Genomic DNA, 144,179 nt, shown 5'->3' on the forward strand with positions numbered 1-144,179 from the left:
TATTTTTTCTTAACTTCTTTGGCCGCCGCTCAAACAATTAACAATTTTGAAAAATTTAAATCCAGGGTACCTTGTGCTCAAATTCTCCTGGTTTCTATGGTATCCTCTTCTTCACTGCTTCTGCACTATCTTGTCCCAGTCGGCTTACCTCTTCGGGGTGGCCATTTTATTGCAGTCATCTTAGGAGGGGAGTAATTGCCATGCCAAGGAGGGGAGATACAGCTCCTCTCAAGCCAGCTGGTGGTCTCCCCCTTCTTCGCCACCCATACAAGATGGCTCTGGCCCCAAATCAGGATGATCGGGGCACTCCAACGAACAAGCATGAACCAAAACCGCGCATGATCACGGATGTTGATCCCTCTTCGAGGCAGACCAAACCGAAAGTTCAGAATCTGAGCTTTCAACAGGGAAATTGGGGAGCTTATGAATGGGAGACAGGAGTATGGATCTCTGAATTGCACTCTATATGAAAAGTAAAAGGGAATAATAGTTGCAGAGTCACCATTCCTCATCCCACTATAAAGAATACAAACTTCACAAGCAATAGTAAAAGTATGTTTGGCCAAAATATCCATAATCCATTTTGTAAATACCTGAAGACTTACCCACAATAGAAGGAAGTGGGAATATACCCATAAATTAAACTACTCAGTAAAAATATTGGCTGATAAAGTTCATGGGCTTTCTGGCCAAATGCTCAGAATATAGAAAATAAACAGGATGAGCTTGAACTCTCAGAACAGAGAAACAGGTACAATTTAATAGGTATAGGTCAGTTCTGTGGAATGACTCTCATGATAGGAATGCAGTAATTGAAGTATATTATGTGTTCAAAAGGAACAGAAGCAACAGAAAGGGAAGAGGAAGCAAACCATGTGTTAAAAGTATCCAGACCTGCTCAAAAACTAATGAATTTGGTAATGATGTGGAAGGTTTATGATAATTGGAGGGGTAAATAAAAGCAATAATCTTACTAGTGTACACTATCACCTGCCTAAGTGAAAGGAAGACATGGCTTATACTTTCCAGAAGCAAACTGTAGGTCCCTTCAAGAGGCATAAAATAGTAGTGGTAGGGAAGTCTAATTTACCTCAACATCCGTTGCAAGACAGATTCTGCCAAGTATGGTTTTACAGGAAATTCCTGGCTTATTTTGCTGACAGCTTTTCTTTTCCAGAGAGTGAAGGAAGGCACAAATGCCTCAACTATCCTTTCGTCAATAATCAATAGGGAAGACATCCATGAAATGGAGGTAGCAGGAAAATAAAGGGAAGTGACCATGTAATGTTGGGATTCCCAATGTGAAGAGAAACTAAAGTTCAGTGTAATTTAATTTACATCTTAAATTTCAAGAAAGCTGGTAATTGATCATTCATGGGAGAAATAGGATTGGGAAATGAGCTCAAAATAGAGGAAATTTCCTTCGAAAGAGAAAATCAAAATTGGAATTTCACAATAGCAAACAATTATGAGAAGACAAGACAAATCAGAAACTAATGTGGTTCCACAAAAGTTCAGGGTTCCTTTTTTTTACAGGTAAAGCATATAGGAGGAGATCAGGAATGGGCTGCTGGGGGTTTGCAGGGGTTTGGGAGGGCCCCTAGCTAAGATTCTGTGCAGTTCTGAGAACCCCCAAATCCCACTCCTGGCTGGCTCCACCCATCCTGCCCCTCCCGGGAGTCCCCACTCAGCCTGTTTTGGATGCAGGTAAGTACAGGGCATGCATGGAGGTTTGGGGAGGGTGAAAAATGGGCCTCCCAGATGTTCGGGAAAGCCGGAAATGAGAGCCTCCAGAGCCCGGGCAGGCTGTTTTCTCCCTCCCAGAGGCTCAAGGAAAGCCTCCAGAGCCCAGGGAGGGCAAAAACACCCCCCCCTCCATGGTGCAGGAGGCCGAACAGGCCACGCCCACCACGCTCATGCCCACCCACCCAGCAATCAGGCAGAAAAATTGCTAAAATTTTTGAAGCCCGTCCCTGGAGGAGATAGAAAGGGGAAACTAGTTAATTAGAACCAACAGTAGTAGCCTGTGATTATAAGGATGAGGTCAGAATGAAATAAAGTTGGCAAAAGCTGCTTAAGGTGTTCCACCAATATGTTCAATTTAAAAGTTGAGAAAGAATTAGTATACCAATTTCTCAGTCAAAAAGACAACACGATGATATATAATGAGGAAATGATGGGACTTCTTAACTTCTATTTTAGCTCAGTCTTTGGAAAAGAGGGCATGTGTTCCACCAAACTATTGTGAATGAAGGAGTACAATTAAAACTTGAGATTGAAAAAAAACATGTTCAGGATTTTTTCTGATTGACTTTAAATTTCTAGAACAAGATAAAACCTGGTGATATAGTTACATTTGAGAAATCCTAGAGAGCAAGACTGTAGGTTAGCAAATGTCTCTGTCTTCATCTTTGAGGGGGGGGGGGGAAGGATAATTGGGGAACTACAGACTAACCACTCTGACACCAATACTTAGGAAGATTTTAGAGTAGATCAGAAAGAGATTGAACTGTAGACAGCAAGTAGGAGAGGAACAATCTAGCTGTAGTGATAAAACTAAAATAGATAATTCCCATCTGCAACTCATCAGCCAATGAAGCAGTCAATGAGGCATGAATGCACGTGGGTCCATGAAATGGCTCCTAGTCTTTTGAGTTGATGGGAACAAGGCAGCATAACACATGTACAAAAGCTATTGACATGGAAAATCTCTCGCCATGAAAAGCTGCTGTGAGATAGATTTACAGGACAGGTTTACAGGTAATTGTTAATATGTTCCTCATATCCAGGAGAACCAAACATCTATGAGGTCCCTTTAATGGATGTTCTTTTTGCTTAGATGACAGTTCATAAAGTCGGTGCTATATTTCATAGGGCTGCTCTGGACACAGTAGATGAAAAGCTGAAAGACTGTAACCCAGAGCTGGGGACTAAAGCCAGAATGTTTTTCTTCTGTACTGAAGTGACTCCAACTAACATCCAGGTGGACACAATCTGTTCATGCCCAACCAGAAAACAAAATGTTCCCTGTTCAAATCTCATCTTGTCTGAAACAAACGAGATTTCAAGCAAGGAATTTATCTTTCGTCTGAAGCAAATGAATTAGTGTAACATCCCTGATATGTTTTCATTATAGCTTCTGAAGACAATGTTATTTTTATTTATTAAAAAAAACAAATAAAGAAGAGATAGAGGAGCAGCTGGAATTGCTCAGGGTAAGGTGGCTAATGTTAATGATGTTTTTCCTGAGGCCTCCAAACAGGACTGAGGTCTTTTCATCCTCATCCATCAGAGAAACTAGATGAGATAGACAACATAACAGTGAATATATTAAAAGTCATAGGTTTCACCAGAGGCTAGGTCTTGACTCCCTAGAGAGAGAAAGACAGCAGAAGATGAGTTTGGATCTGGAATTTTTATTTTTTATTTAACTATTTCTGTGAAGGATCAGAATTGGTAAACTATTGTCTTATTTCCCTGCACAAGAAAAATAATATTTTCCAACATGATTGATGTTTTTGCTCATCCTGTGTCAGCAATACTCTCCCACAAATTGGCACAAACCATACAAGCCAATTTACAAGCCTGAATTGAACAGACATTTGTTAATGCACTCTCTCCCTTACCACATTGTCATACTATAAAGACATTCTAATGAATATTACCATTCTTCTAATCTTTATATAATCAGTTTCCAGAATCACATGCCACTTTCCAGTTTTTGTTTAAAAAATGATACAAAGGGAACTTTGAATAACAAATATTTTTTAAAAAAGAAATCACATTTGTCCTAGCTTTCTCTGTTACTTTTATTAGTGTAGCCATTAATGCTACACTGTAAACATGGACTGAAAAAAAGTTTTCCCCTTTGGGTCTAGTAGGAAGAAATTATCCATATGACTAGGAGCTAGGAAGAAGCTCAACACACACTGATTCAGCTGAATCCTATTGCTTTACTGTACCTGAGTTAATAAGTTTCTCACTTCAATTGCTGCATACTATTGTGTATAGCATAATATATTGTTGCAGACATAAGCTATGACTTCTACAATAAATCCCAGGAACATCTAAACAGTGGCATGTGTATCATGAGATCATTGCACAGATACCAAAATTATTAATGACCTTATAATGTTTGATACAGATACATAAGTTATGTCATTTGTGTAATGATGTTATGATACCGATGTTGTCCCCTCCCTGCCATTCTATGCAGATGTTGGTGTCCATAAGAATAAAAACAAATAATTAACTAAACATATAGCACAGATAATTGTGTTTTAAATTAATACATTGCGGGACTTTTTTGAAACTCTGGAAGTAATTTTATTAATTTAGGACATAAATAATATTAATTATTAATGTTAATATTCAAAATCCATAGAAGTCGCAAATGTAGGAGGAGAACTGGCTTAGTTTACTATAGAAAAAAACAACACTAGACATAATCTGATATTTTTTCTTCAATTATTCTTAAAGGAATTCCTATTAGAATCTTGCATAAGAGAAAAGGATATTTTCTGACTGAAAGATTAAAGCAAAGAAAGATTCCAATTTCATAGGATAAATTGGAAAGTATATTTTTATTCTTACAGCACACATTTTGACTGAATTCTGTCCAGAAGGCAAGGAAATTTCTAGAGGAAAAAAAATTAAAGAGGAATTGCAGGGGTTTCAAACAAAGATATCTGATGAGACTACATAAAAACTTAATAGGTGCAATCGGAAACTGAAAGGAGTGAATTAGGTGGGGCAAGTATTGACTTTTCTAAAATTGGGCTTGATTATTACAAATGCTTAACATGGAATATAAATGGAGCAAATGTTCCTCAACAATGAACAACGTATTTATTGGGAAAAATTAAAAAGGTATAATAAAGAGGTGCATATTAAAGAAAAGGACATAAATTATCTGATTTACAAAATATTTGAATGAAGAATTTACTTCAGGAGGAACTAAAAAAAGAAAAGAATTGAATTCGAAATGGAATTGTTTGTGTATAAACCACCAATTAAATCCATAACTTGACTGATGATCATGGAAGATTAATTGGGGCAGAAATTAATGTGCATAGGAATAAGACTTTGATATTGGGAATTTATGTCCCAAATGAGGAAAATGTACTGTTCTATAAAGGACTTAATAAAGACATTAACAAGTTTCTCTTATGAAAATTGTTGTTTTATGGGAGTTTGGAATGGAATGATTTCTCCACAATTCAAAAGAATGTCCAAGTAAAATATTAACATCACTCAAGGCAAATGACTAAACACTTTCTTTCATTTGATGGATAATTAAAGGCTTGTGGGCATATGGTATCAAAAAAATGACAGTTCAAGCACACTTACTTTTGTGAAAGACATACATCCCCTTCAAGAATAGATATGATATGAATTTTAAAGAATTTGGTTACTAAGTTTTGTAAAGTAGAGATATTACCAAATACTTTTTCAGATCATAATCTTGTGAGTTTGGTTTATAAAAAATAAAAAAGCCAATGCAGTCCTAGGCTGCATTAACAAAGGAATAGAATCAAGATCGCATGAAGTGTTAATAACATTTTATAATGCCTTGGTAAGATCCCACTTGGAATATTGCATCCAGTTTTGGTCACCACAATTATACATATATTGAGACTCTAGAAAGAGTGCAGAGAAGAACAGCACAGATGATTAGGAGACTGCTGGCTAAAACATATAAAGAACAGTTGCAAATTATAGAGCAATACCCAAAAAAGATAAAATATATTCTTTTACGTATTCTGACAGCAGTCAGAATAGCTTTTGCACAAATGTGGAAAGGAGCCAACACCCCACTAGAAGATCTAATTATACATAAAGTATTGGAATGTGCGGAAATTGACATGCTCACATTAGAAAAAGAGAACTCTGAATATTATATAATATGGGACAAATGGTATGAATGGTTAGAGAATAGATATGGAAAGTAGGAAGAATGGATTAATGTAATTAAAATATGAGACCTTAAGAAAATATTATTCTAGACATACAGACAATAAGGTGTATAAGATACAAGTAATTATAGATACTTATAATAAACCACACAAGATATTTGTTAATGTATAAATAATAATGTATATAATAAGAAGAGATTTGTATTTGTGAAAATGTAATAAAAATGCATTTTAAAAAAAGAACAGTTGCAAGAATTGGGTATGTCAAGTTTAATGAAAAGAAGGACTAGGGTGAAATGATAGCAATGCCCCAATATTTAAGGGGTTGTCACAAAGAAGAGGGGGTCAATCTATTCTCCAAAGTACCTTAAGGTAGGACAAGAAGAATGGATGGAAATTAACTCAAAGAGAGAACCAACCTAGAACTAAGGAAGGAGGAATTTGCTGACAGTGAGAATAATTAATCAATGTAATGACATACCTCCAGAAGTTGTGACATTTCAAAACTGGAGATTTTAAAGAAGAGATTGGACAACCATTTGTCTAAAATGGTATAGGATTTCCTGCTTGAGCATGAGGTTGGACTAGAAGACCTCCAAAGTCCCTTTCAACCTTGTTATTCTGTTATTCTTTTCTGTCCAAATGAAATTCAGATGTTTTAAATGTTGATATAGGAAAAACCAATAGTGGAGCATTGTAAAAGAATTTTAAAAATTAAATTAAATTAATAGTACAAGAAATTTTGTTTTAAGATAAAAGATGAAGATTTAGCAAAAGAGATGAAAACAGAAGATCAAACAGAATTGACCAATAACATGGGTTTTAAGATTGAGAAGAAAATAAAATATCTGGATATCATTATGAGAAATACAATGTGTATGTTATTTCAAAATACTACATTAAGACATGGAATCAAGGTAAAAAGAGAGAAACTACAACTGTATTGCTGAGGAGAATTTCTGTGTTAAAATGAATGGATCCTAGAATGTTGGGGGATTTTTCCCCCAGATACATGTTTTGATAATGTATGTGTCATTTATACAATGGCAGAAGGATGTATATAAGTTTGTGTGCAAGGGGGGAAAAAGCCATGAGGTAAATATAAAGGTGCTTCTGGCTGCAATGAAAAGAGGAAGGTTGGGTTTGCTTGATTTGAAATTGTATTTTTCAGCTTGCTCTTTGGTTTGGATGAAAGAGTGGGTGTTGCTGAAAAACAGAAGGCTTTTGGAGTTAGAATGACCTGAGATTTAGTGGCATTGGTATCTGTGGTAGGGATAATGTCAAGGTTAATGGGGATTTTAAAAATTATTAGGTTACATGTGGCATATTGAGAATATGGAATAAATCCAGGCTGTGCCTAAAAATACCTTTGTGGGTCTTAGCACAAGAAACATTTTAGAGAGGAGAATTAATAGATAAACACAAGTGGCTAATGTATCATGATATACTAGAATTTTGACAAGGAGTTTACTAAATAAAATAATGAGTTGAACTGGTCACAGAGGGACATAGTTGTCCATGGTTTTCATATTTACAGCTATTGAAAGATTTAAACCAAGCAAATATTTTATGGTTTTGAACATTTTAAGGATGAATTTGATATGAAATAATGCACAAATGAAGAACATGTCATTGCTAAAATGTAAACTCCTATTGAAATTTGAAACAGAAGAACCACAAGTGAAAGAGTGTATGATAAAGTGAGCTAAATATTTTGGTAATATTTGGAACAATATGAAAATATGTGCTTGAAAGGATTGAAATCTACACCATACTTTAATCTTAAAGAGGATTGTATAAATCTCTTTAAGATTAAATATTATAAAAATGGCACATAATTTTATAAAATTATAATTTTATAATGTTTCTAAAATTATGTACCATTAATTTATGTTGCCAAAGAAATGGACCAGAATGTATAAAGCCCCTTTATTTATGTAAACAACAAAGATATTTTATCATGTTTGGTTCATATGTAAAAAGCTAGAAAATTTTGGATTCAAATATGTATACTGATTCAGAAGATTTTAAGGATTAATATACAATTAAGACAAGAGGACTTTCTTTTGGGATGATGGACAAAGAATTGAACAAATTCTCTTCCAGTTGAAAAAAAGTCATGGGGGTTTATTTTTGTACATGACAACTGCAGTGAGATTATTGTATGTGCAAAAATGGAAAGATTTGGCAATACCTGCAGTGGAATGACCAAATTGACTTCTTTGATTAAAGACAATATCTTCATTTATTCTTAACTGGAAAGCCCTTAAGGACTTTTTACAGAAAACAGGAAAAAAAGATTTATAGTTCTGGTGATTAGACAAGATAGATTATAGAAAAAAGAGAGATGTATTATAATATAATGGGTTTTGCCATTATAACAATCAGCAGTTAAATAACATAAAGCCAAAATCTTAAGTAGCATGCTTGGATAGTCTCTTTAACACTTTCTTTTAATTGTGAAATATTTCTTTCAAAGAACAATTAAAGCAGAGCTGCTGGAAATATAAAACATACTTTAAAAACTAAAAATAAAAGAAGAAAGTTTGTATTTTTTCTTGTAAGGTTTCCAAGGTTTACATTTTTTAAACATGTATTCTAAAATACATGTTTTAAAATTGAAGTATATCCCATCCTGAGTCTTTCTTTGGTGGGGGACTTGAGAATCAGAATTTATTTTACTAATCAGAAGTAAGCCCACTGGGTACAATGAGAGTTACTCCCATAATATGCTGGACTGAACAGAAGGACTGTTAACCATTTCGTGAAACCATTTATCTTCAAATGATTTAATGAATATTTAGTTGAGTCACAGATTCTCCTCAGCCATACTTCACAGCAGCATCATGGTTCTCCCTTGCTACAGTATTTGGTTCATGCATGTCAACTGTTCAAGGCAGCAAAAACTGAGGCCATCTTAACCCATCTATTCTATGCTTGATTTGTTCATAAAAGAGGCAAAAATCACATTGCTAAAAATGCTGTTTGCTTTACTGCTGGATTTCAAAGCCAAGATCCTGAGAAATTAGGAATAGCAATAGCACTTATATGTGTATACCGCTTCATAGTGCTTTACAGCGCTTTCTAAGTGGTTTACAGAGTCAGCATATTCCTCCCCCAACAATCTGGGTCTTTATTTTACAATCTGGATCCTGACTTCGGAAGGATGGAAGGCTGAGTCAACTGTGAGCCAATCAGGATCATAAAGGAATCAAACTCCTGGAAATGTGAGCAGAGTTAGCTTGCAGTACTGCATACTAACCACTGTGTCACCAAAGCTCTTGTTACAGCATGGGCCTGGAGTCCACATGAACCCACTTACTTGGAATTGCCCATTCTTCATATAAGAATGTTTACCTTAAGGATGAGTAAATAGCAGAAACTACTATCGATCTATTTCCTGTGTGTGCTTTCAAGTCCATGTTCATTCCTGCAGTTTTCTTAGATTTCAGAACACCTCCTTCTGAAGGCTGAGAAACAGTGAATGGCCCAAAGTCACTCAGCTGGCTTTGTGCCTTAAGGCGGAACTCACAGTCTCCTGGTTTCTAGCTTGATGTTGTCGACACTTTGCTCTCCCTATCAAACACACTATCATTATTATAAAGGCAGCAGGCAGACTACATCGGGAGTGAGACTTACAGGGTTGACTTAGGCTGAATATTTGAATTATCAAAGTGAACTGAGATATGATAATACTAATCTTGCCTATTTATTTTTGAGACATTAGTATTGTTTATGTGCAACTTTTTAATAGTCCACCTTTTTCTCAAAGTCTTTTGTTCTGCTTTGCTTATGGAAAAGAGAATCCTTTTAGTTTTATTCTGATCTCTATGTCACTATGAAGCTTGATGGGTGGAAAAATACCCAAATTATCTTCCTATGGAAATAGGGATGGAATCATTTTATATCCCTAATCCCATTATCCCAACGGGTCAGCCAAGAGAGAGTTACTGTTGTCCAAAATGCCTGCTTTATTTCAATATTATCTTAGACATTTTTTTAAATGGACAGTTTATAAAAACAAAGTAATCTTTGTACCAGATCACAACTTTACAGTTAAATAAAGTATTTAGGCATCCATGGTTTATTATGCTATGATCCAGTGACTTGTTTGCATTTCTTCTTATCAGCTGTACAAATGGAGGTTAGTTGTAATCACCAGTGGAGGTACAATATTCATCACAAGTCTTGGAGACAGTACAGAGGGGGCTCATCCTTGATGAGCTGTGAAAGAAAAGATGAACTGTTTTAAAGCAAATAATCATCCCTTGAGATGTTCAGACAGTCCTCAGTTGATCTCAGAGTCTAGGGATCTGTTAATACAGTTCACACAAAGTAGTCAGGATGCAAATGCCTTTCATGTTGCATTTGTGAAAATCTGGGATTGTATTAACAAACCCTTGTATAGAAGGCTTACATAGCAGGGGGCAATAGATTTACTGCCTTCTCCATGTGGATGTGGGGAGATTTGTGACAGGTAATTATTACATGGAAGCAGATTTGCATCTCACGCTTTTGACAAACGTTTATTTAGTCTCTCGTTGTTGTATCTAAAACAGCTGCATTTTCAGGAGAAGCTAGATAGGTGAAGTTTTTCCTGTCCTTGTTGTTGTTAAAAGTGAAAACCCAGCTAGAAAAAAAATCTGATAAAACTTTCTCTTGGAAAGGCAGTTGTTTTTGCTTTTTAGTATAGATGTAGTTTAGATGTTGCAAGAGCCATTAGAACTCTAAAAATGGAGACTTTCAGTGACGAGGTATGGATGAGTAGAGGTGCTGAACTCATTCGTGGCTTTTTGCTACCTTTTCTTGCTGTTGGAGCGACCCTCAGGGGTGCACGTATCCTGTAGAGGAACGTACCAGTGTGGGGAGACTTGAGTTGCGGTGTGGAGAAGGTGACTCTCATCGCAACATAGAGAGGCCCTGTAGAGACCAACAAACAAGAGACCACCAACCAGTAATGGAGATCCTGAAGTCTGAACTGTCACCTACAAGAGGAAGCGAGTGAGTGACAGACTGTGGTGAATGGAGAAGAGTGTGTGTGAAGAAATTCGCGATCCTGATAGAGTGTGAAGCATTGGAGAAGTCCCATAGATGACAGTAACAACAGTCAGATTGGAGTCCGAAAGAAGCGGCTAAGAAGCGGATGTGAGTGGCAGTGAAAGTGAAAGGGCTCAAGAGACGGAAGAGGGTAAGGACGCATCGGAGAGGTTTGTTTCATTGATACCAATGGGGGGGAAATTTTAACATTTGGAAAGTGTGAGCGATTTGGATTGTTTTAATTCGGGAAGACTGGATTAATAAATTGGAGATGGGAGGAACATCGGAAGCAGTGATGTAAGCAAAGCTACTGTATTACTATAGATGATACTTAACAATTCACTTGAGTTTTTTGGACTATCAATTTGGAGGTGTAATATGTTGATGAAATGTGTTAATTGAAGAGACTGTATTAGGTGATGAAATTTGGAAGATTTGACTGTAAAAGATTTGAGTGAAAGGAGGAATGGTTATAGCGGAGTGTGCTGTGAGACTGTGAAATCAGAGACATTACTCAGCAACTCTTCACTTCTTGTGTGCTTGGAGATAGAACTTTCTAACTTCAGAGACGGGAAGTTGAAGAGTTACATTAAGATACTTCATGCCCTTTAATCTCTGCTGTTTGGATTAACAATCCCTTCTATATCAACTTCTTTTTCTTTTCTTTTTCTTTTCTTCTCTTAGGTACAGATAAGAAAGGAAGATAATTGATTGTGGTAACTGTGATGCCTATCTGATTTAGTTGATGTATTAGCAATACTGAGGTTTATATCTCATTTAAATATATAGGGGAAACAAGGGAAATGATAATAGCAATAAGTATCAATTAAGTAATAATTATAGTTAATTAATTAATTATCAATATTTGAATATATCTGTTGATTATATTATAATTAAATAATTGCGAAATTTACATTTTAAATAATTAATTATTGTATAGTGAGGTAAACTTATTTCTACTTAGACTTATAAACATTCAAAATATTACTTTATAATATATATGTTTAGATTAAGTGTTCCATAGTATTCATAGATATTTGGATTCTTAATATTTAGAAGTTAAGTATAGAGATTTTGATACAAGTACCAGATTCTATATATTTATATATCTGATTTAGAATTTAAATTTGAAATTACCTTGGATAATATTTACATTTATAAGAGTGACTAGCCTACCAATATACTAAGGAAATCAGGAATTGATAGATAGAGAAACCAATCAATTAGATTAGTGGTTACTCTCACCTGATATTATTGAATATTGAATGCTAATTTGGGATAACGTATATAGTATAATACAAAAACAGAAACAAATTCGCAAAGAAATGACTTCTACAACTACTACAATGATTAAAACTGGGAAGAAGACTATTCCAACATTAACAACCGTGGCGGCATCACCCTCAACGATGGCACAAAATACAATTGAGGAAATATTACCAGGGGAGAAGCAATCCTCTATCATGAAAGCCAATATCCAGTCAACACTCCTCATCTTACAAGAATCTATGTTGAAGCTTCAAGAAATAATGATGAAAAACCATACTGAGACAACAGCTGATACTAAAAGAAGAGATGGGGAAGCTAAAGGCAGAAATGAAAGTAGATATCTCAGAGTTGGATGAAAAAATTGGAACAATGCAGGAAGCATTAGAGAGAAATGAATCAACAATAAAAGAGATAGAGAAAAGGACAGAACAAACTGAAAAGAAACTGGAAATGGTTGATGAACATCTAAGGAATGTGAGCAAAGAAATGGAAGACTCCTGTCATGCCCCTAGTGGAGACTGACTCTGAGGAAGAGGAAGAACAGCCAACAGGGAGTGGAAGTGTGGCTCCAGAGGTGGTGGAAGAGGCTGGGGAAGGGCAGAGGCTGGCTCAGCAAGTCAGAGGAGGACCCAGGCCCATCCCTATCCATCCTAGGGCACGCAGGGAGGGCCTGGGTCCTCCTCTATCAGGGTAAAATGTGGTCTATTTGGGAGGAGAGGGCCATGATCCTCTTCATGGGCTGCAGGTGTGAGATCTGCATAAAAGGTTGGACCTGCATGCTAACAGATGCTGGAGACAAATTAGTGTTTTATTTCTAAAGAAGGTTTATCTTGGTTGGTGCTCTTCCAATGGACTGTTCCTGGTTATCTTCCTGAAGTTGGCAATGATCTATCCTGGTCTGTTGAGGAACTTTACTCAATGCAGTTTGTTTTTGGTTTTTGCTTCGTTATCGGCTCTTTGAATGTGAACTGTGTTTCTTGCCTTTGAAATGTTATTTTGAAAATAGTTTACTCCTCCACTGTGAACAATTAAACAGTGAAGCCAAGTTGAAGGCATTAAAGGACTTTTAGTTACGTTTTGGATTTTGTTATATTTCTGATATACTCTGGGTCATCACAACTCCCTGGTCTACTTGGAGATGGATAAGGCTGCAGCATATTTGAGATTCCAGAATATAGTGGAATCAAAAGAAGAGGATCTGGAACAGGTGATAGCAGAAATACTAGCGGAAATGTTGGAAAAAGACAAAGATGATATCTTGAAAGAGTTGGATGAAGTTCATAGAGTGAGTACAAATTATGCAAGATGCCACAAATGTTCAAAAGAAGCCCATGTAAAATTTGCTAGAAGAAAGGTCCACGATATTATATATAAAATATCCAGAGAAGAAACAATTACATATAAAGATAAAAAAGTCTTGATGCTTAAACAAATCCCAAGAAGAGTGAGAGAACAAAGGCGAGACAATTAAACCAATTAAACCAAAAAGGTATTGTATTTAGATGGATAATCCTAGAAGGGATGTTAATTTCATGGGAAGAAAGGAAAATTAGAGTAGATTCTATGGAAAAATCCAAGAATTTTATGAACGACTGGTAGAACTATAAAAGTGCAACAACACTCCACTTTTTTAGTCAGAGGTTCAGACTGGGCTAGACTAATTATTTTCAGAATCTCCCAGCTTGGTAACTTTGGGATGAGATTGGCATATTTCATTCATAGAAGAGGTTGATGGTATGGGATAGGATCTGTCTAGGTCCTACTTTGGCCACTCTAGATGATGTGGGCACACCCTTCCTTTCCTGGGCACTATCTTCCCTGGCCTGTTTGGCTTTCTCCAAAGGAGACACCAGATGCCTAGACACAGAGTTCTCTGACTGGCACATTTTCAGAGTGCATGATGTCTGCATGATGAATACCTAAGTTCTCAGATGCTTGGGGAGGGGTCAATTTTAGCTCAGAAAGAGATGTTTGTTCTACCAGCTATGGGTTGTTGGTTCTTTCATCATTACAGATTTTCTGTTGCTTCTGCAAAAAAGAGTTTTTAATTTTTTTAAAAATTGTTACTATTTTGTGAGAGAGATAGACTTTTTGGTCTGCCTATCTATAATTTTGTAGATTCAAATTTGCTATTTCTTAAAATGGCTCTAGTGTGCTAGAGTCGGGTTAAGAAATAATCTAAATGTCAGGCTATAGGCAAAGGACACTTCTGTATCTGTGACTTGGCCCTCAGACAAATGGTGAAATATTCCATCCCAAGAAATTACCTATACTCGCCCAAGCCCATCCCACCCCAGATAAATCATCACCATGATTGGTGGCTGCTTTTCCTCTTAGCAGGAGATGCTTGTCAGTTGGGAAATGACAGGTCAGACAATGAATCATTTTCCTTAATTTTTGTTGTAGGACAGCAGCACCACAAGCCAGTCTCATTATTGCAATACAATAGGGATAAATATTTGGGGCAGTACTATTTTTCTTCTAATTCAAAGACTAGCACCTTGTGCATGAATGTGCAATACAATAGGGATAAATATTTGGGGCAGTACTATTTTTCTTCTAATTCAAAGACTAGCACCTTGTGCATGAATGTGGCTATCTACCTTTTTTTGAAAAGGAACATTGACCAGCGCTGAATGACTGAATCATACAGCTTCACTTGTTTTTCCTTGATTTAAGGGAAGATAACAGTAGCAATTTTCCTGGGCAATGCACATGGGGAGTTATTTAGAGTGAGAGTCAGTATTTAAAATAATGGTTTCAATCCATTTTTTTTATTCAAGAAAGTAAAATTGAACAGTTGAAATATAATCTCAAGAGTCACTTCAATAGTTCGGCTTTTCCACACATAGGAATTTAATGGGCTCCAGACTTTAAGGGAGAGAAAACCAGTGGGAAAATATATAAATATATAGCATGAATATAATGGACACACACACACACACACACACACACACACACACACAAGTGCTTAAATGTTTGTGAGCCCATTTGAATTTTCAATATTTCTACATAAATATGATCTAAAAAGTGATCTGTCCTTCACATAAATCCTACAACCGAATTAAACAAATGTGTCTGAAGCATATACTTCGTTCACTGATTCATTGCAGAATATGATCCAAAGTCAATTATCTGTGTGTGGCAAAAGTATTTGAACCTCTAGGATTGTCAGTTCACAAACATTTAATTAAGCACCACCTAGTATAAATTGAGAAAAAAAATAGGGGCTGGAGTTAAATGAATAACTTATCTATTTAAGCTTCTTCATTTGGAAGGAATTCTCTTATATACTATAACTTTTCACAGGGATGGTTTTACATGCTGTAAGTATAGAACTCATGCCATATAAAGCAAATAGCATTGGAAATAGAAAACCCAAGAATCAAACCTCAGTCAACCATGGAGCTCCTTAAGTAGCTCCGAGCAAAAGGTATTATTCTGAGACTGACATCTTTTATCATGGTTGTCATGATAAAAGGGACTTTTTATTTAATATATGCTCTGCTCAGAAGTGTGGGGTTCAATATGCTTAATACAAATGCAATGAATGTTAGGGGAGAAATGCTGTCCCATTGTTCAATTAACATAAAAAGGTGGTGAGTTCTTAAAAGGGATGTGAGGGGCAGCAACTGAACCCCAGTTGCCTTTATGTGGTATCAGGCACAGCAAGGCTATTTGCTTCAGTAACCAGGAATGGATATTTGGAACCAAAGTAAATGCTCAAGTTGGGGTTTTGTAAAGAAAGGGCTTAAGGCCTTTTATTCATAAGGCACCTTTCATCATGGAACTCTCCGGAGCTGTATATAATGCCTGAAGGGATGAGATAGGATTCTGCAAAATATTGGTCACATAGCACACTTCACATAGCAGTTAGAGATGAACTGCTGACTTGGAACCAGAGGTAGAGGTGAGAGAAAAAGTCAAGGGTAGTGGTTAAAATACTGGTCTAGAAACCAGGAGACCTGAGTTAGGCATGAAAGCTGACTGGGTGACTTTGGACCAGTTCCTCTCTCTCAGCCCAAACTCAGCCTCACAGGGTTATTGTGGGGAAATAGGAGGAGGAAAGTATATTGTTATGTTTGTTGCCTTGTATGTTTGCTGTATGTGAATGAGTGATGCGGTGGCCTAGAGGCACAGTTGTCACCTCACAATCAGGAGGCTGTGAGTTCAAACCTAGGTAGAAGCAGATATTTATCTCTCTGGGAATAATGAGACTATATCTGTCGAACAAAACTCCACAATGGCGACAGGAAGGCATCCGGCCATTAAACACTCTGCTAGCTCCATTCAGTTGCTCAGACCCACCCTGCAAAGGATTATGGGGTCGTTAAAAGATGATGATGTTTGCTGTATATGATTCTGCTTCAGAGGTGAGTCAGGATGGATAGAGACAAAGCCTACTCTCTTTAGGTACCCCAGTAAGGGAATCCTTTTCATTTGGCTCCTACGACAATGCATTTCAGCATTCTATACATTTTAATTCTGCTCTTTTAACTGTGGTTTTTATAAAACACAAACCATTCTGGAATTAGAGTAATAATAGGAAATAATTTAATTATTCCATTAACTTCATTGGTTTATTTAAAATTTGTATATTAAAGAATAAACATTGAACTCATTCGGGTCTACCTCATTTCTGCTGGAAACTTCTCTCTGCTCTTTCGGGGTGGAATGGCACTTGTGTGTTTTGTTTGTCCATAGGGACATAGAGTAAGAGCATAATATGAATATTTCAATGAAACGTAATCCTTCCCCTCCTTAAAAAAATATTTTAAAAGGGCTACTTTAATAAGTAAAACAGGAAAATAATACTTGAAATTTGCTCTTTCATCTCCCACACTTATTTCTCCCTATTACCACTATGATTCGTTACACAGTGCCAAAGATGAAAAGCAATTGAAAAACAACAATGACTCCAAACTGTCTGTTTAGCCAGGCCATCTCCAACTTTCATTTGAGTCGACCTCACAGTATTCCTTCAGGGGAAAAGGTAGAATTTGCTTGAATGAAACCTGGAATGTTTGGCAAATGGAGTAAAATGGCAAATGAATGTTTGGCAAATGGAGTAAAAAAATTCCACAGGTAAAGCTTTGTGCTGATATTTCACAGATCAACATTTTATTTCTGAGTCCATGTCTCAGAAGTTGTCACAATGCTGTAAAGAAATTCCTCACCTTCTTCTCATTGATGACAAAATTGCTGGCAAATTTCATGCCTGACACCACCATCAAAAAAGGCAACAGGAGAACTAGAGATCAATATTTTTGTTCTGGTGTTAGGGAAAGATTCTCTCTAGTCTGCCTTGAAATTACTGATCTATTCTGTCTATCATTAAGGGACTGATGTTCCCTGTTAATTCTTAACTGAGGCTTCTTTGTCTTGGCTTTAAGATGATGATCTTCATTCTCTCAGCTTTCCCGTTTCACTTCTCTGATGCTCTTGGCTTCCTGAGACAATACTGCAGACAGAGAACTGTGATCTGATTCAGACTGTCTATGTTACATTATGCACTGTGTCTGGCCTGATCCTGATTTAGAGAATCCTCATATGTTACTTTTCTTTCTGCTAAGAGATTAGCATTCTGGATTTTTCCAGCATGCCAGCTGGCTCCAATATTGGTGTACTTAATGGGAAAACAAACAGTGGTGCCTGCCATGCTCCCAAAGAGAGAAAGAGACAGTGCATATTTTCTCCAGGGGAGGAAGGAGGTCACTTTTGAACTTGGCCCTGAATCGATCTTTAAGTCTGCCAAAGACCATTTCAGCTCTGATACACATGTGTTTCTTCAGAATCTTGGTTTGTGTGTGTGTGTGTCTATGTGATTTAGAGCCTTTCCAGAATTGTTCTTAACTTAATGGGAAGAAAGACCAGGCAGCAAAGTATCTGAGGCAAATAGCTGCTTAAAAGCACATTTACCTAACCCTGAGGTCCCAGGAGGGGAAAACAGTGGTCAGTATTTTTTTAATAAATGTTTTTATTGAGTTTCAAAAATAAACATTAACATACAAACTCACATAAAGAGAAAGGGGGTGGGAGTAACAAAACAAATTAAAAGTGATAAAAATACATCAAACAAATATTTTGCTATAATGTCGAGCTACTTGTACAACCTTTGACACGTTGTGCAGAGATAGACACCAAATGCTTCTTTCTGTTGTTGGGAAACTTTGTCTCCCTGGTTTTTATCCCCTGATTGTGTCTCCCTGCCTTTTATCTCCTGCTGTACATGCTGATTAGTTTTGGGGAATGATTTTCATGGAAAAAGCTATTACTGGACTACAGAGTAAGACTGCGAAGAGATCAGCCAATTGACTCAGTTTGCTGAATGTAAGATCACCAACACGTGTAAATATTCCAGAGAAAATAGAATATGGTGTTGCCTCTGCAAATGGTTTATTTTGTAAGTTTGTTCATTTTTGCTTACATCAGGATATTTCTAGAAAAGGTAGGGAATTATTAAGGAATGAAGTACACAAGTTCATGAAAGTTGGTGCTAAAGATGTTAAATTATAGCTTTTTTAAAAAAAATCTTAATATTTTTAAAGTGTCATTAGCTTGTAGGTTTGTTTGAAAATGGAATGTGATTACTTTAGAGTAACAACAGAACTGTAGTGCAAAAAATCTGTGGCAACTTTTGAAGAGTAAGAAAGGATTGCCTTTTCTGAATGTAATGGAGCTGATTGTTTTGTGTTTTTTGTGAAATTTTTATTGATTTTTAAAAACAAACATAAACAAACAAAACATAAAACATAGAAACATAAAACATCTTTTTTGAAAGCGGCATGATCCCGGGTTACATCTCTTCGTACAGACACAAATTCAAGTTCATGCTCATTTTTATATTCCATTCCATATTTTATTACCATTCTACATTTTCTAAATAGCTACTCCCCTCTTTTAACTTTCTTAATTTTATTTTATTTATTTCATCTCAATTCAAATCATTATACTTATATTCTTTGTCTGTCCTGTTTCAACTGTCTATTATCTTCTCTCATTAAATAAAATTTCTCCTGTAATCACTGAATGGAGTATGGCGCCTTTATATCTTTCCCCTAAAATTATAACACTTAATATAATACATAACTTCCGTTCGGAATCTGCTTGGTACATTCTAAAACTACACGCTGTATTTTAAAAAAAGAAAAAAATTATAAATATATAATATAATTAAAAGAACAATCCATACCAATTCAATTCTATCATTAATATTAATATTCATCTAAATCTTAAACATTTTACACATTACTTTTCAAATAAGTATCATACTTCTATGGGAACATTTATAAACTTTCCATAGTTACTTCCCCCCCACTTCACTTATATTTTATTAAAACATTGAGTAGTTAAAATGTTCCCATTACTTCCTAATTCAATTCTCTCATTTATTTCATTTCATTTATTTTGTTCACAAAAATTTCACTGAACTACACTGACTATTTTATCCCACTTTTTAATCATATATTGTTTCCAATTTTCTAACATTATTTCTATCACAAATATAACAATACAATCTTAGGTACCTTTACAGAATCCCTTTTACAATTAAGTTTTCACCCATTATCTCTGAATAGGTCCTGTTTCTTTACATCTTGCTCCAAACCTTTATAACTTCTCTTCCCTTCCTTCTTCCCTTTCTTGTTCTCTCTCCTCTTTTTAACCCCCTGTCTCTCCACCTCCATTTCCCTCTTCTGTATTCCCCTTTTCTGTTGCTTTCTGACTTTATAACTACTTTTCACATTGTTTTTCCCTTTTTTGGCTGTTTTTTTAAGTCTTGAATTCTCCATTCTCTTTCCCCCCTTTCCCCTTTCTTCCCCAGATAGAGTTACTTTTTCATTAAAGATGGCTTCTTCTTTGTCCCAATCTTCTTGTTGCACGGTCTTTTCTTGTTGTTTCTTGTAGACACAGATCGCCATTTCTAAAAATTGAAAAACAGAGCCAAAGTAGCCCTTCCCTTCTTGTGCCTCTTCTTTATATTTTTTAAATTCCATTTTCAGTTCATCCAGAGGTGATGCCATTGTAGATTTTTTTTAAAACAATCACCCAATTGTTTTTAGTCATTCAGATATAATTTCCAGAAGTCCCAAAGTCACCAAGCAATCCAAATACACACAAGCTGTTTCTTTTAACACTTTCTTCTTTTTTCACTTTCTCTTCCTGGGGTTACTATTTAGTTTCAAAGTTCCAGTTAAAATGTATTTTAGAAGTCTTATTAAGATTTAACTTTAGATTCTTCTGAGTTCCAGGCAGACTCCTCCTTCCAAATCCTGCTCTTATTCTTTTCCTCTCCCTTCCCACTTATAGCAAAAAAAAGGATTTTTTAGTGTTCAGAAATCTTTATTGTCCCTTTGGCATTTTATTATATTTCCGGTTTAATTACCTGTTGGTGCCAAAGTGGATTTTTCCGATTTCTTGTTCAGCTCTTCTCATTATCAGCGTGAGGAAGGAGAGTGTGAGAAAAAAAACTTTCCCTTTTCACTTTCATTCGCTGCTTCCGACTCTTCTTTGGGAGCGATGTTATCTTTTATAAAATTTAAATTCCAGGGTACCTTAGTTGTTGTTTTTAGTCCCAGTCAGCCAAAACTTTCACTTCTGAACTTCCTCCTGCACTTTCTTTTCCGGCTGAGTGCTTCTTTGAGGCGGCCATTTCTGACTGCCGCTCTTACCGCCTTCGGGAAAGGGAGTTTAGCCAGCTGAGGAGGAGAGATGTTGCTCCCCTCGACCCTGCTGGGTCTCCCCTGTCTTCACCACCTCTACGGGGTGGCTTAGCCTCGAAGCCAGCTGGCTCGGGGCGCTCCAGCGGCGAGCCCAGGCAGAAACCGTGCACGATCGCAGATTCTTGCCTGCCGCCGAAGCCCTGCAAACCGGAAGTCGTAATGGAGCTGATTGTTGAGGACTAAAAGCGGGAAAAGATTAACTCATCAATTATCACCCATCACTTTCACTAATGGAAATTGTCATTAAGTCATTAAGTTTTTCTAATAGAAAAAAACAATAATTTACATAGTGCATAAAACAGAATCGTACAATTGCTGAAGGTGAGATAACTAAGAACCTGTGAGTAAAATATTACAATGTCTATGGAGATTCTCAGTCATCAAGGTTATGGTTGCCCCAAGGGTGTTTTTCCAAAAGGCAACTGGATTTTGTTTTTCCTGGAAAATATTTCTCTTCTCGTCCTAGAAACTTCTTCAGTTCTTCAGAACTGAACAGAACTGAAGAAGCTTCTTGGATGAGAAGTGAAAAGTCTTCAAGGAAAAACAAAGTCTAGTTGCCTTTTGGCAAAACACCTTTGGGAAAACTATTACAATGATTTCACATTTTGCAAGATGCTGTGGTTTGGTCTGAGGGGATACCTTTGTGGATCCCAATGATTTGTTAGTCAAGAAATCCATTATTTCCCTTTCTTCTTCTTCTTCCCACTTTTATTTTACATAAATAAAAGCACTCTCTCCTGTCCCCCCTCCCCTTTTGATACTTTTTGTGATGCCTCCATTTGCAATGGGCCAGAAATGGAAGAAGCTCTAAAGTAACATTGTCTCTCATATTAATTGAATTCAGTTATAGATCAGTCCATCTCACTGCAGATTTAGTTTTGCCCACTTTCAGAGCTTAACGTTTTAACCACGGTATCCCTGTCTTTTTCTTTTTAATTAACATTTTTATTGAGTTATAAAGTATTATAAAATACAAATAGAAAAGCAGTGGGGGAGAAGGGGCAAGAGAAATGAGGAAAGATAAGAAAGAAAAAGAAGCATTGACTTCTGACTCTCTCTGTTACAGTAAAACAAGGCATTAACATCAAATCACAGCGTTTAGCTTTTTTATAAGAGACCACTTCTGAATTTCGTGCTTGATGTTGAGAAGAATGAAACACTGACTTTGGGTTTTACTGATTAGACTGATAGAATTTTTATAGAAATGGCTTGTTCATATCCCTATCTTTTTCTATCATTTATAACTCAACAGAAATATTGGTGGATGTGGTTAGCATCAGTAGAGCATTTGGAGACAGCTGCGGCAACCCTTCTTATTAGAGAAGACGTTTATTTGGAAAAGGAACAAGCTAAGTCCTACCTGTTTTCCACATTGCCAATATCAGAAGTCCAAAATAATGATTTGTGCAGCTGATCTTAATTTGAACAACCTTCCCTCAGTTTTAAACATTTGTGCATATTGGACCCTGACTGAAATGTTAATCCAGATGCTCAACCAGTGTCAGTGGGCATTGTTTTCCCTATTAGGAAGTAAACTGATTGATGCCAGATGAACATCTGGTCTTAATTATTCACTTGGCATCGTAACATATAAAAGAAGTCTCTTTCTCTTGCTAGAAGCACTTCCAATAATTGCTACAAAATAGGTAAGATTATCCTTTTTTTTAAAGAAATTGGGGTAGCACCCGTTTTGTGTAAGGATATGCAAAATCTTCCATGAGCAAACATTGGTTTAATAAAGCAGACATCATTTAAACAAACTTTGTATTCCTTGTTCTTGGAGGCTGAGCAACAATAACTGTTTATACCAGACTGATAAAGGCCACAACCATTTACTGTCTTTATCTTGTCTTATTTGGTTTGGGTTGCCTTATAATAAAGTTACATCATCGTTGCTACTCAGCATTGCACCCATAACTTCACTTGCAAAGCATGATAAATTTGCCGATATAGAAATGGAACTTGCAGATATTCTTTTGTGTGTATGTGTGTAGGGAAACAACCACCAAAGATGTCCTTGGCCTTACTAGGTAAAGGAAGCAGACCAGAAGGAAAGTTTTTTCTTTCTTTGTGATTTCCTCAGCCATATCGTTGTGACCATTGCACAAGATCCAATGCTGGAATTGATCTACTTAATGGAGCCAGTTAAATAATGCTAAAACTATTTCTCTAACTGGAAGCTAATGAATACATTAGAGGTACTGCAAGGATGCTAGATGGGAAACTTCATAAAAATGAGGCTTCTGTTACAATTCATGCTTAGGAGCTTTTGATTCTTAAAAAAAAATCCAAAAAGTGCCACCATCTTCTTGTTCTCCAAAGCTTTGTAAAGTACTAAGTCATGATGAGGAACAGAGGCTCAAGTCATATTAATCCCTGTCTTTCTCTTATGCCAGCTTCCTGTCAAAGTTGATTGTTTAAACAAGCAAGGGTAAAGTCCTAAAATCTGAGTTGAAGAGAACATCCTTGGAACTGTAGTTACCCATTGTAATCCTACATGTATAGGATTAATTTCTGTGTCATTGATGGGATTCCTGTAATAATAATAAAAAGCAACAAGGGAAGCTTAACCAGCAGAACAGTTTGCCTTCAGATGTTGTGTGTGCTTCACCATGAGAGATTTTTAAGAAGAGACTGGATAGTCAATTGTCTGAAATGGTATAGGTTTCCTGTTTGAACAGGGGTTGGACTAGAAGACCTCCAAGGTCCCTTCCAGCTCTATTCTGATTCTGTCTATAATAAGGACTTCCACAGCCATGCTAGGACTTTGGAGGCTGACATTTTAATGACTTTCCACAAAGGAAGGGAATAAAAGTTACCAATTTTCCAGTAAAATATATTTTAATAAATATTGATGTATATCTAGAAAGCTGATGTGAAAAATGAGTGTGTATTGCTTTATTTTAAAAATAACCTTGAAAGATAAAAGAGAAAGAGGATTGCTGACTTGTACTGTGTCTTTCATTTACCAAGATTTCTTGATAGGGGAAATGTAGTTTCTTGGCTTTACATTTCCAACTATAAAAGCTCACGCTGAACATATGAAGGTACTTCCTTTGACCTGTAACATGTGGTGTGCAGTCTTATTGGTGCTATGCAACTGTGCAATTGCAGCCAGCTTTTATTTGGATAAATACATACATACATACATACATACATACACACATACACACAAAAAACAACAACAACACACAAACATATATACAAACAAAATCCAGAGTAGGGCAGTGATGCTGTATGGCTGGGGAAACATCACTGGACTTTTCTCTCTTACTCAGAAATTAAAAATAGAAATCTCATTTGTAGAATGACATAGATATATGAAGAAAAAAGAATTGCTCATCAGACAGGATCAATGCAAAAGTGTTTGGCTCTGTCATGTGAGTACTTAACTTGAAGTCACAAAGGACTTTGCCATGATGCTTTTAGAGTTGAGGAATACTGAGTCAAGATGTCCTCGGGGGGAGGGTACTTCTACTGGGTCCTCAGTTTCTTTCCCTTAACCCCATTCCTGGCATTTCCATCCCAAACTTCTTCCCTGTCTGTCCTTTACTCACACACCCCACCTCCAATAACCTTGAAGCAAAGCACAAGTCTTTCTCTCTCCATTTCTCCAGAGGGCCTCTATTGGATTTGGAAAGATGAGACATGTACGGTACTAAGTTTAAGAATACTTCTCAGATGTGCAATCAGGATCAACTCTACTGTTGGGCTACTTGTGACTGGGGAATTAAGGATCCTGTAAAGGAGTTGTACTATTTCAAGAATCTAATCCCACACCATTGCCTGGTGAGTCACTTGTCAGCTGGACAAGTGACTTGACCTATGCAAGTATTTTGGTTGATCAAAGCTTCAGTGCCCTTTGGAAGTTCACTTTCACAATACTAATGCTGAATAAACTCCCTGTCTCTAATTGCCAGCATATATTTTCATTCAAACAGAAAGCTATTACAAATTAACAATAACCAATTTGTATATATATTATTGAACACTTAAAAACACTTAATTTGAAAAGGGAAAATAGATCTGTAGAAAGAAAAGGATAAAAGTGGAATCAGATGAATTGTAAACATTGATTTATAAATACTATAACAGATAGTTTTTCAATGTTTCATTAAGTGTATGTGTATATTTCATCTTTTTAAACACTTGAAAATTGCCATTAAACTTTAAGCAGCATAGAAATAGCATGGACAACAGACAGATTCAGTTCCACCATTTCTTTGATATTAGTGTAACTCTTATCTAATTATCCTGTGGCGAAAGGGTTGTAGCAAGTTGCCCTGCAGTGAGTTGGCCGTGGCAAGTTGGCTGAGGCGAGTTAGCCATTTGTGAGTTGGCCATGGCACGTTGACTGTGGTGAATTGTCATACACACCGGTGGTATATAGTATCCTTGCAGCAGTTAGCATGCATAGAGTGAGATCTGTGTGTGAATATATAGTTTGGTAAAGTTTAGTAAGAGTATTACGCAGTGGTGGGATGCTGCTGGTGTAACAACCGATTCGTTAATCATGTGCTTTGCACACACACGCTTTGCGCGCACACATGCAGCTTTCAAAATTACTTACCTTCAATGTTACTTTGGGGAAGTAACACAGGCTGAGGTGCGGCAATCTGCTCTGCTGCGCGAATCAGCTGAGCAGATATTGGTGAGTATAGTCCAGGGGTGGGTGGGCTCACATGACCATCAGAGCATAAGCTGGTTCGGAGCCAGCTTATCATCAGAGCTAGGAGTTCTCCCGAACCGGTCCGAACCGTCAGAATCCCACCCCTGGTATTATATCTTGAAAAAGAATTTAATTTTTAGAATTAGTTTCATTCAGATATGGAACATTTTCCAGAATTGTTGACCTTTACAACATTGCATTACATATGAAAGAATGTAACCCTTTTCACACCTTTTAGAACATGATAGTGTCATGCCCCTGGTGGAGACTGACTCTGAGGAAGAGGAGGAACAGCCAACAGGGAGTGGAAGTGTGGCTCCAGATGTGGTGGAGGAGGCTGGGGAAGGGGAGAGGCCGGCTGAGCAGTCAGAGGAGGACCCAGGCCCATCCCCTCTCCATCCTAGGTCATGCAGGGAGGAGAGGATCAGGGAGAGACATGGTCTACTGGGGAGGAGAGGGCCTTGATCCTCTTCATGGGCTGCAGGTGGGAGATTTGCATAAGAGTGTAGACCTGCATGCTAACAGACGCTGGAGACAATTAGTTTTTGGTTTCTAAAGAAGGTTTATCTTGGTTGGCATTCTTCCAATGGACTGTTCCTGGTTATCTTCCTGAAGTTGGCAATTACCTATCCTGGTCTGTCGAGGAACTTTATTCAATGCGGTTTGTTTTTGGTTTTTGTTTCATTATCGGCTCTTTGAATGTGAACTGTGTTTCTTGCCTTTGAAATGTTATTTTGACTCCTCCACTGTTAACAATTAAACAGTGAAGCCAAGTTGAAGGCATTAAAGAACTTTTAGTTATGTTTTGGATTTTGTTATATTTTTGAGATACTCTGGGTCATCACAGATAGCATCTGTTTTAGTGATCACAATGGACTCATATACCAACAATAAAACATCTTATCCAAGTACAATATTTAGTGTAAATTAAATATTTTTCTTTTAACATTCCCATTAGGCATATCTATTACCATTTCTAAACTCTGCATCCATTTAGTCATGCAATCTTTGTTTGATTTTTGAAATATATTTTAGCAAGAGTTTACAAACGCCTAGCAAATGCTCTAAATTGCAATGACATGCTTTTCTTTTTAAAAAAAAAACTTTTTGAAGTTTTTAACAGATTAAAAATTAATACAAACTAAAAAAAAAAAGAAAATAAAACTAAAAGTTCAGAAGGTGCTGAAGAAAAAAAGAAAAATGTAGAAATGAAAAAGAAAAACACCTTGAAGATCTTCCAATCTTCATCACATCAAACAGAAACTAATGTTGTAACTTTTCACTTTCTTTTAAGCTTGAAAATAAAAAAGAACTCCTTTCCCCATAGCCTAACTTTTATTTATATGCAATCCAGAAATTGTCATTCAAGAAAAAGTTCATTAGGAATTACCAGAAATATCAAACAAATTTATATTCCTTCCAAATGTTTCTGATCTTCCAATCTATTTAAAACTTTCTTAAATCAATATTTTTTTTGCTTTTTGCCAATTGTATATTATTTTAAACACTTAAGTCTCTATTTAAAACTTCTTAAATCTAAAAAAAAGTAAAACTTACCAGATATCAAATTAAGCTTGCTATTCTGAAGGTCTCTAATATCCATAAAGTGGTTAAATTGAACTTTTCCAAACATGATTAGAAAGTGAGTTTGACTGGCTTAATGTCCTTATTAAATGTTCTGCCACAGCAAGATGTTATCATCTCTGCTCCTGGACTTCAAACCTTCAAAAAAAATGGTTGCTTTATGGAGCTGCCATTCAGGGCACTTGTGGGTGATGTCCTGATTTTTCCTTCTCTGGAGAGCTTCAAAGGACTGGTCTACTTCCATTCTCTTGCTGGTGAAAGAATGAAATTGTGGAGACCTCTCTCTCTTTTTCTCTTTCTGACTTTTATGTAAGCCAATGCAATGATAGAATGTTAAACCTGCCTTTTATCTTTCTTTTACCAGACCATCAATGAAAGGTAGTATAGTAACTCTTCTCCTGCACAGATGGAGTGCTGAAAATGAAGTACATAATGAAGTCCAATGACTACCATAGCTAACATGAAACTAATATTGACTATCTAGTAGTCTCATCCAAAGACCTAGCCACTGTTGATTACAACATAGTGCTTTCTCTTGTAAAAATGTTCTGTGTTTTAATAAAATTTCAAATGAATTTTACATAGTCCATGACTTTCAGATGATGGTGATTTGATGGTTGACATCTCTTACAGCCCAATATCCATTTGATACTATATTATTAAGCTTTTTTTCCCCATGCTTTGATACAACCAACAGATAAAATAATGCCTGAATGACTTTATTCCATCTACACAAATTCCTCAGACAAGTCAGCTTGATTTGGTTATTCTCTGCTGCTAATTTAAACAATGTCAATGCATATACAGTTCTGTAATTTAAAAGAAGCAGTTTTAATGGTAATCAAGGATTGTTTCTTGAATCTTAGCACCAAGTCTGCATCTAGATCAAATTCACAGTCATTGACAATATTTGTAAAAGGGAGACTTGTTCCTAAGCTCCAAATAGGACAACTTGACTTTTTGAAAAGCCAGATCACATTTCCAAAGTGCTACAAAGAGCATCTGTCTAAACTATGAGGAACTGGCAAGTATAGGATATGATTTCGGCATTGGCCCATTTAATATTAGGGGTGGGGATTGCTTTTCCCCAGGGAAAATCAGCAACTAAAGCAAAACCAGTGTAACTTTAGTCCAAAGTTGGATAAAAAAGGTATGACAATTATTGCAACCATCAATTAAAACAATTCCCTTTGATGTCATTTCTTTAACCCCCCGTTTATATATCCAATCATAGAAACATAACCCTCTTTCTACTTGCACAGAAAATTTACGATAATAAATTTTACTGTCTTGAGAGCATTTGGCAGCAACCTTACTGTGCAATTAACCACTATAATTCATCATAGTCAGAAAGCATAAAGGAATGAATATGATTGCCCTTTTGTAAAGTCTGAATTTAAGAATAAATAGGAATTAAACAAAAGATTTTTATAGACAGATCAGACCACTACATGAGTTGCTTGTCACCATCCCAACATCTGGAGACTATCATGGAATTCTTTTATACAAGTCCTTTTCTCTGGAATTTGCAGTACTGTATTCACTCACGGAGGGACACGGTGGCTCAGTGGCTAAGACGCTGAGCTTGTCAATCAGAAGGTCAGCAGTTCAGCGGTTCGAATCCCTAGTGCTGCATAATGGAGTAGGCTCCCATTACTTGTCCCAGCTTCTGCCAACCTAGCAGTTTGAAAGCACGTAAAAAATACAAGTAGAAAAATAGGGAACACTTTGGCGGGAAGGTAACAGTGCTCCATGTGCCTTTGGCATTTAGTCATGCCAGCCACATGATCATGGAGTTACCTTCGGACAGCGCTGGCTCTTCGGCTTAGAAACAGAAATGAGCACTGCCGCTAGAACTGGAAATGACTAGCATGCATGTGTGGGGGAACCGTCCTCTTTACCATATTCACTCATGGACAGTTTTTGGACACTTCAAATGATGTCCAACTCTGATGGCTTCATGGAAGGAAGAGAATGTTGCAGTCCAAAAACCACAATTATGACTAGAATTGGTATGACAGGAGACAGAAAGATGGCAAATACACAAGGGGGACCAGCAATTAAGTACAGGTCTTCACTTCTAGCCCTTGGGCTAGGAAGAAGATTGCTAAATACATAATTCTGCCTCAGACTCCTTTTTTTTAAAATAAAAGTTTGATCTAAGTTTTCACAAAACATACAATACAAATAAAATATCTTTTTTTGAGAACAGCATGGCCCCGGGTTATCACTTCTCCATACAGACATAAACTCAATACATATTTATCTTATACATTCTAATCTATATAACTATTTTCACAATTTTTTCAATAGCTTTTCCCTTTCTTTACTTCCTATAGCCTTATTTTAAATTATCTCATTCCTTTTTAAATTCAATTACACATCTTTTTCTAATTTTTAAAATCTTTCCAATCAATGTTTTTATACTTTCGTCTGTCCTGTTTACAATTTCATATTATCTTTTCTCATAAAACAAAATTTCCCCTGTAATTACTAGACTGGAGTTTAACACCTTTGTATCTTTTTTCAAATCTTATTTAAAAATTTAAGTTACATCTTTACAGTTATAACGTTCATTTTCTAACCTCTATTTTATAACACATACCTATTTTCAATCGAATTCTGCTTGGTACATTCCCTTAAAATACACACAAAATTCTTAAAAGAAAAAAGTATATATGTATATATATCTGTTTTCTGAGGTTCTCTGAGGTATATATATCTGTGTATATGTGTATAACAATAGTAAATGGAATAATTATTCTATTCAAGTACAGCTCTGCCATTAATATTAATAACAATCTTTTACATTTCTATTTCTTTTAACAAACATTACCTAGTTATATCTGTTGTCTTTCACTTTAATCATCTATATTTCATATTTTACTTATTACTGTCTTTAAATAAAAAACCAAACAATAGTTATTAACAGTAGTCAATAAAGTTATTATTCTTATTCAAGTTCATCTTATCAACTGATAAAAATCTTCCATGTTTCTTTTCAGTTTTTTTAAATGTTCTTTTTAAATCATTGAGAGCCTTATTCTCTTTACAAACAAATATTCCACTACACATCAATAGAAATTTTTTCTATCACTTTAATCATCTAACATATTTTCTAACCCTTTTCTATTTCTAATATAACAATGCTATCCAATGCACCCTTGTAGAATCTTCTCCTTAAGTTAAATTTTAACCATTGTCTCTGTGTCTTTTAAATAGGTTTATACCTTTAATTCTTGTACATTTTTCGTGTACCTCTATATCTTGTTTCTGTCTTTTGTAGCTTCTTTTCCTTTCCCTCTTCCCTCTCTTCTTCTCCCTCCCCCTTTTATTCCCTTTTCTATCTGATTCTCCCTTCTGTGATCCTCCCTTCTGCTTCTTCCTGATATTATGATTACTTTTCAAATTACCCTTTTTTTTTTGGTTGTTGCTTCGGTGCTTAAGTTTTTAACTCCCTTTCCCCCTTTCCCTTTTTTACCCTGCTTAAAATTGCTTGGTCATTAAAGATGGCTTCTTCGTTGTCCCGCCCTTCTTGTTCTGCCAGCATTTCTTGTTGTTTTTCATAGTTCAAGATCTCCATTTCTAAAAATTGAAATACGAAGCTAAAAGATCCTCTGCCATCTTGTGCTTCTTCTTTTTGTTCTTTAAGTCTCATTTTTAACTCTTCAAGGAGTGATGTCATTTAAAAAAAAATTGAACAACCCCCAATTGATTTTATTTTATTTCATTAGGATCCTCCACCCAAAGTTCCAGGAATCATCCAATAATCCAAAACTGTTTCTTGCTTCTTTTCTCACTTTCTCTTTCCAGGGGCTTTGTTCTCTTGTAACAAAGTTTCAACTACAATGTATCTTTTGCAAGCCTTGTTAAAATTCCACTATCAATTTTTTTTTAAGTTTCAGGTGGTCTCCTCCATTTTCTAGATTCCACCCTCTTTTTTCCTTTTTCCCTCTGCTGCTTTCTTTCTTTTTTTAAAGAAAGTTTTTAAATTATCCAAGAATCTTTATCCTTTTGACACTTTATTTTCAGCTAGAAATATCTTATTAATGTCAAAATGGATTAGTATTAATTTCTTATTTGAATCTCTTCTTCTTAATGTTCCAAGTCAGTTAAAATTGTCGATGTTAGAGGGAAAAAAGCCAATTCTGTTTCCTTTCCCTGTCTCAGCTTAAAATCTTTTTTAGGAATAGTATTAGTCTTTAAAATTCAAGTTCAGGTACCTTAAATAGATGTTCTCCATTCAACCTGGTCAGTCAAACTTTCTCCTTTAAACTTCCTCCTGCACAATCTTGTCCGGTCGGGTTCTTCTTTGAGGTGGCCATTTCTGACCACTGCTGCAACCACCTTTGGGAAAGGGAGTAATGGCCAGCCAAGGAGGAGAGATGCATCTCTCCTCAACCCCGCTGATGGCTCCCCCTTCTTCACCACCTCTACGGGGTGGCTTCAGCCCCGAATTCGGGCGGCTCAGGGCACTCCAGCAGCGAGCACAGATCAAATCCGTGGACGATAGCAATTTCGGTCCATCGCCAAAGAAGCCCAAACCGGAAGTCAATTCTGCCTCAGACTCCTGTTGTTGAATATAAGTTCATATGCAATATTCAGCCACAATTTCTGATGGATGAAAGCTGCTTTAGCAATACAGTATCTGCAGGAGTGGGATTCAAATTTTTTAACAACCGATTCTTTGGGTGTGGCTTAGTTGGTGGGCGTGGCTTGGTGGTCATATGATTGGCTGGTAATGGCCAACTCAATATCACTCACATTGAGGCATGCATCTCCTCGCCTGGCCTCTCGTGACTGTGGGGATGCTGCAATAGTTGTAAGTGTGAAAAATGGTCATAAGTCACTTTCTTCAGTGCCATTGTAACTTTGAATGGTCACTCCACACAAGCAAAGTACCAGCAAAGGAGGGGAAAAATACTCCAGAGACGTTCCTGAGACAGGAAGTCTAGTCCTGCCAAGAATGTAATAAGCTTTAATAGAGAGGCAGTTTCTGTAAGCAACACCAGAATGTTTCCTTCCTGCCTTCCTTACAGGATTAGGCCAGTAATTTCTTCTAACAACTGGTTCTCCAAACTGCTTAGAATGTTAACAACCGGTTCTAGCGAATAGGTGTGAACTGGTAGAATCCCACCCCTGATCTGTATAGGTAGTCCTTGACTTAGGATCATAATGGAGCTTACCCTTTTTGACAGTGATGGGATTCAAAAAGTTTTACCACTGGTTTGGTGGGCGTGGCTTGGTGGGCACGCTTTGCATGCACGCGTGCACCAAATGCACAATTTGCGCCATCGCAGAGGCATTTGCGTAGGCGCAGGAGCATTCTAACTCATCTCCTGCAAGCCTGCATGATCCCGGTCGCTTTGGCAGCTGCCACGCAGCACTCTTCTGTGCCACGCAAAGCAGCTGTGCTTCAAATTCAGAGAATAAAGGGGAGTATGGGATCCTGGATGGGCGGGTGGGCCTAACAGCAGAGCGGTGGAAAACAACGGTTCAGTCTCCGCTGGTCATCGCTGCTACTGGCTCAGCAGAACTGATCCAAACTGGTAGAATACTGCCACTGCTTTATGATCATATCATGATGGTTGCAAAGCTGTAAGCCACACGACTGACCCAATTCTGCAACTTTTTTCAGCAGTTCAACAATATGGTCATTATATAAATCAATTGTTTACTAATTGTTCACAAAAGAGGTTGGTTGGCACTTTCTTGAGGGCACCTCAAGATTTATCCATCACCCCCAGTTTGTTATTAGTTTATGAAGCCTCTGAGAGACTCATCCATAAATACAAATATGGTATCATCAGAATGCTTCCCCAGGGTTGGACTGAGTTGGAGATTCTGTTGATGGATTGTGCCTAGTGGTGGAAACTGTTGCAAATGGGAAGAGACAGGATGATATTGAACCCAAGGATCAAAACTAATTGTTGCTCACAGTGTTGTCTCTTGTTAAGCTAGATTCATTAATTGCTGATTTAGCATGTCAAAACCATATTTAGGGGTCAGTGCACAAGTTCAGCTGAAATGCAAATTGTAGCCTATCACTAGCAGAAGGAACTTGCCATGATAACTCATGATCTCTTCATATTGGCTTGTTCCAAACTGATTTCATTATGCAAGATGTTGAAGAACATCTCTAGACCATTTCTAGATAAATGGATGCTGTCTTGCTTTAAATATGTTATTGGATCATGACCATTGCATTGTTAGTTAAATTAATGTCCTGGAAATATCTTTATTTCGACAATGTATTTATAACATTGTCTTCATCTCATTCCTAGCCCATAATTGAGTCGATTCTAAGTTATCCATGAGTGTACCAATTAAAGTTGTATTTTCTCTTTTCTTCTGTCATCATTCAAGAGTAGCTTTAAGATACATAAAATGTATCAGACTTTGTCACCCAGCAAGTTGAAGGGAATTCTGGTGATTGACACTGAATGGGAATTGAAGCAGAAGTGATTGGATTATAATAAGCAAATTTCATACTGACCTAGATTTCTGACAGTTTAAGAATTGGCGGTGGCAGTTCATTTAAGGAAAATACTTAAATTACCTTTTATTCATGTTCATATTTCAATGTTCATATTCATAAATCTGATGCATGTATGTGGTTATGACATTTATGGAATGCTATCTCCATTGAAAGAGAGCAGTTGAAACATTTTTGCTTTCTTGTTTTACACTTTCTCAAAATAGTTTTATAGCAATGCTTATCCAGTTGCTATTCAATGTTACCTTTTAATTTAATTTACCTTTTATGGCATTGGCCACTCCAGGTCACTGTCAAAAAACTTTATAAGGACCACTATACATTCAGTTTAGTTTTAGTTTACTTTATTGTCATTGCACCTCATACCATGAAATCAAACACCATCTTCAGTGCACATCATGACCATGACAATAAACACAAACACACATCCTTCACCCTTCACACATTGAACTAGAAACCCCCAACACCACACCAACACTGCACTATACAGCAGAATTCAAAAGAGCTACTGCCCTGGGATAGAAGCTGTTTTCAGCCTATTTGTCCTTGTTTTTATTATTCCAGAATAGTTCAAAAAAAGGGTTCCCAGGATGAGATGGATCTTTGAGAATGTTTTGAACTTTCTTAGGGCAGTGGGAGCTATAAAGCTCTTTCAAAGAGGAAAGGGAAACCAATGATTTTCTGGGCAATGACATTAGCCCTCTGGAGTGCTGTCCTATCTGCCATTGTTCAATTGGCAAACCATACAGAGCTGCAGTAATTTCAGATATTCTCTATGATGCAGCGGTAGAAGGTCACCAGCAATTTGTCATTCCATAATAGACAAAAGCAAACATGCTTTGCTTTTATATGTTTCTATAAGCAGAAGGGAAATTACATTATTGTGATGTAATTTAATTTAGTTTATTTAATCAGTATTTGCTGCTGCTGCTGTACTATTACTATTATTATTATTATTATTATTATTATTATTATTATTATTATTATTATTATTATTATTATTATTATGCTGCTGCTGCTATTATTATTATTATTATTATTATTATTATTATTATTATTATTATTATTATTATTATTATTATTATTATTATTATTATTATTATTATTATTATTATTATTATTAATAATTTGTGAGATGCCCAAAGTGGCTTTTGACAAACAAATAAAAGCAACTTAAATAATAGAAATAAAAAATAATTTAAAAATCATCATTGATAATTTCACAGAAATAAGTGAGGCCATCCTTTTTTGATATCATTCAAACTACAGCCCTGAAGGAATAAACATATATTTGGGAAACATTAAAACATTTCCCAGAAGAAGCACATGAATGCTTCCAAACAGAGAATCTGACAAACTAGTACAGAATGTTCCATGTTCTACACTCTCAATAAATATATGTTGAAAAAAATCATGATGCAAATGACATCCCATAACACTTGGGAGAAAGATTAACTAAAGACCAAGTAATTTTTCTGTGAGTAAACATGAACAAAATGGTGCCATAAGATAACTCTCCTTTTCCCAGAAGTTTTGTTCTCTGTTCATGTGTTTGGCTTTAAAGAATGGGCTCAAAAAAAGGAGTTGATAAAACAGAGCGTGATGCTCTTGCTCATACCCAAAGACCACCTGCTGCCATTCATTTCTCCTAAGGTTTTCAGGAGGTTCCTGAAATATATGGAGCTGGGCTATCGCCAAGTTGGCATGGTATTTGCATTAGTCCTTTATACTTTATGATCTTGACATAACCAGACCGAAATAACTGAGGTTGTGTACAGCTGCAGCCAAACTTGGTTGAAAGCAGCATCCATTATCACAATAGTTGGAGATAAATCAGTTCTCTACCATTGAACTTTCTAGAAGGGGAGGTGAAGGAATTTATGCCAGCAACACCCATCCATGCCATGGTCATCTATCTCTATACTGGCTGTTGCTTTTATTCTATCATAGTACGTTCCAATCGTAATACACCAGAATGAAGTTTCCATCATGAGATCATGAGCTTTCCTATGGTTGGGAACACAGTAATCCAAATTTCTTTGGACACGGAAATGACCTCCAAGGTCTTTCCCAACTCTGCTATTCTGTTATTGTGACCTGAAGAATTTACCAAAATAAGGGTAGTGGAACTGTTGGCCAGTAGAACATCAGATAGAAAACTTGACATTTGCCCCCAACACAAGCTACTTGGTTTGAAATTCTGCCTTTCAGAATGACATTAGCCTAAATTTGGTTTTATGGATCATCCATAACTTTCCCTAGTAATAGATGTGCATGGATGTAAGAAGAAACCCTGCTTGATATACAGTGAGATACACGGTAGAAATCCCTTGGCAATTGACTTGGAAGAATTTTAATTAATGCAGAATTTTAATTAATGCAGTATTAGAATGCCCAGATTTGTTTATATTATCAAGCTTAGAGATTGCATTGATTGTGCATATTTATTTCCATTACCAAGTCAAGTGTTAGGTTTTTCCTTTGAGTCCTAAATAGTTGTTGTTCTTGTTCTTGAATATCATTTTATTATTCTGTCTGACTTCCAGCAGCTCTGAAACCCAAACATCCAAACAAAACATCTTAAAGCCACCTTCCCAACTTTGAACCTTTTGCCCTAGAAAAAAACCAGAATTGACAGGTCTCTCTTAAAATCTTCCAGGTCTTTTCTGAGTAGTTTCCTTAGACAACTACAAACAGGATCCTTTCTGAAAGGGGGTAAGTTTTTGGAACATTCTCTTAAAGAAACAAGAGTGTTTTATAGTGTTTTCAGCATCATATTATTGTTTACTTACTAATTTGCCCAATCGTTTTTAATGGTTAATTTTGCTCTGTTGCTTTTAGCATTTCATCTGCCTATTGTTTATTCAAATTGTTTATTGTGTTTAAATTAATGTGATTCACTTTATTTGTAACTCTGCCTTGGAGGCCATATGGCTGAAGATGTTTACAAATATTATAAATGAAAAACAATAAGCAAATTTTCAGGCAAAATGTACTTATGGCCATTGTCCATCTTGTAAGAACCATCAACAATAGACAGAATCTGATAGCAATATGAGCAAGCTTTGGTACATGTCCCATTTTTTAGATGGGAAAGTATAATGTACATTTTAAGCCATATCATTAAAACACAGCAGAATTACAGCAATGAAGTTAACCCTTTATTAGCAAAATAATCCATGAAAGAGTCACTAAGACCACTTGAAGGACTTGTTTCTGGTATTGTTCATGGCTATCTCCACTGTTTGTCCTCACAGTTACAATAAATATGAATAATTTCAGGGCAGAATAGAGCCCTATAGCAGACAAACATCCCTAGAGGTCCACTATAAATTAGTATGAACTAGCATAAAATAAATGCTTTGGAATCTATGTTTTGGGATTATCTTCAGAAAGGGGAAAAAGGGGATGCCAAGGAAAATTGACAGACATTATTAAATATTGGTATATATCAGCAGTCCCCAACCATTCAGGGTGTGTGTGTGGGGGGGGGGATGGTTTCACACACATGCATGCTGCTTCGTGTGCTCATGCATTCACCGACTGCTTGCCCACCCTGGTTCTCCACAGGCTGCGGCCTGGTACCGGGTGATGGATCATGGTTGGGGACCGTGGTATATATTATACTAGTCAGTATGTAAAACAACATTTCAAGCCAGTTATTTAAGAAATGAAACTTTAAAATTTACACAAACTAAAACTAAAGACAGCAAATACAATTCTTTAAAATGGGTGAGAGAAATTACAACAAAGATTGCTGCAAAGGGTTGTCATCTAATCTAGTGTCCAAAATTTCTTGATGTTTCCAGTTATTCTAAATAAGTTTGCTAGAAAAGATTTTTTTAAAGATTTATTTTCCAAAGGAAAAGAAAATTTTGGTGAAATTCTGGAAGCAGCTATCTAAGGTTCCATCTAGAAGTGGTTAACAGGTACCTATTAATGTTCCATTTCTCATTGCTCAATTATCTTTCTCACTCCCTTGCTAGCCATGCTATGATTTGAATTCAGACAGAGGACAGCATGAAGGAATTTTCAGATAAGGAAAGAATCTACTGAGGTTTAGATAAACTGAATACTTATGGAAGAATTTAAACAAACTAGAGAGAGATGAAAGAAGGGTAATGGAAATAATCAGAGAACTAGAAACAAAGCTCTACAAGGGCAAAATGAGGGAATTAGGTTTGTTGACCCTTAAAAAACCACCACCCAAAGTAGATAGTATTCTTCAAAAATGTGGAGTTACGTCATGAGACAATAACATTTCCCCCTCATCAACACAGAAGTATGTCCCAGAGTAATGGTCTTAACGTATAAAATGAATGAATTCAGTTTGAAGTTAAGAAACATATCCTTACAATAAGGATAATTTGACAATGAATCAAATGAGTGATATGGTGGGTTCCTTTGGATTGTATTCAAGAAGAGACTGAATGAACAATTATGACACACTGATGCTTTAATTGTAATTTATATTATGAGCAAGGACATGAGTCAATATGAAAAGACTCTCCAATTCTGTCTTTCTATAACAATTGGGGCAGCCAAGAAATCATAAAATCATAGAATGTAAATGTGGCCCAGGATCTTGGAGAACATCTAACCCAAACCTGTGGCCTATGTAAGAAATCACTACCACAGTCTTTCCAACAAATGGCCCTCTAGAATTTCTTAACCATGTCCAGGGACACTATATCTTGAAGCAATCTATTCCACCAGTTCTGAATGTTCAGATTTTGTTTCATTACATCCAACCATAACTTATTTCTTTGTACTGCTCTCATTTCTGGAAACAATTCTGAATAACTCTGCTCCATCCAATACATGACAGCCCTTCAAATTATTGAAGTCTGATACCATGTTTCCCACTAGACTTACCTAGCCTAACATTTTATAAAGGCACATTAATTGCTCTACTTAATTTAAGGTTTTGTTGTTGTTTATGTATATATTTCAGTTATTTCCATTTTTTTTCTTTTGAACCTAACTACCATGGTTTCTGATACTTATTTTATCATACATTTCCCCTAAATCAGTAATCATTGCTTCTCACAATCATATAATTCTCAAGGACTAAGTAAGGTGCACAATAAAATCTAATTTGCAGGAACTGCATTGGCAAGCAGTAGGTTTTTGGTTCCTTTTCAAGGAGCTAGTGATTACCTACAAGCCCTGTGGAACTTTCTTCATCTTTGTACAAAAATGCCTGCCCTGCATGGTTCTAGTGAAGAAAAGATGCTGTAGATGCCCACTCTAAAAAAAGATCAGGACATCTAAAAGATGGAGAATGGCATTCTCAGTAGTAGCTTCCTCTCTCTAAAATGGCTTGTTCTCTAAGGTCAAAGAGGCCCTGCTTTTATACCACTAAATGGTTATTTTATGGAATACTGTAGCTGAATGTATTATAAATTGTCCTGTTTTAATACTTGTACACTGCCCAGAGTCACCTTGTGAAATCATTAACATGTAAATAAAATAACTGTCATTAGAAGACATTTAGCATATACATGGATATACACAAATAAATAAATATTTGCATTTGTAAGAAACAGACCACTTCCTAAGCTGGATGAGATTGCAAAGTGAAAGCACATTGCTGCTAGTGTTTTCTTTAAAAAAAAAAAAAAAAACAGATATTTGGCAATCATTCTCATTTATTCTTGCATCTCTATGTGGCCCAAAAACTTTTTCTGTACTACTATCTCACTCTTATTCAAATACTCATCTCACATAACAGAACATTTCCCCCCAGTTGGATTCTTTCAAGGTCACACAACTTTCTCCTTAAATGCATTCTGAGTTCTTTCATTTCAACATTCACTGTAGCATGACAGGCAAGTATCACCAACTTGTAGATGCTTACTTTCGCATAAACAAAAACCAAGATGATATTAATTCAATTTTTTAACATGTGTTTTAGTCCTCCATTTTTAATTAAACCTTCACCTTCAATTGCAACTTTTCCACTCCACAAGTTTTAACTGCCTTCATTCAGATGCAAATACATCTTTCTTTCTTTTTTCTTCCTTCCTTCCTTCCTTCCTTCCTTCCTTCCTTCCTTCCTTCCTTCCTTCCTTCCTTCCTTCCTTCCTTCCTTCCTTCCTTCCTTCCTTTCTTTCCTTTCCTTTCCTTTCCTTTCCTTTTCTCTTTTTTTCTTTTCTTCTTTTCTCTCCACTTGTAACAGCTTGCAGGAAAAAAATATTTAGGGGTGGGGTGTGTGGAAGGAGAAAACTGAATAAAATACAAAGGACTGATATCAAGTTCGTCATTAATTTAAAAAGATTCTCACCCACCTTCCAGTTTCAACATGTCTCAAAACATAGGTTGCATTAGCAGAGTCTACAATAGCAAACTAGAAGCACAAATGTACCGAAAAACCACCCATACCAGGCATGTTTTCACTACTTAAGTAATAACCCAACCTCTTGTAAGAGAAGCTGTGTAAGAATGATATTCAGACAAGCGCAAACACTACAGCAACCCTGAATAGCAGAAAAAGGAAAAAGATCATGTATAAATCCAACAAAATTGATAATCATGCAACTTAATTAAAAGTGCCTGACCACTCAACCCAATGTAGCACAACAAACACAAGGTGTAAAAAGGATACCACTGCCATACATCATAAATATATCAGAAACCACCAACAGACTATAACAACTACATGGAATCAGCATGGCACACAAAGCAACTAAAGCCCTCCAAAACATCCTATGTAAATCACCCAGCAGCCCCAAAGGAAAAAAACAGGAGTCACCAAAAACATATAATGCAAAGACTGTAACAGCCACTACTAGGACAAACAGGCAGAAGACCAGCAGAACACATCCATGAACACCAACTAGTAGTCAGAAGATATATGGGCAGACTTAACTATAGTTTCAACTGGGAAACTATGGCCATCCTAGATCAAGCCAAGTCTAAAAATGCTAGAGAATTTCTGGAAGCCTGGCACTCTGATAAGTTGGTCATCAATAGACACATAGACATAAGCAACATCTACATACTGTGCAAAAAGAGACAATCAACAAGTCAAAAATAGAACAGAAAGACCAAAACACTTCCCCACACCAGCAATCAACACCCAGATGAGCATAGATTAACACCAAGATTAATATCAGACCAACAAGAAGTAAACAATGCCCCAAGCAAGGAACTGCCAAACAAGCAAATAGTAAACAGCCCAACCAAAGAAACCCCAAGACCACTTCCACCAATACTGACAGAACAAACCATTCGAATATAAACTGAGAGCAAGTCCCACTCCTTCCTAGCAGTGATTTTAACAGAACAGAATAACAGAGTTGGAAGAGACCTTGAAGGTCTTCTAGTCCAACCCACTGCCCAGGCAGGAAACCCTACACCATTTCAGACAAATGGTTGTCCAATCTCTTCTTGAAAACTTCCAGTTAATTTGGTAGTGAAGCATCTGCAAGGAAACAACTAAGTGTAGATATCACCAAGCACCCCTCATTTCAATCCTGAGTTACAAATATTCTCCTTTATTGCTAGGAATGTATATTAGATGAATAATTGAAAAAGCTTTTTTGGTGACAGCTGCCACCTGCTCCTTCAGCAGGAGCTGTGAGTCCAAGATGACCTCATTTTGTGTACCTCATCCAAAACTAAATCTGGAAAGTCTCTTGAACAGGATTCAATCTTATCGGGAATGAGGTTGTCCCTCTTTCTCTACATTCAGAGCTGAACAACCTCCAGATAGTAGTTCAGGATATTGACAAGATTACCTGGGTGGTTTGTGGTCAAGTATATAATTGGATACCATCTGCATGCTAATAATACTGGACCTCAAACTGACAGATCACACACACACACACACATACACAAGCAATTTCATGTAGATGATAAAGAGTTTCTGAGTGAGATGGTTAGCTGAGATTTCTGCTGTCCACATCTAGATATTCCAGGTTAGAGCTACTTGTAGAACTACAGCTCTGTTTCTATATAGATTTCCTGTCTTGTTATGAACTTACAAATGATCTTGACACATGGAGTAATGTAGAAGTTTTTGAGGAGGGAAAGCAGTCTGAGATAATTGAGCAAGAAAAGGCGAGCATTACACAAGCAGGAGGGGAGACTCCAGACAAGATTGAAGTCATTAGGAAAATTTTCATTCTAGCTATTGGCATTAAATGCCACTTGCGGTTTTAACAAAGCACTTTGCCTTTAATTCTTGCCAACTTTTTCAAGCTATGATACCAATATGGAATTACCAGAAGTAAAAAAGCACCAGGCATCTGGAAATGATTTTAGTACAATTCAACAAAGACATGTTTCTTTAAATGGACAGAGTGGTAGTTCAAGTAATATTTCACAAGACGTGTGACATGCTAAGTGAATTAGATTACAAAGTGACAAGAGTAATCAAAATTTAAAACTTGTATTAAAAATATCCACCATTACATTATATAATGGCAAGTTTTAACCAAAAGGACTGATAATAAATGCAAGAAGACTACAACATCCAAGTGATTGTGTTTCATTCTTTAATGTAATGGGCAAGATCAATCTTTTGATTAAAATCCCTGTGGATTTCAAAGATCCCTTACTGGTATATTACTCATTGGTATGATAGACTGATCAATAGATCACATCTGGAAAAAAAGATGATGTCATTGCATACTTCCACTGTTTCAAATGTTTAATAACCTATGAACTGATGGATTGGTTGGGTGACAAATTAATACATTTTAAAATAAATGTACCTCATATATTTTGTCTGAAGTTAGTCTCTCTCTCTCTCTCTCTCTTTCTGTCCTTCCAGAAGTTCTATCATCTGCCATGTTCTTGGCTTCCTGAAAGTTATTAAAAATAGAATTATTCTGGACAGCATTTGGGAAGTGATGTTTTGTCACTGAATTCTTGGTTTTGTACTGGTCTAATGTTAATAGTGATTACTTATTTTCAGTTCTATAAGATGTATATTTTTTAAACATTTCTTCATTAGTGGTTTTCTATGCTGCTATACCCCGATAGCTCTGAGGAATTTAATTGCACTGAAATTTTAATTTTATTTTTTCATTTATTCCATATACATTTCATTGTATTCTTATAGATGTATTTGTGAATAATTGAATCTTTCCAGTTGTGGTTGGCATAAATGGACTCAACCAACTAATCAACCATCCAACCCATCCATGACTTAAGAGAGTTGTAATGCAAAACATCTAAATTGCACCATTTTGGGAACTCTGGTGCAAAACCTAGGTGCTAACCATATCAAGGGTTCTACTTGGCCATTCATTTCATAGCTATTTACAGTTGGCTTTATAAACTCAGAAAATATGGGACTAATCTTGGATCCATTTTATAGTTATATAAAACTCCTGATATATTTAGGGATGAGATTAGTCATTGAAGGAGGATGCACATTCAGATATAGTATTACAAAATCTAGCACTCTATTTGTATCAGACAAACCATTATCTGGATGTTGCCTTCACAAGTTTAATGCTTGTTTTTCTTTCTTTTTTTATTTTTGCCATTTACTTCAGTAAATAGCTTTTACAGCAAATACAAACCTGGCCACAAAGAGGTTATATATAGTAAACTCTATTGAAAATTGTAACCTTTTTTAGACATTGCTCTCTGTTGCAAAAGACCTGGTCAGGGCAAGATCCCAAGCCTGAATACAGAGAAAAAAATGAATTATAAATGAACATATTCTTGCTTGAAATCTTGGCTTGATACAGTTTGATTTCTTTAGCATTTAATTCTCATTCTGGCAGACTTTTTTTTCATTCCAAGGGCAAGCAAGTCTCCTTCCCTTCATTTTGATTAAGTCTTAGATTTTTAAAAATGATAATAAACTTGGTGTACATTTACACACATTCATAAAACTAAAAGGCCTAATTAATTACAGAAATGACTGATCCTTTAAAGAAGCCAGAGTCAGCTGTTTCTATACCTTTATTTTGTCAACAAAAGCTTACATATCTCATTATCTTAATAGATAATTCAGAATGTCCTTCTAATCTCTGAATATAAGCAGGTGCATTATTTAATGCCAATAGAATTTCATTTGCATCAGAGAGTCAAACCAAATATAAACTGAAAACCAGTCCAGATCTTTTTTTTTTCTTGATCCAGAATAGAATCAGTGTAAAGAAGGATATATAAACCCAAACTATTACTATTATTGAAAATCTCTAAATGGGAACAGAATTGGGGGGAGGGGAATCAGGATATGGTTCAGAATAATCCTAATGTAGTTGGTTCACTGGCTTCAGCAAAATCAGATCTATAAACGGAAGAAACATATAAAGTAAAAAAAAATGCTCAGATCTTTTCTATTTTTTTTCTTTCTAGAAAAACAAAATAAATTTTGGCTCGATTATGGTCGTAAGTCGAGGGAATAGAAGATAAACAAACAAAAATGAAGGCAGGCCTTTTACACCAATGGGTTTTTTTCTTCTACAACCCTCAACATTAATATTTTCATTCCAATGGAATGGAAAGAAAGGACAATAATGACTGTAGAGAAATTGAGGAATCAACCTTACCATATGATATTCCAGAGTCCTCACCTAGGTCAAAGGATTCACACAGATAGAAGGACATCTTCCAACTACCAATGGTAGATGCTGATTCTATCTGACATCTGGCAGGATTTATATAGTTTGGGTTTCTATATCCTTCTTTACACTGTTTCCTGAAAAGGCTGTGCCACAGCTTCCCCTTTTTGATAGCAGCTGATCAATTTATAGGTTACGTCATCTTAAATTTAAATACAACTGAAAATACAGAATCTCGACATTCCTCAATCACCATTCTGTCCTTATATTCAGTGGCAAGGAAGTATAATAAGTAAATGTTGAGGTTTTATTGCTTTTTTGTTTGCACTAATCTAATGTCCACAATGTTCTGGCCCAATGGAAGATAAATTTGCACAGGCAGGTTTCACAAACTTTTATTAATCAATAACTCAGTTATGTGAAGATTGCATAGATAGATACACCATTATTAATCAACAACTCAAGTATATGAAAATTGCATAGATATATAATGTAGAATGCATTTGAAGATATTCCTGTTGTGATTATGACATTGGGTACATGAATTTACTAAGATCGTTCACCAAAGAGCTGAAATAAGTGGCTAAAATGCACTGGCAGGCAAAGGTTTTCACTGGCAGGCAGGTGAAAAAAGGAACAAGAATCGACGCTGAATATGTTTAGTTGTTAGATTTATATTCTGCTTTACTTTCAGGAAAAACCCATGAGTTATGTGGAGCTCTCTTTTCATTTTACCCTCCCCCCAGCTCAGTGATAACAACAGCACTTAGACTTACATACTGCTTCATAGTGCTTTACAGTACTTTCTAAGTGGTTCACAGAGTCATCATATTGCCCCCCACAATCTGGGTCCTCATTTTACCAACCTCAGAAGGATGGAAGGCTAAGTCAACCTTGAGCTGGTGAGAATCGAACTGCTGAACAGCTGGCAGCTTGCAGTCAGGATAATTAGTCTACACTACTGCATTCTAACCACTGTGCTACCATGACTCTTGATGTAGGTTGAATTAAAACAAAATAAATGTCATGAAGTCACCCAACAAATTTCCCTGACTCAATGTGGATTTAAACCTGGGTTACTCTTGATCACTGGCCCAACTGGCTCTTTGTGTTATGTTTCTGGACAAAAGAGAGAATTGGAGAGCTGAAAATACTGATTTGCCATATGTTATACCTATTTCACTCAATGGAGGATGCATAAAAATTGAGCACCACATAAAACAGAATATAGCTGTTATGAGCACCTTGTGCAATACCAATTTGTCCCAAAAGAAAAAAAAAGTCAAATAGAAAAAAAGAATAAATATACACATTTGAGTTTCCACTAAACCCAGGCCAAAATTGTGCACCTATTGTCCGAAGAACATGAAAAGAGCCTTAATATGTCAGATCAAAAGGACAGGAATAACCATGTCTGCTATTTTTCTATTTAATAATATTGCCTTTCAAACAAATTCACACATTGTTTGATAATATTAATTAAACTGGAAAATAAAAATCAAGATTCAAATGCATATTTATGTGTATTTATCCTTTGTGTATTTTGTGCCCCTCTTTGGCAAGTATTCTTTTCCATTGAAAACTGCAATATTACATGTACATTTCTTTATAAACTCATTTTATATATACTCATGCATTTGCCTGTTGTTGTTGTTTTGCTGAGTTGAGAGTGTGATGCAATCTTTTGACTTTGTGTTTGAGTCCTTTGCTTTATCAATGAGGCATGAAACTGGGTCCTTTATGTTAAAGTACTGCAGACATCCATTTCTCCATCCTTGAATTCTTATCCAATTTTTAGTTTCTTTTATTTCCTGTAGCATCCCATGCCATAATGATCAACTGGATCTCTTGAAAAAAGCTCAGGAGTAGCAGATTTAATAAGAGGATCAGAATGATGAAAGCAGCATTGCAGGGTTGCCACACAAACCCCACCCCTTTTGTACATGCATTGTGACATTGCACGCATATACAAAAGGAGCAAAGCTGGCATAGCAGAGACTTGACACTGATGTTGGCAATGCAACAGAACATCATTATTTGGTCCATAGCAGCAACATCCTCTGCATGCCTCTGGTCATCAGCACCACAGCTCTGAGCAATCATTCCTTGTAGTCCCCAACCCCCAATTTGTGGACTGACAGGGGTCCTCAGCATGCCAGAAATTGGTCTGCACAAACAATCAAAGCCCCATGATCTATGGGATGTAGGCAGCATGCAAAATCACACCCCTCCAGTCTGTGGAAAAACCTCTCTCCCTGGTGCCCAAAAGTAACCTGAAAAGAGGGTGCCTTCAGAGTGTGGCAACAAAATCAAGATGGCAGCTAGGACAGTGTGATTGAAACACCATCTGTTTTTTATGTGCATGGGAGACAAAGTTAGAAATTTGTTTATTAGCTCTAATGCTCTTATGAAAAAAAAAGTGTCAAATCTACCTGGCCATATGAAATCATGATCTGAGATTAAGAAATACCCTGTCTATTCCAAAGCTGATTTTGTTTCTACATCCAAGACATACAGTACTGTATGTCAGAGTAATATAATACAAAACATGAGGCAGTTCTGCAATTAACTAACAAGTCATACATTGCAGTTCTTATTGCCTGCTACCAACAATGCCCATAATGAGTGGGGATGAAGATCACACATGGAAAAGGCTACAGTAGCATAATGTTCATTAGATAAACTATTCCACATGTGGCCTTAAAGCTTTATATTCCTGTAAAATGCATTTATAATAGAAATGTGAGATTGCTAGGACCTGATCAACTAGAGAAGGTAATGATTTTTGCAACAGATGTCTCATAGGGACTGTTGCTGGCAGACTTTGTGAAGTTAATTCTGGATCCAGAAGCACTTCAAAGCTAAAAACCATGAGAAATAAGAAATAATTCCAGGAATGTCTGGTTTTCCAGCAAACGCCAGTTCACTGGATCTGCCAATCCTTGTTACATAAACTTTGGCCCTTTGTGTTCCAAAATAACCTCTCCAGACAATGGCAATGGTAATGCTAACCAACCAACAGAGGAAAATGGCATTGTGTCAACCATTTTAACTGAAGTAGTTCCTTAGGGTTTTAGAGAGCTAAATCAATTAAGCACTATTTTGGGAAGTACATCACTATGGAGGGGTTTAGAGTATGAGAGGCTTGCTCCTCTACCCTTCTGGTTCTTCTTTGCCCCAAGACTCAATGTCTGATTGTTTAACTTGTTTCATATTTGGAAAAATAAGAAAAAATAATCGCTTCAAAGTCAAGCTCAGTTTCTGGTATATAAATGGAATGTCCATGCAGTTTTATTGGAAATCGCATGATTTTTTTATTGGAAGTTTTATTGGTTTTATTGGTTTTTATTGGTTTTATTGGAAATCGCATGTTTTCCAGTGCCATATTCTACAATGTTTTTCAACTTCCTACTGGAGCCTATAGCTCAGGATCTCCTTGGTGGTCTCCTATAAAAATGTTTGCCAGGTCTGATCTCACTTCACTTCTCATCCCAATGTCAACCAGGCACTGTCAATTGCTTAGGTATAAATTCAATGTTTAAACAGCAGGATGATGATGATGATTAAACCACATCTGCCTACCCCAAATCCTTGGGAAGGACTCAACAGATGGACAAAAATGCCAAATCCAGTCTAAACATCTGGCTGATTATGCAGCCAATTGTAATATATTAACTTTATCTGCCACCTGATTCCCAGAGACTCTGGGTGGTTTACAAATTGTTAAAAAAAATCAAAACAAATAAGAATACATAAAAAATCAGAAAACAAAACAAAACAAAACAAAAATATCATTAAAATAAATTCAGATGCAAAGAAGAAGAAAAAGGCCATTAATCTTTCTTGCCAAAAGCCTGGGTGAAAACCTATGTGCTCAGGGCCTTTGAAATGCCAGTAGCATGAGGACCATTGAAATCTCGGGAGTGGGGCAGGGTGCTGCAGTCATCATTGCTTGCTTGGTCCAGTTCTTACTTTTTCACTCCCAGCCACACCAGTTGAAGCAGGTTGGCTGTTTGAGCACTTGGCACTTGTCTGAGAAGAAGAAGTACATATTAAAAAAACAACATGAATATATATTGAAGCAAAAAAAAATTAGGGAAATTATTCATGTCATTGACACAATGTAAAAAAAGAGGCATGGTTTTATATATTAGAGATACAATTCTGGCAGAACTAATCTATACAGATGATGATGGAAGGATTTTGATAGTGGAAATAATGGACAATAATGTAAAAACACTTTTAATAGCAATTTATGCTCCAAATGATAATCAAGAAGAATTCTATAGAAAATTACATATGAAAATAATGGAACTGGACTATGTTAATATCTGTATGATGGGAGATTTCAATGGAATAATTAATGAGCAATTGGATTATAAAACACAGAAATCAACAAAGAAAATTAGAAGGACATTACCAAAATCCTTTTTTCGAATGATAGAGGAAACAAACTTAAAAGATGCATGGAGAGAAAGAAATGTGGAAAAAAAGCAATATACTTTTTATTCAAATAGACATGCATCATGGTCTAGAATAGATATGATATGGATGTCAGCAGAATTACTTTCTAATATACGAGAAATTGAAATAAAAACAAGTACTTGGGTAAACCATAATCCAATGACGGTTACTTGGAAAGGACAAAAGAGGAGATCTAGATAAATTTTAAATAATACGATATTAAAGAAGAAGACTTTAAACAGAAAATTGAGAGAGAATTGGTTTTCTTTTTTAAAGAAAATAAAAAATAAAATAAAAAAGAGGATACATCTTTACAGAATCTCTGGGACACGATGAAGGCCTACACAAGAGGTTTGATAATAGAATACACAAAGAAAAGAAATATAAAACAGAAAAAGGCTTTCAAAATACTGGAAGATGACTATAAGAAATTGGAAAAAGAACTACAGAAATTTCTACAAAAAAGACATTAAAATTAAAATGGACATAACTAAGCATAAAATGGGACTAATGGAAAAAGAGGAATTAGCACAAAAAAATTAAAAATGATAAACAGAATTACTTTGAAGATGCAAACAAACCAGGCAGCTGGTTAGCTTATAAACTGAGAAAGGAAACAGAATCAATAATAGATGAAGAAGGACATGTTTGCTATGGAAGTGAGGAGAAGAAAAAAATTATACAAGACTATTATGGAAAACTGTATTATCAAGAGAATATTCAAGAAGAAAAAATTAAGCAACATTTACAGAAAGCGAAATTACCACAGATACTCAAAGACATTGAAACAATGTTAGAAGGGAACCTAACAATGATGGAATTAACAGAAGCCTTAAAAAAACAAAATGTTGGAAAAGCACCAGGCCCAGATGAATTGTCAGTGGAATTTTATAAGACTTTTCTGGAAATACTGAATCTTCAATTATTAGAAGTCATGAACGAAGTTATGTCAAAGAAAAGAATACCCAAAACATGGTCAGAAGCATATATTACACTTATACTGAAGAAAGACATAGATCTACAGCAAGTTAAAAACTATAGACCTATTTCCCTATTAAATTCAGACTATAAAATTTTTGCTTCAATTCTGGCAGAAAGATTGAAAAGATATTTAAACAACTTTATTTGTGCTGATCAAAATGTATTTCTGCCAAAGAGACAAATTAAAGATAATATGAGAATAAATCTGGATACTTTGGAATATTATGAGGCACATCCTGAAAAGCAAATGGCCTTGATGTTTCGAGATGCTCAAAAAGCCTTTGACAACATGAGTTGGAGATTTATGTTATTGCAACTGGTACAAATGGGCTTGGTAAAAAATTTATTCAAGCCATTGAAACCATATATCATAAACAAACTGCAAGGTTATGATAAATGGAGAATTAACATAGTCTATATAGATATAAGAAAAGGGACTAGAGAAGGTTATCCATTGTCACCTCTGCTGTTTGTGTTAACATTGGAAGTGCTGAATAGAAATATTAGAGAAAAAAAAGAAATAAAAGGAATGAAAATAAAAAAGGAAGAGTATAAATTGCAAGCCTTTGCAGATGACCTGGTATTTATATTGGAGGACCCATTGGAAACAGCACCCAAATTAATAGAAAAGATAGAAGAGTATGGAAAAGTAGCAGGTTTGAAAATAAATAAAGATAAAACAAAGATATTAACAAAGAACATGTTAGCAAGATGAAAGAAGGAGTTGGAGGAAGTTTTAGAAATCCAGGTCACAAATAAGGTTAAGTATTTAGGGATATATATTACACCAAGATTTAGTACATTGAAGGAGGATAACTATCTTAAACTCAAACAACAGATTGTGACAGACTTGGCAAAATGGGAAAATTTACAATTATCATTTGTTGTGATTCCGGCATCTGCTACAGGTTTTTTGAATGACAGCTCCAGCGAGGAGGACTTATATGAATCAGCAAGTTCTAACGATGAGGAGGAGATGAATGCATTTGATTTGCAAGATCGGTTTGAACCTTCAAACTCCTCCACCCTTCAATTAGGTGGTCAGCCGGGAGACGGGTGATAATGAGGAACCAATGATATCTTCAGGTGAAGAAGATGATAATTTGGATGATTGCTGGGTAGATGTCAGGACAAGGCGTCTCCTGACAAGGAGGAACCAACGAGGATACAGTAGGAGAGCAGACCAGCAATTAGACTAATTAGTTACTCTATAAAGGGAGAGATATGACTTTGCACTTTGTCCGGAACAAAGTGTCTATTTACAAGGAGAACTGAAGAGCATAGTTTGGAGGATTTTGATCTGAAATATCTTGTTGGGATTTGGATTTAATTCGTGGAACTTCTACTTATTGGAATTATTTTGTGAAGGATTTTGATCTGAAGAATCTTGTTGAGTCTTGGATTTAGTTCGTTGGAACTTTTACTTATTGGAGCTATCTGTGAAAATTCCTGTTTGCTGCCTTTCTTTACAAGGACTGTTGCTTTCAGCCTTATCTGTTTACTTTAAAAGGTGGGACATAACATTTTCCTGTTTGCTGCCTTTCTTTAAAGGACTGCTGCTTTCAGCCTTAACTGTTTATTTTAGAAGGTGGGACATAACAATCATTGATTGGGAGAATATCTACAATTAAGATTAATGTACTGCCTAGAATTTTATACTTATTCCAGATAATTCCAATCAGATTAGGGAAAGAGTTTTTTGAAGACTTAAATAAAATTGTGTTGAAATACATCTGGCACGGCAAGAAAGTGAGAATAAAACTTAAACTGCTACAAGATGCAAGAATAAGGGGAGGGTTCGCTTTGCCCGGCTGGGAATTATAATATCAGGCGACAAATCTGATGTGGGTAAAGGAATGGATAACATTAAGGAACAGTAGATTATTGACTTTAGAAGGACATGACCTGCTGTTGGGATGGCATGCTTTCCTCTGGTATAAGGGAACTAAAACACAGGGGTATTTTAGAAGACATTATATTCGAGAGGCATTGTTTTTAAATTGGGAGAAGATCAAAAAGCAATATTATTTAAAGATCCCATTATGGATATCTACCATTGAAGTTTTTTCTTATCCAATAATATATAAAAAGGAACAAACAGTTAGATATGGTGAGATATTGAATGAAAAGGGTGAACTTAAATCTAGGCAAGCGTTGGAAGAACAAGGTATAAAAATGAATTGGTTTTCATATTTGCAAATACAATCTAGATTTGATAAAGATATTAAATTAGAAGGTATTTATGATAAGCTGACTGATTTAGATAAAATCTTGATAGGTATTGATGAAAATGTAAATAAAAAACTTTATGGACATTTTCTAGAATTTAAATTGGAGGAGGAACAAGTTAAAGAAATGATGATTGCTTGGGGGGGAAAAATTTGGATATGGGATTGATTTAGAGAAATGGCAAAAATTATGGTCTTAAAAATTATCAAATGACAATGTCAACTGCTTACAAAGAAAATTTGTATAAGATTTTTTACAGGTGGCACTTACTCCCGATGAGAATTGCGAGAATTTTTAAGGATAAATGGGATAAATGTTGGAAATGTCATCAGATACCTGGTTCGTATTACCATATGTGGTAGATGTGCTTGGATGCAAAAAGATATTGGACTAAAATCCACACATGGTTGGAATAAATGATAAAACAACATATAGACTTTAAGCCAGAGATATTTTTATTGGGAATTATACCAGAAATGTACAATAAAGAATTGAAATATTTGATTGTAAATGTTTTGACAGCAGATAGGATTGTATTTGCTAAGAATTGGAAAAATGAAAAAAATACATATGCAGGAGGAAGTTATTAAGAAAATTATGGACTGTGCTGAAATGAGTAAATTGACATTTGAAATCAGAGAACAAGAAGATAAACAATTTTACATGATATGGGATTTGTTTTATCAGTGGTTGGATAAAAAGACATGGTAGTGTAATATACTAGCAAATTTTGTAATAGAAGTTTAATAGATCGATATAAAATATAATACAAATATATATAACCATTGGATGAAAGTGTAATACGAACTTTATAATAAAATCTAGAGTATCTTGTATAAATGATGGAATAAATAGTTTAGTCATGAATGATTAATAACTGATAAATATATAAGCATATGTTAGATTGACAATGTGAGAATTTATATAAACTGTGAGTGGTGAATATGAAAGGATAGCACAAAAAATTTGTAACCAACTGGTACACTGTATGTATATAAAATGGAAGATGGTTTTATGTTTTTTATGTTTTGTTTGTACATGTTTGTCTTAAAAAAATAAAAATCTTTTTTTAAAAACAAAAAGAAATTCCCAGTCTGTACGTGTAAATTCATTGATTTGGTGAACAGAACCTGTACATTTACAAAAGGCAAAATGCCTTTGTAGTAAACTTTGCAAAAAAATAAAGTTGTCATTTTATGTGGCCAAAATTTATAGTAGCCATTAAAAAATGAATGGATATCAGAGAGAATAGTTTTATAAACAAGCAACTGCCTGATGTTTTTGAAGGATTGTTCAAATACAAAATAGCATTATAGAAACGGTACTAGGAGAAGATAAGAAAACTATGTTCAAAAACTGCAGCCCAAAACATAAAATAGAATCTGTCCCACATACCATATAGACAAGATTCAAAGATATATTTTTTTCTGAATTATAGTTATCATTCTGGTCTTATTTTTTTAAAGTTGGAATGAAAATTTCAATATAGCCTCTGCAACTGTGACTATAATAATATACTGCATTCTTTTCTCAGTTCTATTTATTTATTTTACTGCTAGTCCCAGCCTAAACTTCGATGGGCTCTGTTTTCTTACATTCTGTCAGTTCACTATTAATAAATTGACATTTCCGTGAACACTTGAAAGTAGAAGTTACACTTGTTAAAGTAATCTAGGGACTGACATTCTACAATAACTACTTGCCAAATTGCCTTCCTCTCCATTACCTTTCTCAGGAATTTCAGATTATTTTCATCAAACCATTGCTTTATCCTATCAATTGTGGCCAATTTTCTGCCACTAATATGGGATACTGGGAACTGAAGATGGGATGAGCCAAGTTTCTCCTTCTTTAACTGCCAAGACAGTCCAGTGTCATGTTTCTGAAACTTGGAGACTTTAAGATGCATGGACTTCAACTCCCAGAATACCCCATCCATCCAATTCTGGGAGATGAAGTCCACACATCTGAAAGTTGCCAATTTTGAGAAACACTGGTATTGTGCGACATAACCTCTTGCAGCCAGATTCAGTGCATAACAGGGATAAACTCTCACGCCAAACACTTAATGTCTGGAATGGAGCGTCAATTGCCTATTTATCATCGTGGAAACTGCACCACTATCTGGAAGAGGTTTTGAGAATGTTTCGCCACCTCCTTTTGTAGGTTTCTGAATTAGCAAGCTACTAAATTCGCTAAGGAAATCATAAGTGATCAAGCATTCATAATTACTTGCAGAGTTTGGAATTTGGGGAAATCATAAGTGACCAAGCCATGATAAACTGCAGAATTTACAGTCTGGGAGAATTAGGCTAGGCATTGAAAAAGTCTAACTTTCACTTTATATCCTGCATGGACACACAAGTAAAGGGCAATGATTTAGTTCAGTCCCAATTATCCCATCTGTTCTGTACAGTTAATTAGCATTCTTGTAAACCCCGCGCCATGATTGGCTAAAGCGCGCGGCGACCGGATTGGCCGAGCGAGCCGCACCGATTGGCCCGTTAAGAATCTCCCGCGATTGGACAAGCCAAGAGCGGGAGATTCGAAACGATGTCATTGGTCGCGGCCGCCGCGGCTTGAGAATAAAAAGCCGCAGGTTTTTCCCTTACAGGATAAGCATGTACTGGAGCACAATAAAGAGCTGAACTTGTCACTGACTCCGAGCTTCCTTCCTGCGCCGGACACAACACCATCTATTCTTACATTGTTAGAGAACAAAATGTCTCGCTGTCTGCCTTTTAAGGGGCAGGACTGAGACTACAGTATAACCCAGTTCCTTCTTGGGTGAGGTTTGAAAAGGGGAATCTTCCTGAATTTCGTTTCAAATATTAATTGGCACACAAATATTTCTGTAGAACATTCCCTGTATTGAAGCCAATCTAATCATAACTAAAAGCAGGCTGAGGCATGAACATGGTGGGGCCAATGGAATGAATGTTTCGTGGGCAGAATAAGATGTCCAATAAGTGATATCTCTTCGAAAATTAACAGATTGTGTAGCAGACAAAACTGAACATTTCTTCCCAGAGCACTGCGGCGCTGCTGCCTGTTGAAGCAAATCCTGGATTAGATGTAGTCTGCCTACGGTCACATCCTTTGAAGTTCCTTTCCTTTAACTGAGCTCCTGTTATAATGAAGCCTAACATCATTTTTAGTGGGTGATACTTTTGCTTTCCCTCCCTCTGAGGTCTTATTTGGTTCTTTAAGATTAAATAAGCTTCAAGGCTGAACAGAAGGGACTTTCATCCTCTCAAAGGATTCTGACCATAAGATTTCTCAAATTCCTGGCCTCAATATTTTCTTTAAAGAGAATGCCATTGATGCAATACCTACAAAATCCTGGCTGCAGAAACTGGAACTATTGTTTCTTACGTCAGAAAAGCTAAGCAACTTATTAGTAACTTCCTAGAGTAAACAAACAGCTTTACCAAATAAGCTTCAGCATTCATAAGGTGAATGTTTAACATTGACATGGAATCCGGCTGTCTGCACTGTATTTCAACTATCAAGTGCAGCAGAGATCAAACAAGTATAACATCAGAAGGGTTGGAAATTGAGTACATAAACTCAATAGAGAAGCATTCGTTTTATAATGCATGATTGGCAGCTAAGAATAGGTGGATCAGAGCCTGTTTCACTCAGGTTCTCATTTTCCCAATTTTGAATTTGGTTTCGGCATATTTTTGTACCATTAAGCAAGTTATTACTTAAAAAAAACACATTAAATTGCATAGCCCCCTCCTCCATACATGCCATGTAGGAAGCACAATAATATGATGTAAAATAAGCATTATCTGAACTCTTGACAGTGGTAAGACATTGTTCAGAAGTTTCCATTGGGATAAGGAACCCCACATTTAAAGATTACAGCTGGCAATCTTTGTTATTTGTTCCACTCTTGTCCAAATAGGACCTCTGGAAGCAGTATGATTGAAAGCTGACCAACAGGAAGTTAATGGTGAGCTCTTAATAGCTTTCTCCTTCTTCTATTTTTTAAGTAAAAGTTTTATTGATTTTAACAACAAACAAAAAACACATAAAACATAACATAAAAATATCATCATCCTTCATAAATTTACAGACAGTGTATCGGTTGGTTTACCACTCCTTTTTGTGCATCCATTTCATAGTCATCATAATAATTATATTACATAATAACTCATATTATCAATCAACAATTATATATCCTAATATCATTATTAAACAATCATTTGACTATAATTTTACTAATTCATACTTAAGCAAGATAACTATAGTTTAGTTAATTTATTTTCTAACAAATCATAAAATCATACCAAGTCTATCTTAATAAAATATTATCAAAACCAAAAAAAATGTATATTCATTATTTCCTAGGTTTCTAAATATTTTATTATTATATTGTATTATCTAACCATTGATAAAAAAGATCCCAAATTTCATAAAATTATTTATCTTCTTGTTCTCTAATTTCAAATGTCAATCTACTCATTTCAGCACATTCCAATATTTTCTTAATAACTTCTTCTTCTAATGGTATTTTCTCATTCTTCCAATTTTTAGCAAATACAATCCTAGCCGCTGTTAATACATTTACAATCAAATACTTTAAGTTTTTATTATATGTATCAGGTAAGATTCCCAATAAAAAATCTCTGGTTTCAAATCTATATGTTTCTTTGTCATTTTTTCCAACCATATGCGAATTCTAGTCCAATATTTTCTAGCGTCCTCACAAGTCCACCACATATGGTAATATGAGCCAGGTATCTGATGACATTTCCAGCACTTTTCAGATTTATTCTTGAACATTCTTGCTATTCTTGTCGGGGAAAATGCCACCTGGAAAACATCTTATACAAATTTTCTTTATATGCTGTTGACATTGTCATTTTATAATTTTGAGACCACAATTTTTGCCATTTCTCTAAATCAATCCCATATCCAAAATTCTTCCCCCAAGCAATCATTGTTTCTTTAACTTGTTCTTCCTCTAATTTAATTTCCAACAAATAATTATATAATTTTTTGATCACTTTTTCATCAGTACCTGTCAAAATCCTATCTAAATCAGTCAATTTATCATAGAATCCTTCCATTTTAGAATCTTTAAGATACCTTGAATATATATTTGCGCATATGAAAACCAATTCATCTTTATGCCTTGTTCTTCTAAATTTTGCATCGTTTTAAGTTCACCATTTTCATCTAGTAATTCCTCATATCTAACTGTTTGTTCCTTCTTATAGGTTATAAGATAAGAAAAAGCTTCAATAGTTGATAACCAAACTGGGATTTTCAAATAACACTGTTTCTTAATTTTGTCCCAATTCAACCATAACGATTCCCGTATATAATGCCTTCTAAAGTAACCCTGTGATTTAGTTCCCTTATACCATAAAAAAGCATGCCAACCCAATAATAAATCATGTCCTTCTAATGCCAACAATCTGGTCTTTCTTAACGTTATCCATTCTTTAGCCCACATTAAGTTTGCAGCTTGATAATACAACTCCCAATTAGGAAGGCCAAATCCTCCTCTAATTCTAGCATCCTGTAAAAGTTTTAATTTCATTCTCGCTTTCTTACCTTGCCATATATACTTCAACACAATTTTATTCAGTTCTTCAAAGTAATCCTTACCTAACCTAATTGGTATTGTTTGGAACAAATACAAAATTCTGGGTAAAATATTCATCTTAATTGTTGAAATTCTACCTATCAATGACAATTGTAGGTTTTCCCATTTTTTTCAGATCAAATGCTATCTGCTGTTTAAGTTTAATATAGTTATTCTCTTTCAGTGTAGTACATCTTGACGTCAAATATATCCCCAAATATTTAACTTTGTTTGTAACTTGAATTTTCAATAGGTCTGCCAGCCTTCTCTTTGTCTTAACAACATGTTCTTTGTCAAAATCTTTCTTTTGTCTTTATTTATTTTCAAGCCAGCCATCTCACCATACATCTCTATCTCTTCCAATAGTTTTAAAGCTGTCTCTAGAGGATCTTCCAAAATAAAAACCAAGTCATCTGCAAAGGCTTGCAATTTAAATTCCTCCTTTTTAACTTTCATTCCTTTTATGTTTGTATCCTCTCTAATATTTCTATTTAACACTTCCAAAGTCAATATAAATAACAAAGGAGATAATGGGCATCCTTGTCTTGTACCTTTTTTAATATTAATAGAATCTGTAAATTCTCCATCTATCATTACTTTTGCCGTTTGCTTATAATATATGGCTTCTATTGCTTGGATAAATTTTCTAGCAAAGCCCATCTGTTCCAATAATAATAACATAAATCTCCAATTCACATTATCAAATGCCTTTTGGGCATCTAAGAATATCAAAGCCATTTGTTTTTCAGTGTGGGCCTCGTAATATTCCAATGTGTCCAGGATTACCCTCATATTGTCTTTAATTTGTCTCTTTGGTAAAAATCCATTCTGATCAGGGTGAATAAAGTTGTTTAAATATTTTTTAAGCCTCTCTGCCAAGATTGAAGCAAAGATTTTATAATCTGCATTCAATAAGGAAATAGGTCTATAGTTCTTAATTTGTAATGGGTCAACCCCTTCTTTTGGGATAAGTGTAATATAAGCTTCTGGCCATGTTTTAGATATTTTCTTGTTTATCATAACTTCATTCATGACTTCTAACAGTGAAGTGGTCAACGATTCTTGTAATATTTTATAAAATTCTGCCGGGAGACCATCTGGTCCTGGTGCTTTTCCATTGTTCTGTCTGTTAAGTGCTTCAGTTAGTTCCATCATTGTTATAGCACTTTCTAACATTTTCCCAGTTTCATCAGATATCTTAGGTAGGTTAGCATTTTGTAAATACTGTTTAATTTTTTCCTCATCAAGATCCTCCTGTTTATATAATTGTCCATAGAAGTCTCAAATAATTGCCTTTTTCTCTTTATTACCATAACAAATTTGACCTTGATTGTCTATTAACTGTAATATTTTCCTTGATTCTTTCTCTTTTCTCAATTTATATGCTAACCATCTGCTTTCTCCTTCTTGAAGTTTTCTGCCACTTCCAAAGACAAAGGATGATACTTATAAATTGATTCAAAGGAAATTATTGCTAAAAAAATCTGCTTTCTGTATAATATTATAATACAAACTAAAACAGGCATTGGCGAGGGGAACTGTACAATCCATTTCTTTGTGTTTGCATCTCTTAAGCCCAGAAACAATTCAAAATATTCTCTTCTTTCTTAGCTGCAGACTTTGACTTCTCACATCCCCCAGGACAAACATGCCTCGATAACCACCTTTCTGTCACATCCTCATGATGTTGCCATCTTATCACTGAGGCAGTCAAGTTGTCCTTAGTTGTGTCAGTTTCACAATACTATTTCCCCTCTTCTCCCAATCTGTGGGTGTGATCTGGCACACACAGTGATTGTTGACAGTCAGGGATTGGCATCAGCCCAGTAGATACTGGCTACTTCTGACTACAGGTGGTCCTTACTCTCTTTTCTGGTCACTAAAATCTGCCCTTTAGAGCCATTTTTGCTTGTGCAGCAGATAAGATTAGGTGATTTTCTTGCCGAGAGACATCTGCCTGCATGATACCTGACTGGCACTCTCTGTAGCATCCATCATATATTCTGTGATTTCTCTTAAACTCAGCTTACATAAAAGTTTGATTTAAATTGGGAAAGAAAGTCAGGTGTTGCCTGCCATGTGCTGCTAGTTCTGTTACCATTTTATTCATTCATTCATTCATTCATTCATTCATTCATTCATTCATTCATTCATTCAGTTAAATAGGTACACGGCCACATCACTGTGACTAGATGATGAACAATAAATTAAAATCAGAAAACTACAGAACTCGGCTGAAAAAATATATAACTATATCTCAGCTGGCCCTTGAGTCTTGAAGACTCATCTTATCAAATTGAATAAAGACACCAGCTTCTGGGTAGAGCAATGATGGCTTATTCCAGGATAAGCAAGCAACAAACACTCTCTTCCACCAAGAATGGCTCAAAGCCAGGTAAGGTTAGTACTGAGAGCTTTTGTTCCTCATTCCCTTTTATCAGTCAACAGCCACAGCTTCACCTACACGCCTCTACACTCCTGGCTCTGCCTAGCCCCTTATCCCTTACAGCTGCTACCTGAACATTTCATCACTGTAATTCCCCTATCTCATATCGCCTCAACCTAATAGATCCCCACCTCATGCACCAACCACCTACCACCCAGTGCTACCCTGCTCCAACACGCTGCCACGTGTCCCTCAGCTTCCATGATTTGATCTGCCACAGCCGTTGGTTCTCGCCGCAGCCACCACACTGTCAGTTGTCTTCTCAACTGTTACTTCCTCAGCATGGGAGTGAAACTCCGGGATCAGAGCCATGTCACGTGTGCTAACAGACAACAAGCAGCAGGTGAAGCTAGGCAGAAACACATCCAATACCTGTACAATCAGCACAGGGCCCCTCCAAGACTGTGTGCTTTCTCCACTTCTCTTCTCCCTATATACCAATGACTGCATCTCAAACGATCCATCTGTTAAAATACTGAAGTTTGCAGATGACACAACAGTGATTGATCTAATTTGAGACAATGATGAATCCGCATACAGACAGGAGGTTATACAACTTGCCTCATGGTGTAACCGGAACAATATGGAACTGAACACACTCAAAACCTTAGAAATGGTGGTAGACTTTAGAAGAAACCCTCCCATACTACCACCTCTTACAATACTAGACAACACAGTATCAAAAGTAGAGACCTTCAAATTTCTAGGTTCTACTATATCACATGACCTAAAATGGACACCTATTTAAAATAGACACCTATTTCAAAAATGTCATCAAAAAAGCACAACAAAGAATGTTCTTTCTGCGCCAACTCAGAAAGCTCAAACTTTTTATTTTATTTATTTATTTGGTTTGTCAATTGCTTACAAGATAATAGGTAAAACATAGTTATGAATACATGGATACATATAAGAAAAATTAAAAAAATAAAAGAAACAATAGGACAGGGATGGTAGGCATGTTGGTGCGCTTATGCATGCCCCCTACAGGCCTCTTAGGAAAGGGGTGAGGTCAATAGTAGACAGTCTAAGGTTAAAGTTTTTGGGGTTTGGGGAAGAAACCACAGAGTCAGGTAGAGTATTCCAGACATTGACCACTCTGTTGCTGAAGTCGTATTTCCTGCAATCAAGTTTGGTGTGATTAACCTTGAGTTTGTATCTATTGTTTGCTCTTGTGTTGTTATGGTTGAAGCTGAAGTATTTATTTACAGCTTCCTGACTTACTTTGAAGTGTGTGCCACTGGGCAGTTCTCTACCTGTAACTTCCATTTAATGGGTATATTTATAGGTAACTAAACACAGGATTCCAAGCACTGGCCTGCATTAACCCAACCTCACTATGACCCATGTTATGACAATTGCAAATACCTAATAAATTTTAGAAAATTTAATCAACATAGATTGAAAGAAAGCTTTCAGGGGGGAAACCTCCTGGAAACAGCACCTCATCTAATTTTAATCATTACAGTTCCAAAAGTGGTTTTCACCCATTTTAGAGCTTAAAGAGGATTAGGATACTCTTTGCTATAAATATGAATTGATCTTAAATATTGCAAGACAGGGAAGGATTGACTTTACCATAATGAAAGTTGTGTTGATCCAGCCAATCCCTTACAGACTCTGGGTCAGAACTTTTCTATCATCTAAGTCTTGGATGGAGAAGTCCAGTTGGCCATCAGTAGTATAATGAAGACACTGTACCAGGAACCACCATATTATTTCCTCCAATATGTGATTGTTAATGGGTGTAAATGTTAAACCTGGCATAACATGCAAATCTCCCATGCACATTAACTGGAAAAGTCCTTATGAGAAGGAATGTTGCAGTATAGTCCCCCAAGTGTCAATCCCTGAAAGTGGCCCAGTAGGATATTGTGGTATGGTATCAAAGTCCACTGGGAGATCTAACATAAATTTTTAACTGGATTTAAATCAAGGCAAATCATTTCTCCTGAATCCAAAGTTTCTGCTGCTGGATTTTCTTGATCTTCCTGCTTTCTATTCTTAAATTCACTAAAAAAAAACTTTGCACAATCTCTGCTGTGGTGGTTTGCCTTTAGATTCAAGCTAACTTCCAGAAAACAACACTTGTGGCTACAGAAGTCCTAAGTCCACATTAGCCAATCTATTGGGCACAGGCACAGAGTGATCTCACTGCTTTTTAATAGCATTTCACTGTGCTATTGCCTAGCTGGGTGGCAGGAAAGCCCATCAGATAAGGAGAAAAATTAGATTAAGCTCATCTCTGGGAGGCACTCCAAAAGAATTAATGCTCAGGGGATCTATGGAGTCAATGGGATCACACAAGATTATAATGCGGCAACCTAACCATAGCTCTTCCCCCCACTGTGCAGTAATATAAACAAATAATTATTCCCACCACAAGAGTGATTCATATTAATTTCTAAATAAAAGAGGTTGGCATACATTTTCCCCATGTCTGTGTGGTTCTATCTGAGGAACAGATGTTTATTTATCCTGCTGTGTTGCTTGGAACATATTAAGAAATAAATTATGAGTGAATTAGTGTGCAGGTAAGGGTATTTAAGATTGCAGTTCTTACAGCACAAGCCTGTGAGCATTGATGTAAGCATTAAATTCCATGTGCGTAAGGTTACAGCTTTACCATACTAAGGCATTAGATCCAACCTTTGGCTCCAGACCATTTTTCACACTGGCGAGGCTGGGCAGAATTTTTGGAATACTTACAATGAGAGAATGGACTGAACAACTCATCCAAAGACAAAATCTGAGCATTATTTGAATTAGCAGAATGAGACATCCCTGTGCATTACCTTGCCAGAGAATTAGAAGTATGATAGCACAATCCCCAGACAAATAGGGAAATAGTACAGATCAGTGGCCTATGTCACACTGTCTTCTGATGAGTTTGTCATGGAAAAAACAACACAGCAGGTAATTTACAGAGCCAGGTGTTTTAAAATGTCCATTATAAAACTTGTCTGGGAGAAAACAAATAAAAGAGGTTCCTGGGGAAGCTAGGATATGAAAAACTAAAAATAGAAACTGAGTAAGTAAACCAGTAAATGTGTATTTAAAAAAACTACTTGCACAGGTGACTAGTTAGAATGTAACAATAACTCTGATAAAAGGGACTCATATCCTGTGAATAATCTTTATAAGGTACATGTGCTTGGCAGTTTTCCATACTCTAAGTATTACTCTTTGCTAGGTATGCTTTGAAAATGATGCAAAAGTTCTCACATGAACAGTTTCACTCTGCTATTCTAATAATAATAAGGCTTTATTGATTAACCCTTGGGCCATATCAAAGTGCAAAGTTCCAGCAACAATTTGTTACTAAAATTTAATAAAAGCAATTCAAAATGAAATTTGATAAAATACTATTTAAAATGGAAATTTATAAAATACAATTTAAAATGAAATCTAGAGAAAATACGATTTAAGATGAAATAATAAAATAATACAAATACAATTGTATTTAATAAAATACAATCCAAAATAAAATTGTAATAATGTACAATAATTTAAGATATAGATAAAATATAATAACATTATATTTCGGAATCACCCTTGCAATCTACCCCAATCAATCCCACATATGCAGATCAAGGGCTAATCAATAAAGACTCAGGTAGGTTAACTTTAGAAATAAAAGACAAAGGAGAATCTAAATGTGATAAAACATGGAATAAATTTTATCAATGGTTGTATAGCAGAAGACAAGGTCAAAATATTAGTAGTTATGATTAAATTAATTAGTAATTAATATATTAAATAAGGAGATTATAAATGATGAAGTAAAATGTATATAACAAAGCTAAGTTGGATGTATTGTGTTGTATTCTCATAATTAAAATTTAAAAATAAATTTTAAAAAACCTAAGGGGGAAATAAAAGCAAAGCAAGCTTCTTTCTGCCATAACCTGATCTTGTGCCACCAGAATTCAGTAGCACAATTTTGGGAGTCCCAGGGATTGCAAAAGTGCGGCTGGAGACTGTGAGTGACCTACAGACAAACTGTTGGCCTCTTCCCCTTTTGCCTAATTTTTATTAACTTTTAGGAAGAAGTTAATATCTAGAACAGAGGTGGGGAACTATGGCCTTTTATGACTTGTGGCCTTCAACTCCCAGAATTCCTGAACCCGTATGGCTCAGGAATTCTGGGAGTTGAAGTCCACAAGTCATAAAAGGACCATCGTTCCCCACCTCTAATCTAAAGGAACAATAATTGAGCAAGACTTATGAAGCAAATTCTAGAATCTTTTCCTCTGGAAAAGGACAGATTAATTGTAACTGTTAATTAACAACATTTTCCTGTTTTAATATAATGGTTCCAACTGTCTTACCCACTGGGCACCATCAAGTTTACTATAAGAGTTGAACAGGGCAGTGAAAATTTTTTAGGATGTTTTCAATTCTACAGAGATAGCTCTGCTTAGGATTAATAAGAATATAAGAATAGCCTTGTCAGACTGTTGGCCTTTCAGTCCAGTACTTAGTTTCTCAGGAAGCAACTAGATGCTTCTAATCCAGATATGGTGATATTTCTCTCACACATATTTTTAACTCTCCACTGCTATTTGGAGACATCCTCTTGCACAACCTGGAGGTAACACTTAAAACTACCAGTCATTGGGAGAAATATTCACCCAGAATTAACCAAATTACCTTTCAGAACCAATCAATTTTAGTAGTCATCATATTTTATGATTTCTCATTTGAAAGATTATGTGTTATATAAAATACTTTTTTGCCTGTTCTAAAACAACAAAGAGACTAAAACAGTTGTCTAAAACAACAAAGGGGACTGGAGGCTAAAATATATAAGAACAGTTGCTGGAATTACGTATGTCCAGTGTGATGAAAAGAAAGACTGGGGCGACATGACAGCAGAGTTCCAATATCTTAGGGGCTGCCACAAAAAAGAGGGAGTCAAGCTATTCTCCAAAGCACCTGAAGGCAGGACAAGAAGCAATGGGTGGAAACTAATCAAGGAGAGAAGCAAACTAGAACTAAGGAGAAATTTCCTGACAGTTAGAACAATTAATCAATGGTACAAGTTGCCTCCAGAAGTTGTGAATGCTCCTGTCAGCTTTGAAATTCAGCTGCCACATTTTTTTAGAGAGAGTTGGAGGAGTTGAAAAGTTCAAGGTTATTCTGTATGTCGTATTAAGAAATTCCAGTTGCAGTTAATTGGTTCTCATGATTTATGAAGTGTAGAAGTGCGAGGAGAGAAGGTGGATTCTGTGTAACGCACGAAAAATTTTCACTTTGGGAAATTGTTTTAGACATACCATGTCTGTTTCTAAATAAATCAATTGGAGAGAAAATGTCTCGGAGTGATTGATATCATGGATACTTTCTGGATGCCTTACATTTATTTCCCAAAGTCCACTTTTATTTTTTGAAAGGGCTTGGCTGATACCCTGGAGTTCTTTTCCCAGAGATGGAGAAAGATCAACAATCAGCTGAAGTTGGAGATGTGCAGGGGGCAGCGTGTGGGGGCCCTCCCTCCAGAGCATTAATTGAACCTGCCAGCCCTTGTTTGGAGGAGATGATGGATGCTTTCAGGATGGCAGTAGGAGAAAGAGATTTGGGAGCTATACTGAAGTGTTTCAACTCAAGAAGTTGTTATAACCCAGATGTAACCCAGCTGTCTGAAGAGAAATCTTTCTCTAGCCCCAGGCATACTGCTATTCTGGCAGATTGGAGGGAAGAGAGACAATTGTGGTCGGAATTCTCTCAAGAAGACAACCCCCAGATTATTCCTTGGAAGTCCATCAAGGCAGATTTACATCAACAGTTCCAGAATTTAAAGGTGACAGGTTTGGTCTCACAGTCTGTTTAGACAGGTGGAAGCTTGAGATCACCCATACTCACTTACCCAAGTATCATGAGGAAAGAGGAGACTATACAGATGCCAGTTGGAGGAAGCCAGAAAGAAGCATAAACTGACAGAGGTATGTTGCAGCCTCCAAGGCAATTCCCTCATTTTCCAGAAGGAATTTTGCCCCCTGCAGAGAGTATCCCTCCAGGGTGGGGATTTTATCCAGGCCAGGGGTGGATTCAATGACAATGGCAGCCAGCACCAACTGGCTGGTCTGAAGGGGGGTTGCCCAGACAGCAGACAGCAGCCACTTCCCCTCCACCTGACCAGGGAACCAGGCCACATTCATCTTCCCCCTGGCAACCACAATTGCAGCCCCAACCAGCAGTGAGACCACAGGGATCCCTATTCCAGAGAGGCCCCACCCAGCCAAGATTCATGGGGCCTACCCAGCCTACGTACGCCACCCGGCCTGTTCCTTCCATTCCAGTACAACCTGCAGGGTCCTGGCATGTGCCACCTCCACAACCACGACCCAGGCCAGACCAAATACCCTTTGAGGCTGTATTCGATGGCCGCCATGAACATTTCAATTACTTCCTCACTCAAATCCGATCCATATAGAACAATTTGGAGATCAATACGCCACAGAGCGCAATTTGGTAATGGGCATAACAAATGGGATGAATGAAGGGGATGCTTCAGACTGGATGGCCCAACTACACAATGAACAAGCCCCCGAATTATATGATGTAAACAGATTTATTCAATTATTAAGACTCAGATTTGAAAATCCAGACAGGGTAGCAGAGAATGAAGAGAAGTTAATGGAAATGAGGCAAGGCAAGCGACCCTTGTCAGAATTCATTTGGGACTTTAGAAGGGTCGCAAGCCACCTCATGGATTGGCCTAAAGAATGACTTTACACTATTTTTAAAAAGCCATTGATCCAGAAGTAAAGAAGGCCTGTGAAATTAGGGGAATCCCAGAGACCTTGCAATCATGGTATGCCGCCTCCCTCAGCTTAGATCACAGCATCAACCCACACAGGAAACCCCTTCCAGCAGCCCTGACTAAGAGAATTGTGGAGAGGAGACCACTGACCGAACCAGCTGAAACTGCTCGTACCTGACCCACCAAGGTGCTGAAATGTTACTGATGTGGCCAAGCCCGTCATAGGGCAGCAGACTGTCTGGCCCCTGCTCCTGTACCACAAGCTCCTCAGTTGAAGCCTAATACAGCTGTTAGAGGTTGGAAGAATCAAGGAAGACCTCCAGACAGGGGCGGGTTCACCAAACACAGCTGGGAAAGCTCCTCTGCGCAGATGGGAGCAACAGACCACCGGATTGACACAACGTCCCCGAGAACCCAAATTGCAAAGATGACCCAATGGTGAGTGATCCCATCATACCTTTTAGAGTCAAGGTCAAGTTAGTGGTACCAAACACAGGGGAGGCCGGGGAGTTAGAAGCTGTCATTGATACTGGGTGTTCTAGATGTCTTATCAGACTCCCCATCGTTGAACAATTGGGCATAAAGACTAATCCGCTAAAACGCCCAATCAGATATGAGTGAGTGGATGGAACCTTAATGGGGGGGCAGCCACTCAAATGACAGAATTTATCAAGATGGAATTAGGGCCCCATTGCGAACTCATACGCTTCATAGTGGTCCCAAAGATGTCAGAATCAATCATACTGGGACTTGCTTGGTTAGACAAATGGGCCTCAATGATCAAATAGGAGGATGGATTCAGAAAAATCCTCATTGGACCAGGCCCGTTGCCCCCTCTTCCACCCACTACAAAGCCACCAGTCAGCTTGAACCCAGAACCTGAGCCAGCATCCATGGCATCCCACCTTCTCCCAGATAACCCCCATGTACCCGACCAATACAAAGGCTTGGCTGAAGCATTCAGTGAAGAAGAATGTAATGTTTTACCTCCCCATCGAGCCACTGATTGCACCATAGAATTAGAGTCCAGGGCGAAATTACCAAAACCAAAGATTTATTCCATGACACCTGCTGAAATGACTGAATTAAGGAAATACATCGACAGCAATTTGGAATGAGGTTTTATTGAGCCTGCCAAATCAAGATTAGCTGCCCCCATGTTGTTCAAGGAGAAGAAAGATGGCAGGTTGATATTGTGTGTTGACTTTAGAGGCGTGAATGCATCAAAAATATGTATCCTCTCCCTCTTATGAAGGACTTATTGAACCACCTGTCGAAGGGCAAAGTATTCACCAAGCTAGATCTCAGGGAAGCTTACTACTGGGTCCACATCAAAGAGGGAGATGAGTGGAAAACTGCTTTTAACTGCCCTCTGGGTAGCTTCCAATTCAAAGTCATACCTTTTGGACTTCAGGGGACTCCTGCAGTGTTTATGTAGCTCATCAATGAGGTGCTACACCCGCACCTTTACTGGGGGCTCCTTGTGTACCTGAATGACATCCTTATCTTCAGCGAAACCATGGAAGAACATGTTCAATTGGTTTGACAGGTTCTAGAAAAACTACTTAGGCTACCGAATATCCAACCAGACCCCAGAAAGGTGAAAGAGGTGCTGGACTGGCAACCCCCCAGAACCGAAAAACAACTTCAAAGTTTCTTGGGGTTTGCCAACTTATATAAACAATTCATTCCATCCTTTGCTGAAGTTGCCCTCCCGTTGACAGAGCTATTAAAAATGGGCCCGTCACTCACCAAACCAAAGCTGAGTCAACCCCTGGCTTGGACTATGGACTGTCAGAAAGACATTGAGACATTAAAACGCCTCTTTGCAATGTAGCCCATCCTCCAGCACCCAGACACGACCAAGCCTTTTATTGTCCAAACAGATGCAAGTGATGTAGCGGTGGCAGCCATTTTGCTGCAAAAAGACTCTCAAAGCCGACTGATGCCTTGCGCTTATGTGTCCAAAAAGCTGACAGACACAGAGTGAAGGTGTGTGGTCTGGGTGAAAGAAGCATTTGCCATACGATGGGCTTTATTGACTTGCAGGCATTTTCTAGAAGGGGCGCCAGAGGCCTTTGAGGTATGGACTGATCATAAGAACCTCGAGACTCTAAAGACCCCTAGGAGATTATTGCCCAAACAAGTCTGCTGGGCCCAATATTTCAAGCGATTTAATTTCAACATTAAATATATCCCCGGAGGGAAAAACGTACTGGCGGATGCTCTGTCCAGAAAACCTCAGTTTGACAGCCACTGAGAGGAAATAGTACAAGCCTTAATTTCAGAAGCTCAATTGGCAGGCCAAGTGACCACTCAAGCCCAAGCCAACCACAACCCCAAACGCCTGGAAGTTAAGTTGACTGTGGAATTGAAAATGGCCCTATTGACCGATCCTTAGTTTCTGGACCATCAAACCGAGTTGACAATGAATGATGGACTAGCTTGGAAAAGGACTAAGCTTTATGTACCCCAAACCCTAAGACTACTGGTACTAAAGTGTAGCCATGACTCCTAGCTGGGAGGCCACTTCGGATTCCTAAAAACCTTACATTTACTGAGAAGACAGTTCTGGTGGCCAACAATGAAATCTGATGTCAAGGACTATGTAAAAAGTTGTTCAATTTGTGCCATAATAAAATACAGAACTGGAAAAACCCCTGGCCTCCTGCAACAAGTTGCTGAACCAACCCAAGATTGGGAGGAAACCTCAATGGACTTTATTGTTGAATTACCTAAGAGTGAAGGGAATACGATCATTTGGACTATAATTGACTTATTCTCTAAACAGGCCCATTTTATAGCCTGCAAAGGACTTCCATCTGTGAAAAAACTTGCAAAGCTGTTCATGAAACATATCTATAGACTACATGGAGTATGTCATAGAGTTATATCAGCCAAAGGGGTACAATTTACTGCAAAATTTTGGAGGGAATTTCTGAAATCCATTGGTTCCTTTCAAGGGTTATCCTCAGCTTTCCATCCTGCTTGTAACGGAGCAGCGGAGAGGGTTAACACCATGACTGAACAATACATTAGATGCTATGTAAATTATCAACAAGAAAATTAGGCTGAGTTATTACCTTTTGCAGAGGTTGCTTGCAATAATGCAGTACATAGCAGCACAGGATTGACTCCATTCCAAATCAACACTGGAATGGATTTTGTCCCGATGCCAGAGTTACCTAGATAACCTCCCTCACCCATGTCCCTTACAGAATGGATGAACTCATTAGAGAAAAGGTGGGAAGATACAAAAAAAGCTTTGAACAAAGCTGCAAAAAATTATAAAAAACAGGCGGATAAACATAGATCCCTTCAACTGCCTTTTAAAGTAGGGGACAAAGTATATTTGTCGACCAAGTATCTTAGGTTGAAACTGCCCAGTAAGAAGCTGGGTCCAAAATTCTTGGGTCTGTTTCCAATTTCAAAGATAATCAATCCAGTCACTGTCCAATTAACCCTTCCTCGACTATTGGGGAAAATTCATCCAGTGTTCCATTGTAGTTTACTAAAACCAGCTACTACATCAATGATAAGACCACTGCCAATTGCTCCCCCTAAACCATTAATGGTACCGGGGGAAACACATTATGAGATTCAAAAATTTTTTGATTCTAGATTATACCATGGCCGATTGCAATATTTGGTCTTATGGAAAGGATACCCCCTCTCAGATGTTAGTTGGGTAAAGATTTTGGATGTTCATGCTGATCAATTGGTTAACCAATTCCATGAAGATTTTCGCCACAAACTGAAGGGTCCTCATGGAGGGGGGAGAGGGGGTTAAGGACAATGTATTAATCCCTGTATGTGTTTTTTTTCTTTTAGGAGGAGGAGTTTTCAAGGGGGACGCCTGTCAGCTTTGAAATTCAGCTGCCACATTTTTTTAAAACAAAGTTTTTATTTTTTACAACAAACATACAAACAAAACATAAAACACTCTTTCAATTGTATACATACAGTGTGTCAGTTGGTTAGCTGCCACATTTTTTTTAAAGAGAGTTGGAGGAGTTGAAAAGTTCAAGGTTATTCTGTATGTCATATTAAGAAATTCCAGTTGCAGTTAATTGGTTCTCATGATTTATGAAGTGTAGAAGTGGGAGGAGAGAAGGTGGATTCTGTGTAACGTGCGAAAAATTTTCACTTTGGGAAATTGCTTTAGACATACCATGTCTGTTTCTAAATAAATCAATTGGAGAGAAAATGTCTCGGAGTGATTGATATCATGGATACTTTCTGGATGCCTTACAGCTCCAACACTGGAAGTTCTTTAGAAGAGATTGGACAACCATTTCAACAACCATTTTCTGCCTGATCAGGGGGTTGGACTAGAAGACCTCCGAAGTGCCTTCCAACTCTGTCATTCTGTGAAAGTTCACCCTCTTACAGTCATCTTCACTGGATGACCTTGATCCTAATGTTTTCAGAGAAGGTTAGGATAGATGGCTTTATAAGCCTTTATTATGCTGCCCCCACTCAACTTTTTCTCTTAAGGAAATGTTCAGATCCCTCTGATCATTTTGACTGCCCTCCTCTGGATTATGATGTTCAATTAATACTCCAACTCTCCCCCTTTATTCCAGTTAGAACAGGGTCACTATTGAATAGACAAGGATCATCAATGCTTGAATGTGGTATTACACAAAAATATGATCAGTACAATAATTAAGAATACATGTTTTAGTTCTTATGCCATGTCCATCAATACAATTGTAAAACAGTTGTGTAAACAATAACTTCTCAAAGTACACATCAGGGCCCTGTACATTCTTTTTCCATTGTTTCTTCTTGTCACATTTTTCACTTTTATTGTTGGCACAAGTGGCAACTGTGAGAGGTTATGTGCTAGGTAATTAAACTCTAGGAGAGAAGGAAAAGAGAAATATGAACTGCAAAAGCAAATGGTATGATAAAATCAAATGATCATCTTGTGCAATTCAGTTTATCACTTGCATTTTATCACAGACATGGAACATCTAGATTTATTTTTTTTGAAATTGATGTCACTATGAATATCTTGCTAAAACAGTTAGATCCAATATTACAGTTTCAGCACGTGGAGCACGTGGAGGTACATAAGAAGGATGAACTATTCCATATATCTGAATCCTTGTATTGTTTTATAGGAACCTCTTTCAAATTCATTATGTCATAGGACTATTGTCTTTTCTCATCTCATGATTTCTCAGCTAGCAAATCATTAGCCAATGTCTCTTTTCAGCTGAAATCTAAACTCAAAAAGACATTTGTCCTCTGTCAAGGCCAGCAAGACTATTGGAAAAACATTTTCCCCCAGTACTCAAGGCTGTGTAACAACAGCCAACAAGGATTCTCCACCCTACTTTTACAGATGGAAAAATTGAGAGGGGGCATTTCACTGTGTAATGGGAAAGTATTCAGCAAAGATACTTTAAAGGGAGTCCCAGGGTGGAGTGGGTTTGTTTGACATGCTTGACTCAATTCCATGTGCATATACAGTAGTTCTATTCAGGAACAAGTCTTGCATCCTGTAATCAGGAAGGTTTGTAGAGAAGAAAAGGTTGTGATGATGTGGCAAAAGAAAAAAAAGATGACATTTTGCTAATTAGAAACCATGTTAAAACAATGGGTAGGGGTGTCAAACTCAAGGCATCACATGACGTGATGTATCGGGACTTTTTTTCCCCTTTGCTAAACTGGGCGTGGGTGTGGCCAGCACATGATGCATTTGGCCCATTGGATGGGAGTTTGACAGCCCTGCAATAGGGTAACCAGGAAGCCTAGATGTGGTGGGAAGAGGTAGATCAAGTGAACTGGAGGCTAAAACATATAAAGAACGGTTGCCGGAACTGGGTATGCCTAATCTGATGAAAAGATGGACTAGAGGTGACATGATAGCAGTGTTCCAATATCTCAGGGTTGCCACAAAGAAGAGTCAAGCTATTTTCCAAAGCATCCGAGGGCAGGACAAAAAGCAATGGGTGGAAAATAATCGAGGCGAGAAGCAACTTAGAACTAAGGAGAAATTTCCTGACAGTTAGAACAATTAATCAGTGGAACAGCCTGCCTCCAGAGATTGTGAATGCTCCAATGCTGGAAGTTTTTCAAAAGAGTTTGAACAACTATTTATCTGAAGTCGGTTTCTTGCCTAATCAGGGAGTTGGACTAGAAGACCTCCAAGGTCCCTTCCAATTATGTTATTCTATTCTATTATTCTTCCTTGGTAAATAGTTGAATTAGAGTGCATGAGGACATCTTATCGAAACGTTTTCAAATCGAACAGCATCACTGCTCATTTAACATTTCATTAACATTTCATTTCCTCAAACATGCTTGCTAGCAAAGTATAATCTAAAGCTAGGGTTTTTTTTTTAGATAGCTAGCACAGCTGGGAAAACTCCCGATGATTTCTTAGCATCAATAGAAGCTGCCTTCTATGAGGTCAGATCATTAATCCAACTAGTCCAGAAATGTCAACACTGATTTGGCAGTTGCTCATAAGGATTTAGACAATAGTTTTGTATCTTTCCACTTGCTCATATATCCACTTTTAAATTGTTGGTACAGAAAGCTGCCAGGTACCAGATTGGCTTCTTTGCCCATCTAACCCAGGATCCCTCATTGGCAGTGGCTCTCCAGGGTACTGAATCTGGGACCCCTGTATGCAACTATCTGCCACTGAATTATGGAATGACATTAGGGTTCATTAGGCTGATAAAGAATGTGAGAAGTGGTTATCACTGGCAATGCTGGTTACTACAGTAGTTCAGGGTGGTCAGAATTGCTTCCCTAACCTCCACTCCCTTTAATGATATCTAGCCTCATAACTTTCCTCCCATAAGTAAGAATACTGGCTGAAATGAAACTTGAGCAAAAAGGGGCAAAGAACATTTGAGAATATTAAACCAGTCCAATACTTTGGTATGCCCATTGGGAAGAATTATTGTGTGGCACTTCACCATTTTTTTGGGTAACTCACTATGTAAGGGACAATGTAGTTGATGCTGATGTATAATGTAAAGGGCACAAAGTCAATAGAAAGGTTCATACTATCTCCTAGAACACAGTGGGAGTTCTTTAACAAGGCAGTAAATCAAAGTGACATTACACTGTGGAATGTGCCTGCTTGAGAAGGTAACACACATGTTATTGTTAGGTAAATGCAAGTGATAGGCAAGAAGACTATTTATGACATAGAGGATATCAGCACTGCCAGGAATGGCCTGTAAATCTTTAGACCCAAGCGTCCAAATGCCATCAACACTCTTGTAAATCTGGGGATCTCCTTAAGCTCTGGAGATTTTGCTTTCTTTACATGCCACAGAAAAAAAGTGCTGGGAAAGTTAAGGCTCCAATCAATTACTTCACCTTTAACACATGTTGGAGCAAAACGTGCTATACAAACTTTCATGTTCGTTTTTGTAAGAAATGCTGAATGATTCACCGCAAAAGAGAACAGCCATGTTTTTTCCTCTTGAAACCAAAGAACAATTAAGGCCTGAAGACCATCAAAGAACTTTACAGGACAGCACCAATGGCTGTGGGTGACCTCAGCCCATTTCAAGAAATGCACACATTTATTCAGAATGTGTTAGGGATCACAGAACAGCTGTGTTACAGCAGCCTATGAATCTATTTAGTGTAGCCTTCTGTCTTTAGAGAGGTCAGCCAGATGTTTCTAGTTAGGCCATAGGCACTGAGGGGAATAGCATTCCCCCGCGGGTGTTCCCAACCACTGATAACAAGAAGCATCTTAATGGAATTCAGCAGATCTTTATTTCCCAATAATTGTTACAAACTCAAGCTTATCATAGAAATATACTATAAATGTAACTGTAGAATCAAGCAAAATAGCAGCCAGGGAAAAAGATATTAATTTCTCTGCTCTCATTTTGAAAACCAGTTTCTCTTACTATAGCACCTATGGATTTCTTTATGGACATGGAAGCTATTGATGATTAGGTAGGACAAAATTTAATTCTTGCAAGTAGAATCACAGCCGGCATCACAATGACTTATCTTGCTTCTAAAACTGGACTACCCTTGATCTCTTTAATGTAAAAAATATGTTCTTACCAGAATAGAGAATTATAAAGATAACACTCAAAGCAGTGGTGGTGTTCAACTTTTTTTACTACCGGTTCTGTAGGCATGGCTTGGTGGGCGTGGTGTGGCTTGGTGGGCGTGGCTTGGTGGTCATGGCAGGGGAAGAATATTGTAAAATCCCCATTCCCTCCCCATCCACTAACCTGATTTCCAGCTGTGTTCTCCTGTGAAGGGCAACAAAAGAAGACCCAGCCAATCAGCTGGGGCTCGGGAGGCAGAGAATTATAAAGATGGGAGCAGGGCCAGTCAGAGGTGGTATTTACCGGTTCTGCAAAATTTCCACTACCAGTTCTTCAGAACCTGTCAGAACTGGCTGATTACGACCTCTGACTCAAAGGTACTTCTTGGTTAATGTTTTTTTCCCCCCTGGTTTTCTTTAAACTTTAATCTTCAGTTCTTATATTCCCCAATTTCATGGACTCTTCTTTCATTTATCATAACACAATAATCTGAAGGTGTATGGTACAGATATATTATTGAAGTCAAGCTGGTTTTGTTTTGTAGGACTGTCATGGAAGATTGCTTGAAACCACATGCCAGCTAGAAGATAGAAAAAGAATTGACTTTAGTTATTTATTTTTAAAATATTCGTTTTGCCTCCCTCTTCAGTTGGAAAGGATCCTATAACTGTTTACTAAATATGGTACTAAAGCAGTTCTTATGCTCAGACTAGGGAACACCTATATTTCATCCAGCCCAAAAGGCAAAATTTTAGGACATGAGAGAAATGAAAGTCTGATAGTAGATTTTGGTGGCAAAGTTCTGCTAATGATCAGTTGAGGGAGAAGCAGTTTAAGAAGAAGTGAAGCAGAAAACTTCTCTTCTATCAAATAACAGATGGAGATAGCCTAATGAAATGACTGTTGCTGAGTTACTTGAGGGAGACAGGAGTCTAATGGAAACAATCTTACCGCAGAACTGACGCAGAAGTCTCCTGCTTCTCCATTTCCCATTTGCTACAGAGGATGGTAAATGTCTATGGAGATTCTCAACCATCCCAGAACATGTTTGTCCCAAAGGTGCTTTTTTCAAGAGGCAACTGGACTTTCTTGCTTTTCTTTAAAGATGTTTTGCTTCACATCCAAGAAGCTGAAGAAGAGCTGAAGAAGCTTCTTGGGTGAGAAGCGAAACATCTGCAAAGAAAAACCAGAAAGTCCAGTTGCCTCTTGAAAAAAGCACCTTTGGGGCTTGTAGGTAAAGTAATAAAGTATGATGAAGGTTGAAAAGAGAAACTTTAGGAGAGAGGACCCAGTCTTCCAACTGTAGCAGCTGTTGTGTCCCAGTATAGATAGTGCTTGACTTACAACTACAATGAAGCTCAAAATTTCTGTTGCTAAGTGAAACAGTTCCATGAATTTTGCTCCATTTTACAAACTTTCTTGCCACAGTTGTTAAGTGAATCACTGTAGTTGTTAAATTAGTAACCAGGTTCTTAAGTGAATCTGGCTTCCTCACTGACTTTGATGATCGGAAGGTTGCAAAAGGTGATCACATGACTCCAGGACTTTGCAACCATCATAAATATGAGACAGTTGCCAAGCATTTGAATTTTGATTACATGACCATGGGGATAGCAATAGCACTAACATTTAGACTTATATACCCCTCCACAGTGCTTCACAGCCCTCTTTAAGCAGTTTACAGAGTCAGCATATTGCCTCCAGCAATCTGGCTCCTCATTTTACCCACCTCGGAAGGATGAACGGCTGAGTCAATCTTGTTTCAACTCCTACCCTCAAAACGACGCTATAGAGCACTGTACACCAGAACAACTAGACACAAGGACAGTTTTTTCCCCAAACGTCACCACTCTGCTAAACAAATAATTCCCTCAACACTGTCCAACTATTTACAAAGTCTGCACTACTATTAATGTTAATCTTCTCATCACTCCTTATCACCCATCCCCTCCCACTTGTGACTGCATGACTGTAACTTTGTCGCTTGTATCCTTACAGTTTATATGGACTGTTTCCTAGTATGATTTGATTGCTTATTGTACCCTATGACTATCATTAAGAGTTGTACCTTTTGATTCTTGACTCTTAATAAATGTATCTTTTCTTTTATGTATACTGAGAGTATTTGCACCAAGACAAATTCCTTGTGTGTCCAACCACACTTGGCCAATAAAGAATTCTATTCTATTCTATTCTATTCTATTCTATTCTATTCTATTCTATTCTATTCTATTCTATTCTATTCTATTCTATTCTATTCTATTTTATTCTATTCTATTCTATTTTATTCTATTCTATTCTAACCTGGTGAGAACTGAACTGCCAAACTGCAGTCAGCCAGCAGTCAACAGAAGTAGCCTGCAGTACTGCATTCGAACCACTGCACCACCACAGCTCATGCTGGTCATAAGTATGAAAAAGGGTCGTACGTCACTATTTTCAGTGCCATTGTAACTTTGAACAGTCACTAAATGAACTGTTGTAAGCCGAAGACTACTGTAGTACTGCTATTGGGGAAAGGGAGGGAGGGAAAAGGAACAGTACTTTCCACTCTTTCCTTACTGTGAAAGATACCTCACCCTTGGTATGTCCTGGAGAAAAACAAATATTGAACAGAAGGCGGGAATTGAATGCTGCCAGGGAACTTATGCAGCTGGCTATGAGGTATAGTTAAGGACTAGAGAGATTTTAGGTTAGCTTGATAGAGATACTTTCTTTTACGGAGTCAAACTTTCTTCATGGTACCATAGTATTATATAACTTTCACATAGGAGGGATTGAATTCTCTTTTGACTGAGAAAAACAACTAGTCCTTTGCATCGCATTACTCTGAGGTAAGTTAAATACAATACAGGTGGTCCCCCAACTTACAACAGTTCATTTAGTGACCGTTCAAAGTTACAACACCGCTGGAAAAAAGCGACTTATGACCCTTTTGCACACTTACGACCATAGCAGCATTCCCATAATCATGAGATCAAAATTCAGACAATTGGCATACTGACTCACATTTATGACGATTGCCATGTCGTGGGATCACGGGATCCCCTTTTGTAACCCTCTGACCAGAAAAGTCAATAGGGAAGCCAGATTCACTTAACAATCGTGTGACTAACTTAATGGCTGCAATGATCCACTTAACGACTGTGTCAAGAAAAGTCATAAAATAGGGCAAAACTCACTTAACACGTCTCACTTAGCAACATAAATTTTGGGCTCATTTGTGATCATAAGTTGAGGACTGCCTATACTTGTTTTACTTTGCTGTAAGGCAGGGGTTCCCAAACTTGACAAATTTAAGACTTGTGGACTTCAACTCCCAGAATTCTCCAGCCAGCATAAGTTGCCAAGTTTGGAGACCTCTGCTGTAAGAGGTCAATGAAATGATGAATGAAATGCAACTACAATATTCCCAGAAATAATTTTGAATTATAACAAGCTCTTTCTTTCCTATCTTTGTGATTTAGTGTAACCCCAAACAATACAAATATGCTTTTTTGAAAAAGTGATCCGTCTTCTGAAAAGGGCTCAGGTTCTTTAACAAGAACATTGGTTAAGAGCAAGTTTTAATTTTAAATTGCTTGAGGTTTAAAATATCATTTCCTGTTTTAAGTCACACTGACTTTTATTTTATAAATGAAAGGAGAAAGACAAAATAGAGAAAAGGAAAACTCATAAAAATATGCAGCTCTGATTTATATATTCAAGTTATGCAGCTAAATTATTACTATTTAAATCAATTTGTTCAATAAGATTTAAAAAGGAAATTAAACTATAAATGAATATATGCAGTCCAAATTTCTATATAGTCCACTGTGTCTATGGTAAGTTTTTATTCAAATAGACAAAAGATGTTTTTTAGAACATTGAAGATTTTACTTCAAGACACAGCTAGGAATTACCTGAGGATACTCATCTGACTGCATAATTCATAGCCTGACTCCAATGGCAAACCCAGCACTCATTTTATAAGTGGATTCTGGGTGTGACTTTTCTGCTTCAGGTTAGACCAGGGGTGGGCAGCTATGGCAACTTCATCACCTCTGGGCTTCCTGAGGTGGCTCAGGAATTCTGGGAGTTGAAGTTTACTGGTCATAAAGATGCCATAGTTGCTCACCCCTGGATTAAACAATCATTTTCTGGGGATCTGATTAACCAAAACATAATTCAGAAGTTTGCTTGTTTATATGACCTGGCTGCTGATGCCTGTGGGTAAAAACTGATGGCAGACAATATTCATACATAATTTGTTCATATTTCTATATCACGAGCACCTGCAAGGGGTGAGGTAAGGTTGCCCATAACCCTGCGATCAAAACTCCACACCTTTTTTGTACATCATATGTGCAATAGTTTTTTTTATAAGATGTGGAGTTTCAATTTCAACACCACCACCACCACCCTCTCTCTCTCACACACACACACACACAGATGTTCCTGATATTTGAGCCTTTCTTTAAAAACATTGAGGTTAATTATGCTAGTGGTCTTATACCACACATTAACTGCTTAGATGTAGGAGATTCAATTTTTCAGTGGTGCCAGTAAGCAGCAACTATCTGACCAAATCAGTAAACAGGCCCGGAAGAAAAATGAAGATTTATTTACAGTGAACTGCCAAGCCTGTAGATTTCAGGGGATAAAACTATCCAGTGGGGGAAAAATGCATGTGCCTGTTGAAAGGTGTCAAAATGCCTTTCTTCCGAGGATTAGATTTTCCCACTGGGAGAGCTCCGGCACAAGGATACGGACAACTGCTTGAAAGCTGGATCTTTTTATTTTTCAGGAAGGCGGTGGACAGCGAGAAGTCTGCGTTCCTGGGCTAGCTGGCTTCTTATGGTAAGTCCCTGGTTTTTATACCCTTTTCTCCCTTTGTGAGTTGATTTCGTGTGAATGTTCGTATTTGTGCTTAATGTTTCAAATCCTGTTTGAGTTTGTCTTTATTCCCGCCGGAGGGCAAACTCCGCGGGCTGCAGAAGGCAAACTCCGTGGGGTGGTTAGATTGTATTATTGGTTTTTTTCCTAATCTCTTTTAGCTTTATAATGGGTTTTTTTATATTTGTTTTGTGGCAATCTCCTGTCTGTCTCTTTTGTAATTTTTTTTTTTTGTCTTTTGTCCATTTGTTTTGCTTATTTGGTATGTCCTGTGTTTGTAAGGGTTTCCTTTTCTTATTTGTCTAGTTTTCTTAATTACTTAGGCTTTTGTCTATAGGGATTTTTAAATACCTTTTATTTGATTCCTTTCCCTATGTAAGTTTGTTTTATGGCTGGCCTGATCTTCCCCTTGGGCTTTTCCTGTTTGAGTGACACTACTGTCTTCGTGAAGTTCCCTTTCCACAATCCTTCATTTTTTATTTTTTTTAGAGGGTGGTCTCTGATTGAGTGTCTGGATATACTTGGTATTCATGATCAATCTGGATCATCATCATGGCCGCCTGTCTCCCCTTCGATTTTCTCTTCTGAGAAGGAATACAGGCCTTTAGGCAGTTAAGGCAGGGTGGTATGCATCCACAGAGGCAACACATGAGGGCTCCAAAGACACAAATAGTGACTATGGTTGCTGTAAGGATTTTGAGCCAATGGAAATCTGGCATCCATGAGAAGAGCCATGAAAAGTCCAGGAATGATTGCTCATCACCAATATTTTGAGCTAGCTCTTTCAGGTGGTGGATGTCCCTCCCTACGAGTCCTGAGGTTTCGTCTAGATTGAAGCAACACATCCCGTGGAATGTTTCACAGCCATAATTATGTTTCAAGAGGACGAAGTCTATTGCTGCCCTATTCTCCAGGGTGGCTTCTCTGACCTCCCTCAGTTCTCTGTTAAGGGCATCCAGGGAATGGGAGGTCGAATTCAAGCCTTTTGCTAGGGTACATGCTAGGCTATTCAAATTTCTAGAATTTCGCACTGCCAATCCAGGTACCCCTACCAGGGATATTGCCAATGAGACATATTCTGTTTAAGTGAGAAGGGAGACTTTGGAGTCACAGTCTGAGTCTAGCGTTTGGAAGGCTCTCCTGTGCCGTCTCTCTAAGGATGGCATAAGCATGGTTAACCTTCCCAAGGTGCAGGGGCCATTGGTGGCATTTGCAGGAAGGTATGAGTAGGCTTTTAAGCCACAAAGGAAAAACCACCCTGGTGGGAGCTTCAGGTAACTATATGAGAATGATATGGTCTCTGTGTAGTTGCATTTTAGTTCTGTGTTGCTAAGACTGGTGCATTCTGTGACCCTAGGTGTGCTGCACTCAGTGACATTAAAGCATCTCTCAGAGGTGGTTACTGCAGCAATGTGTAGGGTGTACATGGTGTGGTCCTTGGTTTTTGTAGAGTGGCCCCAGCTAAAAATGCTTTCGTAGGAGTCAGGAAGGTTTCTAAATGTGGTATAGTTAATGATGTTATGTGGCCTAGTTGCCACTCCCATTAGGCATGTGGTTAAGATGTCCTTGACTGATTTCCCTCCTGCTAAGCAAAAGTTAGTGGTGTTGAGTATTTCTCTTGCTAAATATTCCCATACGTTTCCTTTCTCTGGGATAAGCTTTGGTTCCAGGAACGCAGTTGCTTGTGTTACAAGTGTTACAATTGTTACAGATAATAATACATAGCATATATTGCATTTCATGTTTCCCATTGCTAGATTCCTTTTCTCCCCCCCCTCCCCCTCTTTTTTTTGTACAATGTAAAAAAAAGGTAACAATGTAAAAAAGGTATAGATCAAGTATCAAAAATTACTAAAAGGTATGGCTAAAGTCTCTTCCTTGTTACAAAAGGGAAAAAGAAGAGAGAGAAAATGTAGAAGGTGAGAATTTTTTTTTAAAAAAAATAAAAAAATAAAAATAGAGTTTTATAACTCAGCACCTGGGAGTCCAGTTTTGTGTAATTCAACGTTTGCACTTGGTTCCTCACAGTTGTGTGGTTCAGTGGTGTTGAACAATGCTGCAAGTGTCCATTGATCTGTGTCCAGATTTTTCTTGAGTTTGATGGGTGAGATTGATTGTGGTGGAGTTTGGCTATGGTCTATGACTGCTGGCTTTGCATGTGTCCAATGTATCCAAGAGTCTCGTTCTGCAGCCTTTATGGTGGTGTGTGTAGTTAGTAAGACTTGGTAGGGTCCTTTCCATCTGGGTTGTAAAGGTGAGGTTCTGGTGAAGAACTTGATCCACACCCAATCTCCTGGCTCATATGGATGCAGGGCTTCTTCCAGGGGTAAGGTCTGTGTCAGCGCACTCTGGGTCCAGAGGGTCTGTAGTCTCTTTTGCAGGGCTGTAAGATAAGAAGAGAGAACCCTATCCCCCCTATCTAAGCAAAGGGAATGAGGATCTAGGCCTTGTAGGGTATTGGGAGGCCAACCAAAAAGGATCTCAAAGGGGGAAATGCCTATGTCCTGTCTTGATCTAGTTCTGATATAAAAGAGGGCAATTGGGAGCACTTGTGGTCAGGAGAGGTATGTCTCCTGACAGAGTTTGCCCAGTAGGGTCTTCACCTCTTTGTTTTCTCTTTCCACGGCTCCTGATGATATTGGAGAATAGGGCACATGGAGGTTTTGAGTAATGCCCAGGGTCTGGAATATATGTGTGAGGACTTGTGCTATGAAGTGTTTTCCCCTATCCATGTCCAGAATGGTGGGGACCCCGAACTTAGGCACAATGTCTTTGAGGAGATGTCTGGCTGTTTCTAGGGCAGTAGCATGGCAGCATGGGAAGGCCTCTACCCAGTGGGTTAGTTGGTCCTTGCAGACAAGAGAATATTGATACCCATTTGCCTTAGGTAGCTGTATATAATCCATTTGGATCTTTTCAAATGGTTTCTGTGCCCAGGGTCTTCCTCCTTCATGAATTGCTTTTCTGGAGGTGGTATTATTTGCTTGGCAAGTTTGGCATGTAGTGGCTATTCTTGTAGCCTCACTATAGGCTCCAGGTGCATACCATACCCTCCTGATGGCATCTACCATAGCTTGTGTGCCACAATGTCCCTTTGTATGTAGTCTTTGGCAAATTAACCTAAGGAGACATCATGGGGCAATGGGTCTGCCATCTGGGACTCTCCAAAATCCTTGCTCAAAAACTGCTGAAAACTTTTTTTCCATTGTTCAGATTCCCCTTTATCTAGAAATTGTTTGTATGGTAGTTCTGGTTTAGTTGTTAAGTCTGGTGTCATGATGGTGTGAGGTAGAGGTTTGGTTACCACCCATTTGGCTGTTGCATCTGCATATTGGTTTCCTTTTGTTATTGTAGAGTCATCTGTTTGGTGGGCTTTACAATGGATGACTGCTAGCACTTGTGGTAATTGGATGGCTTCTAATAGTTTGGCTACTAATGGTGCATGTACTATCTGTTGTCCCACTGAAGTTAAAAAACCCCGTTGTTTCCATAGAGCTCCTGTTGCATGGCAGACTCCAAAAGCGTATTTGGAATCTGTATAGATGTTAGTAGATCGGTTCCTTGCAGCTTCGCAAGCTTTAGTTAAAGCTATAAGCTCAGCTGCTTGGGCACTGTGGGAGGGGGGAAGTGGGGAAGCCCAGATGATTTCTTGTAGGGAGACTACAGCTGCTCCTGTTATTCTTTTGTTCTCATGCATGTAGGAGGAACCATCTGTGAAGAGTTCAATGTCAGGGTTTTGTAGCAGGGTATCTGTTAAATTGGAGCAGGGTAGTTCAGCATCATGCACTAAATGGAGGCAATCATGGAGATTACCTTCCTCCTGTTCTGTGGGGAGCAGGGTAGCTGGGTTTAGAGTATTACATCTCTCAAACGTAATGTGATCAGACGTAAAAAGTTCAGCTTCATATTGAGCCAAACGCTGCTGAGTGAAGGCTTGTGTCTGGCTCCTTAAGAGAATCGCAAAAACTTCATGGGGGACTTTCAGCAATAGTGGATGTCCTCGTACTAAATCCTTAGATCATTTCACAAGTTCGACTGTAGCCACCATGGCTCTTAAGCAGGGGACAGCCCCTTGAGCTACTGGATCTAGGGTTACAGAACAGTAAGTGACTGGTCGATATGTGTGTCCAAAAGGCTGTGTCAGAACGCCAGAAGCAACACCTAATTTTTCATGGATGAATAAGGTGAAAGGTTTCCTATAGTCAGGTAGGCCGAGTGCTGGGGCTGATGCCAGGGTTTGTTTCACGATCTGAAGTGTTTTGTCCAAAGGTTTGGACCATTCAATGGGGTCGGGCATGTTTTTGCCTGTTAGTTGAATGAATGGTCGGGCTAATTCCCCAAACGAGGGGATCCATGGGCGGCAGAAGCCCAGTACTCCCAGTAAGGCTCTTACTTGTCGTTTTGTCTGGGGTGGTTTCATGGCTAAAATGGTCTCTACCCGGTTAGGGGCCAATTTTCTAATTCCTGGTGCAATAATGTAGCCCAGATATGTTATTTCTTGTTTTAAATATTGTAATTTGGAAGTGGAGGCTTTGTGTCCTCTTTCTGACAGGGCTTCAAGTAAGTTTAAGGTGTCTGTTTTACATGCTAGCTTGGTCTGAGATGCCAGCAGTAAATCATCAACATATTGGATCAAAGTGGACTGCTGTGGTAGGGAAATGGAGGAGAAGTCTGCCCTTAATATTTGTGAGAATAGGGTAGGGGACTCAGTGTAGCCTTGTGGCAATCGAGTCCAGGTATATTGTTGGTCTTGCCAAGTAAAAGCAAATAGATATTGGGATGCTGGGTCCACCGGGATGCTAAAAAAAAGCAGAGCACAAATCTATGACAGAAAAATAGGTGGCTGAGGCTGGCACCTCGGTGATTATAGTTGATGGGTTAGGCACTATGGGGGCTCTTGGTATCACGTGGTTATTTATGAGCCATAAATCGTGCACAAATCTAAAGATGGGGTTTCCATCTTTGTCTACTGTAGATTTCTTCACAGGAAAAATGGGGGTGTTGCAGGGAGAGGTACATTTAATGAGAACTCCTTGCTTTAGGTATGCTTGTATTAATTTCTTTATGGGGTGAATTGCCTCTGCAGGGATTTTATATTTGGGCAGGCATGGAGGTGGTCCATGTTTCACTTGGATAGTAACAGGTGTTGCTCCTTTAAGTAGTCCCACTTCTGATGCATCCCAGCCCCATAAGGGGGGTGGCAGGCTTTTTAAATCTTCATGAAGCCCTGTGTTGCTGGTTATCAGCATGATTGTCTTGTGTGTGCCTTTTCCTGGGATCTCCAATTGTAGCCCCTGTTTGCCACATGTTATGGTAGCTCCCATTTTACATAGGAGATCCCTTCCTAGTAGGGATAGTGGCAACTGGGGGCAAATAGTGAATGAATGGTCTACTGTGAAAGGTCCTTGTTCTACTGTTACGTTGTGGGTAAATTCTACAGGGATTATCCCTCCCCCACTCCCATTATGCTATCCCGAGCCCCTTCAGCCACTGAAGCTTTATATGGTGGTTCAGTAATTAATGAGGAGGTGGCTCCAGTATCAACTAAGCAATTGTATTTTTTCCTCCTATAAGAATGGTGACAATGGGTTCACCTTCAGGGCCATTTTTTAGGGGGATAGCCAGCCCATTAAAGGTAGCCATGAATTCAGTGTTTTCATTCTCATGTTCTAGTCAGGAAAGGGGCAGGTCATTTTCCCTTCTTTGCTCCCATTGAGGTCCATTGTTATGATTTATTTGAGGAAAAGGAGCGCTGGGTGGTGCATGATGATTAAAGCTTTGTTGTTCAGTGTAATGGATTGGATTATTGCCTGGCTTCATGTTTCTAGGTGGTGGGTGATACCGGTTGTGGGAAAGGTGTTGCCTACATTGCCTGCTGAAATGCCCTTCCTGTCCGCACCTATAGCAATGCTGGCATTTGCCTTGTGACCAGCCTGTTTTATCACAATGCCAGCATTTCCTTGAATTATAGGGAGTTTTACCTGGCGTTTGTCTGGCATCATGTTGCATTACAGCAAACATTTTTAAGTCCTTCTGTCTTTCTATCCTCTTTCTATCTTTCTCCTCCTCTTTCAGTTTGACTCTTTGATCATAGACAAAGTTAGCGATCCTGCGCAACTCTGCTATTTCTAGGGTTGGCCAGTTAGAGACGAAGCGGTGGAAATGCTCTTTAATATCCATGGTAGACTGGTCCACGAAAGCTGAAGCTAAAATCCTTTGATCCTTCAGGCAGCTAAGGTCTAGATGGGCATATGCAATAGCTGCTTCTGACAGGCAGACCCAAGAGGCATCAGGGTTTTCCTTTTCTCTTTGTGTTGTTTTTTGGAATTCTGACCAGTTTAAAGGCTTTTTACCTATTTCCTCTAAAGCTTCTAGTAAGTTATTTTTTGCTCTTGTGTATTCATCCCAGTGATTGGTATCATTGTAGTCCCAGTCAGGGTGATGTACTGGCCATGCGATGTGGGCTGGGGCTGCCTGTCTAGGGATAGTTGGTAGTTTAGCTATTTGGTCTGTTTTTTCAAATAGTTTTAATAGTTCATCTTTAGTTAGAAAGACTTGTAGCAGCTGGGTCATATCACCCCAGGATGGATTATGGCTGTCTATGATAGATTTCAGGGTTTGAATTACTGTTTGAGGATCAGCCCTGAAAGCTGGGGTATCCTTTTTCCAGATGACCAAGTCAGAGGCAGAGAAGGGAGTGTGAGTAAAAATGTATTCTAATTGTCCCCTATTTCTGCCTGGCACTGGTTTGCTTAAAAGGGGAGCCATAATCTGTGCCTCAGTCTTTCCTTCCAGGGAATGGGTTTCAGGTTTTTCCTGATCTTTTCCCTAGGTCAGGTCTTTGGTCCTAGCCATTTCAGCCCAGCAGTACCAATAGGGTATTTGGCTGGGTTTAATGCGTGTTCTAAGTGCTTTCAGGGTTTTATAATCTAAAGTACCGCTATCAGGCCAAATTTGTCTACCTGTGTCATCTCGCAATAAAGCCCACTTTTTGCAAATTCTTTTTGCTTCTTTTTTATGCATTCCAGTCAGGACAGGCACTTGCCTTTCGTCCCAAGCCTCAAGTAATTTATCCAAGGGGTCTCTTCCATTGCCCTCGAGCTACAACTTCCCATATTCCCTACCTGATGTGGGGATTACTTTGGTTTAGCCGGGCTACAGCTGCCACTTTTCAAACAAAAATGGTATGGAAAGGACTTTGGTTTCCCTACGCACGGAGTATGGGCCCCTTTCTTTTAGGAAAATTCAGCTGTCAGTTTTAAGACCCCCCCTAAAAAACAGGGATCTCGGAGGACCGTCTGCCCCCTAGCAGCTCCGGTACGGGCCCCTCCCTACACTCAGCCGTCAGTTTTCAGATCTCCCTTAAAGGTGGGGATCTGGAAGGACCTTCTCTGCTTTTTAGACAAACTATTTCCAATTTTGTTTGCCAGCAGCCGGTACGGGCCCCTTCTAAATGCACAGGGCTTTGCTTGCGGGATGCACCAGGACTATTTTTCCTCTGCTTTTTATTTATTTCCTAACACCAGTTCCTTTTGCAGCCCGCTCGGTTTTTCTTACGTCCTTCAGAAGGAGTCACACTCTGTGATCACCCCTTGCGTTCCCAAATCCAGCCGCCCACGGCTCGTGTTTGAGCTAGCAGCTGGCTGGCAATCACGGAGGAGATGAGGTCCCGCTGTTTCCACAGAGAAAACCCACAATCACACACCTGGTCCACTCACGCTTCCACTCCCCTCACTAGTAAGATTATAAATTTGAAGCGGTACTCACCTGCTTTCAAGCAGCTGTTGAGCAGAAAAGCCCAAGGACTCCCTTTACTACCCTATATCTTCTGGGCTGGGTCCGTGGATGTTGTCCCTGGACAATGAAGGTCCATGCCGGCTGGGTTTGGATCCGCGGGCCTGGTCTGGTAGCAGGGTTGGCTGGGAAAACTTCATGGTCGCCAATTGTTCAAAGGTGTCAAAATGCCTTTCTTCCGAGGATTCGATTTTCCCACTGGGAGAGCTCCGGCGCAAGGATACGGACAACTGCTTGAAAGCTGGATCTTTTTATTTTTCAGGAAGGCGGTGGACAGCAAGAAGTCTGCGTTCCTGGGCTAGCTGGCTTATTATGGTAAGTCCCTGGTTTTTATACCCTTTTCTCCCTTTGTGAATTGATTTCGTGTGAATGTTCGTATTTGTGCTTAATGTTTCAAATCCTGTTTGAGTTTGTCTTTATTCCTGCTGGAGGGCAAACTCCGCGGGGTGCGGAAGGCAAACTCCGCGGGGTGGTTAGATTGTATTATTGGTTTTTTCCCTAATCTCTTTTAGCTTTATAATGGTTTTTTTTATATTTGTTTTGTGGCAATCTCCTGTCTGTCTCTTTTGTAATTTATATTTTTGTGTGTGTCTTTTGTCTGTTTGTTTTGCTTATTTGGTATGTCCTGTGTTTGTAAGGGTTTCCTTTTCTTATTTGTCTAGTTTTCTTAATTACTTAGGCTTTTGTCTATAGATATTTTTTAAATACCTTTTATTTGATTCCTTTTCCTATGTAAGTTTGTTTTATGGCTGGCCTGATGTTCCCCTTGGGCTTTTCCTGTTTGAGTGACACTACTGTCTTCGTGAAGTTCCCTTTCCACAATCCTTCATTTTTTATTTTTTAGAGGGTGGTCTCTGATTGAGTGTCTGATATACTTGTATTCATGATCAATCTGGATCATCATCATCCTGTCTCCCTTCGATTTTCTCTTCTGGAGGGAATACAGGCCTTTAGGCAGTTAAGGCAGGGTGGTATGCATCCACAGAGCAACCATGAGGGCTCCAAAGACACAAATAGTAACTATGGTTGCTATAAGGATTTTGAGCCAATGGAAATCTGGCATCCATGAGAAGAGCCATGAAAAGTCCAGGAATGATTGCTCATCACCAATATTTTGAGCTAGCTCTTTCAGGTGAAGTTCCTTTCCACATGCCTAAGTAAAATATTAATCAGGGTGGAGCATGGTGCCAGAACCATGTGCCCCTTTCGTGGAGCACATTGATTCCCAGGCCTCTGCAACCATTTGGCTGTCAAGAGCCAGTCCTTTGCTAGTTGTAACTTTTCCTTTTATTTCTCTTTCCTGATCATAATTATTGTAAAGAATCTCTGCAGGTGAAGCTCATTCCATCTGGGAATAAAAATTGTTGCAAAAGTTGAGTCTGAGCAGATGCTGGCCATGCCATACCCATCATGCACTAACTTGTGCTGGAAATGAATCACAGATTGCCATTTACACGTAAAGTGCACCTTACGCTAATTGTACAATCCGCACATAAGTACATGGGCAAGCCCATTCCAGAAAGAAGGAAAGAAAATGGGTAGCTTCCTGCTTTTCACAAATCCTATTATTACCCAGAGGCTTCACTTCTCTGACAGTCATTTCACCACAATATAGTGGGATTACTGTAGGTAGTATTACCTCTTATAAGTATCTCAGTGTAGTATGTAATCAGTGTAATTAGAACATGCAGATGTCTGAAACAAAGATCAGGTAGGCGTAAGAAACACGCCCTAGGAAACTAGTCTCACCCCTTTTACTCCAATTCTATAAACCTTTACTCAGAAGTAAGTCCCACTGAGTTCAGCAGGGTTTATTTCAATTAAAAGAAGTCAGGATTGCAGCCTTAATTGCACACTTCTACAATCAATGCATTTAATTACTATGGATTATACGAAGGCAACAGTAGATCTTATGGGAAAGTCCTGGACATTTGATCCTACCAACAAAATAAATGTCCACCCAGAAGTGTTGGGGGCGTAGTGATCAAGGGGGAGGCAGATGAAAAAGGAGCATTGTGCTCTCATAATGCAAACTCTGCTTCTTTTGTGGTGCATTATGACATCAGACAGATGTAAAAGGGGCAGAGCTGTATCTCAATGATCCAATGCTATTTTTGGCATTTTGATCAAAGCGTTGGATTCTATAATGTCTCTATCTATTCCTGCCTTAGGCATTAATAACTAACCTATGATGTATTGAATTAACTCAGATGTCTTGATTCTCACAATGCACTGAATTAGAAACTAGCCAGCTTCATTTTAGTCTAGCATGTGGCATAAATCAGTCAACTCAAATGTCTGTGGCAGGGGTGTCAAACTCACGTCGTCACAGCAGCGTCACGTGACATATCAGGACTCCCCCTTTGCTAAACTGGGCATGGGCATGGCCAGTGTGTGACACATCCGGCCCACTGGCCAGGAGTTTGACAGCCCTGGTCTATGGAGATTCTCAGTCATTCAGGTCATGGTTGTCCCAAAAGTGCTTTTTCAAAAAGCAACTGGATTTTGTTCCTCCTTGAAGACATTTTGTTTTTCATCCAAGAAGCTTCTTCAGTTCTGGAGAAATGAAGAAGCTTCTTGGATGACAAGCTAAACATCTTCAAGGAAAAAACAAATACCAATTGCATTTTGAGAAAGCACCTCTGGGAAAAGTCAACTCAAACACTTCCAATGGAGCAGTTAAATGTTTCAAATATGCAGAACTGAGAAATTAAGTTAAACTAGACAAATTAGAGCTGTTGACAATCAAACCCACTCCTTCAAGAGTTGATGGTCTATTTTTTACTTTCAGCAATGTCCAAAAACTGTGTGTTTGAAGTGCTCTTCTACTTCTTCCTAACCCAAGCAAAGAGTCAAAATAAAGACTTTAATAAGGCATTGTCCAATTTTATGCTATCTGGATTTATACATTGCATGAAACAGTTGTTTAAACCAACCAATCTGTTTAATAAAGAGTAGTGGAGTGCACAAATTTTGCTAAAACATCTTACCAATCTAATAGTTGTTAGATTAATTTTAAAAAACCCAAAGATAAATATGTAGCTAGCACATCTGCTATTTCTATTATTTCATTTGAATTATTCATTCATTTATTTATTAAAATTTGCATTCCCCTCTGCTCCAAAGAGTTACTAACTTAGATAATAAAATAGAAACAATAAAGTGATATGATGCACAGAAATAAGTCTTTAACACTCAAAATAATAACCTAGTAATAAGGTTATAAAAAGAAGATGCCAGTAATACATGGTATTTAACTATACTTAAATATTGGAAATAACTTTCCATTGGCAGTCAGTCAATACAGATTTCTCACCACCACCACCTTCTCTCTCTCTCTCTCCCTCTCTCTCTCTCTCCAGCTGATCTGTCATTATCACTGTGACATTTGTTTTCGCTTTGAGTTTAATTATCGTTTGAAAGGAACAAAGGTTCAAATCAGGTTGAGATAATAGGAAGGCAATGAAGCTGATGTGTAAGAAATAATGACACCAGACGTGTTGGTGTGTAGAAGCTGACCCTCTGGGATAAAAAAAACAAAGGCCAAATAAGGGAGAAAGCGACAAATCAATCATTTGGGAAGCAGAAAGATGTGTACAAAGGTGTGTGGTGTTTATATCTGTATCCCACCTGGATGGCCACAAACAAAATATAACCTACTTAAATTCCTGTGCACTGGAGCAAAGCCCCACAAGAATGCAGGGAAGCATCTGGCAATGTTTCTCTAGACCAGGAATAAACATGGAGAAATTAATCAGGTTACAAGGCACCTCAACCATGGCATAGCATTTATGACTGATAAGGGAATAAATCATTTTTCTCAAAGAGGGAACTACCGATCACCAACATAATCCATCTTCATTGCAGAAGGAGCTATTGCTATAGCTAATTGTGTACTAAAAGACACAATTGAAATAGTGCCAAACAAAATAGGCCAAAAGGCCACAATGTACACAAAGACAGAGATAACAATTGGGCAGAAAAAAAATTTCAGAAAAGAAGAAGAAAGAAAATGTAGAGACTCTGAAAAGAGTGCAGAAATGGGCAAAAAAAAGATGATTGGGGGCATGTGAAGAATGGTTGTAGGAATTGGGTTTGTCTAGTTTAATGAAAAGTATGACTAGAGGAGATATGGTAGCAGTGTGCTAGTATTTGAGGGGCTGCCACAAAGAAGTGGGGGTCAAACTATTTTCCAAATGACTTCAAGAAGCAGGCTTAATTACTCCCAAGGTCAGGATTTTATTTTTTATTTTCAAGTTTGGATCTCCCTTGGTAAAGCTGCCAACCAGTAGTTCTTCTCCTATACTTAGTCTATATGGGGAATAAATCCACACCCTCTTCTTTATGACAGCCCTTCAAATATTGGAAATTTGTTGCCATGTGCCCATCTAATACATCTACTTATCATAAAATAACAGACAAGAATGAGAGCAAATCCCTGTTCAGGCATTTTAAATTAAAGTACCCCTAATGTGATCTGCCCAATCCTGTTTTTGAACACATCCAACAGAGTGAAACATCACATCTGTTAAAGGATTCCCTGCCAAATTGCCATTCCTATTGAGAAGGGGTTTTCCCCCTAACTATTAAGCAAAACATGCCTTTTGGTAACTCCAGAACATTATTTGATGCTCTGCATTTTGGAAACAATAGACAACAGTTACCCTGCATACCTATCTCTTTGGATAAACTAAATCAACAGGCCCGGATTTCAGGGGATAATTTGTTCCTGCCAACACAACTAAATAAATGGTAGCGTATTTCTGCCTCTTTGGCAGGCATTGTGGACTTCTGTTTGAAAATCTTTTGCACTCTGGCATGTTCCTAGCATTATGAAAGCCTTGGTTTTTGCCTTGGCATTGAGAAAATGGTTTTGCAGCCAAGGTCGTTTGTTAATTTAAAATTTTTCTTCACAGTCTATTAGTGAGAAGTCTTAATGACTTTGGAAGGGGAGGAGGCCTGACTGCCATTCAGATATATGTGTGGGGTGCAAAGCAGCATTTTAGTCAAAGCAAGAGACAATTCTGGCAGTGGCCACTGTTCCCAGGAAGCAATTAGAGAGTTTAATATCAATGTTTCCAGTGATTAATATACCTCAAAACTTTTATCTTTATGTTAAACTCCATGTTGAATGTCTTCTGATTTGATCTTTTGAATCTGAGGAATGACAAACATTTAGAAGTATCAAAAAATAACTACAAAACACAATCTTATATTTTCACATACAATGTGGCATGGCAATAGGTTACTTTAAGGGATCCCCCTCTTATCTATTATGCCTTGTTTTTATTGTGCCTCCAAGTCAGTGTTGACACCTGGTGACTGCTTGGAATAACCCCTGCAGTTTTCTTGGCAAAATGTTCAGAAGTGGTTTACCATTGCCTCCTTCCCAGGGATGGGAAAGAATGGCTTGCTGAAGGTGACCACCTGGTTTTGTACCTAAGGCAGGATTAGAACTCACAGTTTCCTGTTTTTAGCCTGACACCTAATCACTTTTAATAGCTATCCATCCAGAGTTATGAATTTGAGATGGGTAGCCATATCAGTTGGGGTGGCGTGGTGGCTCAACAGTTAAGCTTGGAAAGCTGGTGGCTCAGGTACAAAACCCGAGTGCCATGCGACAGGGTGAACTCCCCTCCTCACCCCAACTCCTGCCAACCTAGCAGTTCGAAAGCATGCAGACGTGAGTAGATAAATAGGTACCATTTCGGTGGGAAGGTACAGCACTCTGTGATGTCATGATGGCCACATGACTACAGAAATGTATTTGGAAAGTGTTGGCTCAATAGCCTTGATACAAAGATCGGCAGCACCCTGTACAGTTGGCAATGATTACTGGAGTAAAATCCGCAGGGACTTCTTTACCTTTAGCATACTTGTTTGTTCATTTATGCATGTATTTATTTATTTAAAATAAAGCTACTAAGAAATGTCATGCAAATGTGTATCATGGAACTCACAATTTCTGACTTCCCAAAATCCATACACTGCTAGTGAAATTTAGAAGAATGGCTTCTTGATGATTGATGTATGTTCTGAAACAATTTTTTTCCTAGAGTGTCTAGCTCCATTCTTGAGTACCTCCTGCCAGAAGGTGAGATCAATTTTATACAAATAGTTACTGATTCCCTAGTACAGCTCGGTAGCATGCCACTAGTGACCACATTGAAATACCAACAGCAGTCACATATAACTTTCACCCACAAAATTTTCCAGTAAAAACCTGCCATATTGTCTGCATGGAAAATAGGAGATTATTTGTTTGCTGGAAGACTATAAAATATGGCTGCTCCACATCTGACCATGCTGTGAATGATTGTGTGATGCTGGTGTGGGACTAATTCCCCCAAGGTTGCTGAAACATAGCCAGAAAGATGGAATGGTCCCTTTAGATTATCAAGTCAAAGTTTCTGTTCAGTACAAGAATCTAAACTGAACCATTTAAACAAATGGATGTCAGGCATCCATTTGAACACACTGAGCTAAAGGTACTTACTTTCCCCTAGGAACTGCACAAAGGTTATTAAGGATGATATTACATAAAGTATAATGCCAGTCTACCCTCATGAACAGGACAGTAGGTCATAGCTAGATGGTTTGTTTTATTTTTTCCACGATTACATCATTGCCCTTTTTCTATCTCTCTCTTCTCCCCCCCTCAGGAATGGGAAGCCTTACCGACATTTAGATGTTAAAAGCTACAGTGAGCCAATGGGCTGCCTATTTGAGGTTGGCTAATGTCCAACTTCCTTTTAGCCACTTTAAAAATATTAGTCTTGTCTCATAATCGTGTGGAGGAGTGTTCTGGTCATTTTACAGAAATGATTGGGGTTTTGTGGTCCTGAACTGATTCACGACACAAAGAAACTTCATATTGCCTTTATACCCTTTCCATAACATGTGTATATTTTAATCTAATCACCTCTTCAGGGAGTAGCAGCATATACATTCTTCCATTCCATTCCATTCCAGTGTTCAGGAGTAAACACTATTAGTAGGGTAGTATGAAGCAACCATTTTGGAAGGGTCCCTGGGACAAATAATGAATTAGATTCAAGTGCGTATCCACTGCCCACTTGGGGCATAAAACCCCCAAATTAGTTTGCCATCCCCACTGACCAACCTTTTATGTGTTATTCTATAAATGGCAATATCAAATTTCATATATTTCCCTTCCTGCCACTTCATTCGTATTGACTATTTCTGCTCCAAGCTTTGGCTGGCTCATGATTCAAAAAAAGACCAGCAACCGCAGAGGGGGAAAAAAGGTATAACTTATGCACCAAAAGAGAGAACAAAACCAAATGAAAGTTCAGAGGCACACTTGCAGTTCACCTCAGAATCTACCTTTTAGACAAAATTTTCTAATTCTAAGGCGGTAATCCAAATTTCATTTCAGATGCCCAGAGATTCCCTCATTTCCTGAATATTTGATTGAGGAACTGGATACAAATGCCTTTTTGAAATTTTCCACCAAACTTGTGGGCAAATTTTATTTCCCCTTTTTCAGGGGATGAAAATTCAATTTCTGAAAAGAGGAATTTCCCTTAGTGAGGACAATAGCACTGTTATATAAGACAGTCCAGTCCCTTATTATGTTTTATATACTGTATGCTTTTTGTGATGACCCAGGGTGGGACACAAAATAAACCCAGTCACAAAAAACAGGTGAAGCCCCCTTTATTCCTTCACTTTGCGTCCAAGCTCCAAATATCCTTGACTGGAGACAAAAAAACTCCCACACAAGCAGTTACAAGAGTTAAATTATAATTTAACTTAAATAATTAAATAATTATTAAAGTTAAATAATTAGAGTTAAATAATTATTTAAATTATAAAAAGTAAAAAACAACACAAACCAGGCAAGATAAGGGTTTGAAGACGTCCATAGATCAGAACACACACTGGCAAGGATGCCAAATTCAGAGAGGAACAATAAACTAGAGATATTTCCATGCTTTGTTTCCAGCACGTACGCCTGTCCTCTTATCCAGTTGTCACAGCTGCAGCCTGTGAAGAGGATCAAGGCCCTCTCCTCCCCAGTAGACCATGTCTCTCCCTTATTCTCTCCTCCCTGTGTGCCCTAGGATGGAGAGGGGATGGGCCTGGGTCTTCCTCTGACTGTCCAGCCGGCCTCTGCCCTTCCCTAGCATCCTCCACAACCGCTGGAGCCACACTTCCACTTCCTCCTCTCCCTCAGAGTCAGTCTCCATCAGGGGCATGACACTTTTGAAATGTAATTGAACAGCATGTCTATGGAGATTCTCAGTTATCTACATCATGGTTATCTCAAAGGTGCTTTTTCAAAAGGCAACTGGACTTTGTTTTTCTTTGAAGATATTTTGCTTCTTATCCCAGAAACTTCTTCTGAAGCAAAATGTCTTCAAGGAAAAACAAAGTCCAGTTGCCTTTTGAAAAAGCACCTTTGGGACAATTGAACAGCATGAAATTGTTGCCTAATTCATGGACATCTCATGCTATCAGGTGGATATTCAGAAACTGCCCATTCTGAATGTTCAACAACAACAGCACAAAATAAAAGAAGGAAAGATGAAATAACTCCATGGTGACCCTTGACTGGTAGTGGAAGGAGTCACCTATCTAGAAGCTATCTATTATTTTATAAATCAAAGGGAAGATTAGGTGTTCCTTTCCCCCTTTTCACAAAGTTGGGGCTATGGCTCTATTTGCAGCCTTGTCCCCTGTGGTGTCTGCCCATCCCACATGCTTTGTAGATTGGGCACACTGTGGGTCCCTTCCTTGAAGCATTGTCATCTGGTGGAACTCAGGAGGTTTGCCTTTTTCACTGTCACACCTGCCCTCTGTAACAATATCTTTCTGGATTTTATAAAGGTTGAAAAACCTGGTTCTTTCCTCTTCTGTTGATTAGAGTTCCTGCCTATAATGTTAGTTTGGGTTTCCAACTTGTTGTCTTTACTGTATTGTTTGCTTGTTTCTTTTTTTAATAAAGTTTTATTTAGGTTTTCACACATACAAAATACAAGTAAAACATCTTTTTGGAAAATAGCATGGTCCCGGGTTGAACTTCTTTATACAGACACAAAACTCAATTTCATGCTCCTTTTTGTGTTCTATTCCATATCTTATACTATTCTACATTTTCTATATAGTTTTTCCTCTCTTTTAATTTTCTCAATTTTATTTTGATTATCTCATCTCAATTCAAATCATTATATTTATACTTTTGTCTGTTCTGTTTCAATTTCATATTATCTTTTCTCATTAAACAAATTTTCTCCTGTAGTTACTAATTGGAGTATGACACCTTTATATCTTTTAATTACATCCATTCAACTCTTATTTAAACTTCAATATATACCTTAAGGTTATGACCTTCAATATAATACATAATGCATAACTTCCAATCGAATTCTGCTTGGTACATTCTTACAATACACACTATATTCTTTTTTTAAAAAAAGATTATAAATATATGTAATTATAAACCCTCATTCCATTCCAATTCAGTTCTATCATTAATAATCATTAAAATCTTAACATCTTTAGCACTTCTTTTCAATTAAATATCATACTTCCTTAAAGACACATATAATCTCCATAATTCATTTTTCCCTTATTTCTCTTCACATATGTTTTGTAAATCATTAAATATTCATTTTGTTACATTTGTTTATTGACAAGCATTCCACTGAATTACAATAGCTATTTTATCAAACATTTTAATCATCCACTGTTTCATATTTTCTAAAATTATTTCTGTTTCTAATATAACAATACTATCTTATGTACCTTTGCAGAATCCCCTTTTCCATTAAATTTTCACCCATTATCTCTAAATAGGCCCTGTTTCTCTGTACTTTGTTTCCATCCTTTATAACTTCTTTTCCTTTCTTTCTTCCCTCTCATCTTCTCCCTCCCCTTTTTACCCCCTTGTCTCTCTACTTCTAATTCTCTCTTCTGCATTTCCCTCTTCTGTTGCTTTCTGATTTTATACTTATTTTTCACTCTATTTTTTTTTTTTTTGGAGTTGTTTTTCCCAATCCTAAACTTTCCATTCTCTTTCCCCCCTTTCCCTATTTTCCCCCATCTAAGATTACTTGTTCATTAAAGATGGCTTCTTCTTTGTCGCAATCTTCTTGTTCTGCAGGCATTTCTTGTTGTTTCTCATAATTCCAAATCTCCATTTCTAAAAACTGAAATACGAAGCCAAAAGAACCTCCCCCTTCTTGTGCATCTTCTTTGTACTTTTCAAGTTCCATTTTCAGTTCTTCTAAAAGTGGAGCCATTTTAAACAGTTTTAAACAACCACCCGATTGATTTTAGTCATTTAAATACAATAACCAAAAATCCAGAAATCATCAAGTAATCCAAATAGTCCCAAGTTATTTCTTCTTATTTCTTTTTCCACTTTCTCTTCCTGGGGTTTTTGTTGCAATATTTCAGTTAAAATGTATCTTTTGGAAGTCTTGTTGAGATTTTGCTGTAAGTTCTTTTTAATTCCAGGCAATCTCCTCCCTTCCAGGTCCTGCCCTTTTATTCTTTTTCTCTCCTTTCCTGTTTTCAAAAGCTTTTGATTATCCAGAAATCTTTATTATCCCTTTGACTTTTTATTTTCAGCATTAAATGCCTATTAATGTCAAAGTGGATTTTTTTCCAATTTCTTGCTTAAGTCTCTTAGCTGTCAGTATAGGAAAAGGAGAAAAAAAACCCAAATCTTTTCCCTTTTCTCTCTCCTTCGCAGCTTAAAAATCTTCTTAGGGAACAATGTTATTTTTTTTTAATAGTTTCAATTCCAGGGTACCTTATTTGTTGCTTTTGCTGTTTGACCTGGTCAACCAAAAATTTCTCTTCTTCTCTTCTTCCTGCACATTCTTTTCCGGTCGAGTTCTTCTTTGTGGTGGCCATTTCTGACCACCGCTACAACCGCCTTCAGGGAAGGGAATAATGGCCAGCTGGGGAGGAGAGATGCGGCTCTCCTCAACCCTGCAGGAAGTCTTCCCCTTCTTCACCACCTCTATGGGGTGGCTTAGCCCCAAAACCAGCCAGCTTGGGGCACTCCAGCGACGAGCACGGATCGAAGCCTCACAGAGAAGAGGTATTGGTCTGTCGCCAAAGAAGCTCAAACCGGAAGTCCCTATTGTTTGCTTGTTTCTTGTATGTCCCCAGAATTACAATTATTCAAGTTGGATGTCCATATGAATTTCAGAAAGAAATAAAGAACTATTTTAGGGCAAAAATTCATCATTGTATAGCATAAAATCAAAATTGCATTTAAAAAGCACATAGCATTTCCAAGAAATGCCTAAGCTTCTTACAGGGAAGGTGCAAAAACAAGAACAGAGTTTAAGTTTATCCTGGATTTTACAAATATATACCTCTATTTTTAGACCTTAAGAATGACTACTTTAGTTCAAACAAATCTTGTCTTTGAAAAAATTGTGACACATACTGTTCATAGATATATGAATAGTTTTGATGATTTCAATATTATACATTCAGAAATAACATAACATATTGTTTCAGGTCTGTTTTGTTATAAATAATCATGTTTTATAAAATCACTAGGGTTCTAAATTGTCACTTTTTTTGGTGTATTCTAAGTACGTTTTAAAGAGGTATAAAACTTTGAGGGTTAGAAAAAGCTAATGCAGTCGGGCATCTCTGCTTATTCAAGAGAAATCTAGAAAGACTCAAGGAGGCTCTTGAATTAAGTTTATTCACTTACTGGCAGAAAAAGGGAGATATGATAGGAATTAGAAAATAGGTTCTTGAACATTCCACTTCATGGAAAAAGTGACATGCAACTTAAACATTCAAAATATTCTAGTGAAAACTTGTCAAATCATTGGATTTAGGCAAATGACAAAGTGGGGAGTCTCAGCCAATCCTCTTACTTCAATGGGCTTATTGAGAGTGTAAAGAGCATTCCAATAAAATGGGAGTGTTGGAATGTGGGGATTCCGCTTTTAATAGAATAGTTGTCAGGATATAGGTACCCAGGAATAAAAGCTTGTTGTTGCTGCTGCTGCTGTTGCTGCTCCTCCTCTTCCTCCTCCTCCTCTTCTCCTCCTCCTCCTTTTCTCTTTCCTCTTCCTCTTCTTAATCATCCCCTTCCTCTGTCAAAGGAGATACAAAGTTTTGGTTCTTGTTCTTCTCAGCAGCCTCAGCCATTGTTATTTGATTGCTGTTATAGTGTACCTTTGATGTTGTTGTCTCACTATTTGCTTCTGGGTCTACCTTGTGTTCTTTGACCTTCTCTTTTTGTGCATGTCTTGCATGGAATGGAATCCCAAGACATCCTCTCCAAGCGAGCAAACCACTATTCATTGTTTTTGTATTTAGTTTAAAATGATTTTTTAACCAGAAGATAAGTGTTTAAGGTTTTTCTGCTATTCTCCCTGTTTCCCAGGAATATTACAAGTCATTCTGAGATGGTTATTGATCTCTTGATCTTTCTGGGCAGTTGAGCACACTATGAAACAAAACACCAACCATTTTTTTAAAAAAAAGCTAACAAAGGCCTGTGAGTCCAATTGTGGTGCAGAGAACTTTTAAAGATTAAATTATATGTTGGGAGCTGGCATGTTGCTTTGCAGTATTACACCCACAAGCACATATTCATTCCAACTTGTTTAACTTAATCTATATTACAAGAGGGATCGCTGCCAACACATCTGGTGCCCATGGGCGCCATGTTGACAGCCCTAACTGCGGTGGCATTTCTGGAATACGTGAACCTTTGCACTGGACCAGTTTAGAAGAGGTGTGAGTAATATGAGGAAGAGAGAAAAGATATGCAAGGCTGGTCTATAAATGGCAAATGCTGTAAAACATAATAGTGTTTCCTTTTAAACCCCCAACCTGCTTGCTTCTACTAAAGAATATAAATATATATACTATTGTCTGGAAAAAATCATAGTTTTTCCTAATATTTTATACATTGTTTTATATTTGCTACTCTGCCCACTGAGGATGACTCAAGATGAAAGCAGGAAGTTTGAAGGAGCTCATTTTTTCATATGAGCAATGACTTAGTTTGAAGGCAACATTTATTTATTTTATTTTATTATTTTTATAGCCACCTATTTCAGATAAGTGACTTGATATGGAATGTAGTGCTAAATTCCTTAAGACTACTTTCAACATTCCTTTAAAGAATCACATATTCCTCCCTTTATAACATTCTGTCCCATTCCAATTCACCCATTGAAAAAGATTACTTGGACAATGTATAGAAGAGAGAAGTTACACAAAAATATATATTAACTGATCATTTTCTATATCATTTCCAGAATTATGCTGGTTCATTGAAAGAAAAACCAAACCAGATTGGATAGCATTTAGCTGTAGTTAAAAATTACAAATGCAGATAATGAACACCTGCACATATCAATCCATACATGTCTATCAACAAAGTATCTCTATACTTGTCCACCTGCCATAAAGCTATGCTACAATTCCAAAGAGAAAGAAATCAGAGCATTTTAAAATCCAAAATGCTGATTTAGAGATACCATGGTTATCAAAAATTCATTTGTCTAATCTGCATATAAGCCCACACAAATATCTTTCTATAATAACATATTTGTTGGCATTGTGGTATAGCAAATGCAGAGTTATTCTTTCTCTGTTGCATGCTATTTAAATATAGGGCTTCTGTTGGGCTGATATTTTCCCTGTATTTCTGTTATTAGAAAAATGACAATTTTTTGCTTATAAATTCTATGATCATGACTACACTTTTCATGATAATCTGTTCTATCACAATATTACTAGTAATCAGCAAGCTGTCTTTCTCCCAGTGACAGTATCATACATCATTACGATGACAGTATCATCATAATCTTTGTTGTTAGACTTGTTTCCTCAGCCCATTTTAGGAGTAGTGCTCATGTTATCAAAGTTTTATTCTCTGAAAATAAAAAGTGTATTTTCTGTGGTGGATCATTTTTCCATCTATGGGAGTGCCCACATTTCCTGGAACATGTGGGTTATGCAGTGCACTTCAGAAATACTTACACAAAAAGAGAGCATATCTGAGAGCATAACATTCTTTAAAGCAGCAAAATCTTTTCTTGAGATGATATAGTTCCTTGCAGCTGACATGTCTTTTTTTGTTTACCCCATCCCTATTCTCTCTCTCTCTCTTCCCCCCTCCCGTTTTAGAATCAAATTCATTTTGACCCCATTAAGCCAATACATCAACAATCACCGGGGCAAAACAAAAGTCACTTCATCTTAGAAAGCACTAAGAGATTGGTTGGAAGGGGAGGGGAAGTCTTTGGCAGGCCCTCAGGTCTGTCCAAATATATTTGTGAGCTAGACATGGAGGTGGGCTGCATTAGGTCAAGAGGCTGGCATGATCTCTAGAATATCATAAACAGGTGAGCAGTTTTATATAGGCAGAAATGTTCTGTTATATGCAAACTATGATTTCTTTATAGCAAGCAGACTCTTGGAGGCAACTTGAGCTTAACTGGGCATAGAGTTATTCAATCAATTTGTGGCAAGATGCCCAAACATCATCTGAGTCTGATATAGAGTCATTTGGCATGGCACAAACCAACTAAAGAAGAGGTATCACTCTTTGTTTGTCACTCAAGCAGTAGTCATGGGAGACCACCGAAAATAATTTAACTTTGAAGCTTGTTGAAACAAGTAAAATCATTGGATGGGTTACTTTTGCTTCCAAGAATGTGCAAAAGGACTTTACATGAACTACAGTGATTCAAGGGCATGTGGGGAGAGTGAAGCTGAATGTGTACACATGGAGACATTTGGAATGAACATAAAATCGTGATGACAGATTGGAGCAGGCACATCCAGAATCTGTGATGCATGGCTGTCCTTGACAATTAGCCTTGTAATCCTTCCCCTCTGGGTACCCTCCCTAGCTATTTCTGCTAGGTGAAAGCCACTCTGATGCAATTAACTAGATACAACTAATACAAGGCTGGATATTTTACTCTCACCCACTATATGTGTGTTTCCATCCAAGTATAGGCAAAATTCACCAACAATTCTGCTATTTGCTGGCACATGAAGCGTGCATGCCTAATTGGAGAAATTGGGGAAAACACTAGCGAATATTGCTAAAGCAATAATTGCATATTTCAGGATATACAGGAGCCCAGTTTTAATGTCAAATATCATTATTAATATGTCCCCCAAACTATTTTTTGCTGGCTTAGATGTAATCAGTTCTTTTGCATTTGAACCGCCAACATTGCCACATCAAGTACCAGTGGCCAGTTTTGCAGATCTTTTAATGTTACATTTCTTATTTTTTGAGTAACTCACACAGATGGGTCTGAAATTGTGTGAGATCTTCGTGATGCCTATACTGTAACATTTTTAATATTAGTTTCAGTGTAATTGCTCTTGGCTGATTTGAAATAAGAGAGATTGCTTGCTCACAGTTCAATCCCTGCATCTTTGCAGTATTCAGAAATGAGTCCGTTGAATCTAATGGGACTTAATCCCAGGTAGGTGAATACAGGGCTGCAGCTGCTCAGATAAGTAGCTTCTGATAGAGAATATCTTCTCTAATTGAGTCAACACTGTCTCTTGTTTCTTTCAGATGTTTATAAGTTTGCTGTCCTCCCTCCACATCTAAATCCCTTCTATTCCTGGCTGTGTTTGTTTTGAGTAACTGAGTCGAGGTATTTCCAACTATCTTTCTGTCATGAGTGCTTCTGAGAACTGCAGCTCACTAAGATAATACAATAAGGGGCTTGCATGTTGATCAAATATTTATTAGTGAATATTTGCCAGCATCAGAAGCCAACAGAGGACTATTGGGAAAGAGATGAGCTTTTCATAATCATTAACCAATAATGTTTGCAATCCATGGGTCAATTCTTAATCTTATTTCCCTATTCCCAAAACATAGCTCATGGCATCAATTGCAAGGATGATGAAATAGATTGCTAGAGCAAAGTTTTACATGTGCATCACTGAGAATTATAGCAGCTTAAAATTTGAATGTCAAGTTTGTATATAATCTTAAAAAAGATTTTTATGGAACTCTTCACTAGGACATTGGGCCCCATTGCAAAAATTATCTTTTTTCTGCAGCAATGGACCATTACCTAATGTATTGCTTTTATGCCGAATTAAAGCATACGTTAGTGAAAAGTGAGGTACAAATAATATTGAAATCCTGGATTAAACCCTGCACTTAGGATATCTAAGTCTGAAGTTCAATATACATATCAGAACTGAACCAACTACTGAAAGATTTTTGCTTGCTTGCTTGCTTACTTGCTTGCTTGCCAGGGAAACTGCTTTTAAGGTTTCCTACTCTGCCGCTGCCATCATACACAATGAGATAAACTGAGGTGAGGATTTCTCAATGGAAATTGAAAGCCAGAGAATCCATATGATCATTATGAGGCAAAAGCAGATTTCATTCACATTGGAATATGACTGTATGCAAAGCTACATAACATTGTGAAAATAAATGCCCAGTGCAGTTAGGCAGTACTAAAACCCCTGAATTCTTCTTACATAATAATTTCTTTCTCTGCCTGTAAAGTACATATAGTCTCACTCTGTTTATATCATGGTTGCCCAACCTTTTGACCTGCCTGGGCTGCACTAATTGAAGAGGAATTGTCTTAGGCTGCATATAAAATATATGATATAGCCAATGTATTTAAATAACAAACTTTATTTTTAATATATTTTATTACCTCATGGGGTTACATTACTAGCTGTCCAGGGACCACAGGTGGCTCATTGGCTACAGACTGGACATGCCTGATTTACACCATACCTTGCATTATGTATGTGAAATTAATATTGTTAGTAATTTAAAATGATTCTATAACTGAGTTAAACTAATATAAATCCAGTAATATTTGCCACTGCATACTGTCTGTCCTGCGATCTTCAGTGATGTAACAAAAATTAAGAACTCCTATCAATTATGCAGAAAGCTTCAAAATGACTTGAGGGAACCTTCTGTCCTCAGTTGTTTATACCTATCAGATCTGCTCAGGCAGAATGGCCACGCTTTAAGTCCTGTCTGCTAAGCAATGCCAGTTGGCGGGACCAAGAAGGCATGCCTTTTCTGCTGTAGTAGTGCTTGCTTTACAGAACACTCTCCCTCCAGAGATCAGGATGACCCCAACCCTGCTGGATTTTTTGTAAAACCCATGCTGTGTGCCTCTGCCTGGTCTTGGGGCCTTGAGTGTGTGCAGGGACCCATCTCTTGATTCATCTAATCATTACTATGGGTGTTTCAGTCACAGCTGTGATGTATTTTAATGTTTGCATTACCTTAACTGTTTTTACTTCTTAAATTTTGTTCACTGCCCAGAGTCACTTGATGAAATGAGTGGTCATACAAATTAATGAATTGATTAAATAAATAAATAAATACATACATACATACATACATACATACATACATACATACATACATACATAAAATGTCTTCCTTTCTTATGTCACTTTCTTATTACTTTCAGAAGTCCAGTTGTTTCTACAAAATAAATAGTATTAACCTACTCACTTTTCCCCCCATTGTTCCAGAATCCAAGAGAGGGAAAGCATATTTTGCAGAAGAAATAATATGTATTGTTTTACATTATTTGAGATTTTTCACTGCAGAACATGGCATATGTTGGAAATATACATTTGTCTTGCAGGAATAGAGAGGACTCATTTTTTAATGCACATGGCCATAAATTTGCCTGAAGTGAATACAGAAACTGGATGGATGGATGGATGGATGGATGGATGGATGGATGGATGGATATAAAGTGGGGGCGTGAATTCTCCAGTAATACAGAGTAATTGCTAATGAATTTGGAAAGAGAATTCTTGCTTTGAATTCCATTTGGGGAGGAGTTTATCTGTTAATACTTTATGCAATAACCTAATTAATTATGAGTGCACAAAAACACTTTTAGTTAAGAATACAGTTCTCAAATGGTGTTCAGTGGAATATACGTAAATTAAGCATATTGACAGGTCCAGACCAAGGAAAGGGAGAGAAAGGATTTCCATTCCAACATGAAACATGTTTTTGTTCAGTGACCATAATTTTATTGAATAAAGGAAGCTGATCTGGTACCAGAATGGTCTTGTTTTATATCGCTCTTCCTATCCTTATGTGGCTTAATTGCCATTGGCTGACGTTGTACACATAGTATATTAATGAGTTACGTATATTTTTGTAGATATACATACTGAGACATCCTTTGGGGCAGCATACAAATATTGACTCTTCTATGAAAACTTTAGCCCATCCTTCTGTGCCATGGCTCCAAACTGTGATTCCCACAAAGCAAAGGCACATGGGTATGTTCGCTATTAGTGGCTACTGTTGAAACAATATTTATTTATTTTATTTATTTATTTGATTTGCCAATTGTTTACAAGATAATAAGTATAAGTGTATACATAGTTGTGAATACATGAAATGGGTACATATAAGAAAAATAAAAGAATAAGAGAAACAATAGGACAGGGACGGTAGGCACGATGGTGCGCTTATGCACGCCCCCTACAGACCTCTTAGGAAAGGGGTGAGGTCAATAGTAGACAGTCTAAGGTTAAAGTTTTTGGGGTTTGGGGAAGAAACTACATATATAGACATTAATATGTGAGAAATGAGATACTGATGAGTGGGAATGATAGAACCCCCTATTGTCTGGAGAGCAGAGTGTTAGTATAACTGAATTTTGTTGAGACATGGCTTGATTATCTCATCCCCACAAAGATGGATGAGATTTGCAGCAGTTATATTTAAAATATATCTATATCATCTTTCCCTTGCTTAGGAGAAACTGAGCCGGTATGAGATGTTTACTTTGTTGAACCAGGATTAGGGAAACCCAACTTCAAGTCCACCCTGAAGTCTACCCATGGTAGCATGAGTGACTTTGGGTACTTTTCTCAGAGATGTTGTGAGAATGTAATGAAGAGAATCCTTGTATAAGCAGCATTTGAATTGCACCCAGAATCCTACTGGTAGTCACTATAGTCCACAAACCATCAAGGTACACTTGTAACTATTCAGATTACTGCATTCTGGATCAGTTGTAGCGTCTAAGAAGTCTTCAAAGGCAGCTGCATATGGGGGGCATTGTAAAAGAAGAAGAGGTCAGAGGAGTGTCGGTTGGACCTTCAAATCCAGGGAAGGCCATAATGGGCACACAGACTGGTTTTCTGCAAAGGCCTCCAAGCAAACAGCTGTCCCCCTATTTCATTTGACAAAATATCTCATGACAGTCTGATTAACAAACTATTTAAATAGGGACAAGATGGCATTTTTGTTCAGGGATACATATCTGGTTTGAAAACTATATTCAGAAAATGTTAATTAATCTTCCACAATGTTTGTCTTCCAGAAATTGGAATATGATATTAAGTTTGGGGCCACAGAGAAGAGAAGAGAAGAGAAGAGAAGAGAAGAGAAGAGAAGAGAAGAGAAGTCTTTATTGGCCAAGTGTGATTGGAGACACAAAGAATTTGACTTCAGTGCATAAACTCTCAGTGTACATAAAAGATATAAGTGATGAATCATGATCATAGTCATCATAAATACATTCATCATGAATCATAAGATACAACATCAAAGGATACTAAATAAGCAATCAAAATCATACTAGGAAACTAAATAAAGTTTAGAGTTTGATCTTCCGCCTAGTATTCTAATGTATTTTCTCTTATACCTTGGATCAAAAGTTAGAGGGATTGCTTATCTAATTTTCAAAAGGAATAGCTGGATGGGAGAGCTGGTCTTCTAGGACAGGGGTTCCCAACCCCTGGTCCAGAGACTGGGACCGGTCCATGACATGCCAGGAACTGGGCCACACAAACAAGCAAAGCCCCATCTGTAGGATGCAGGCAGCACACGAAACCACTCCTCCCCACTGGTCCATGGAAAAACCTCTCTCCATCAATCCCTGGACCCCAAAAGGTTGGGGACCACTGTTCCAGGAGATAAATAAAATTCAAAATATTCATGCTAGTTAGAAAAGTGGGGTGAAAATAACAGAATTAAATTCAACAGAAACAAATTCAAAGTTTATCACTTAAAAAAAAGAATCAAGTGTGAGAGTGAAGAAGGGGGATGTCAGGTTTGGAAACAGTACTTGTAAAAAAGATACTGAAATTGTAATTGAACACATATTGTATGAATCTGTAATATTATTGTAGCCTTTGCTTGGTGCAGCAGAATATAGTTGGCTGCATCATCAGCAATTACTGCATGTGCACAATACATTAAAGAACAATTCAACAGTGAAGTTGTATGGTCATAATAGAATTACAGAATTGGAGGGGGTTATTTACACCACGAAATCCAACAGTGCAAAAATCCAACTAAAACATCAGATGTCTGTCAATAAATCTATGTGCCTTCTTTGGCTGTTAGAATAGAATAACTGAGTTGGAAGGGACCTTGGAGGTCTTCTAGTCCAACCCCCTGCTTAGGCAGGAAACCCTAAACCATTTCAGACAAATGGTTATCCAATCTCTTCTTAAAAACTTCCGGTGCTGGAGCATTTACAACTCCTGGAGGCAAGTTATTCTATTGATTAATTGTTCTAACTGTCAGGAAATTTCTCTTGTTAAAACAATGGGAGTTAGAAGGTGTATGGTTACATATACCACTAACTAGACTTGTGGCAGTAACAAACTTAATGTCTTGCTCTGGAGCAAACTTCAACACACAAATCACCACATCTTGATATACCACCAGCATTGTTTGGTCATTCCACTTGTTCAGTGTAAGGGAACTTATTACTTTAGTGGGTAATTGATTCCACTGCTGAATTGCTCCTTGTTGAAACACCCCCCACACACACACACCAATGCCTGTATATAAATTTTCCTCTTGTGAGTTCTGCATTTGTGTGACAGGAAGCCAGGAAGATGTAGTTGATACTGTTTCCTCTACTGCCTGGATCTTAACTCCTTAAATGAGACCAATATCCTGGAGCTGGAGTTTTGTGATTAAATACTTTGGCTTTGGCTATATGTTTCTGACTATCCCAATGAAGTTAATGGGGAAAATCCTTTGCATTAGAACTTTTCCAAAGAATGTGACATGGCTATAATTATATTCAGTTCTGATACAATTGCTTTCCTGTGTCTTACACTTCAGTATGTTCCAGATTGATTTTTTTTCACCAGTCTGTTACTAAAGATCAGTTACTCTGATTGAATAATCCATTGATTTGTCTGGACCAGTATCATCCTCATTCGAGCAGAATATTTCAAGCCTCACTAAAATAATGAGACTTAAACCAAATTCTGGTGTAACTCAAGCATAAGTTTGTTTTTTTACATGGTCATACAATACATGTTCTCAGTTCATACACCACAAGAGAGCAAAGGAAAGCAACTGATTCATAATTTCCTATAATACCATTTTGCACAAACCACTTCTTTCTTGCCTCTGTGTTAAATACCTTTGTTGGTTCACTCATGATGTAGCATCACATACTGAATGTGCTCAGCCACTAGATTCATAAATTAGAGCTAATATTAACTGTGCCCCATTAAAATATTTATTATTTACCAAATTTAGATACTGCCCACCACAGTCACAGAGTGAGAGTATTTTAATGTGGGGACCATTAAAATTTTTTATTATTTATTTATTTTTGTCAATTGCTTACAAAATAATAGGTATAAGTAAAAAAACATAGTTATGAATACATGGATACATTTAAGAAAAATAAAAAAAAATAAAAGAAACAATAGGACAGGGACGATTGGCATGTTGGTGCACTTATTTATGCCCCCTACAGACCTTTTAGGAAAGGGATGAGGTCAATAGTAGACAGTCTAAGGTTAAAGTTTTTGGGGTTTGGGGAAGAAACTACAGAGTCAGGTAGAGTATTCCAGACATTGACCACTCTGTTGCTGAAGTCGTATTTCCTACAATCAAGTTTGGTGCTGTTAACCTTGAGTTTGTGTCTATTGTTTGCTCTTGTGTTGTTATGGTTGAAGCTGAAGTATTCATTGACAGGTAGGACATTGCAATGTATGATTTTTATTTAGATCGAACTGAAGGTGGCGTAGTTCTAGGTTTTCTAGGTCTAGAATTTCAAGTCTGGTGGCATAAGGTATTCTGCAACGAGTAGAGGAATGGAGAACTCTTCTTGTGAAATATTTCTGGACTTTCTCAACTGTGTTAATATCAGATACATAATGTGGGTTCCAGACTGATGAGCTGCATTTGAGTATTGATCTAGCAAATGTTTTGTATGCTCTAGTTATTAGTATAATATTACCAGAGAAAAAGCTATGTAAGATTAGCTTTAATGCCTTTTTGGCTATGTAGTTACAGTGGGCTCTAGCACTTAGGTCATTTGAGATGAGTACTCCAAGATCCTTGAGAAAGTTTGGATCATCAACAAGGTCTTGACTATTCAACCTGTATTTTATTTTCTGATTTTTTTTTGCCAATATGTAGGACAGAGCATTTATTTGTTGAGATTTGAAGTTGCCATTTGTTCCTTTTTATTCCATGATCAGTAGACCCATTTGTGACCTGTGTGATCAGCTTCGGAAAATAGAATGTCAAGTCAAAACATTGTCAAGCCATAGACTTCCAGAAACTGAAATGGGATTTAAGTAATCATAAAATCTATCTGCTGCTTGCTGCACATAGTCTCGCTTGGCTCAGTTGCCATTCAACTCAGTGTTTATTGCATTTAGTGGTTTGGCACATCCTCATGTATTTTTGGATCAAAACCTAAGACCAGTTAAGACAAAAGGCCCTGGAATGAAGCAGAGAGAAGACTCCAGCAAAGTGGACTATTTATTTATTGTTTTAAAAATAGTTCAGCCAATCTCTTAATTGTATTGATTTTGGCAAGAGAATAGTATGATTTTCATTTTATTTTTGCAATGCTCCATTTTAAACAGTACATTAAAAAATAGTAGACAAAATTTTGGTAGACACACACATCAATGCATTCTGTTTTATTTTTATTCCTTACTGAATGTGTCCAAGATGATAAATTTGGAGCATGGGGGTGGTCTGCTATCTTTTCTTTAACTCTTTTCAATTTCCAACCTCATTAAATTCATTCTCTCACCTTTTCCTTTGTCTCTCATCAGTGTTTCAGTTCCCTTAACAACCTCCTTCTCCTCATTTACAATTTTGTCAAAAGACTATAAACCTCTTCAGGGCCCTGTACCTTTCTAGCACGCTGTTTAATGAATTGGCCAAATAATCAAGTGAAATACATTTTAAACCCTACAGTCCAATCTTTAAGGACATTTTTAGAATTTAACATACTGTGTGTAAAGGGGCTTATTCAGAAGTAAGTAGACATAAAATTGGAATTTTAAAGGGGCTTGGGGGGTAAGGGTAGCTGACTTAAACAGTTTTCTCATTTGAACTTAACACAATGGCACTAGTCTCACATATGCAAGTAATGTTTTTATGCCACAACACAGAAACCAGGATAGTCATCCTTTCCTAACCTAATCACTGGGGTATTATGGGAGTTGAGGTGCAGCACAACTTCAGGTTATGGGAAAGCAATTCTAAAAAGCTTGAAGTATATACAAGTCAGAGGTGTATAAATGGTTTCAACATCCAAAATTATAACATCCATGGACTTGTTGGAGGGCCAACAATTTTAATTGCAAAACATTTTGCATACTTCTAACAGTTATGCAAATGCAGTATTTGTGCAGATACAACAGAGGTAGACAAATGCAAAATACAATACAGTACACTGTATTCTATTTATAGTACTTCTATTTAAGCCATGTATTTGATGTGCCTTAAATGATCCTTACAGGTCTATCATGGTCATCCTGTTGAATTTTGGCACTGTGATTGTTAAAAATCAGTAATCTGATTGCCCCCATCCTGGATTTTAAAAAAACACTAAACACATTCAATATTAAAGCAATCCCTCCCAACCCAAAACTTGAAAGGCAAAGCAAAGTTCGAAAGGCACAGGCACCCCAGAAACAGAATTATTTGGAGTCTCTCAAATAATTAAGTGCCGACCTGCAGTCACCTGAAGTATAAAAGGTTTTTCAGTAGACTTCAGGGGCTGCTGCCAATGTTCATGAAATACCTACAGATTTGAAGCCGAGTTTGACTTGTAATCTTGCTCTGAAAAGTCAAGCAATGAGATGGAAGCCTGCCACACTTCACAACTCTGCTGCATGTTCTGGTCAACCAAGCAATTGTTTTTCTACTAAACAGTTTGTTCATTTCACTACAGTGCATTCTAGTTAGTGTCACTGTCTATGCACAAGAATGCAGAGCTTGTCTAGTTCAAAGATGATCTTTACGTTCTAAAGAAAATTGAGAGTGTGGCCTGTTGTCCAGTAACTCGAAAGCAAGTAGGAAGGAGTCTAAGCAAGCATAGGAACTTTCCATCGATTTGGAAGGCTAATTACAAGGAGCCAGTTTCTACTTTTAAGTAACTTCGGTCTATTTAATCATATGAGCTTGAGAATGAAAGAGTGCAGTGAATTTCAAATTTGTTTTGCTAAGCAGTTTAATATCTCTGAAGCAGAGCAAACACAATGGCTACATTAGTGTGACACATTCAATTCAGTCAGTTCCTACTTTGAGTAAATGATGTACTGGCAGAGACATTCAATAGAATTCAGAGTAATTCCCAGTAATATCTTAGCTCTTTGCAGGAAGGGTCTGTAGTCACACTTTGACAAATAACAAAAAAATAAATAAACATCTATGTCAGCCTGATCAAAGAATATCAATCCTTAACATCTATTTCACTCCCATTCCTCCAAGTGCAACTGCAGCAATGATTTTTCTTTTTAATCCCTTCTGTAAGGCTATTCTCAGGACTCGTCTCTCTGTAGCCAATTAGAAGACATTAATCCAGGTTAAATCTCTCTTCTGGAATGGCTCACCGAAGGATTGTTTTAAGTTAAAACTTTCTCCCTTTCCCCCCCATCCCGATGTTCTGGATTTTCTTGTTCACTTAACCTCATCTTTGTGCAATATGATGGATGTGTAGGAATTCTGTATCGTGTAAAATTTAAGCAGTACTGGACTTAGGAAACATGGCTGGAATCCAAGGGTTATTTGGGAGTGTCTGGGTGTGTTCACCCAATCTATTTATCTAGGGATTTAATTCAACTTTCTAAATTCACACAATACACTGAATCATAAATTAATCACACCGACTGTGTTTGCACAACATTCAATAATGGAATGAATGAATGAATGAATGAAAGAAAGAAAGAATGAATGAATGCAACAAATATCATACCTCTATACCATCTGGGGGTGGCAATTGGCACAGCCAAGTACGAACTCCGCCTGGCTTTGCCTCAATCTACAGAATGACTCTTTTGGCCCACATTTTAATCAGCCCTCAATTTATAATCCAGTCTGATTTCTTTGACATTGTGCTCAAGTTACCAGTTTTCCTCACAGCTATTTGAACTACATGCAGAGAAAGCTGCATTTGATATAAACAAAGAAAAGAGAAGACTTTTCTGCTTTGCCAATTAAAAGAGCTTAAATGAAGGGGGTGGGAAAAGAGGGTCCTTTAAAAGGTTATATCTTCTAGTCAGGAATACTATTTGCAAAGTGCGCCTACTGGAAGATCACATTTCCTGCCACCCTCTGCATTGCTTTTGTTAATGATCATTAGGAGCCAGCACTCAGCCCTGGAGTCACATGTCTCTTAGTGAGAGACAAATTCTACCACTAATCCTGGTCTCCTCTCCCATTATTGTTCCATTGACTATTGTTGACTTACTTGAGAGGCTGGAAATCAAGGATAAATGAGAAATTGGGGCAGGGTTTCCTAGCCAATATTGCAACAGGCAGGTAAAACAAATAAACAGAAATTCACCATTTATCAACAGCAGTGAGCTTAGGTCTATTCAGGGTCATTGTGCACATATGCCTCGGATCTCATATGGTGCTCTAAACCTCCCTGGTTTTAGATTTCACTTACCTCCCTGGTTGCATTCCATTTGCTCTGGTTCCTGCTGCTTCTTTACCATTAGTTTAATGGTGCTGGCACATGACAGCAATGGGTTTAAAATCCTCTTAAAAGTGTCAACTAATTCCATAGCAATATTTCCTTTCTTTGACTACCTCTCCTCATTAAGAGAAGGTCTCAGTGAGCAATTAGCTGGTTGATTAGCAGAGCAGAGCAATGGTATGGTTAAGAAGAAAATATATAATTCTGCTTTCTATTGCTTTAAAGAAAACAACTTTCATGGGAAAAGTAGATGCACATCATTGATTTTAGCCATTGGTTTTGGCAGTTCAGATTTGAAACACGCTACTATATAAATCCACTTCCAGCTACACTTTAAGAAAAATGTTAATAGTGTACTAAGGGCTTATCTGCATATTGTGTTTGCCCCCATGCAAAGATATCCCACTAGCCATTTGTCAAGGACCTGGATGCATAGCAATGGGGTAATGAGTTCCAACGGGGTTGAATTAATGTGGAGTTACTGAAAAGTGAGATGTAAGCATGCTTGGGGAATTTCCAAGATTCTCTCACTAATATTGGAGAAGAAGGAATCAGGCAGCCACTACTGATAGATGTATAAAAATAACTGAGGAAATTAAAAAGAAAGATGGGAGGAAATGACTGGAAGGGAACGTAATGATGGAGGGCATAGATGTCTAGTTGACTGACTTGTGTTTTGAACAGAAATACTGTCTGACAAGAGGTGAATATACACTGCAATATATTGTTCTAGGCCCATTTGGCTAAAGTATTAATGGTTAAGCAATCTCTTAGACTTGCTTAAAAGGAGATGAAATAAGGGTTTCGTATTGGAATTATTTTTAGTACACTGAAACAATTTCAAAAATTGTTTGAAGGAGAGCCAAATATTTCAAAGTTAATATATATTTAGATAGAGTTTAGGGTTAAATTTCTTGTGTTAATGAAGACTGTTATAAGGGCTACCATAGCATTCAGTTCATGTTTCTGAGTATAAGCATGCCTACATCTGTCTCACATTGTACTCTACCCCAAATCATGTTATTTTTAATGGTCCAGATGTGCCTCCGTGTAAAAATAGATGCATTAATATTGAGACTGCTGTCAAGCAGCATTGTTCTCCATAGAGAATGAACAATTGATTGTGGATTTCTCTAATTGTACAATATATTTGCACTAACTACTTCATCCTAGCATGGTCTGAGGGTTAGATATTTCCAAAAAGTTCAGAAAACCTGCTATGAATATAGGAGTGATTTTACTATCCAGACAAGATCTCATTGCTTGACACAGAGCATTATCATTGAAAACCATTTAAACAAATGCCATATTTGTTTTTTCTTCTCTCCATCTTTTCAAACTGCATTTAATAGGAATGGTCTCTGGATTGAAGAGTATTTGACACCACCATTTGACATCCAATAATTTGGGATGCTCACTCAACCTCTCTACAGTACATCATAGGCAGCAGTCAACACTGGACAGTATCTGTCAACAGGAATGCACAACAACAGCCAATGTTAGCCATGATCTTATATATGCAACAGAGAACCATGGAAAGCTTTTGCTATCCAATAATCCCATGAAGCAAAATGATATTCTATTGGAACAGAGGGGAAGGGTAGAAATAGATGGGGAGGGGAACACTGACAGACTGAGGCTTAGCCAGTAATGTGCCACAAACTTCAGAAAGAGACATGTGATTCAGAGTTCAGATGCCAACTTGTGGATGGTGAGCTGTTGAGTTGACTTAGTACGGGTTGTTCAAGAGACCATAGTTAAACAAACAATGACCTAGCATCCTGTTGAAACCAGGTCATAAGGATAACTCAAAGCAGTAATAAAATATAATTCTCAAAGTATCAAAAATGTTCTGACATAGTAGATGTGCTTTAGAGGGAGAGGTGATTATAAGCTGGCTTTTCATTTGTTCAAATCCATAGAGCGATACAATTCTAGATTCACATAGGCAGCAGCCAATGTAGCAGCTTAGGATTGCCTAGTGCACAAAATTGCCACAAATCAAAACATGCGTGCTCACTGCATTTATTTTCAGAGACTGGAACTATGGCCTCCCTCTGTGACCAGCTCAAATGAGGTCAACCAGTACCCATTTAAGGAGAGAGATTCTTAAGAAATATAACTGCCAAGCCATGTTTCCAAAAATGCAAAACCACTTTCATCTGCCTTTCTGGAAAAAAAAGGCAGTGGCAGCTATTTAAGGCAGACAGGTTCTTATTTTATAACTGGAACTCTTATATAGCAGTGAATAACTGTCATGAATCACCATGGAGGATCTGTTAAATGGGTGTCATGCTGAGGCTGAAAAGCAGGTACTTACCAACATTGTAGAATCAGAAATAGGAATATGGATATTTCATTGTGCAGAATTGCTCCATTTATTTCTTTTCATTCTTCCTTGCCTGTTAACATTTATATTCTTGCTTCTTGAGCCTCAGAAGGATAGTCTTTGCATTAGTCCATCCAAAAAGGATATCCAGATCATGATTTATTTATGTTTATTTCTTATATTTACACTTTACCCAGACCAATTCTGGGAATGACTTCAAAAGCTGTATTCCAATTTTGAAAGGGTCAAAGTGAAAGTAAATAGAGATAAAAAAAGAAAAGGATGAAGGGAATTCCAAATGAACAAGAGTTTCAGCTGCATAGACATTTCTTACACAGAGTTTACTACTCAGAAGTAAGCAAGGGTTTTCACTGAAAGCTGCTCCTCAAGAAAAGTGAGTCTGATTAGATTTTGTATAGCTTATTCTCAGGTAGTGTGTATCTGCAGCCATGTTGATTAGAATCAAGTAACAAAATTGCCAGATAAACCCACAGCAGGTTCTCCTATTCCCCATTTTTTCCTTGACCATAATATACCTTTATGGAAGGTGGAAGATTTTCTATGGAGCTGTTGGTCATCGGCCATTCAGGTCTGAGTCCAACTGAATTCAGAAATATTTATTTTCAGGAAATAAAATTCTTTCTTTTAAGAAAAATTAACAATTTCTTCACCTCTGTCTCAGCCAGACCTGGTTGCCACAAAATACAGACAGGAAAACATCTTTATTAAATGTATAAATAATTAAATGTCTATTCTGTTCATCTCATAGTCCAAAGTGACTCTGGGTGGATTACAACGCAATCAATACAATGCCATCTTTATAGGTTGTAACCTTTCTTTCATTCATAATACTTGTATGGAAGATAGGGAAACTCATTTCCACTTCTCACTATTTGCTTCTAGCCATTGCATAAGTATACAGTGAAAACAGGCAGACTTCAACTTCAGGGAGAAGGACACTGTTGAAAGCTTGTTAATATACAATTTTTGCTATCATCAGGTTGTCTTTGGCTTTAACTGGTGCAAAATGATCCTGCTTCTTTGAGCAGAAGTATCCATTGATAAAATGGGTGTTCAGTGAGCCAGCCCAGAGTAAGCCTGTAGAGAAAAGGAGAGGAGATAAGACCAAGACAAGACAATGTGAGCTTGACACAATCAATGTGGACTAGACCAGAGAAAGCTTGATTTCAGTTACTGAAGGCTTCTGATTCTACTGTGGCAAAGTTTTGTTTTTGGATTAGATTTTCGAAAACATTCAAGCCTTGGGAATTCATGAGAGTTGATAGGTGTGAATTGTAATAACATAAAACATTGGGCATCCATGGGAAAGGAAAGAACAAGGGATCAAACGAATGTAATAACATCTTGCAAATGGCATGAGTTTGAATATATATATATATATATATATATATTCTTAAGTTTTCGCGGGTACTTACATGTATGGTATTCAGCTTTGTTTGGGTATTTTCCCATGTCATTGTAGTTGTGCTTTTAAAGTTGTAGCAACGTTTCGGCAGAATCTCATCTGCCATCATCAGGCTTCTGTATTGTGTTCATCGGTTAGTCAGACTTTCACAGCCGTTTCAGTTTTGAAAGTCTGACTCACAGACTTGTATATGTATATGTTTTCTTAAGTTTTCGCGGGTACTTACATGTATGGTATTCAGCTTTGTTCGGGTATTTTCCAGAGAAAGAGATTCCAATTGGATCAGTTAAACAAAGATTTGCTAAAACTTCACCTGGAATTGAGCAAGAGAGAGAGAGAGAGAGAGAGAGAGAGAGACCTGATGCATCAGATTGAAATGAGACCTAGTTTAGACTGAGGCCCTTTTCCACATTAAAACATCTTTGCCAGCACATTGAAACATCTTTGGCTTCTATTAAAGGTTTTGTGGACGAAACATGGTCAAGACTATCAGAAAACTCTCACATTTTGTTGAGGCTTTAAACAGGATCCATTGGACCAGATCTCCACCCTAAAAAATTACTTTTCCCCAATGTTTTAAAGTGCCAATTCTGAAGAAGGCAAAACCAAAATGTATTGGTAAATTACCAGAACACACACACACACACACACACACACTCCCTTCTCACCTGCTGGAGCAGGTGATTGGACTAGAATAGATATCTCATTACCTTTCTCCTCCCTCCCTCCGTCCTTCTTTATTTCTTTTTCTTTCTGTCCCTTCCTTCCATCTGCCCCTTTCTTTGTCTGTCCCTTTTTCTTTCTTTCCCTTTTCTCTTTCTTTTCTTCCTTCTCTCTTTCTCTCTCTCTTTCTTTCCTTTCTCTCTTTTTCCCTCTCTCAGGCTCACCCCATTGATTTGGTGCACTGCTTCGCTTGGACTTGCTTGGGCAGGTCCCTCCGGTGCAGCGGGCTCAATGGGGTGGACCTGCGGGGCTGGCACCTAAAATGCGGCAGTGGTGGCATGTTTGAAAAGTCGAGCAAAGCCAGAGGTCGGTAATTTTTGCTGCGAAGAATCACAAAAGCTTCTGGGTTGTGCACAAGAAGGGACACACATGTCAATGCAATTCAGCAACATAAAATAAAGAAATAAAAATAAAACAAATCAACAAGAATCAGCAAAGCACATCTGATTAGATTTTATTCACTACTAGAATCTAATCAGAGATGCTTTGCCGATTCTAGTCCAATGAACTGCTCCAGCAGGGTTAGAAGGGAATGTGTGTGTATGTGTGTGCATGGCTGTTAAAACGCCAAAAACAGGTGAAGTACCTCTGGGGAGGCCAGTCATAAATTAAAACACTTGCTAAACAACCGGTCATTAAGTGAGGACCACTTGTATTTGGTTTTCCAGTAACCTGGCCATGCCCACCCAGTCACATGTCCATCAAACCACACCTATCCAGTCATGCGACCAGCAAGCCACGCCCAGCCAGCAAGCCACACCAGCCAGTCACATGACCAGCAAGCCACGCCTACCCAGTCATGTGACCAGCAAGCCACGCCATCAAATTAGGCCACGCCCACAGAAATTTAAATCCCACCCCTGGGTGGGGGGCACCGAGGATGAGTTTCTAGCACAAAGGGGGCGGTGGACTGAAAAAGTTTGGGAACCACTGCCCTAGAGCCCTAATCACGCCGAGCTCCTCTCCTTCCCCAGAGAAGTGAAGCTCTTTCCATTGAGCCCTATTAACCACACCGGTGGAGCTCTTGAAATGGATCACTTGGAGCCAGTGGAGTGCAAACAATGTACCTTCATTTAAATCCCCTACACAGCTGATCGAAGTATCTTCCACACCAGACAACATGTCTCCATTAATATCCGCCACACAATTTTCCCGGAGCCACATCGGACAGCTGGCAGGGAGAAACAAGGAGGGAGGATAGAGAGACCAAGTGTTTAAGGAGTTTTTCAGTCCTTTCTTGATCAGAGTCAGGTGCGTGTTTTGCTCTTATTTCAGTGTGTTCAAAAGCAAGGTTATAAGTAATCAGATTGCCCGAATCCTCTACCTGAATTATTTTCTCTCTCTGAGCCACAAACTTTTTTTAAATGCAAAGAGAAGGGGACAGAGATCCCCCCTTCAGCATCTTTGCATCTTTGCCATCTCAAAAACTTAATCTACAAAACAAGAAAAAGAGTGTAAATCCTTGCTCACTGATTGTTTTCAAGAGGAAAGAGGAAAACAGCTTGTGCAGGACTTGAAAATGTTTCCTCTGTTCATGTTTTAAAACCTGTTTGACACAAAGAAAATGCTGTTTCTCCAGCCCAGGAAAAGAGGCCTCCTGCCAGTTTATTAGGGGTTATAAACCTATTCTCAGATATCAACAACAACTAGCAAAACAATAACCCTTTACTTGCTGACTCTCAATATTACTTCATTACTTTCTTTATCTCAAAGCTTATAACTTTCTACCTCAAGACCTATATCAAAGATTAGATAATGATGTCTCCAAATCAATTTCTTTAAAATAATTAATTTTTATCAAATGATTAATTGATTTATTGTTTTCATTGATTAGTGTGATTGAGTGTTTAGTGCATATTACTGAATATCTGATTAGTAAAATCAGTGATTCACTGAATTTAATTGACCAGTGTGATTAGTGATTAATGTAATTAATTAGGCTGTTTGTTGCTTAGCAAAATTATTTGATTAGAGTGATTTGAATAATCGATTGATTGATTGATCGATTTTTAGTAATAAGTAACCTTACTTTTGATTTGTTCTCTAACATATCAATTAACATTTATTATTTACCAAAATTCATTAAGTAACTGTCTACCTATCACATTAACTAGCTATTGTAATTGATTACTGTACTATTGCCATTGACCATGCCAGCCAAAAACTCCAAACCAAAACAAATGAAAAATATCTCTACCAATAACCTCCCAGACTCCTGCACATGTTTCAGATGTCTTGAAACCATCAATGAAAGTGAAATTTACATCAAATGCCGCCTATGCGACTATCAAGCCCACCCTGCCTGCTTAAACATAAACAAAAACCTAGCTGATATGGTTAAAAATTCAGATACATTCTTTTATCTATGTCCATCATGTTCTCCTAAGCTAAACAAACTGAGTACCCTACCTGACAGAGTTGAAAGCATAGAATCACTCATTCACTCAATAGAAGAATGCTTAGCAACACGTTTTGAAACAACTTTACAAGCAAGTCTAATCTCTCTTGAAAAAAAAATACAGCACAGATAAGTGAGTACCTATCAGCTCAAAATCAAATCCCACAACAACCACAACCACTACCTCAACTACAATCACAACTACAACCAAAAATAAACACCAAACCACATCCACAAACAATTACTATCCCATCAATAATTCCACAAATAATATCCCCTTACTCATCAAAGACACTATGGAACATGAACAGAAACATCCAAATGCTATCTTATTTGGTCTCGAAGACACCAATGAATCAGATGACATCAACAAAGTTTGCGATATCATAAGCAACTCAAATACAACAAACATCTCTCCTGAAGATATAATTGAAAGAACCAGAGATGGCCCTGAGTTCAAATACAATGATGGCTCTGTGGCTCCAAGATTTTGTAGAGTTGTATGCAAAAATGAGTCCAGCAAACGCATATTCATTCATACAATAAACGCCATTGCAAAAACCAATCCCAACCACAAAAAACTTCACTCAAGACCAGACTTATCCATACTGCAAAGAATCCGCTCCTGTGAACTCCGTGCAGAACTCAAAAACTGTCTAGACAATGGAGAAAAGGATCTATACATTGACTACCGTGCTGATTGCATCAAAAGAAATTCACACAACCCAAAACTCTGCATCCAACCCTATCCCATCCAATCCAACATCACTCAAAACCAGGCATGCACGCCCCTAACTACCTCTTTTTCCAACCACAACTGGCCTTAAATGCAAGCTACTCAATGCAAGAAGCCTTGTAAATAAAATACCTGAATTTCTCTGCCACCCGATAAAGACTGAATGCATCAATTATCACATTAAACAAGAAGAAAACCTTCTATGCACCAATTCCACCCACGCTTTCTACAATTTTATAAACAACAAACTAAAAGACTCAAGGTCCATCCCACCCCTGAAAGGACCTAATGGTAAAGACTGCAACGACAACACTATTAAAGCCAACCTCTTTAACACATTCTTTGGCTCAGTATTTGTAAACAGCAATGGATCATGCCCAGTATTTCCTAGCTGAACCACAGACAACTACAATGATCTAATACATATCGATTTTACAGAAGACAATGTTGAAAAAGCACTACGCAATCTAAAACCATCTTTATTTATTGGACCGGACGGAATATGTGCCTACTTCTTCAAAATGCTATCCACTGCCATAGCCAAACCTCTAAGCATAATCTTTGAAAAATCTTTCAGGACCAGCTCCTTGCCAAAACTATGGTCACAAGCCACGGTCATTCCCATCTTCAAAAAGGGAGACCCCAGCCTAGTTGAAAATTACAGACCAATCTCTTTATGCTGCGTCACCTGTAAAGTCATGGAATCAATTGTTAACCAATCCATCATCCTCCACTTAGAAACAAACAACCTACTCTCCAATAAACAATTTGGTTTCAGAAAAAAACTATCCTGTAATCTGCAACTCTTACCCTGCAAAAACATATGGACTACACAACTCGATCAGGGCAAAACAATAGATGCAATCTACATAAACTTCTGTAAAGCCTTTGATTCAGTGGTACACGACAAACGACTCCTAAAACTAAAATCTTATGGTATCTCTGGACACCTGCATAACTGGATAGAAGCATTCCTGTCAAACAGACAACAAATGGTTAAAATTGGGGGCGTCCTATCAAATTCTGTACCTGTCAACAGTGGTGTCCCCCAAGGCAGTGTTCTAGGACCAACTCTTTTCATACTCTACATAAATGACCTCTGTGATCATATTAAGAGCGACTGCGTTCTCTTCACTGATGATGTAAAGCTATTCAACACCACAGACAATATTGCTACCCTTCAAAAAGACCTTGACTATGTATCAGAATGGTCAAACAAATGGCAAGTTCTAATCTCAACAAATAAATGCTTTGTCCTACATATTGGCAAAAAACATCAGAAAATAAAATACAGGCTGAATAGTCAAGACCTTATTGATGATCCAAACTCGGTCAAGGATCTTGGACTTATCTCTAATGATCTAAGTGCTAGAGCCCACTTATAACTACATAGCCAAAAAGGTGTTAAGAGTTGTTAACCTAATCTTACGTAGCTTTTTCTCTGGTAATATCACACTACTAACTAGAGCATACAAAACATTTGCTAGACCAATACTCGAATGCAGCTCATCAGTCTGGAACCCACATTATGTATCTGATATTAACACAGTTGAGAAAGTCCAGAAATATTTCACAAGAAGAGTTCTCCACTCCTCTACTCGTTGTAGAATACCTTATGCCACCAGACTTGAAATTCTAGAACTAGAAAACCTTGAATTACGCCACCTTCGGTCCGATCTAAATATAGTATATAAAATCATACATTGCAATGTCCTACCTGTCAATGAATGCTTCAGCTTCAACCATAACAACACAAGAGCAAACAATAGATACAAACTCAAGGTTAATCGCACCAAACTTGATTGCAGGAAATATGACTTCAGCAACAGAGTGGTCAATGTCTGGAATACTCTACCTGACTCTGGTTTCTTCCTCAAACCCCAAAAAATTTAACCTTAGACTGTCTACTATTGACTTCACCCCCTTCCTAAGAGGCCTGTAGGGGGCGTGCATAAGCACACCAATCGTGCCTACCGTCCCTGTCCTATTGTTTCTTTTATTTTGTATTTTTCTTATATGTATCCATGTATTCATAACTATGTTTTTACTTATACCTATTATCTTGTAAGCCATTGACAAACCAACCAACCAACCAACCAACCAACCAACCAACCAACCAACCAAATCAATCAATCAATCAATCAATCAATCAATCTGGTCAGGTCTGCAGAAGTGAAGGAATTAAAGCAGATACTACAATAGCTGCATGAGGGATGCTGAGCGCATAAGTACTTGAGGAAGTACTGAAAGAGGACAAACTGACCCAAGGCTACCTGGCAGCATGAATCCTTCTCATCTCTTTCAATTAACTCAATTCTGAATGAATAGCATGGAAGAAAGCAAGAGAGAGAAATGGGGTCTCTGTTTTTCCAGAGCAGCAAGAAATGGTTTTTCTTGCCCTATCCTGCACTGATGAGACTGGAGAACCCCTGGTTATCAAACTGGCAAAACATCCCTGCCTGGGAGAATCTCGCTTGGTGTGTTGGATCTGATAATCTCTAAGGAGATTTAGAGGCCCCTGCTTCTGAAATTCATTTCAAAGAGAGCTGGATAATAGTCTGAGTGATGAGGATGTAAGCTTCATTATTGTCTTTGCTTCTGTGCCTTTAACAACAATCTAAGATACAGAAACCAAATGGAGGAAGTTATGTTCATCAGTTTATCTCCATGATCAGAAAAAAATGTTACCAGTAAAATGCTGGCAGCCCTTTGGAACGCAGAACATAACAGAGAGAACAAAACAAATCGTTTTTACTGATTTCATTACAGAGAAAATCTTTTGAGTCTATGTGCAAATATGGGAGTTTCTGCTGTTTCATTATCACTGGATTGATCGTTATTTTCTAGCTCCCCCACCTTCATCAACTAGCCTGTTGGCTGGTCTATTAAAGGATCTGGGATATTAATCTCTGTGCCTTCTTTGACATCTTAAAACAATGGAATTTAGATGGGAAGGTGTATGGTTACATGTACCACTAACCAAACTTGGGGTAGTGACTAAATTAACTTCTTGCTCTGGAGCAAGCTTCAACACATAAATCACCACATCTTGATATACCACCAGCATTGTTTGGTCATTCCACTTGTTCATATTTCATCTCCTTGCACTTTGGAGAGAGGAAACACTGGTTCACCTTTTGGCCTTTTCTGCATAAATGTGTCATGTTACTATGGTTACCTCCCATGGGAGGACATGCTCTTTAGAGTTCTGTTAATGTCTGCACTGATTGACAAAGAGGCCCTAAAGATATCTTTCTAATACCCCAACTGGTTGTTGAATAGATTTTGACAAGTAAAGGTCAGGGTTGAAACCTGTTCATTGGCAGCATTTAATGGACATTGATTTATTTCCCCATATTTTGGGGCAAGATTCCATAAACCAGAAGGGTTCCACAATCAAAACTGCTGGATGATAATTTCAAACCATGCTAAGATATGATGAATGTTTCTAAATTTCTACGTGTATCTATTTAGGATTGAAAGATTAACAATTCACATTCATTTAGTAGACACTTGTGCTTTAAGCATCATATTAAAGATGTACTACTTTAATAGCTTGGTGTTGCTATCAAGGTATCAGATTAGAAACTCAGAATGTGTAAGTTCTAGTTCCATCTTAGGCAAAAAGTCAGCTAGGGCCAGTCACTCTCTTTCAACCTTAGAAGGAGGCAATAGCAAACCACCTCTGAAAATCTTGCTAAGAAAACTGCAGGGACTGGTCCAGGCAGTCATTGGGAATCAAAAACGCTAAAGGCCAAAACAAAAAATAAACTTTAATAAATCAGTGGATCAGAAACCTGAAACTCAATAAGTAAATTAAATAGGAGAGAAGTGCTATATTTGACCAAGGTCCAAATCATTTTTCCAAAATAAATAAATAAAATAAGCAAGTACAGTCCTATTTACTCCTTTTTTGAGATGAAATGCTGGAGAGGGCTCACAAAGAGAAAGGGTTCTTTAGGCATTCTGTCTCTGTTGCCATATTACTTTCTATCTCCAGCTTACAACCATACAAGATGGTGATAAACAGCTTTAATTCCCTAGACTGTTCACAGTGGCACCAGTACTGATCAGCCCCCTGTGGGGTGTTTCCCCCCCCCCCACACACACACACTTTGACAGGTGAAAGAGGAAGAATTTCAAGGTCCTTTACAGCAGCTGGGAAGACTGAATCTCATCAGACTCACTCAACAGTCCATATACCAGGGGAGCAGCTAGCTGGGTGAGCCATCTCACATGACAAGGCAATGCTCTTTCTTTCACTCATGCAGTAGGCAGGATATAGAGGAGCCAGTCTGGTTCCACTTCTTTTGCCACACTTAAAAAAAGATTCTACATCTAACTATTTTCAGACACTAAAAAATAGCCAGGGTTCTCATCTTCTGTTTCTGCCCCTCCTTCTTCTTCTGAGTTTTGAAGCAGCTCCCAATTTATTTGGCATTCTGTTTGCACAAAATTTGGCCCTTTAAAGATTTCTCCCCTGTGCATTCTTTCAGCAAAATTATGCAAAAGCAACTTTTTAAAAAACATATACCAATCCATCGTTCCAGTATTTCTACAGCACAGGATTGAAGCTAAATTTGTTTAATAATAAACATCCTTCTAGTCTCATGGTTTGGAACAACCATGACCTGAATGATTGAGAATCTCCATACATATTTAGCCAAACATCCTGCTTCTTTCCCATTGAGAATGCTTGCTCTTTAAGTTAATTTCACAATAGCATCATATAAATATAAAAAATAGTGAAACTGAATAGATACACACACACACACACACACACACACACATACACACAGAGAGAGAGACATAATCTATCTATCTATCTATCTATCTATCTATCTATCTATCTATCTATCTATCTATCTATCTATCTATCCAATCTATTCAGTTTCACTATGTCTTCTTTTAGAGAGGTAAGGAACTTTGTTCATGCCAGTGTGCCCTTCAGTTCTAATGTTGACTCTAACTTCTTTTGTTAACATAAACTGCAGTACCTCTCTTGTAAACTTGGCACACAACTAACTTTTATTGTAAACAAACAAGAATTTTTAAAATGGGGAGATGGTAATACAAAAAGAGGAACAAATGTGTCCCTTACCTAGAGACAATTTAATCTATCATACGGTTTCCTTTTCTTTGTATTCTGGAACTTAATAGATTTCTGCAATGAGAAAAGTGACATGAAAATGATAGGAACTGAAGGATTAAAAATGGAGGATAATGACATCTGATTTCCCCTCCCCCATAATCTGAATTTCAGACAAGGCAGATATATATCAAAGAGTCATCTAGAAATACTTTATAACAACATTTTTTTGTATTTTTCCTGCATGCAGATAAGATAAAACAGTACAGTACAGTTTGAAAGTTTGAGTCTGGTAAACTAGGAGTTTAAAGTGTTCCAGAAATGCCTGATAGAGCTATCTCTAGAATTTTGTGATTTCTTTGGAAAAATACTAATTGTATTCTGCCCACAGGTATATGAATTCCTAGCATCAGAAGTTAAGAAATTTTAAAGGGCAAAAAGTTGATCTTTTAGAAAGCACTTTTAATATATTGACCAAATTGATACTTGTATAGATAGCCATAGTTCTAAATTACATAGGTTTTTTTTTATTGCTGATCTTAGTTCAGTTTGGATTTTTCCTGAAAGGAGAATAAGAATTGTGAAGTTGCGCATCAAAAGGCTCAATGTGGACTGAAGAACCAGCATCTGTTCAAGCACATGTTCCTTTTCTGTCCTTGTGTGTCCAATCACACTTGGCCAATAAAGTATTCTATTCTATTCTATTTAATTTAGATTAGTCCTCCCCACTCTCACCCAGTCCTTGAGGCAATTCATATACTGTAAAGTTTTTGCTTCAAGCAGTTTTTTGATTTAGCTTCCCCCCCCTCCAAAAAAAATATTTTTTACACTAGATAGGATAATAATGCACAAGGTGATCATAGATATTTCCCAGCTTTCTTTCTCTTTCTGTCTGTCTCAAATTGTTTTTGGACTTTGTTTTTCACTTCTCATCCAAGAAGCTTCTTCAGTTCTGACTGAATGGTGGTGAATGGAAGGATTTATATTCCTTGCAGTCATCATATGATGAATATATGAAGAATATAAATCCTTCCATCCTCCACCATTCAGTCAGAACTGAAGAAACTCCTTGGATGAGAAGCTAAACGTCTTCAAGAAAAAACAAAGTCCAGTTGCCTTTGGAATAATCATGACCTAGATGCTTGAGAATCTCCATAGACATACGTCTGTCTGTCTGTCTGTCTGGCTGGCTGTCTCTTGATCAATCATCTGTCATCTATCTATCTATTTGTCTGTCATTGGTCATCTATCTATCTATCTATCTATCTGTCTGTCCGTCTGTCTATATTTCTATATATCTATCTTCCTACCTATCTACCTACCTACCTCTCTACCTACTCTCCATTCCATGCAAGGCAAAGGTGAGTGAAAGAGTGACCATGGATGGATTGGAGCCATAAACACATCTTGGCTTTCCTCCTCATGATGTGATTGAACAACACTTGAAACTGTTAAGAATTGGATTTATTTATATAAGGATGGACTATGCCTGTTTTATATTTGTACAGTAGATATCAGCATTGTGTTTTGTTTTAAATGGCTTGATATTGGCAAGACTTCCATTTTCCTCATTCTTTTTGCCTAATTCACTTTTCCAAAGGTTACTTAGATTATATTTTTCCTGTTTTCAAGAGTTTGTACAATCCCCCCCCCCCCGGCTTCTGCTTCCATTACTGGCTTTGTAAAGAAGATTTTCTCTGCAGTCCTTGGATTTGTAGTTTTTAAAATAATCCCTCTGGACCTGAGCTGACTTGCTTGCTTCCTGGTACAAATTGTATTATTTATCAAAGCCCTGTTGTTTTGTTCTGCTTAGAATAATTTGATTTGGACCCAGCTTGGCCTAACAATAGACCCTGTGCTTCATCCAATTCTGTGCTACAGCTTACCCAATTGGCTTGTGTGGTCACTGAATGTCACTATCAGTTATGCAATGACATCTCCTTTTATTTGCTTTTTAAATTCCATTTCATCCTGTCCGTTTATTCAGTCTTCTATTTTTAAATGATATGCCTGGCTAAGGGTGCTACCCTTACTCTCCATATGATTCATTGGCAAAGCTACTACTTATATATTTCATCATTGTTTTCTTCTCTGGTTTTGTAAAGTGGCTCCAAGAATCTTTTCTATGTAAGTTCATTCACATGACCTTTATTCACAAGTCATGACCGCTTGCCCCATTTTTAAACCACTTGGTGTATGGAGTGAAAGAGCCTTCAGGCGTATTCATTTTATTTATACATTTCCTCCGTGCAATAACTAACCTGTGGCAGCCATTGGCATCCCTGGCCAGTGCTGCTGTGGGTTTGAGGGGTCAGGGCCATCTGGGTGACATCACTAATGATCTCAGGTTTTTACAATGCTTAAGGAGATGGCAAGCCATTGAGGAATGCCTTGGTAAGGCCACACTTGGAATACTTTTGGTTGCCATGATGTAAAAAAGATGTTGAAACTCTAGAAAGAGTGCAGAGAAGAGCAACAAAGATGATTTGGGGACTGGAGTATGATGATTGCTGGAACTGGGTATGTCTAGTTTAATGAAAAGAAGGAGTAGGGGTGACATGATAGCCGTGCTCCAATATCTCAGGGGCTGCCACAAAGAAGAGGGAGTCAAGCTATTCTTCAAAGCACCTGAGGGAAGAACAAGAAGCAATGGGTGGAAACTAATCAAGAAGAGAAGCAAACTAAAACTAAGGAGACATTTCCTGACAGAACAATTAATCAGTGGAACAACTTGCCTCCAGAAGTTATAAATGCCTCAACACTGGAAGTTTTTTAGAAGAGATTGGATAACCATTTGTCTGAAAGCAGGGGGTTGGACTAGAAGATCTCCAAGGTCCCTTGCAACTCTGTTATTCTATTCTATTTTATTCTATTCCATTCCATTCCATTCCATTCTATTCTATTGCCACACTTCTCACATTGGAAAATAGGACTGCCTATAAGAGGGTGTCTATGTGTTTGTGTGTGTGTTCCCATATCTGGTGTGTGTGTGTGTGTGTGTGTGTGTGTGTGTGTGTGTGTGTGTAGGTAGGTAGGTAGATAGATAGATAGATAGATAGATAGATAGATAGATAGATAGATAGATAGATAGATAGATATGATAGAAATAGAGATGTATGTATGTAAGCATGTATTATGGACATGTCTCTATAGGGAGTTGGCAATTTACCATTGCCTTCTTCCAGGATTTTCTTTTCTCACTTCTAGCATACAACCTGTGGTTCCTAATGGGTGTCTCTTGCAAATACTAATTGGTTCCATGCTGAAACACAATTGTAATACAATGAAACTTACAGTTGATTAAATGCCCACATTATCACCTGGTGGCAAAAGAATACCTCTTTAGGTTAGGCACATTGTAAAAGAGATACCATTTCCAAAAAGATCTTCTCCTTTCTTGTTGAGACATCCAGGAAGAGGAAGCACCTGGTTAAAAGCACCTCTATAGAACCCCTATAAAATTTTTGCAATCACAGAAAGACTAATATGAAAACAGAAACAAACTCCTTCACATTCAGTCTCTTTTCGCACTCAACTATTTGAAACTTTTTTTGAAGTCTGTCCTAATACACTCTTTTGCAAAATGCAATCTAACGTTCAGTGCATTTGGGACCTAATACCTAAGCATGATATTGGCTACATACAAAATCACAGGTACACTCACATCTCTAACCAACATACCTCCAATGTCACTACTTGTATTCCTTACCCATTTCTTCCTAAATACCTGAAACAATGAAGAGATCATAGCATAAAGTTGTCTTCCTTTCTCCTTGAACCTTCACTAAGCATTTCATTTATTTTTAGCCAGGCTTAATTTCCTTCTTATACTGTATTTAGCAAATTCAACAACAAAATGTCATATTCACACAAAATTCAAGCCTATTCATTTCATCATGTGCTTTCAGCACATTTACAATAAATTTGTTTCTTTGTCACATTCATGCATTTCTCAGTAACTTACTGCACAACAAAAATCTGATTTGCACACACTCACACAAATGTATACATGCACCTTCAGACAACTCTGGCTGCATTTACACCTCTCTTAACCTTTTAGGTGAATTCTATCAAATGTCTTCCAAGGTAATTACAAATCTTGTGTAATTTTTTGTATTTAGTTGTGCTACCTTTCCTTTCCTATATGTACAGGAATAATTACAGCATTTTTCCAGTCATAGGGCACAGATGTTATTTTACCACAAACAGGTTACATAAGTGATTCCTATGCAAGCTAAAAGCATATTTTAATTATTTCTTTAGTTAATTCATGGACACCTGAAGTCATGCAATGTTTTAACATTTTTTTGCATTGAGAACTTCTTCATCCTTTGTTTTCCTTATGCACCAATATTTGTAGAATATTCTTTTTTGAAGATTAGAAGAATTCTAATTCTTTTATTGAAATTAAACCTTAATTTTCTGTCCTTTATAAACTAAAGTATTCTTTGCTCTCCTTGACCACATTCTTTCTAAATATCTCTCATTATACACCTAATACAATATATTGCTCTAATTCTTATAGTTTTGCAGGAAACAACCATTATAATAATTCTCCTTATCCATAGAGTGTTTATGTCCTGCTTATATTATTTGTATGAATAATTCAAGGCAATGAGCATACCTATTACTCTTTTCTCCTCTTATTTTCCCCACAACAACAATCGTGTGTAGTAAGTTGGGCTGAGAGAAAGTGGCTGGACAAAAGTCACCCAGCCACGTTTCATGTCTAAAATGGAAGTAGAATTGATTATCTCACAGTTTCTAGCCTGGTACTAGGCCAAACTGGCTTTTCTTATTTCTAATTTCATTGTGTATTTATTACTTTAATCGTTTATTTATTATGAAGAACTGTTGCAGGATTTGGGTTTGGCTAGTCTAGAGAAAAGAAGGACTTGCGGGGAACATGATAGCAGTATTCCAGTACTTGAGATGCTGCTACAAAGAGGAGGGGGTCCATTTATTTTCCAAAGCACCAGAGGGCAGGACAAGAAACAATGGATGGAAACTAATCAAGGAGAGAAGCAACTTGGAATTGAGGAGAAACTTCCTAACAGTGAAGACAATTAAGCAGTTGAACAGCTTGCCTTCAGAAGTTGTAGGTAGTTCATCACTGGAGGTTTTTAAGAAGAGACTGGACAGTCACTTGTCTGAAATGGTATAGATCTCCTGCTTGAGCAGGGGATTGGACTAGAAGACTTTGAAGGTCCCTTCCAGCTCTATTCTGATTGATTGATTGATTGATATCATCATTTAGTATTACCAAATTAAAAAAAAAAAAAAAAAACAACAAAAAAAAAAAAACCCCCCTCCCCCCCCCCCCCCCCCCCACCCCCCCCCAAAAAATTCCATCATTCTATAAAGTATCCTTTGTCCTATTTTTCTGCTTAGTTTAATTCTATGCCAGGGACATCCATGGAGGAGGGAGGAAGCCATAAAAACAGTTTAGATGGCTCTCATAGCAATAGCAATAGCAATAGCACTTAGATTTATATACCACTTCACAGTGTTTTACAGCCCTCTCTAAGTGGTTTACAGAGTCAGCATATTGCATGCAACAATCTGGGTCCTCATTTTACCAATTTCAGAAGGATGGAATGCCAAGTCAACCTTGAGCCTGGTAAGAATTGAGCTATTGAACTGCAGGCAGGCAGCAGGCAGCAAAAGTAGCCTGCAGTGCTGCATTCTAACCACTGCGCCACCATGCTCTTACCATGCAGTCAAAGCCTTGGCCCACATCGCATGCACGTAGAAAGGGGCAGGGCTTTTATTATGCAGTTGAAGACTTTTTCATCCCCGCCTCTCCACAAAGGCCACTGCTTCGCACACTTCAGTGACATTCAGAAATATAATTCATTTCAATTTCTTCAAGCAGCTTCTGTATCCCCTCTTTCTGTAAATCCATTTAGCATTGGTTCTGTTGGGAGATTAATCTATCTTCCCACTATGTATTTGGGAAGGAAAAGCATTAAAACCTTACTTAATTTTGGCATTGTTTAATATACATACAGTTTTGTTTGCTTTTCCCTCTGTTTTATTTCTAGTTTATTTAACTTTGATATGCAACATCCAGAGTTGTAAGATCTATTTAATATATTAAATAGATTCCCCCCACCTCACACCTTACAGGATTCTTCCAGCAATTCATTTACTTTTGCTCATTTGTTTCATTTCTTTCTTTCCATATTTATTTTTTCCTAAGTTTCATTCTTGACACTATCAAAAAATGTTCTGTTCCGCATTCAGAACATTATGTCTTTCATTACATTCCTCAGTCTTTTATCACAATCAAGTTTAGTCATGTTTTTAGATTTACAATGTGAGAGAAAGTTTGTGAACTCTTTACAACTATCCATAATCCTGTAGTACTCTGGCCTACAATGTATTCTGAGATTCCCATGAATAGATAAAGTGAATAGATAAATAAAATAAATTCTGGTTAAACAAAGACTGCATAAGAATATATCTTGCCATGTTGCTATTGAATATATTGAGCCAACAGTTCACTGTCTGTGTTGAAAAAAGTATAGGAAGTTTTAGATTTGGTAACTGGAGAACTTTCTATATTAACAGTGATTCAATCAAATGATTCCGGATCCTTTGATCAATCCTGCACACCAGCTTGGAGATATTTTAGCCAAATCCTCTTTACAGAACTGTTTCAATTAACTGGTCTTTTGGGACTATTTTTATGAATAGCCAACTACAGGTCTCATCCTAACGTCCTAACTGAGTTAAGTCAAGCCATCAAGTAAGTCATTCCTAAACATCAAATTTCTTCTGCTTCAGCCATTATGCTGTAAATATATTTGTGTATTTAGGAACATTGTTGTGCTGCATGATCCACATAAGTTTCAGTTTATGAATGGATACTTTAACATTCTCCCACAGAATTGTTATTCAAATCTGGAATCCAATGTCTTCAATTCCTGTGAGCCATTTAAACAGTGTTAAACCATGATACTCCCCATGTAAAACAATTCCATTTTTGTAACAAAATATTTTTCCATCAGCCTGCTAAAACATCCAGGAAGTCTTTGACAAACCAGAGACAGGTGGCTGTGTACTTTCTGGAAACCCGTGGTTTTCCTTTTGGTATCTTCCCATGCATACCACTCTTATGGTGGATTCTTGAACATTGACATCAGACAATGCAAGAATTGCCTACAAATATTTTTCTTTATTTTAGGGTTTTCTGTGTCCTCCTAGAGTCTTGAGCTTTTGTTGTTGTTGGATAATCACTCCTGGAAAAATAACAGTGGTGTTGCATTTTCTCCATTTGTACTCTATCTGCCTAACCATTTAATTAGTGGTTTGGAAAATTGTAGCCAAATAATTGTGTAGACATTGCTTGGTCCCCTGAGCATTGTCCTGTCCTCTTTCTGAGGACTACATAGATCTCTTTTGATAAAGACATGATTCATTTCCATAATTCCGTGAAGTAAAAATTGGAGTCTTTAACGTAGACTATAATGATTATGTCTGTACATGTTTTTATAGGGCAGGACCCCTGAAATGTACACCTGATTGCCATCCCACTGGTTGGAACATCTAACTCAACTTAGTCTTTTAAGAAAGCTGTACAGTAAACATTGACAAACTTTTCAATAAAGATGACACACTGCACTTGGAGGTGGGGTTGTTTGGTTAACCAGAAAATTCTTATTAATAGAAGTAGACAATGTTTTAATCACACTGTAAATCACAGAAGTTCAGGCTTACAGGCAGTTCTATAAATTCATACAATTCATCTTATTATTGTATATTCGTTCTTTTCTCATGTATATGTATGGATACACTTATGTTTAAAGCACATAGTAGAAATAAACATCTTTGTGGGGCTACCAGTAACATTTTCATTCATCTTGGAGTCCCCAAATTGCCAATTATTTTTTTCTGTCATCCCTTGTCTGATTCCCATCCATCAACTAGTAGAATAATGCCCTATTGCTGCAAAACAGCATTTACTGAATTCAGAACATTCAACATTTTCTCTAAAGCTCATGCGTGGTTCTTCCATTATCACTTGTTTGGAATATAATAAGCAACTATCACTAGACTGAGGATTCCTGCCTTCATTGAAGCCACAGAAATCTAGGTAACACCAATTCACAATTTCCAAATATGTTTTAATCCTCTAATTTATCATTAAACCTACACTTTCATTCGAGATCATTTTTATTCCTTCAGTTACATACTTCCCATTATCTCCAAAGCACAAAATGTATTTATTTTCTTTTTCTTTTTTTTCTTTTTAAAAAAAGATAATTCATTTGGACTTTAAAGAATCAGGATCAAAAGAGTACTGACACTTTTCAACTTTGGTATTGGAGAAAATGCCTAAGATTAACTATGATTAGCCAAGAAAACAAACCAATGGATCATTGAACAAATCAAAAGAAGGACAATCTGAAGAAGGTTCTAATGCCAGAAGTGGTGGAGGGAGAGAAAAGTACAAGCAATTACAGTGACAATGGAAGACATGAAGAACCAGGTCAGAGACAATTCATCAAGATGGATGTTTTTTAGATGTAAGGACTTTTTATAGAAGATAGCAACACCACCTCCTCTACGGATTTCACGATTGGATCGGTAAACATGATAGTCTCTTACTGAGGTAATGGAGTCAGAGAGAGATGCGTTGAGCCATGTTTCACAGACAAATATGATGTTGAATTTAGCCATATTTAGTAAGAGGAGAAATTCAGGTATTTTATTTACAAGGCTTCTTGCATTGAGTAGCTTGCATTTAAGGCCAGTTGTGGTTTGAATTGAGGTAGTTGGGGGAGTGCGTGCCTAGTCTTGGGTGATGGTGGATTGGTTGAAGAAGGTTTGGATGCTGAGTTGTGGGTTGTGTGACTTTCTTCTGACACAGTCTGCATGGTAATCAATGTACACGTCCTTCCCTCCATTGTCTAGATGATTTTTGAGTTCTGTGCGTAGTATACAGGAGCAGGCACATTGCTGTAAGGTTAGGTCAGGATGAGATTGGAGGTTTTTATGGTTGGTGTTGTTTTTGGTGAATGAATTTATAGTATAAATGAATTTACATTTGCTTAATTCATTTTTGCAAATGACTCTGCAGAAGCGTGGGGCCACAGAGCCATCTCTGTTTTTGAGCTCTCAGCCAATGCGAGAAATGTCAAATATTTCATCAGGGGAGATGGTTGATGCTTGATAGTCACTGATGATGTTGCGGACAATTGTGATATCATCATTGTTATTGATGCCCTCTAGACCAGGGGTCCCCAACCACCGGGCCATGGACCGGTACCGGTCCGTGGATCACTTTGCACCAGGCCGCAAAGAAAATAAAAATAAAATAAAAATGGCGGCTTTCTTCGCCTTCGGTGAATGCTGCTGGGATCAGGGATCAAGGACACAAATGAAAGAAGGGGAAGGAGGAAGCAACCAAAGCCTGTCCTACTCTCTGGCTCAGTGGCTTCGGTTTCCTCCCGCCTCGTTCCTCTCTCAGTCGCTCTCTCGCTCCTCCACCAGCCCAGGAAGAAACTGCTTCAAAGAAGCTGGCAGGGTGGCTTTTCCTGTCGGCGCAGCTCCCGAGCGCCCGTTCACCCCCACCCCGCCGCCCAGGTTCAATCCAGTGCATCCAGTGCTGCCTGCCTGTCTGCCTGCCTGCCTTCGTTTCTGGTTGTTTCGAGCAGCTTCGGCTGAGAATAATAACTATTCACCTCTTTTACTCAGCTGAAGCTGCTCCGAAACAACCAGAAACGAAGGCAGGCAGGCAGGCAGGCAGAATGGAGCACTGGATTGAACCGTGGGCGGCGGGGTGGGGGTGAACGGGCACTTCGGAAAAGCCACCCTGCCGGCTTCTTTGAAGCAGTTTCTTCCTGGGCTGGTGGAGGAGCGAGAGAGCGACTGAGAGAGGAACAAGGCAGACACCTGAGGGATGAGGCTGAGGGAGGGAGGGAGACACCTGAGGGATGAGGCTGAGGGAGGCAGGGCCGAGAGGGGCTTCTCAGCCATCCTGCAGGGACTTGTCCTGAGCCGCAGAGACAGCCGTGGGCCGCCACCACCCAGCACTCAATTTTGAAGGCGCTCCTCAGCCCGGCGCAGTTCCTGAATCTGCAGCTGAAACCCTCTGTTTTAAATGTCCCAATAGAAGAGAATATCTGTTGCTCAGGGTTTCAATGAGGAGGCATTGGCGCTCCCTGAACTTGGTGGTTTGCTGGCAGACGTTTTATTACCCGATTAGGTAACAACATCAGATGTTACCTAGTCAGGTAATGAAACGTCTGCAAGCAAACCACCAAACTCGACCCCCACCCCCACCCCGGTCCTTGAAAAAGTGTTTCTGCATGAAACTGGTCCCTGGCACAAAAAAGGTTGGGGACCACTGCTCTAGATCAAATAAGATGGCTTTAGGACACTTTCGTTCGCACTCGACAGCTTCTCTGACGAGGATTGGGATATCATTATTTGTCTTCTGATGATTTTTTATTCATAGATCATTCACAGTTGGTCCTGGATTTTTGCTGAGGGCATGAGATAATTATGCCAGGAATTGCCAGTTGTGGTAAAGAAAATAGCCAACAGCTTCTGGCAAAGATAGAAGGCAGCCATTTTTTTCTCACACACACAGTTATAAGAAAACAAGTAAACAGTGTTCAAGGAAACCTCTAGACCTAGAGCCAAAAAATGTTCTTCAAGCCAAGCAAAGGAATGACTCAAGATTTATTAATATGCCTCAAGCCTATCTTTTGCTTTGTAAAAACACTCTAGGCTCTCTTTGGGTTGGAGTCTTTCCTAATTCAAATATTAAAGTCACAGATTGGTCTAACTTGGCAATGGTCACCTAGAGGAAGCATGCAGAATATTAAGCATCCTCTGGGCATGTGATCCCAAGACCCTTGGCTTTTCCCCAACAGATTCATATTCTCATGGCATTCCTTGGATCTCTCCCAGCCACTGGTCTGAGAAAGTTCTTAGCCTTAGTATACTTCATTGTATGGCCTTGGGTGCTGTCCCATGTTCTGAGTGACCACTGCATGTGTTTGTTGTGTGTATCCTTCTAAACAGACAGCTGACAAGACTGAGACAATTCCTGTGGAATGCATTTGTCTTCAGTAAAATACCACATGAGTTGATTAGCAACTTGGGTCAGGGATTTGTGGCAGGAGGGGTAAAACTTTTAGGGGGTGGGTTTAACTTCTGTCTGCTTCTTCCACCCAGAATCTTTTCTAGAAAGGTAATTATGCAAATGCTTCTGAGAAGTATCCAAGAACTGCAGGAGAACGGACCAGATGGAGTTCCAAAATGAATCATCAAGCATATTAAGAAGCAAGTGGCACCCAACAGAGTATTTTGTGTTATTGTAAAACACTATGTTTTCCCATGGATATACACTATTTTTGATTTGGTTTAGCTGGAAGAACTTCCTTCCCAAATATTTGAAACGAAGATCTTAAAATTGCTCTGTATCCATTTTAAAACACTGGTAGAGATATGTTTAACCTCTCTCTCATCTTCTGGTAAATATCAGTTCTTGGGAAACTACCAGAAACTACTACCAGAAGATGCAAGTAGTTTCCCAAGAACTCATAATAATAATACTTCATAATCCCTTTTTTAAAACAAATCTGTTGATTCTTACATGGGCAAGAGGTATGGAACTTAATGGAAGAAAAAAACCTTAATTCCATGCACTGAGCTGTTCAATAATCAGGGGAATTTATGTGACAGCATTGGCAGACTCAGCCAAGAATGGACCAGTATTTTCCTCCTACTTCTTCACTCTATAAACTTACAAGTGTTCTGTTTCCCCAGTCTCTGCATTATTACTCAGTTCTGCATCAAAATTGTTTCATTAGCATGAGATGTATCCTAATTGGTAGATGCTTTGCACAGGCCATTCTTTATATTGTTTAGTCATAGTCATTTTCTAATAAAATCCATTGATTTTGACACAAATGCCTGAAATGCATTATTCATAGTTTCTGTAAATAGTGAAGAGCCAACCCAGTGGAAAGATGGGGATGGAAAAAGGACCAGGCAGTTGCTTGGAACTTTTCAGAGATCAGCATTGATTGAACAGCAACATTTGGTCCACTGGTGGTCTGCGAGAAAATTTTGGTGGTCCGCAGAGAAATGTCACTCCCAGAGCACCCCCAAAGCAATTAATCCAGGTTGCACGGGAACACAGGCTGCGCCGCCCACATGGCCTGTGGGAACCCTCCCTGCCCACTCACTCCTTATCTGGCAAACTTGCCTGCTAAGTTGCTATTTTTCCCCCTTTTTCCCAAACATCAGCTGTTCTACTGTGCCAGGAGATTTAGATTAGCTAGAAAGCAGGAAATTATTGGATTTCTTGCTTTCTAGCTAATCTTTAGATCTTCAGCTCTGCTTTTAAGCACAGCCAAACCTCCCTTAGGACTGAAGGTTCTATTATTCAGTGCAGACTCGGGTAGCCGATGGCAGAAACACAGATCTCTAAGTGAATCCATGATTCTGTGAGCAACTCAGTCTGCCTGCCTGCTTTTTGCCTGATTTTGGGTAAAAGTTGATCTTTTTTAATAAAAAAAATCATATTTACATACATGGTGTGTTGTGAGTTAATTTTGTGAGTTTGCTTGCTTACAAATTTTATGTGACAGACTCAGGTAGCCGATGGCAGATAGATAGATCTCTGAATGAATCTGTGATTCTATGAGCAACTCAATCTGCCTGCCTGCTTTGCCTGATTTTGGGTAAAAGTCGCTCTTTTTTATAAAAAATCAATATTTACATAAATATTTATAATATTACATACAAGCCATGCCCAGCCAATCACATGACCACCAAGCCACAGCCACAAATTAGGCCACGCCCACAGAACCGGTTGTTAAGAAATTTGAATCCCACCCCTGCCTCTGTGTGTGTGTGTGAGAGAGAGAGAGAGAGAGACAGAGACAGAGACAGAGACAGAGACAGAGACAGACAGTGACAGAGAGAGAGACAGAGAGGTTAGATCAGATCTCTCTCTCTCTCTCACACACACACACACACACACACACCAACGTCAGCAAGCCACCATCAGTCAAAATTCATATTAGTGGTCCCCAGGATTTAAAATTGTAAGTTTGGTGGTCCCTGAGGTCCAAAAGGTTGGCGACGCCTGACCTAGTTCACTTTCCTGAGAAAATCTGAGTTTTAAGGTGGGCATAAAGTTATCTAGTTCATGTGCCATTCCAAATGCTCACATGAAGTAACATGGTCTGATAGGTATTTACAATCTTATCAAAATCTCAGATAATCATGTAATCCGCACATTCTAGTCAGCATATTTTCTTGATAGTTTCTAAACTTGAAAAAGTAAGATTTTTTTTCAGTTAAATATAGATTTTAAATTTAAGAATATAGACAAGGCAATTTTCAGTGAATCTTACACATTAATTGTTCTAAGCATGATACAATTTGAGTATATCCTGAGACTAGTACAGAGATTTCAAACACATTCCTGTACAATTCACTTTGCTTTAAAAAAGAAAAGAAAGAAAATGTGTGTACCTGAGAATACTCACAACTTCTCAGCAGCTATTTCCATCATTATTGTAATATACACAAAAATGTGAACTCACATGTGCCAGTTCGTTAGTTGCTGTTGGGCTTAAGATGCATCAAATTCTTCTTAAGAATCTAGGATGTCATAACGTCTTGTCATAGTATATGTGTGGATCCAAGCAGTATGGCCTTTTGTAATTGACAGATTGAAATTTTGTCAATGTGCAGATTTTCTAGGTGCTGTCCAATATTTTCTTGTACATTATCCAGTGTGCTGATAACAACTAGACCATCATGGATGGATTATGTCATAATCTTTCCATTTCAATTTTCAGATCTTGATACTTTATGATCTTCTCCAATTCTTTGTCTTCTATTATTTCCTGTGTTACTATATCAATTATTCACATTTTCTTCTTTTCAACCGCAGTGATATCTAAGATGCTGTGAGTCAAGACCGTATCAGTCTGTATTTGGAAATCCCACAATATTTTAACCTGCTCCTTTTCTATTATTTTTCAGCTATATATTCTCACCATTTTTTAAACTGGGAGATGATAATTTTTACAGATGTTCCAATGAATCATTTTAGTGACTTATTATGTTATTTACAATCAGTTTGTGTGATCTTCTTGTATGAGCAGAATTTATGATCTACTATTTCTTTTGCCCTTTTGACAATCTACATTTTGAATAATTTGATTATTTTTTTCCAATTCTGGCCTGGACTGCCTTAGTATGAATAACTTGCTCTTGAGAAGACAAAATCAAGTCTTTGGTTTCTTTTTAAATGTTCCAGTTCTAAGCCATTGCCAGGTTTTATCTTTATTCATTTTCTTCTCAATCTTTTGTAGAAATTGACCATATTTTTCTTTTCTTTGCCAGCATTCTGATAGTGGTTTTATTACATTATTTTGTATTTATTTTTTCTTTCCTAGTTCTTTCCAGGTACTGCCACATCCACTATCCAGACTTTTTTGTTTTTCTTATTGATCATTGTTTAGTCTGGAATGTTAGGTGGCAGGTGTTTGTCTGTTTGAATTCTGAAGTTCCAGAGCTTCTTCATTTCTATTACTTTGTCTGTTTTATGCTTCCACTAGTTCTTGCTTACTAATAATTGGTTTTTCTTGCAGATCTTCCAATGCACCATTGTTTGCTACTTTGTCCTGTCATTGTTTGAAATTAGTCTATGTGATTTTGTATTATTATGGTTTGTTGCTGTCAACCAGATGTTTAGAGTGGATTTGGGATTTTTATATACCCCATTGCATCCTTCCAAGATCTAGCATAGGTAGATGTTGCTGCTTGATATTATTATGTAAATGTATTAGCTACCCAACTTCAGTGGACTCTATGATTCCCAGTGGGTTGGCTATCTCTAAAAATGCATTTCCATGTAGAGTATCTATGTTATGAAATTTCTGAATACATATTATTACTATAGATTACTGAAAATTATGAGAAGGAAATGATTTCTCCAATGAATGTAAATATGTATGATATAGCAATCCAAATCAATTTATATTTATTTTGAAATATTTCTGTGCCACCTATCATCTACAACATATCTAGATATATTTTATTTATGTTAAATGAGAAAAGTTTTTCATCAGTGTGTGCTACCTGCTCTAACATATGCCAGTGAAACATGGACACTAACCTCACAATTGATACAAAAGCTTAGTATGGTGCAAAGAGCCATGGAAGATACATCACAGATACATGGAAGATACATCACAAGACAAGATAGAAAGACTTGCACTTGGAATAGAAAACAAATGAAAGTATATGAGATCATCAAGAGAGTAAAAGAATTGAAATGGAAATGGGCTGGTAACATAGCGAGAAGAACTGATGGCAGGTGGACCAAGGCAGCCATAGAATGGATCCCACTTGATAAAAAACATCCACAAAACAGACTTAAAACAATTGAAGCGACACCATCAGCAAGTATGGTGGGCCCAATTGGCAAAAGAAAGCTCAGGACACATGCAGAAGACGCCTTCATCCTGTATTGGATAGACAATGGCTAAAATGATGATGATGATGATGATGATGATGATTATGATGATGACATTTCAGGTCAGATTTTAAGTGATAAAGATATAAGTCATGTGGAAATGAAGAACTCAAAACAAAATAAATCTTTTTTTGATATTGTGCGAAAGAATTACCATGATTGCAACAATCGTCGGTTGACAGAGACTTTTTCTACATCCACCTGGAGAAGACTAGGTGTATCACCCAAAAGACAAAACCTCATTGTATGTGTCAGTGGGAGTGAGAGGGGAATCATGCATACACATTTCAAAAGGGGCAGCAGAAGAGTGAATAGAGAAAGTAGAATGACGCCTGGAGAAACCAACAGACGTCAATATGCAACGTAGTTGAATAGCATAGGCACAACACAAGGGCCCTTTTTCCTCACATTGAACAAGGTCAAATTTTAATTCTCTCCAGTATACTTCATGAGGTAATGTCTCGGTGTGTGTGTGTGTGTGTGTGTGTGTGTGTGTGTGTGTGTGTGTTAGAGGAGTACACTACAGCTTAAGACCATTTGAATGGTGCACTTTCCCAACCATTCATTCCACTTATGCTGAATGCAAGCTACTTTTCAAGCCGTTGACTAATATATTCCCAAGGAAATAGTTTTGAAAGGGAGATATTCAGAGAAGACACTGCTGTTACCTCTATGACATGAGTGAAACAAGCTCTGTTTCATGTAGATGGGACCTCATTTTCCTTCCAAGCTTAAGAACCTTCAGGCCTGCTATATGAAATGCCATTACAAAGTTTTAAAACTCTCATCTATACTTGAGAAATATGAATGGTCAAAAGAGAAAGAGCAACTGGAAACACTGGACATATTGATGAGCTGTTAACACAGGCTCATAGATGGAATGAAATAAGAAGGGAGGGGGTGTGGGTGGGCAGCCAGTCCCTCCTGTCAGTTCCCTGTCTTATTTTTTTTTAAAGCATGTAATTTGGATTTCTCTTTCTTGTGATCTGCAGGCCAAGAAGAGGGAGAAAAGATTGTCAGGAACTATTTCTTTTTGCTTCAGCTTTGCCTATCATGTGGCCATCAACCTAATAGCGTGAGAGAATGAAGTCCTCAGCAGAAAGAAAGAAAACAAGCTTTAAGCAGTTATCAAATGGCTTTGGGTAGCGAGACGGGCAGCATATAAATTTAATACACAAATAAATACTCAAATCAATGCAGGCTAAAATTGTCAAGTTCTGAGACACAATGCTTGCATTTAATCAAGATATCCTAGTGCTTGCAGAGATATTTTTGTGCTTGCTGTTGCGTGCCTGAGAGTCAGTCCTCTGAATGGTCCCTGCATGTCTAAAGCTGGTTGGACTGATCCTTCTTATTCACAAAGAATCACAAAGAATATATTTACTTGTATGCATCTAAGTCTCACAGGAACCAATGGAAATTTGGCTGTAATTGCTGGAGCCTACTTCTAAATATAATTGTTTGAAGACTGAAGTCTCAGTCTCCCTTTATTACCCAAGCAGAATTTCAGGTTTGAATAGTTTTGTTTTAAGCGAATTAGCCAACCAATTAAACACATAGAAGCTGATGTTTAACGTCAGTTAAAATGCAAACTAAACCAATTAATCTATGTCAAATATTTGCCCAAGCATTCAAAGAGGTGCAAATTTGAATGTGACTGCTTGTCAGTTTGTGGAAGGGGGAACCCCAAAACTGTTTAACCGCATTTATTCAGACCTCCCAGAATCAGTCCTCTATATACCTAAGCTAGTTTATGGTCTTCACTGTTGCAGAACCCAAAACATTGAAGTGCCTTCACAAAAGAACTTGCATTGTCCTTGAACTAGATTAATTTACTTGAAAAGCCCTCTGCTACTGAGTCTGACAGAAATGGCTTTTAGCATTTCGCCCCCTTATTACCAATCATATATGTTGGATTAAATTCTCTAAAATCCAAAACCCATTTTTCATTTTGTAAAAAGCCTTCCAACTCTCCTTTTTTATTGATTACTTTTGTTTTTCTTTATCATATTTTAATAATCGCAAGCTCCAGAAAAATAAAAAAAGTCTGTATTGTTACTAATCTTAGTGCCCACCTGATTTTATGTTGGAATTTGGACTTTGATTCAGGCAGTAGCTTTTAACTAATTACAGAAATCCAAATGAAATTTATATTCAGGAACTACAATCTGGCCCAAGAAAGAAACAAATGCAGTAAACTTATAGTTTCTATTCTATACCAAGTAGATATTTTGGTCTGTAGGATTTTTTCTGAAGAAAGAAAGAAAGAAAGAAAGAAAGAAAGAAAGAAAGAAAGAAAGAAAGAAAGAAAGAAAGAAAGAAAGAAAGAAAGAAAGAAAGAAAGAAAGAAAGAAAGAAAGAAAGACTGTATGACTGTAACTTTGTCGCTTGTATACTTATGATTTATATTAACTGTTTTCTAGTATGATTGATTGCTTATTGTACCCTATGACTATCATTAAGTGTCGTACCTTATGATTCTCGACTCTTGACGAATGTATCTTTTCTTTTATGTATACTGAGAGTATTCACACCAAGACAAATTCCTTGGGTGTCCAAATACACTTGGCCAATAAAGTATTCTATTTCTA

This window comes from Notechis scutatus, chromosome 1 (assembly GCF_049901735.1).
Source record: "Notechis scutatus isolate UNSWTSFEM ecotype Mainland chromosome 1, rNotScu1.2, whole genome shotgun sequence".
NCBI lineage: Eukaryota > Metazoa > Chordata > Lepidosauria > Squamata > Elapidae > Notechis > Notechis scutatus.